The sequence below is a fragment of the Apostichopus japonicus genome, chromosome 15 (assembly GCF_037975245.1).
Source record: "Apostichopus japonicus isolate 1M-3 chromosome 15, ASM3797524v1, whole genome shotgun sequence".
Taxonomy (NCBI): domain Eukaryota; kingdom Metazoa; phylum Echinodermata; class Holothuroidea; order Aspidochirotida; family Stichopodidae; genus Apostichopus; species Apostichopus japonicus.
The window spans coordinates 7,168,192-7,282,079 of NC_092575.1; the positions used below are offsets into that span (position 1 = coordinate 7,168,192).

General features: G+C 38.4%; 5 protein-coding genes and 1 long non-coding RNA gene across 15 annotated transcripts; 3 read left to right on the forward strand and 3 right to left on the reverse strand.

Annotated features, from left to right (window-relative positions):
- Positions 1–3,193: 3,193 nt before the first annotated feature.
- LOC139981675 (15-hydroxyprostaglandin dehydrogenase [NAD(+)]-like) lies at positions 3,194–7,454 on the forward strand. Its single transcript, XM_071994253.1, has 5 exons — positions 3,194–3,287; positions 3,650–3,746; positions 4,520–4,593; positions 5,787–5,911; positions 6,755–7,454. Exons 2-5 carry the CDS (start codon positions 3,689–3,691, stop codon positions 6,906–6,908), a joined length of 411 nt encoding a protein of 136 aa, XP_071850354.1. The 5' UTR covers positions 3,194–3,287; positions 3,650–3,688; the 3' UTR covers positions 6,909–7,454.
- Positions 7,455–9,971: 2,517 nt separating this feature from the next.
- LOC139980747 (uncharacterized) lies at positions 9,972–19,790 on the reverse strand. Of its 5 annotated transcripts, none has more exons than XM_071992645.1 (3): positions 19,445–19,790; positions 12,359–13,623; positions 9,972–11,506 (listed from the first exon to the last, which is right to left on the reverse strand). In XM_071992645.1, the coding sequence occupies exons 2-3, from the start codon at positions 13,429–13,431 to the stop codon at positions 11,293–11,295; spliced, it is 1,287 nt and encodes a 428-aa protein (XP_071848746.1). In that variant the 5' UTR covers positions 13,432–13,623; positions 19,445–19,790; the 3' UTR covers positions 9,972–11,292. The 5 variants fall into 5 exon arrangements, with proteins under 5 accessions (XP_071848746.1, XP_071848747.1, XP_071848748.1 ...); XM_071992646.1 differs by having other exon boundaries at positions 12,359–13,627; XM_071992647.1 differs by having other exon boundaries at positions 19,336–19,462.
- Positions 19,791–25,331: 5,541 nt separating this feature from the next.
- On the forward strand, positions 25,332–38,524 carry LOC139980749 (15-hydroxyprostaglandin dehydrogenase [NAD(+)]-like). 2 transcript variants are annotated; one of them, XM_071992652.1, is made up of 8 exons: positions 25,332–25,415; positions 26,115–26,238; positions 26,522–26,648; positions 29,063–29,163; positions 30,903–30,999; positions 31,526–31,599; positions 32,004–32,128; positions 32,573–38,524. In XM_071992652.1, the coding sequence occupies exons 2-8, from the start codon at positions 26,146–26,148 to the stop codon at positions 32,724–32,726; spliced, it is 771 nt and encodes a 256-aa protein (XP_071848753.1). In that variant the 5' UTR covers positions 25,332–25,415; positions 26,115–26,145; the 3' UTR covers positions 32,727–38,524. The 2 variants fall into 2 exon arrangements, with proteins under 2 accessions (XP_071848753.1, XP_071848752.1); XM_071992651.1 differs by lacking the exon at positions 25,332–25,415 and adding an exon at positions 25,429–25,540.
- On the reverse strand, positions 36,791–80,472 carry LOC139980748 (uncharacterized). 3 transcript variants are annotated; one of them, XM_071992649.1, is made up of 4 exons: positions 80,056–80,472; positions 56,826–56,911; positions 39,950–42,058; positions 36,791–39,171 (listed from the first exon to the last, which is right to left on the reverse strand). In XM_071992649.1, exons 3-4 carry the CDS (start codon positions 41,038–41,040, stop codon positions 38,946–38,948), a joined length of 1,317 nt encoding a protein of 438 aa, XP_071848750.1. In that variant the 5' UTR covers positions 41,041–42,058; positions 56,826–56,911; positions 80,056–80,472; the 3' UTR covers positions 36,791–38,945. The 3 variants fall into 3 exon arrangements, with proteins under 3 accessions (XP_071848750.1, XP_071848751.1, XP_071848749.1); XM_071992650.1 differs by lacking the exons at positions 56,826–56,911; positions 80,056–80,472 and adding an exon at positions 48,708–48,919; XM_071992648.1 differs by lacking the exons at positions 56,826–56,911; positions 80,056–80,472 and adding an exon at positions 42,221–42,373.
- Positions 80,473–86,792: 6,320 nt separating this feature from the next.
- LOC139981027 (uncharacterized) lies at positions 86,793–88,975 on the reverse strand. Its single transcript, XR_011797766.1, has 2 exons — positions 88,755–88,975; positions 86,793–87,573 (listed from the first exon to the last, which is right to left on the reverse strand). It is a non-coding gene; the product is annotated as an uncharacterized lncRNA (long non-coding RNA).
- A 1,039-nt stretch (positions 88,976–90,014) lies between these two features.
- On the forward strand, positions 90,015–105,969 carry LOC139980661 (inactive peptidyl-prolyl cis-trans isomerase FKBP6-like). Of its 3 annotated transcripts, XM_071992471.1 has the most exons (13): positions 90,015–90,164; positions 95,693–95,777; positions 96,562–96,680; positions 97,140–97,263; positions 97,976–98,065; positions 98,327–98,458; positions 98,976–99,067; positions 100,217–100,276; positions 101,520–101,717; positions 102,903–103,083; positions 103,918–104,005; positions 105,108–105,237; positions 105,832–105,969. In XM_071992471.1, the coding sequence occupies exons 1-13, from the start codon at positions 90,123–90,125 to the stop codon at positions 105,880–105,882; spliced, it is 1,392 nt and encodes a 463-aa protein (XP_071848572.1). In that variant the 5' UTR covers positions 90,015–90,122; the 3' UTR covers positions 105,883–105,969. The 3 variants fall into 3 exon arrangements, with proteins under 3 accessions (XP_071848572.1, XP_071848573.1, XP_071848574.1); XM_071992472.1 differs by lacking the exon at positions 100,217–100,276; XM_071992473.1 differs by lacking the exon at positions 96,562–96,680 and having other exon boundaries at positions 90,033–90,164.
- The last annotated feature ends 7,919 nt before the right edge of the window (positions 105,970–113,888 follow it).

A 113,888-nucleotide genomic window follows, 5' to 3' on the forward strand; every position in this document is an offset into this window, starting at 1 on the left:
TAACAGCCATTGATCAGCTTAAGACTTTGCCAAGACAACACTTCTCCCCAAAGCATATCTCAAAAACGGTAAATGGGAATTGAATGCAAATTTTACCAGAAATGCTTAGATGATGTTCCTCTCTAACATTTCAAAAATAAATGTTGACATGGACTCTTCTTAAGCATACCCGAGTACCCTCCCCTCCCCTCGCCCCCGCCCCCACCCTATCACCTGTCATCTAACGGGGCAGCTGAACGTACAATTCAGACCGTCAAGAAATCATTAGTTAAGCAAATAATAGACACGAGGAAACGGGGAACAAGTCTGTCTCACAAGATTGCAAATTCTCTTCTTTGCTTACAGAAACACGCCCCAAGCTACAACGGGTCGAACCCGAACATAGTCGTTTCTTACAAGACTGACACGGGAAAGTTACACGTAGGAACAGTTGCATATTGGAAACCATTTTGTCTTGTTATTTATTTTGATTCCAAACACCGTTCTTACTGTTCATGTCATTTCCCACGGACTGATTTTTAGACGGTAATTATTGTATTTTGCTTAAACAGTGAATCGCTAATAGCAGTTAAGATAATTAACCTCTGGCCTCAGCCGATTCACACAGAGATTACAGTAACTACTGTAAATTTTAAAGTTTTGTACCACAGTAAATACTGGATTGTGCTGACAAATCTGATAAATTGGCAGCATGTGCTATTAGGTTTACAGTATAAGAACTGAGGATATTTGTAATTCGAATAAATCACAAACAACTGGATTTGTTGGGATTACACATATCCTCAGTTCACACTGTAATCCTAATAGCACATGCTACCGATTTATAGAACGATCCAGTTTTTACTTTGGTATACAAAACTTTTGGACTTTTGGACGTTTTGGACTTTTTGATTTACAGTAGTAATTGTGTTCTCTGTGTGCAGTATCGGGTGCTGGCCTTCTGATTTGGTTACGAGGGCGTGTGTACGTGCATGGGTGCTTATATTGTGTGGCTTGAACTGTATAGCTTATTTGGTCTTCCTTTGAAATGGGTTTTTAATATTCAACAATTTGGGCAATAACAACTTAATTTTAAGTATGAATGTGCAATGAGGTGTACGATAAGTTCAACTTATAATACACAGACCGGTCATGCAGTAAATATACCACACCGTACTATTATCGCAGTGGCTGCAAGTTTTATTTTATCTGCTCAGATAGAAAGGAAATCAACCAACGTCTTAAAAAGTAGCGTATATTCCTCTCTGTTTTATAAGACTGCAGGGATATACATACAACCAGTACAGTATGAAGATAGAGGGTTTATGCGCATTGGTTACAGGTGGTGCCAGTGGTATCGGGAAGAGTCTAATTGAGAGATTACTGTCCAAGAACGCAAAGGTAACTTCACTCGAGTGACGTATATTATCAAAATGTTTTAACATGTAAATGAATCTGAAGAAATATCGTATCTTGGCATACTTTAACTGATTAAGTAGGCCTATATCTGCCTGTGCATATTATGTTTTGAAAGCATTTATATCATGGATAGTTACTAATCCATCAATGTAATACTTTGCATAGTCCTACATAGTATACCCATTTGGAAGGGGGGAGGGGGGGGGGGGCGAGGTGAGGGCTATGTGAACATGTAACCCTTGGCAAAAATAATATATATATTAAATAATTTAGTTTTAAAGGTCTGAGGAATACTGTCTATTGCCTAGCTGTTGAGCACTTTGTAAATTCCACACTAAATGCAACGTTGAGGTACTATTAGCACCGATTTAAGCCCCATTATCCCTCTCCGATAGCATCTAGGGGGTAAACAAAGACACGGATATACGTATTTGATTTACAAAACACTGTTGGATAAGTGAGCATTCATCTATTATTGTAGGCATGATGAACATCTCAGACAGAGGTTTGTAAAAAAAAATTGAAGTCTAAATACAACAGGACGAATCATCGATCTGAATGCAAGTCAAAATTCCTGAGTGGTATCTTAAAAGTACGTTATTTGTGCATTATAAACGAAACACTGCATTTAGCCTACTATTCATTTGTTTTATCTTTGGGACGGGAGGGGAGGAGCAATATGTACACCGACGTGATCGATTGTGGGATGCCAAAAGGGACTTATGTTCACCATTTTCGATGAAAGCAAATCCCACTCGAGCTATAAAATTTTAAGTGGCGTTAAGCTCGGAAGTATAATTGTATACGCTCGTGATAGAGACATAAAGAGATAGAGAGACCAAGGTTGGCATTGAACAAGACAATTCTTTAGTTGAAAAGTGGTTTCCCTAAGCTACAAAGTGTCATTAAGTCCACTATACTGCAGCTTCTAATAATATTTATCATTAAAACCGTTGACTGGTTCCTCTTCAGTTTGTTGCTTTTATCGATATCAACAAAGTCACAGGGGAAGAAACGTTCAAAGAACTTAAGAAGAAATATGGAGAGGGCAAAGTTCGATTCATCGCATGTGATATCTCCAATGACAATGAACTAGAAGGTATATACTACACTTTGTATTACTTTGTGTTACTTTGTATTACTTTGACTCGTTTCCGTTTTTATCCTGTCAACCTCCTCATCCTGCTTCCACGGTATCACAATTCCATCTGTACAGTCATGGATGATCAGATTATCACTGTATAACAACTAATCTCAATTTTGAAGTGTTAAGGTTTCCATGAGACTCTCACCTTCCATTTTAATATGCAAGTGTCAAGAAACTGCTATTTACTGCAAAAAAGCCTATTAGTAGGCAAATCCTCAAAGTTAGAGATCCTGTCTATAAAAGCAGAATCTGCTTTGGAGGATAACTAACTTCAATCAAACCTCTCAAGCAGACCCGTAGCCAGAGGGGATTCTTGGGGGGGGGGCGACGGGCGAAAATGTTTAGGTTGTACTGCAAATACACGTTATATATTTCTATACTGTAAACTTAAATTTGCATGTAATATTGTCTTTCAGTGGGGGTGGGGCATGTGGGGGGGGGGCTGAGGCCATCAGGATTTATTCTCAGGGGCTAGATCCCCCACTAATACCCAAGAAGTATCAGCAGTTACCCCCCCCCCCCCCCTCCCCCAATGACATACACGATCTCGATCATTCAATGACTGTTAACCTGCCTTCACACATCTTCGAACTTTATACATGGCGGATCTTCGAATCAGATTTCCCATTATCGTTTATATATAGAGGCCTTTAAGGAGGCATTTACCACACACGGACGTATAGATCTGCTGTTTAATAGTGCGGGCGTCTTGCAAGGACCGAATGTTCTCCGAATAAATTTGGTAAGTTTCATTCTCACTGTTGTATATTAATCGGTGGGTGAAGAAGCAATAACGGAAATAGAACCATTCAAACGTATATATATACACACACACACATATATATATATATATATATATATATATATATATGTATATATATATATATATATATATATATATATATATATGTATATATATTTAGTTAGCTTTCATATTGTTAGAAACTACGACGCTCTCAGGAAGTGACCCGTTCTCCTCCCTTCTCTTATTAGATTGTTAGACTTTATCCGTCGATGTTAGTAGACATGCAATTGGTTTAACCCATACAAAATCTAGGTCACTGATCTTGAAGTAAAACGATAGATTTATTGACTCACCTACAGGAGGGCACCATTCGATGTTGTGGACTTGCTAAGAAATACATGAGTAAGGAAAATGGAGGACATGGCGGAGTTGTTCTAAACATGGGTTCAGTGACAAGTGAGTTACCGTATCAGGGGGTGGGGTGGGGCGGGGGCATATATATGACATCACCCAACACCAGGCATGAGTGTGACTACAGTCCTGGGGCCGGATGTCCCTTATGGAATCGGGGAATCCGGGATAAAGATATGGTATATCCTCATTTCCACAACATGAAGAAAACAAAGACTTCAAAATGGAGTCCCGCTGTGATATAGATTTCCCTGGGCCCAGACCTGGCGCCTCGACGCCACTGTGCATCACTCCCAAATATATGTTCTATTGCGCTGTATAATTTTTGTATTGAACGGTATAAGAAGCATACCTTTGTATACAAGGAAACCATGCATGAGTGTTCCACAAAATAGAGTTGCAGAATATAGTTTAATAGTTGCTATGTGGTTGTTGTAAGTGCAAATCAGAAGACTGGTTAAATCAACCAGTGATAAAGTGAACAGCAAAGGGTAAACATTGTGGTCAACACTTGTTGTTCACAAACAACTTAACCCTCATAAATATAGGAATTTTGTAATCCGTATTGAGATCTATGGTAAGCACACAAACTACTTATAATTTCGTGATCACAATAGTACAGAATACTACAGTATTGCCTTTCAGACACGTTATCTCGTCATTGGCAGCTTGTGATGTAAAGTCTTCTACACAACTTATTTAACATGTAATGAAGATTCCTCACATGATAAACTTATATATTCATTTTTGTCGAAAAACGATTATGGAACGAATATAGCGTAGTGTGAAATTTCGAATCTTTTAATTTTTCCTGGCAGGTTTTGCAGCTATCTTCGATCCATTGTATGTTGCTTCCAAGCACGGTGTAAAGGGATATTCACTTGCACTAGCGGTACGTTGACATGCTAATGATTTTATGAATATTCATGTTCGTGTGAATACAACATTGCCCCAATTAGTGTTAGTCTGTTATGTTGTTAAGATAACAAAATAAAGTAGGAGCACACATGTGTAGGAGAAGAGCCCCCCCACCCCTCCCCGTCAGATGACACATCCCGTATCCCACGAACTCACCAGGGACCTTGTTGAAATCAAGTTGAAATTTTTGACATTTTGAGTGTTTATATCCGGCACGTATATGACTGATGCAACCACGTTCGGGTTAAGGGTTGATGGTTTTCGTATTAAGGGTTGAGCTGGGCTGCAGTTGCGTAGATCAAGGTTATACAGAGAGCCCCGTATCTTCTGCCACTCCACCCCCTTTCCCTTTTAGGTTCGCCGTTCATATTTTGAATGGTCCTGACAGTGGCGTAGCTAGAGGTTTTGGCGCCCGGTGCAAGAGTAGAAAATTGCGCCCCCCCCCCCACTACGTAAAGAAAATTTTTGTTTAAATTTTTCGGGCAAGTCGTTACAGCCCTCCTCTAAATCAAATTGTGCTCCCACGCCTATGATATTTCCACCTTTCGAAATCTACTGCCTTGGAGCTGTATACTGAAAATTTCCGAAATTTCCGTGACATATAGTATTACAGAATAGCCTACAGAACAGAATTTAAAAAAAAATGAAAACGGTCGAAATGGACTGAAAAGAAATCACAATCTATAAATTTGCTAATAAAAACAACTACATTCAGTTCAGATTCTTATTAGTAACTGGAAAATATTCATGCCTGACGACATATATACATCAATTTTGTCATGTTTTTCTAAAAGATTGCTTACGTTTTTTACTCTCATTCTCCCATTTCAGCGCCCCCTAAACCCGGCAACCGGGGCACGTGCCCTCCCTTGACCCCCCCTCTAGCTACGCCACTGGGTCCTGTCGTCTTGTTACCGAGGTTATAGCGTTTGCAGTTCATATCTTTCCCATAGTGACTGCACCACTCACCACTCGGGGTGGGTGTGAGGGGTTGCTCTGTAAATTGTATACGTTGCACAAAGCTATAACTTTTAGCTATATAATTCAGAAATGATTGACATGTGTGTAAAGGGAGTGTGTGCACGGCTGGAGGAGAGTGTAGGGGGAGGGGTGGGTGCTTTTCTGCTCATATGTGTTATTCGTCATTTGATTCTTCATATTCAACAGGAATGTGACCCATCGTTCAGTGGCGCTGATGATATTCGTATTGCTGTCATGTGCCCTACTGGTGTTGATACTCCATTTCTTAAAGCCTCACCAGAGACCCTGAAGACAAGTCTTAACCTCATACCGTGAGCATCTCATCTTACTCTTTGTATATATATGCTATACATCCTATACCACCAGATGAAGCACAGATGCACCACGTGCTGAGCACGTTCAACAAGGCTCTCCACTGCTATAGGCATTGCAATACCCTTCTATATATATGCCAGGCTCTTGAACCTTCTATCTAGGACCAAGAATAGTATTAATAAATAATAAGTAAGAGTTTTTAAAAGGTGTGAAGACTCGCGCACAAAGAAACATCTCATGCCGGTAATCTGACCTAGTTTCAAATGAGGTGTAAACAGAAGTGTTAGACACCACCATCGATCCCAGAAAATACGCACAAAGCTTGCTACCTTTGGTAATTAGACACGATAGTGTACAGTCAGTACAATACCCACAGCACAGTGTACAAACGATACAGCGATGGACATCTCAGGTCCAGCTATAGATCACAAGGTATCAAGTTTCATTACTGTCTGCATTTTGTAGCGACAAGTAGAAACCTTAACTTGCAAGCAACGGAAAGTTAACTTTCTCAGAGCGCGGCACTCGGTTTGGGACGAGTCTTCAATTCATTTAAGCTGATCAGCTGTTTTCATTGTTTGGCTTACAATTCCCCGTGATCTGACAATTTCGAAAAATTTGTCCATGCATTTGTGCATGGGGTGGTTAAGTGGTTAGTACCTAAATATAATTTAATGTGGTGTTTTATAATTCGCTTGACTATATTTAGCTCAGCTGAAAGCTTTTCAGCTGACTTTGTGACAGCGTTAATTGCTACTCTCGTTGTTACCGTGCTTTATCCTTTTTTCATTTCAGGTAGTATCTTGTTTTTATTTGATGTTCCTTCGTTTATATTGCAGAATGAGTCGCGTGTTAGATGCGTGTATCATGGCGGTTGAAGACGAAACCAAGCACGCGTGTTGCATTCGAATTACTCACGCGTATGGAATAGACCTTTTACCGATGAAAACACCTAAAGAATGGGAAACTGAACTGAAGATATGGAAGAGCTAAACTACCTAAACTAGCGAACAACACCACGTCTATATACATACGAATGGGCAGGGGGGTGGGTAGGAGCCGGGGGCACGTGCTCTCCCCCTCACACTTTTTTTTTTCAAAATAGCGAATGTGCCCCTTTGTGCCCCTTTGAAGTACTGTCTTTTGGATATCTTAAGCTTGTCATTTAGCCTCTGAAGAAGATCCTGCTAGGATCGAAACGTCAGGCCAACTTACTTTTACACATTCTATTATACAGGCTCTCTATAGTGGATAAGCAGTTTGCTTACAGTTTTATTTTATTTTGATCTTAAGCTTTTGTTAATTTTAATATTTTATATTAATTATTTATTTTTAGTCTGTACAAGCTAATTTTAAAATGGCATCCCATTATCTTTTTGTAGCACGGTTAACAATAAAAAATCTCAATAAATAAAAAATCAATGTTGCAGCACACCACAATAGTATTGATAGCATACTAACACATCATATATATTTAAGTGATACGGCCGGTGTGTATCGGTTTATAGCATAACAAGTGGTGGTTGTGGAATGAGAAAGTGCCCCCTATGATGTTGTGCCCCCCCCCCCACTTTTGGAAGCTTCCTACCCCCTGCTAACGGGACTTAAGAGGATAAATTCGACGAAGGATAAAGACAAATACTTGTAAAGCCTTCAACATAAAGAGGGTTGAACATCTAACAAGATCACACAAGGTTTTCATTACAAGCTTTCATTCACCACTGGTCGACCTTGTTATGCATAAAATTTCTCTTTCCAAACTGAAAAAAAAGTGTTTGAGGCGAAAGGATAATTACTAACTTTATAACTATATCTATTGAAAGCAGAGCTTCGAACACCATGTGGCATATCTTACGCGTTACAGGTAGGATCTTTGCAATGCCATCTGCGAATTAAGCACGTCATACATCCGGAGTCTATGCATGCATGCTATGTTTTTCAATACCGCCCTTATTTCCAACATTTCATACTGTAGTTGTAATTCTTACATTTAATTCTTTAATTTTCTTTTAAATGTCTTGGCACTTAGCCTCATCCATGAACTTCCATGTAGTCAATAGAAGTGTGTAGTTGTATCATTATAAAACATGATACATGCTTTTGTCGACCCCAGATCACTTCTTTACACCCCTTTAAATATTTACGCGAATTTACGTCCCTCTGTTAAGTTATTTCATAGGCTTTGACGTACGCCTTCCAACCGCATGGCAGTGTTATGACGACGGAGACCATATTAATATAAGTTAATATACCCTAAGCAATAAACTTGAAAACTGGTTGCGAAATTCACCTGAAAGTGATTGTAACAAGATCAAGCTAATTATCAACTGACCGCACCAATATGGTCAAAGATTACGTATTTCTAATACGAATCCCAGCACAATATAGGTACATTAAATGATATTGCGGAGCGGCAGGGGCGTAGCGCGGAATTTGCAAAGGGAGGGGCGAAGTTTGTAGGCCAACTATCTAAGCGTACAAGAAAGGTTTGGCCGAAAATGCCTCCCAGATCGCTGGAAATGGCACTTACCAGGCCTTGTAAGTTGCATCTAAGCATTTTTGTAATACTGAAATTACTAGCGGTATCATTAAAAAATACCAAAAAATATGCTGAAAAGATATGCTTGGCTACGCGCCTACGGAGCTGTAGCTTTTCTTTTTAAGGATATGTGAACCACACCGGATCTGTAAGTTTCTGCCCTTGATAGGGACACAAACCCAACCATCGCCTTTTACCTATATAACAGAGGTCCTTGCAATGAAGAACTCACCCAAAACAGCTAAGAAAAATCGTGTTCATTTTGGGAGATATGAAGCTTGTTTAGGTATTTCAGTGTTGTGTGTGATGGATCATTAAATCTTTAATATCTGCTTAAACTGGAATAGGGTTTTGGGAGATATCAAGCTAGTTTAAGTATTTCAAAGTTGTGTGTGATGGATCACTAAATCTATAATAGCTGTATCTAGAGAAGTTGTTCAAGAAAGTTATCTTTATCACATTGGCCAATGATGGTAGGGTTTGTGTCTTCATTAATTTTAATTTATTATTCACAAAAACAAAACAAAATCGCTGAAACAAATTGCCCGCGTTATGCAAGTCACGATAGTATAGTGGTATATATATAATTTTATGAACACCGTTCTTACCGTTCAGGTCATTTCCCACGGACAGTTCTTTAGAAGGTAATTATTATCTGTTGCTTAAACAGTGAATCGCTGATAACAGTTAAGATAATATAACCTCTGGTCATCTCAAATTTGTTTGCGATGGCGTGTGTACGTGCATGAGTGATTTTATTGTGTGGCTTGAACTGTAGCTTATTAGTCTTCTTTTGAGATGGGTATCTATATTTAACAATTTGGTGAATATAAATATAAAAATTAAAAATTTAAGTATGAATGTGCAATTAGGTGTACGATAAGTCCAAATTAATACACGGATCGGTTATGCAGTAAATATAACACACCGTATCATCGTAGTGGCTGCAAACCGTACGTACTATCAACCAACGGCTTACAGTAGCGTACCCATCAACGGATTGTTTTCGTATAGTACAGCGAGGGAAGGATATGAATGATTTACCTAGAGTGCACGATTAAGCTTATGCATAATGATGTTACACTGCGCATGCTCAAGAGCGTCCATTCGCAGAACCGGAATGCCCCAGTGACTATGGATCTGCTCTGGTTACTGACTGGCTTACAGTATATATATATATATATATATATATATATATATATATATATATATATATATATATATATATATATATATATATACATATATATATATATATAAGGGCCTATGTAAAAAGAATGTGGGGAATAAAAGACATGAAAGTATATTGACTCAAATTTATGTGTGACATTACATTCCTTGTAGTATATCTCTGTCTAAGAGATTAGACCATCTGTCTCACAACACTGAATGTATAAAATCACTAAATCACTAAACCTGATGCCTCTTTACTAAAAAAAAAACACGTTCATCGAGGTAAAACATTAAATATCGACATACAACGTAGACATTTTCGACAATCATAAACGTTAAGGAAATCAGCCGGAATTGCAAGAAAAAAAATTCATGTTGGATAAGTTGACAGTTTGAGACAAAATAGTAAAATTATGTGTTGTAATAAATGACGAACGTAAGCAGCCGCAATGTCGCAAGCGTTGTGGAATGTTATGAAATAATAAACGTTAAATTTTCAGATAAAGCTGTCAAAAGTTCGAAATAAAATGTTAAAATTTCTACTTGCCTATGCTAACTCGTTTTTTTTTGTACCGAGAAAGGGCGTGGAAAGATTTAAAGCAAAATAAAGAATTTTTGAGTTAACATTTGGAAGTGTGATAACACAAATGGTTCAATGGTCGAATTCCGTGAAAATAGTTAAAGCTGAGGATACAAATTCAACATCTTGAGAAGCCGGCAAGAAAACCAACCTGCTCCAAGTATTCTATACACATCATGATATATTTTTTTCTTAATCCATATACATACATACATAAATATATCTTTATATATATATATATATATATATATATATATATTCATATACATATACATATGTTCCATTATATATCATACGGAGTTTATGAACTACACACATTGGAACGTAATGGTGTGTGATTTGTGGAAAATGTCTGAAAGATATTTGGCACAGAATAACATGATTAATTTCAAACTGATAAATTCACACAGCGAGATGGCATCATTTTGCAAAGCATGTTACTTGATGAAAGCACACATATGTTTACGATGTTAATTGCACACTGCAGACGAACACTGCAGAAAAAATAACAACATGAAATAGAGTATTCATACGTCTAACGTACAAGTTACTATGCAATTCTTTAGAGTCGGTTACAACCAGTCCGACGTCACAGTGGCGTCACAGGTGAGCGGGACACTTTATCACTTCACCCTCCCGAGTGATTTAGTGAGGGACATGAACCTTGTGAACCGGTCAGAGGCGAATGAGGGGTTCTGTCGAAGAGGGGGGGGGGGGGTGTCCCGCCTGGGGTCGTTGAAGCTGACTCTTATGTAGGTGTACGGGGGAATCTTCTCAGAGAAAAATTATACGTCAAATGGTGTACTCTAAGGAGGTTTATGTCAATTATAAACTGTTTAGGGGTGTTTAATGAGGTATAAACGTTTCCTAACAAATATTCATGAATTCACATATGATATTGTAAAAGTGAGTTTATACCCCGAGAAGAGGTAAAATTCTTCTCCGACTGGACCGCCCCCCCCCCCCAACTGAACTATCACCCAACTGACGAGGGAAGGTGGGGGATACAGTCAAGAATATGCTGAATTTTGAAAGTTAATTGCCGACAAAACCAAAAGTATGTTTCTCATGGAACGCTAAACAGGCTAAACGTATTTTTGTGATGGGAATATTTGCGCATTCCGAAGACATGCAGTTGGGAGGTATCGATATTTTGTACACTTTAAAAAGTTCCAAAATCTCTCCACACACTGTTTTCTGTTCCGAATGACGAAACATTTAACGTCAAATACGTTGAAGTATGCCCTCCCTACTTCGTAAGCAAATTCGTTTTTCACTTGCCGGAGACACTTGTGGAATCTGCAGAAAACGAGAAAAAGGGGATAGATGAGGTATCAGTGCGTATATATGCTTCTAAACCATTCCAAAAAGGGAAGACGGGAAACGGGCGACGGGAGCGGGCGGCGGGAGCGGGCGGCAGGCGGTGGGTGGTTGTTTAGATGGATTATTAAGATACTTATATATTTATGGACTATTGATACAACACTCGGTACACTATGTCGCTATGGACATTTTTTTCTTCTCTGGATCACCGAAGCTATTTATTTCATAATATTCTTTCAGGATATTTTTTAAATTTTTTTAATTTTTATTATTTTTTTTATTTCATTATATGAGTAAGGTTTCACAGGTACATTTGAGTTTCTCAGTTGCCATCTGTGAGACGAATATACCCAAAATGTTCCTTGGTATTACTGCATTGTATGAAACATTGATGAATCAAGAGTCGATTCACAAAAAAAAATGTGCTTCAAGCTTTGGGAGTGATCTCTAGTTTTTTTTTTCCTTTTTTTTAGGCCAAAAATAATTCTTGGGAATTTAACCAAATTTTTTTCAGTACTGTGTAAAAATATCTTAATCATAATGTGACTAATGTGACATATGAAGATTGCTCACAATCGTCTATATGCTTACAGATAGTGTGTAAAGAATCAACGGTTTCGTCTTACAAATAAAATATACTTCCCTCCAAGTCCTATTCATTCTTTTTTTTTTTTCAAATTCAACAAGTATAGTAGTACTACTGACAACTAAAACCACATCGATAAAAAGTCACATGTTTACCAAAAGTTTCTTTCCCCTAGAGAAAAAAATCCCAGCCCATTTTATGTGGCATTTTATTTATCATCAAATCACGCAAATATCACCAACCTTTTATCCTGAGAACAATGCATGATAGGAAGAATATTCCAATTCGTAAAGTGATATTTCGTCGCTCCGCTGCTAATAGACATATCCTCCGTGCTGTGATCGTGGTCCCGACAACACATATCCGTTCTATTGTGCATGCCCAAGGCATCGTATGTAGGAGCCCTGTTACCCGTGCCGCACCATAGGGTACCAGGGAACATAAACAAGCCTCTTTTCTGCCTCTCGTGGTGATCATCCTCTTCGCTGATAATCATCTCATCATCTTCTTCAACGATGTCATTCATATCTTCTTCCTCTTCTTCTTCGTCTACGATGCCGATTGCTTCTAACCGTTTTCGGACAGTTCTCGGGATTTCCCGGAGTGACTTCGGAAGCCACGAAGTCAACGACGAAACATCTTCCATGTTTCCTTCAATGATATTTACATCAAGTTCATTGCACATTTGTAAAGATTCCTCAAACTCTAAAAACCATCTTAGACCGGATGGAACGGCGTCCGTTAAATATCGATAAACCTCGATACTCGGTCCGTCTTCGGCTTCCGACGGTTGTTCGGATACCCGTACCTTATCGTCGTACATATCGTGATGAGATCCGTCTTTAAGTTGATAGGAAACGTCACCATCGTTCAATAATTTATGAATATCGTCGAAGGTACTCGCTGAATGTGAATTACTACTTAAAAGTTTCTCGAATAAGTCGGAAGGTTCTTGACCGATCTTAATCGCATTTGGTCTGCATTCGTTCCGCATGTCAGATATGAGCCTCGTATTTCCTTCCTCCGTGTATTCGTCGGTTATTTGACAACTACGTAACGTCATGTTTTCGTCGTATATACCTTGGAATGACCTGTTCCCGTCCGTGGCTTCTCGTAACACGAATGCGTAAGGTTGCGAAGCCTCCCAAGCAGCTACCTCTCGAAGCCAGAGGTTGGAATGATGAATTAACAACTGTCGCCGGTATTTCCATACCTTAACGCTTACGAATTTGCTACATTCATTGACTATTTGTGCATCGCAGGTTAACACAATAAATAAGATAACCTTTGCCCACAATCTATATCGAAAGCCCATTATTCAAACGACACACTTTCATTTTAATATTGAAAACGCTGAATGTTGTTCTGTACACATGCTGCACGAATCGTTCATCGATTGTAACTCTCCCAACATAATGTAGACAGATGATTCTCTGGTTGGCGGTCACGTGTCATAATGTCAGATGTTGTTTTAAAGTACCTACGGTAGATCCAAGGTTTCACCCGTCTGTCTGGCAGCAATACACGGAAACGAAAGAAGAAATATTAAAATGAATCTGCAAGCATATTTTTCCAAAACAAAAGACATCACATGTACGATATACAGAAGAAATTGTTACAAAGCACATCTTGAGTAAGCCTATTGTGAAAGGGTTTTTAGTAGGTTTTGCATTGTTTAAATTGGGTTAGTTTTTTGTTATAGTTTTTTGTATGTGCGTGTGTGTGGTATTTAATTGTTAACACGAAAACGGGGACAATGTGTGTTGTGAAGGGGGAGGGGGGGGGGGGTTGGAGTCTTCTGTCAACAGAAGGGTATTCACTGAGTATGAAATTACAGTAAGTGAACTCATCCAAATGGATATTTTGACTGTTTTGAAAGTCGCAAGCTCTTTTCTTGAAAACGAGAAAGTAACCCTACCTTTGATGCGATGGAATTCGTCCGTTACTTTCATAGGTCATAGGTTATATGCGATGTGACGGGTTTATCTTACAAACCACTGGGAATGTAGCACGCTGACAACTTTCATAGGCTATATAATTAGGTTCTGTGTATTCGTGATAAGAATTTCTATAATGGGCACCAACTATGGCCTCTCTTCATGCAGCTTACTGATAAGGCATAGCCCAGTGTGTTATTAGGGATAGGGAAAAGAAAAAATCTTACATTGCAATCAACTTTTCTGATATTGCAAACTTTGACAATTAATTCTTCCTTAGTCTTCCGCAGTTTATAGCTTCAGAACAGTTTTTCGGTAGAATAAGTATGGATAAGTATGTAGTGGTTAGCACAGCCATCACCGCTAAGTTCAACAGAAGTTGACAATATATATATATATATATATATATATATATATATATATATATATATATATATATATATATATATATATATATATATATATATATATATATATATGGGCGATTCCGTGAAAACAGGGACATGACCCCAAATTTTCAAAATCATTTCTGCAGCCATTTTTGGCTTCTAATATACTATAAACACATTAAGGGTCTGGGTTATGTACTTTTTTTTCCAACTATATCACGTTCTTCTACCAAAAAATGTGAATACCTGACTTATGTTGATTTTTGAGGGAATATTTGAGGAAATAGTATGGATATTTCAAAGTCTCAGATTTCCATATTTGAAAGCACCCTAAATAAATTTGTTATATATGTATTGGTAGTGCCATTAGTGATATATTAAAATATTAATCACAATTCCTCCAAACAGTTTTGGTTTGTAGGCATATATGGCTGTAACGACACATAGCTGATTTGAGAGCGTAATGCGAGTTACCGAAAGACCAAGTTTTTAACTTTTTTTTTTAACTGGAGCAGATAATTTCCTGCCATTTCATATTATGCTTCTACTCAAAGTAAAGAGTATAAAAATAGTTGAAAGAATTAGAAATGTACCTAGTATATAGATATAAATAGCCATTGAAAACTGTAATGCGAGTTACCAGTAATGCGAGTTACCGCTGTAATGCGAGTTACCATATATTATTCCAATCTCACTTGCAGTACTACTGATCAACAAAACAATACAGCGCACTAAATACTTATATATGGTGTGCACAGTAGTTACTTCCTGTACCCAGAATGCACTGCAACCTCCATTACATCATATGTGACCCTTAAGACAGTTTCAACAGACATTGATGATTTTATCACCTGACTTTTGTGGAATCACGGACCTTCCAAGTTGCATTCAACTGTGACATTATCAAATGAGTAAAGTTAGCATATTCTTTCTCCATTTTAACAATTAGCATTTTCATGGGATATTAATTGCTTAGTACAATATTTAGGACAAATTGTGAGAGCTTAGGCTATATTAGTCTGTAGCCTATCACATAGTAATCTATATGTTCAAGGATGGGCAAATATTGTAAATCATGACCATTATAATGTGCCTAACATCTTGATGGAAATTAGTCTTGATGTGAAAGCTGATGCTGCCAAGGGTGTGGGCACCTCAGAATTAGTGGGGTGGGCAGAGGGGATGGGACGGACAGGGAGTTTGCATAGGGGATGATTGGGGCTGCTGGGGGGGATGGGGCAGGATTGCAGAGGCTTGGTCAGTTGGAATAGATTGGTGTGGTTTACCAAGTCAAATGTGTGTTCCCCAAATATGATGTGCAAACCCTTTCCCCAATATGAGTGTCTTATCACTACAATGTGAAAATCAACCTTTACTCCAAAGCATTTCAAATCCTCAAATTACACAAAATAAGGCAGGCCACCGGATTTCACGGGAATCGATAACTGGAAATGGCCGAACCCCAGGGATGACAAAACTTTCTATCGACGAAGCCAGATGATAAAGAAGTTGGGAACGCCTTTGATTGCTAATAGTTGTGGCCAATTCAAGTTTGCATCAAAATTCTAATTTGATACAAAACACCATCCATTCAAGGTTATCTAGAATGGCCTACCACCATGCCCTCATACCGCATGATGAAACATCTATTGTGTTATTGTTGATAATGTTATTATACTGATAGAATTAGGAACAAGGATTGTTTTATTAGTTTCGTGCTTTTCCTAAGAAACCTAAATACAAATTTCCAAAGGACCAATCACTTATTAACATGCCAAAGAAACTTTTCTTGTAATTCACTATATAAGCTGTGAACCTGTTTAACTTTCAGTAGATGTTTTGAGACATTAAAATGGAAAAGGAGAGCTACCAGTTGGCTTGGATTAGCTTCATTGGAAATTTGGATTGATAATTCAAGAGTGTACATTGCAATCTTGTAAGTCAACAATTTTGGATTAGCTTGATTGGAAATATGGATTGATAATTCAATAGTGTACATTGCAATCTTGTTAGTAAACAATTCTTCAGTTGATTTTCTGGTTCAATCAACTTCGATTATTATTGATATAATTGTCAGGATGTTTTGCAAATTGTTGTTAAAATGTTGTTAAAAGTTTTGGAAAGAGTTTTACAGTTTCTAAGAGTTTCCAAGAGTTTCAAAAATGGCTTTGGAGCATATCTCTTTCAAAGAATTTGATGAATAAATAGCAAAATCGATGACTGGAAAAAGTGTAATGCGAGTTACCGTAATGCGAGTTACCAGACTTTTCCCCCCTCCATACCACATCTGAAGTTGTTTCATATTTTCTACTGCTGATATATAAACATCAATAGGGTAGATATCTTGTACATGTATGCAATTGAAGAAATCATTCTTTGTTTGAGCACAATGCCATTTTGTACCGGTGTCAATTTTTCAGGTGTCCTTTTTCCGTAATGCGAGTTACCGATATTTGGAAGCGCACCATACATTAAAGCGAACACAATTATAATTCTTGATAATTTAATATTGTAGCTATGAATGTTGGGTATAACACCACAGAAAATTGAGGAGTTACACAAACCCATATTCGAGCCACAGCACTTGGATTATAAAAAAACAGCAAAAAGTGTAATGCGAGTTACCATGGAATCGCCCATATGTATTCAGGGTGCTGCTATTTACATATTACCAATAGCAATAACTGAAATCGTAAGATATGGCGTGATGTGGCGTGTGATCATAAATCTGTTTACCAATCAACACATTTAGATTCCTTCGGTTTCCGAGTACACGCTCGCTTTGTTTAGCCTGTGTAACTACCACAGAGATATCCAGACAAATTGCAAACAATGGTATCAGTTAAGCAATTGTAAATAGTAAAATAGCACCTGGAGCAATAAAGGTTGTTTATTACAAAACTGTAAATAGTGAAATAGTACCTAGACTTGTGCATAGTAATCAGTTATGCGAAACTAGATCATATGTATAAAATAGAACCTACCTGGAGCAATAACGGTTGTTTATTAAAAAAAACTCGTAAATAGTGAAGTAGCACTTGGACTTGTGTATAGTAATCAGTTATGCGAAACTAGATCATATGTTTAAAATAGCACCTCAGACCTGGAGCAATAACGTTTTTTTTTTCTGAAACTGTAAATAGTGAAGTAGCACTTGGACTTGTGTACAGTAATCAGTTATGCGAAACTATATCATGTGTATCATATAAGTTCTTAACAGTATAGATCGCTCCACAACCTTTAACCGGGCCTTCGAACGGACTAGTAATACCGCGGCATGTGTATTAACACGTAACGTTATTGTCACAAGGTTAAAGTCTCGATTGTAAGGGGACTCGAGAAGGTTGAGAGTGGATCAAATGATTTGGTTTTCCGTGACTTCCCCTGAAAAGAATGCTCTCCTGAGACCTACTAGGGTAATACTAATTGCCTACTAGAAGATAACAAGTGTATCTCGTGTCATTTACATATAAAAACCGACGCGAAAGCGCTGCACGTTTCAATTTATACTTCCGTATTTAGAGCAGCCATTTTGAGTCAACTTTGTTTTTTAGTTTCCAAACATTTCATGAAACCTATACCGAGTGTTAATAACTCTACAATTGCCAAATGGCCTAACGCTAAATGGTTGTGAATTAAACGGTATGTAATTCACAATTGCATACAATTCTATAGAGATATCATAGCATGCACGGACCTCTTTCAAAAGTCAACAAAATACAAAAAGGAACCAGTAGAAATGTCTCTCTGCCCACCCCATCACTCCCCTCCCCCCTCCCCCCCCCCCTCTTTCTCCATTTCCTGAAACTTGACAATTCGTGCATATATGATTTCAGTATCACATAGCATCGCAAATTTACCGACTCCAAAGCAAATAGATGCTTTAAGTCCTTCGCTTGGCAATCTTTCGTGTTATGCCGCACGTGCGGAGATGATTATTTTGTCATTTCCAAATTTTGTCCAGTTGTTTTATCTAGGTCTGGCTGAACAAAGTTTCACAACAACAACAACAACATCAGCAGCTCCATTATTAAAAGTATTTCAATACCGTACTTTGTTCAGACCCACATCTTTTTTGAGACTTTCTATATTTCCGTTTTATAGGTTTAGCTCTTCAATGGTCTCTCCATCCCACACTACACTTTATAGGTATTTATGCAAATTGTCTAATAATAACAGCCGACACCCTCTTTTCAACAACTTGCGGACGGCGATGAACCCATCGATTTTCATTTTGTGTTTGACAATCGATATTAGAATGGTAATGAAGTGAAATTTTAAATGGCTAACCTTCACTATCAGTATCCATTGTTTCCAAACTTGAACTCATATGTCTGTTAACATAAACATGTTAATGGTTGCCTTATTCATCTTTGTATGTATGCGTATGTGCATGTATAATTGTTAATTTCTACCTGACATGCCCGCAACTCGTAGAAGTCACTAGAAACCTATATTGCGCTACAATAAAATACGTTCATTGTACTTTAGTTTCAGTTTCCAATTTTGAACAAAATGTGAGAGACAAATTTAAAAATGGCATAGGCCTACACTTTGACACATTTTGGACAACTTTGTCAGATATTGCTAGTTAGTACTTCTGGTAAAATTAATATGACAAACTCTGACACCAAACTCTCTCAGACAAATGCATTCCTAATTCCCATTAGTCCCAGAAGATTGAACCGACCTATATAGGCTTATCCTAGAATTGGTACTCTGCATACGGATTGGATTAACACTGCCTATATACCCTCAAACCGTTCCGTTTTGGTGTGTTTAAATACATAATCATATCTTAAACTTACCAGATTAAATTCGTGAAGTCAAAGTCTCAACACATAACTCCTTACAAAACTCAACAAATTACCGGTATATAGTACGTTATCCTACCGTTAGCGGCTAGCGCATATGCATGCCCGGCGAAACTAAGCATATAGGCTTCGAGGTAACATATGTAAGCCGCTCAATAGTAAAAGTTGGTTACATTAGCTTAACTCACACTGTCCGTTCTGCTTGTCCTCGCATCCGCAACGAAATGAAACTGTTGATTACATACTCAGCGTTTTCATCAGAATAATCGTATGTAGCTGTTCCCGTGCACATGCGTGATATTAGAAATAATCTTCTGAGAATTGGTGTTTTTTTTCTGATTTTTGCTGATAAAGCTCGAAACTCTAAGAAATCGGAAATAATAAGTGACTACTGTGATTAATAGAATCTTCGGTACACAAAACAAGAGAAGAGCTAAAGAGAGAGCGTGCGTGGATATTCTGTGAAGTGATGAGTACTAAGGCTTCGCCTTCGTGTGAAGTGATGAGTACTAAGGCTTCGTCTTGTACTAAAAGGTGTTGATTATATACGCGCAAACCTTTATCTTGAAATGCTATATCATATAGTATTTACACTGATAATGGGGTTAAACCTCAAATCATGTGGTTTTTATGGAAGAGGCACTCAACAAACCAACTTAATGAGACTTTCCGGGTTTTATTTACACAGCAGTATCTTGCTATTTGTTCGTATTGATTCGTATGGAATGATCGTGATGTGTGACACTCTAACATAAACATCACATAGAGTTTTAAGAGAGAGAGAGAGGTGGAGAGAGAAATGGTTCATACTAGGACAGCTGGTACACTGGAATTAATCAACGGTAAATTCCACGGTTGGTTTTCATTTGATCCCACTTCTGACACCATGTAAGGTTCCTTGTTAAAAGACAAGACAGGAAAACTCAGATTGGTTAGGATTGAGTTAGATGTATTGATGGTCTGTCTTCTGATAATAATAATGATAGTTGCTTTTTATATAGCGCTTTACACCAGCGATAGGTCTCAAAGCGCTTTACAGAGGTTATATTACCCCTTACCAATGATAACCTGTCCCAGAGACAATCCCTCCAGTCAGTAGCAGTTATATACTGTGCCTAATGACAAGTTACCTCACAGGTACCCATTTAACCCCTGGGTGGAGAGAGGCAAGTGAGATAAAGCATCTTGCCCAAGGACACAACGTAATGAACTAGGCAGGAATCGAACCAGCAATCCTTGGATCACGAGTCCGACGCCTCAGCCATTTTGCCACCACGCTCTCATATGATCCCATATCTGACACCATACAATGTACTTTTTTTTATAAGACAAGAATTTGAAATAAATATTGAAAACGATGGTTTGGTAGTATTGTTTCACTGAGTCGTATACTGATTCTCTGTTATCTGATAGCTGTTTTACATCAGATAAGCCATGCGCTAAAAGGAGAGAGCACCCAAGTATACGTATATACATACCAGCAATAAAAATGATCAATGGCTTACATTGGTTGTTGCAATAAGCAAGTTCAAGTATATATATATATATATATATATATATATATATATATATATATATATATATATATATATATATATATATATATATATATATATATATATATATATATATATATATATATATATATAGTTCTGGGAACCGTTAGCAAACTCATCAACTTCAATTAATAGAAAATATAAGCAAAAGAGGGCATAAAGTCCAAAATTATCAAGAAGGTCAACCACTCAGTGACTCTGCATGTGATGCCATTTTTAAACTTCTTCAATTCTTTGATGTTGTAAAGCGTAGTTATGATGGAATAGAAACACCTTGATATAATAAGTGAGAGACAGACGGTGTATGATTAGATGTTTGGTGTTGTCATTTAATTGCATCCGTGCCACCCGACCCCCCCCCTCCCCTCCACCTTCAAATCGCGCAACTGAGTTGATCTCTGTTACATTAGATGTACATGGAAATGTTATCGGTTACATATAACTCCACAGCAGGAACTATGAAATAAGGCAAACACGTCAACGGTTAGTTAAGTGAAAAAAAACTGCTAAGCATTGCCTAAACGTTTTCGACACATTTTTTTTTTCTGTATCGGATTATTATATATTATAGTATATATAGACTGAGGGATAAATCCGTAATAGTTACAATCCAACGCAAAATGCAGCCTTCGGTAAAAGCACTTACATTGAAGAGCAACTGCTAGAATATGAAATTCAACTAACTATAGCTAGTTTAAACTTTTTCACATCTCTGAAAATGGATTCTAATATCTTAAAGACTGCCGACATTCACGTTGCATTTTATCTATGTTACTCTCTTTTTCGGAACCCTCGTGGAACGTACTGGTTGAATAAAACAACAGTACTGACGCCAAACATTACTTCTCGTATATGTTAATGTATCAACATCAGATGGTTTATGGTTAATTCGCACCTTGCGAACCGTACGTATAAACTAGTAGTAAAGATGATCGGGGAGGGCTTCAGAATGAAACTATACTTTCATGCACAGCAGTCAGTCATAAATGGTTAACGAACTCTTGTTCTTCTCACTCGTAGGCAGGCGCGTAGCCAGGAATTTGCCAAGGGAGGGGCGAACCTGTAGGCAAACTATCTGAGCCGTAGATTCTGCATTGAAAACTATCTAAGCGAATAGCGCCACCATAAGTTGGCGCTACGCGTACAAGAAAATTTGGGCTGAAAATGCCTCCCAGATCGCTGGAAATGGCACTTCCCAGGCCTTGTAAGTTGCATCTAAGCTTGAAATTACTAGCGATATCCTAAAAACATACCAAATATGGTCAAGTGGGGGCGATCGCCTCCCCCCCCCTGGCTACGCGCCTGCTCGTAAGGGAAGTTAATAGCCGTAAACAAGACAAAAGCAATTCACTACATACGGTACTACAACTGCAGCATTAACACAACGTTTTCTACGATCTATTAATGGTATTGTGGTAAACGGTAAATACGCTATGGTAAAAAACTTGCAGTTATACGTCATATTTGAAAGACTGTCCTGATAACTTTAGTAAATATTTATTTAGTTTAACAATGTTAGAATGATTGGCGAACTTTGCCCTGTCAATTTATAATGATACACCCCGCGAATGTTACTATCTAAAAGATAATCAATTGAGGATCGTCAATTTTTATAAGAGGGCGCTGTTATATTTGTCCTAATACGCATGATCTATAATGATTATGTGATCTCCAAAGATATTGTGTATCTCCATCTATGTCCTAGTTTAATATAAATATGTGGAAGTATGTTTCAAAAGATTCTCGTCTTCAATCATTACAAACGAAATCTTATCTACCACGAATAATCAACTAGAAATTGCAGGTATAAAGTAATGTTTATAAACAATGTTTACTGAGGCTCCAAATTGAGCTCGGACAAGATTGAGAATAAATCAAAGAAGCTTTCAGATTACTTGACGATCAGATGTGTGTTGCTTGACGAACGGTGGGCAACATTCCGTTGCGAAAATGTACAAGTTATGAGTAGTAAAAACCGTATGTTAGTTTGAATATGTTTAACACTATGTGTACATTTTAGGAAAAGCGCAGGTACGTTGCCTAATGTGTTTGTCAGAGATTCTTCATAAGAATTCTTAGTGATTCTTGAAACTGCAGCTTGTCAAGTTTCTCGGACCAAATAGGACCGATATTAAAGGGCGCCCTCTGTTTATTTGAACGTGGCTGGAGATCCCCGATGAAAATATGTTTTTACTCTCCAATAAGTAGACCCAATCCTGTATACTTATGTTAATGTACAAGACAACCAATTAGGTATTAATTTTCCATTTAAAGTTCTGGAGCTGCATATATGGTTCTAGAATTAAAGACATAGTAAATTAGCTGATTTATAAAGAAAAATTGACATGTTGACATGGGAAAGCATCTATAACATCGATTCTCTGTTCCAGATATCACTTGCTTATCCTTAGCTGTTCTCCCTTAAATGGTCATTTTCTGTTCGTATAAAACACGTTAGCTCATTGAAAGTAACGACGAACACTTATTGTTAGAAGTTTACCTAAATGAATATCGCGTTTTAGCATATATACTTACAATTCACTAATGGTCTGCGTCCTAGCTTGTTTTCAACAAAAAAACTTGTATGTATGAGCATCTAATGCTAATAACACACTACATCCACACCCCACAGGTCAGCAATAGTCTATTGATTAGTGTAGTGGATAGGCCTATGTAAGCATTACAGGTTGACGTCATTAAAGTGTCGCAACCTTGGTATGTCCATGTATGCCATGTATGTATAAAGAGCTAACAGGCGAAACAGCTAACATCGGACAACCTTTCCCTAAGACATATGAAACTGCATAAAAGTAGTTTATGGAACAGCATTTAAACTCAATAGCTCTCCCATACCCGCCCCCCCCCTTCCCCTTTGCCCTCCTTTCCACTCAACCGGTGGGATTACATAAACATATAAAATAATATATACACATAATATCAAAATATTAGGGCATTATAGTGCATACCTACTCCCCCAGTACCCCTCCCCCATCCCCCCCCCCCCTCCGCAATGAAGTCTGTCAAAGGTGGACAAGGTAATTTTCTACACTTAGTTTTTAGACAGTTTAAACAGTTTACCAAGTTGGAATAACATCAAATCTTTGAAAGGATCCATAATGTTCAACATTGAATTTTGCACTGTCCATTAACTTCTCCCACACAAAATTCGGACCTTTAAAGTTGTAATAAAAAAATTGCCTTTACCTAACATTAGGACAAGGTTATTTTCTACACTAACTTTTTAGATTAAACAAATCACCAATTTAGAATAACATCAAAGCTTTGAAACAAAGGATGTATAATATGTTGAACAATTTTCATTAGATTGTTCAATATATTATATATCAATATACGATAACATTAGACCTTTAAGGTTGAAAGAAACAACTTTTACCTAGTATTTAAAATATATCTTTCTGCTGGGAATGGTAGATATATCTTTGTCAAAGGATAGGGAAAAAAATAACAGTGTACAACCCAACTTCTGCCCATGTAATGGTTTTAAAAGGGGTGGACAAGGTAATTTTCTCCACCCCAATGTATTAGAGGTTTTACAGTCTTACAGTTTGGAATAACATCAAACTCTTACATGGTGGCTATGCAATCTTCAGCAATTAATATTACACGGCATATAAATAAACTTGACAAAAAACTTTTACCTAGCATTTAAAATATATCACCTTAAAATCTATATGCAGCTACAAATGGTGTAAAAGCTTGTCAAAGGATACCTAAAGATAGAGGTAACAGTGTACGACATTTCCTTTGACATAGGAATGTTAGACTGCATATAAGCATATAAAGGAATAGGGTTTTTGATTTACCCCTCCCCCTTCTTCCACTCAACTGGTTGAATTGCACACATGTTAGGGCATGATGAAAGGTCTAACCCTGCAAACCTGATCCCCGAGTAGTCCGCACCACCCACCTACCCCACGCAATGAACTCAGTGATAGTATACAAACTGTAATTTTCGGAACATATCAAACTTTGTGCAACAGGTGCTAAGCCCCCCCCCCCCGCCCCCGCTCCATCCCTTTCAAATAGTTCATTGCTAGCTAATATAATATCTAACCTACATAACTGCTTCCTCCCATTGACCCCTCTACCCCCCCCCACCCCACCTCCTTCTGCCCCATCCAATGGTATATCGCCTGTGAAAGTTTGACAAGTTTTTAACACTGCTGCATTTGAGATTAAACAGTTTACCAATTTGGAGTAACATCAAAGCTTTGAATTTGTGAATATAACATGTTATACTTAAAGTAGCAACCCCTGTCTCTCTGGGATATACTAAATAAAATAATATTGTACCTCGGTAATAAAATGATACCGTATCTGATTCTAACCTCTTGCAGACTCGTTCCAAGATCGTTATCTGAAGCTACTGGGTTTAAGGTTTTGTCCTGCATTTAGTAGCGTGAACTTTGTGTCAGTAAAAATATCGAATTTTATTGCGTGCCATAAGAAGCTAGCCTAACACACTACTTCCATAAGTAATTTAAAACAATCAAAAGAGATCAGATTTGATAGTTTGTACATTGCTCTTACGTGGTAATTTAAAGTAACAGATAATATTAACAAATAGCTCCATAAATCGGAGGTAAGTTGGAGCTTTTTAAACCGCAGTACTTTTTATCATGTATCTTTCTTTAATATTCAGTGCAATCTGCCACAGTATTATTCACACTGAGGAGCTGGTAGAAGAGGCGTGCAACACTGAATAAAGTAATCACTGTCGTAGATTTGTAACTTTATAGTTTCATTAGGCCATATTCAACAACTATTTATATTTATACATATATATATATATATATATATATATAGGCTATATAGGCTACATAAAGGCTATATACAGGCCGCTATATATAGGCTTCAAATATGCTATAAATAGGCTATATAAATATATATATATGTATATATATATATATATATATATATATATAAATATATATATGTATGGGCTATATATAGGCTATAAATAGGCTATATATAGGCTATAGGATATATATAGGCTATATAGGCTATATATATATAGGCTATATATATATAGGCTATATATATATATATATATAGGCTATATATATATATATATAATTAGTAAGAAGTATTGTAATAATAGTATTGAAATAGTTTTGAATACTATTGAATAATGGGACTGTTACTACTCATGTTCTATATGGTCCGTCGATAGTAACAACGAAGCGACAGACATGACAAGATTAATGCAGCTCTGCCTATATACAGAGGTAGCAATATGAACTTGCTATGAAGGCTAAATTTTATTTCTCTGGAATCGCAGATCTATCTCATCATATGATTCGAAGATCGGAATGAAGGTTGAAGGTATAAACGCATTGATAACTGGGGGCGCTAGCGGATTTGGGAAGGCGCTCTCGGAGAGACTATTGATGAAGGGCGCCCAAGTAAGTGGCACAATTGTCGTCTCTAGCTATTATGATATTGAAGTGCATTTTTATATTTGTTGTCCTCATCATGTTTATTATAATTATAATTATATATATATATATATATATATATATATATATATATATATATATATATATATATATATATATATATATATATATATATATATATATATAGGCCTATATAAATATAGTATATATAGGCCTATATTTACAGACTTTGCCTACAGGTAATTATTCTGTTCGCCATATAAAATACATTGTCTTTTTCCCTGTTCAGTTGGTTTCGCTGATTGACATTGACAATGAAACGGGAGAGCAGACTCTGAAAGAATTTAGCGATCGATTTGGAGGGGAGAGAGTTATGTTTATAAAATGTGACGTCACATCAGAGACCGAACTCAAAGGTAATGTTTGACATTTCTTAGCGTAATTGTTGTAAGTCATTCGTTTTTGTCCCTTCATATTTTGCTGTCAAAAAAAAGTTTATCCCTCTATTCCCTACTACCCTTCATATTTGAGTAAATATGATTTCCTATGGGGAAACTGCTACTTTGAGTGGTCAAAAGGACTATGGAATATTATTGTTCAATTTGACCCATCTTGACCAACTTTTTTCATTTGTAGCAAATTTGCTACAATGGGTAACACTGGAAATATGACAAAGATTTTATCCTTTCTAGTAACGGTTTATTTTCAAGATAACCATACCATAGATTAAATGATTAGATGAAAACACATATTAAAAATAGTGACTTCAGAAAACAAAACAAGGTGAATACATGAGTAAAGCAACGTCAGTTCTGATTGTAATTGTGTTTAGTGAACATGATATAGTAACAGTTTATATCATGGTAACCATACCATAATCTGAAAACACATATGAAAAATATGGGACTTCAAAATACAAAACAAGGTGAATACATGAGTAAAACAAGGTCAGTTCTGATTGTAATTGTATCTTAGTGAACATGATATAGTAACAGTTTATATCAAGGTAACCATACCATAGACTGAAAACAAATATAAAAAATAGGGACTTCAAAACACAAAACAAGGTGAATACATGAGAAAAGCAAGGTCAGTTCTGATTGTAATTGTATCTTAGTGAACATGATATAGTAACAGTTTATATCAAGGTAACCATACCATAGACTGAAAACAAAAATAAAAAAAGGGACTTCAAAACACAAAACAAGGTGAATACATGAGTAAAGCAAGGTCAGTTCTGATTGTAATTGTGTCTTAGTGGACATGATATAGTTACAGTTTATTATCAAGGTAACCATACCATAGACTGGAAACACATATAAAAAATAGGGACTTCAAAAAGCAAAACAGGGTGAATACATGACTAAAGCAAGGTCTGTTCTGTGTCTTAGTGAACATGATAGGCATGGAAGCAATTTCTGTTCTTGTTGAGGCAAAGGTGTACGTTGCACTTCATACATTTAACGTATGCAAATCCATCTGGACAATTTCTACACCTTTGCCTTTTGCTTTCATACACTGGGTAGTGTTCAAAGCCATCAAACCTAACGTCATCAACTGATTCGGTGTCTTGGCATCTGAAAATATAGAAGCAAAAATTGGATGTTCAGGATCTTGATTTGTTTGTTGTAACATCGATCAGGTGCTGCCCTTTATTATGCTCATGGGCTGTCAATGATGACCTTGCTAGCTGCCACCATAGGCGGCCCAACCTCACACCCATTATCATTTATTGCATGTAGGGTATGTCTCAAGATATATCATCCATCCTTACCATGACCCCTGTAGAATGGTAATGCATGGCTGGCAGTATTTCCTGACCATGAACCAATTCACTGAGCTTAGCCTACATGTACAGGATTGGCCTATGCTCGCAACAGACCACCCCTCCCCTACCCTCCCTCTGCACCACTGTTCCCTTAAATCACACTCAACTATAGTATCATCCCCCGCCCAACCATGACCCCTGTAAATTGGGAATGCATGGCTGGCAGTATTTCCTCACCATGAACCGAAACACTGAGCTTACATGTACAGGATTGGCCTATGCTCCCACCAGACCACCTTCCCCCTACCCTCCCTCTGCCAAGTGTTCCATTAGATCACACTATAGTATCATCCCCCTCCCAACCGTGACCACTGTAGAATGGTAATGCAAGGCAGCCTATATTTCCTACCCCCCCCCCATCTTTCCTCCCTCCTCGCCACCGTGACCTCTGATCATGACAAACCCTGATAAGGAAGCCCTTAAAATATTCTCATGTCTTTCAATAGCGCAAAATTGCATAAGTTGCTGGCTAGGCCTATATCACATCCTGCAGCATAAACTACATGTTAGATGTATGTATAGGTTTGGCCTATCCTTCGCTGTGTGCTGCCGTCATTGACCAATGTAGCAAATTTGCTACATCAAATTTGTCGCAACTCTTTTCAGGGTCTAGAACCAATTTCATGGTAAATAATACATGCTTATGTAAAATACTGGTATTTAAAATAACGACTAATAGCAGTTTATTCATTATCTTCGCAATTAGAGGGTGAAAACAAAAAGAAAACTTACCTTGGTTTTACTTGCGAATCACAACATGAGGAGCAGCCATTTTCTCTCCTCTGTCATTCTTTTCAATTGATAAATGCTGCCCTTAATTTTGTGCTGCCCTCAGATTTTCTGCGAAAAAGGAAATATCCCTTGAATCAACAGTATACTGTACCATCACTGCAACTGTCCATTATGCATAATTTACCTTCTGCAAGTACATATACTATTTGAGTTGTATCATATTGCTGTATTGTTAAATGTTTTCTTTCTACCTTACTTGCCATTTGATAGATGCATTTGAAAGAACCAAATCAGTAAACAATCGTCTTGATTTGGTTGTCAACAACGCGGGAGTGACACCAAGCAACCCAAAGGTGATTGATGTCAACTTGGTAAGAAACGGGACACATTCTGTCATTTACGTCTTAAATCTCAGACTTGTGTTTTTTTTTATTTATCTTTCATTCATTGACAAGATGCTCACAGAAGAAAATATAAAAACACCCGATACTCTTAGCTACTGTAGTACAGTAACTAAACTGTCCATTTTCGTTACCCAGCCGCCGCAGTAATTACTGTGCGCCTTTAACACATGTTACCGTGTTACGAACACAGCGCAGTATAGTTACTGATGCACGGTTGTGGAACATGAACAGTAGTTACTTTACTAGCTATAAGTATCAGGTGAAAGAAAGCACTATAGTATTGAGGCTTGGTTGATCTATCTGTGGTTAAGATCGAAATAACATTCTGTGCGATCGAGATGCTGATCTGTACCTATACATACATACGGTATCCGCAATAATATATAAACACACAAAAACTAAAATAGGTAAAATTACACATTAGGTATATAAATTGACCTCTTAGCTGGTATATCACACATCAAATGTATAATTTTACAGACTTCAAATTTTTGCAAAGTGGAAAATGAGAAAAATACGTCATAAATATTTCATAAAACACACGAAGTGTGTAGTGCTTCACATTGGCTATGTAACTTGCCTATTTCGTTTGGATTTCGCTTGGACATGTGAAACTTTACCCATTAGTGATGACGTTGGAAATAATTAGCCAATCAGAAGAGAGCAAGTTAATGCCTGATAGCGAGAGTACAATTGTGTTAATTACATGATTAATTAGCTCATTTATGTTGTTGATTATTATTTATATGTGCTGAATAGCAGTTAATTATCGGATACTTAGATAATGCCTGGGATAAGAGTTTTGCCAGTGGAAATAATTATACAAAAATTAGCCAGTGCGATATTAAGTGTCCAAATTAATGAATACAGAACAATTCCTATATAGAACAATTCATTTCTTATGTTTGACTTTGGTGTGACTCTGGCGTTAGATGGGTCATCCGTTTCTCCTCAGCCTTTTGGCTGAGAGCATTATGTTCCCCTGAGGTGATGGAAAATTAACAAAATGCCTCTTCCCCAAATAAATTGATTAAATAGTCATTACGATAAATGTGTAAAATTGCCTATAGGTGAACTGATTTGTACCCACAGCCACACATTAACTAGTTAATGTCACATATTTAACGTGTATATTTACCTACTTATCCATCTTAATGTGTTGCTGTGGGGACATGTATTTTACCTATATTTAATGTGTTATTTTACCTATTCAGTTTTGTGTGTGGGTGTGTGTATATATTAACCTATATACATGCAGATATCATATTAAAGAATTATGTCACGCTCAAAATTTAGTTTGCTGTGTTGTGAATCGTTAAATACACTGCTATCTGTCCAGCTTGAATTTCTATTACTCTTTTAACTTTGTAGGGGAAAAGCCCTTTAAACAGTTAAGGCTCGTCAATTAAAGTGTCTGGACTAGTAGTCTAATTCACAGACCATTTGGGTCAGATCCTCAGATGGAACAGAACGTTCAAAGAGAAAACATAAGACTTGTTTGTATTTTAGATCCTCCTGCAAGCAGGAACTCGCAAAGAAGCCATCATTGGCTTATCAAAGCCGCAAGCTGACCGAAGTCTGTCTCTTAGATTCATATTTAACGTCCATGATTATAAATTGTCAATTGTCAACAACTCTGTAACTGGACGACGACACGTTAATCTTGGAGTGACCCAAACTCATTAGATTCATTCTCACCTCTTTAGACCGCTGTTATTAGAGGATCTTACTTGGCAAAGCAATTCATGAGCAAAGAAAATGGTGGCAGTGGAGGAGTACTTATAAACACGGCTTCAATTGCAGGTATGTGACGGTGCACTGATATTATCATTCTTCTTCATGAACATGTGAACATTATTTGGCAATGTTCTTTCTACTTAAGAGTGGCATTTGTTTTCAGTAGCGTGCGCAAAGGGGGTGGAGCCAAGCCAACTCCTGCCCTGTATTTCATCGTCGAGTCGGGGAAAATGACTCAGACGGGGAATTTGTTTTTACATACAGCCGGGGAAGAATTAGTCCAATGCTATAGGTGTGTAATCCCCTTTAAAGCCTCCCCCCCCCCCCCCCACAAAAAGAAAGAAAAAGAAATCAAGATTGTCATATTTATTAGCACAACAAATTTACGCTTAGAGTTGATTATAGACCAAATTATTATTTTCATTTTGCAAGGGGAGGACCCCCTTACATTGGAGTTGGCTTCAACGAACACTGACCCTTCCATATAGGTTCAGTCCAAACCGTTTTTTTTTTAAATTATTTACGCAATAATCTTGATTTACAATTAAAGTTTAATCCTCAAATTAGCTAACAAATCTTCTTGTTTTTACAGGTTTGGTTCCCATTGTTCATCCTTCTTACGTGGCTTCTAAGTACGGCGTGGTTGGATTCTCGTTAGCATTGGTGGTGAGAATGTTTACTGCTTGGTAAAATTGTCAAAGACAGGAGGAATTCAAGTGGCTTTTATTGAAATTAATGAATGACTTCCGAGTATCTACAAAGTTGATGATTTTCAAGTTTATGTCCGTGAATCGGCCCGTGACGTTCAGATGGTCAAGTGGAATAGAGAAGACTTTCGTACTGGCAGTTAAATGAGCCAGAATTGTAAAGGGGAGGTGTAGAGGTCATGAGGAGAAAGTAAAGCCGTAAAAACCACTTAGACCTAAATTGCCAACCATCAAGGACTAACCATGTTACAAACACCCAAATCTAACAATGATTCCAATATAATTTGCAGACCCATCACCACCATGGCTAAACGTTTGTATAATATTCAGGACAGATATTTCACTTTTAATTTGGCTTCACAGGAAACAGATCCTTCGTTTCGAGCAGACGATATCCGTGTTGGAATAATTTGCCCAACTTTTGTTGATACTCCGCTGCTTATCAACGCATCAGACGATAGTACCATACGTAAAGCTAATAAAGTCCCGTAAGTATTACGTATATATATGCAAATTAATAATTATCAACCGTTTCTCAGTTTAGATGACAGCTTTAGTTAAGTTGAGCTAACGGCAGAATGTTCAAATCTTGCTGTATATATGACATGAAAATTGTATGATCGTTACAAACTTACTGGCCGTAATTTATAGGCCATATTATTGACAGCGGCTTGGTTGAGGTCTCCACAATTACCTATTTATTTCTTTAAAAGAGGTTGTCTGGTCACACAAATCATTATCGTGTTCACTTTTAATAACTAATTTTGGCCACTATCTGATTATCTAAGAGATATGAATCTAAGAGACTGACTTCGGTCATCTTGCGGCTTTGATAAGCCAATGATGGCTTCTTCGCGAGTTCCTGCTTGCAGGAGGATCTAATATACATCGAACATACATCATCGTTCATGTATATTCATTTTCTTTTCCAGAATTTCACAAGTTGTGGACGCTTTCCTTTTAGTGATCGAAGGCGACACTAAGAACGGATGTTGCGTCCGCATCACTTCGGCTAACGGGATAGATATTCATCCGTTGAAATCAGTAGATGAATACAACAAAGAGTTACAGATTTTTAAGATCTGATAATTTCTTGATGGGTTCGACGCGCTTAAAATTCAAAATAAATGTATTTACATCAAATTCTTAATTTGTCCTCATTATTGGGAGCAAGTCTTGGAATAGTACGACTATGTTCAATGATTTGGAGAAATGTGGCTACATGCGCATTGCTTGCCATTTGTATCAGATCATTACAGGGAATCGATATAAAGCAATTTAACATTTAATATATGTCAATAAATGTCGACTAGTACCAGGTTAAATCGACATGTACCGTTTTATTTCACTTAGGGTCATTTTAAATCGACATCTATCAGTTGCTAAGTTGAGTATACCCATTTTAATTGACATATAACGATTGGCATATATTCGGATTTCATAATCGGTATATGTCAATCATTCCGAAATCGTTGATATCAAAATATGTTTATTAGGTATAAATCGATATTATGTCGATATAAACTTGCAAATGTCGAACTTAATAGACATCTACCGATTTAATCTGGTAGGCCTATATGTGGATTGGGCATATGTCGAATTAAACTGGTAAACGCCACTTAGAAATCGATAGATATCGAATTAGATTGACATAGGCTATACCAATGTAAATTCGGATAGGTCGGTATAGGATGGGTTTGCCTGGTCTGGAGCAGCCTCCCAATATGTTATTTAAGAACAATTGCTTCCTTTCTGAATATTTTGCTTGTCGACCTAACATTATAACAACATTAAAAAAATGAATAGTCTGTTTTGTTTAAACAAATTTTGCTAACCAGCAGGAGCCGTGCTTTGAACGGCTCGATCAGGCATGACACTCTCCGATCATCGGTCGGTTCCCCAAGATATGATACAGATTGCCCGCCATACATGAGCAGCGGCACAGCTTGGTCACATACGCAGCTTATTACATTAGCTTAGAAATTAAAGAGTATCGAAGACGATGGAAACGCTAAATGGACGTTGATACGCATCACTATACCTTCTCTGGAATTGAAACTTTGTTCTTCGCCATCCAATGTTTAGTACATATTACTTGCCTGCAGACTAATTGTTTGAGGTGCAACCAAATCTGCGAGAATGAGCCCCTAAACATATCCCTCTCGTTATTTTTTCTCGAATTTTTCAGAACTTTACCAAAATAATGGCCATGACATCTATGGATTGATATATCGGACATTTCAAATATATATCCAAAACAAAAGAAAGCCCTTTCACAATGTTGTGGTTTTACTGGGGAACACTACAGTTAGTCATTAGCTCTGGACAGGGGATAGGAGCCGGGGTGGGGAGGGGCACTAGGGGAATGGGCTCCCACCCCACCTTTTTCCAAAATAGCAAATGTGCCCTACTGGCAAATAAAATGTGCCCCTTTGATGAAGAACTCTCTTTTGGATCTCTTTAGCCTTTGTTAAGTTTAATATTTTATTTTAATTATTTATTTTTAGTATGTACATGCTATTTCTGAAATGGCATCCCATATCTTTTTGTAGCACGGTTAACAATAAACAATCTCAATAAATAGTATTGATAGCATACTAACACATCATATATATTTAAGTGATATGGCTGGTGTGTATCGGTTTATAGCATAACGAGTGGTGGCTGTGGAATGAGAAATTGCTCCTCTGATGTTGTGCCCCCCCCCCCCCAAACACACACTTTTTGGAAGCTTCCTATCCCCCTGGCTCTGGAACACCACTGGAGAGAGTGAGATAATTCTTCAAGAGACAGGGATGAATTGGCATACGATTACTGAATTACTGACGGGGCAATGGCAGCTCCAAGCCCCTTAACTGATGCATCAGTCATATATACTATTGTATTCTTTCACCCACGCAGCTGTATTTCCTTGAGCAGGTAATGTACCAGCCATACGGGATTTATGGATATCGAACCGGTAGACATAATACCCATTCGTTCACTCCAATCGATACATGCATGAGCTTTCCTTTTGAATCTACTGTCAAAAATGCATCAAAACTTTGAACTTGGTACGCCAGTCTTTGTCCTGTTTTTAACATTATTATTATTTTTATTATTATCATTATTATTACTATTTGTTTATTATTATTATTATTATCATTATTAATCATTTCCTGCTTTTAATACTCGCAACAAAACATTTCGATTTTCAAAATCAAAATTCGCATAAACTTTAGAAAATGAATAGAAAAAAGACGGAATTGTTTTCATATTTTGTTTATTTATTTGTCTAACTTCAAAGAGAGAAACAATAAAGAAGAAATTTAAGAGAAGAAAGAATTAAGTACTCAAACAGCTGGCAATATTTTTTTCTCCATATTTTTAATAACGGGAATTAGAAACAAGAGATATAACCACGCAATTTATCTATAGCATATTAGTTTGTGCCCAGAAACTCGTTCGTATAATTCCTCTGCATAAAATGTAGCTAGTTTTATAAACAATATCGCCATATAAAGAATAAATAATGCACATTTTATAATATTTACCGAATACCCTCAGTGATCTATACGATATCCGACAGATCAAGATACACACGGTATCGTCGTGAAATGTGATTGACTGGGTCAATTGGGTCGGTGTCATGCAATGTTTAAGGCATGTAACAGTTATATCACTACTTACGGGTTAAACGATTGATTCAAGTATAGGCTGACAGGAAGAATAGTTGATATGAAACGTTATTATATTGTGTAACGCAACTATACTGCGCACAATACAACCAATGGAGGTATAAGGTGTATAAGCAATATTCGCATAGATCTTGAACCCATCTAACGTTATGTGACCTATAAACTTAGTCTGACACCATACGACGAATTTAGTCTCAAGTCACGTGACCGATCGAAAACTCAGCTTGAAGTCACGTGACGGCTATAGACTATGTATGACGTCATTTTAACCACAATTAATTGAGCAAGAAATGTAACGTAATGGGGTAAAAGCATATAATGAATTGAGGAACAATTCTTCAATTCACACGTTAAGTCAGGTTGGGTGACTTTTCCTGTCGTTCTCGATCGATCGTATCCCCACAGAGAAATGCAATAACGGAAATTGAACTCAATAGTAAAGACACTATGTTGTGCATACTCTGTAATTTTTGTAATTAAAAAAACAATGAGAGCCATTCAATGTAGGTTTAAGTTTCAGCTGCTTTTTTCAAAACAAAGATAATACAATGAAGAGAAAAGTCAATCCATACATTATCACCATGGATACTAGCTTAATCGATTGAAAATGTCGTAATCATTTCAAAGATGTTTCAATATTTCATATTCTGTATACTATAGCTTATTACTGTATTATAGTGTACTGCTTCCATAGCAATCTCATAGATACAAGTTACAATGAGACTTTCAACCCTCCCCCCCCCCTTCCTCCCACCCCGCAACCTGCGACTATTTCTTTCCCTTACAAATTCATTTCACTTGACAAACTGGACCTCGATAAATCGTAAAAGAGTCAAATCAACTTAGCCAAGTTTAGTGTTTCTTGTTTTCTTTCGTACATACATGCCCAAATAGCATAATACGCTCAAAGCGGTCCTTTGGGCTCCTCTTTCGGGAGAGTGGGCTTAATCTGCTAGAATGGTCAATGTTCATTGTCAATGGTCATTGTTCTAAATATGCATGTCTTACATTCTGTACAAGAGGAAAACACTATTGTTAATACATTTATTCACATCTTTGGAACATTTTTCAATTCTATACAGGAAAAACAAAAAATAAAATAAACATCTTAGATTGAACTATATACACTATCATGATCTTGGATTTTATATTTACAACTTCCCTTTGAAAGGGAAATATTTATAACCCTGTTTAGCCTTGACAAAGGCAAAAGGAATCGAATACTTTTATCCATGAGATTTCATGCTATTATATCAATCCATTTTTGAATTCAGAATTTCTTAATCTTTTAATCACATTTATCCAGAATTACAAGACATAGCAATATACGAACACACGTCTTAATATTTTTAGATTCATCGACCTATGAATGAAGTGAATCAACTGCCTTTTACATACGACTTTAGAAGCCAGTAATATCGAAATGAATTATCATACATTTTGATCCACTAATTTTTTTTTCAAGAAGTGACCTTTCAATGTGGAATTCTCTATTACGCTAACGATCGCCAGGTTGTGACTGGTGACGTCTCTTCGGGAAAATTTGAGGTGGTCACGGAAATGACTGAAATTCCAGTTGAAAGCTTTCAATCTTAATTTTTGGATTAAGAAACCAATCTCATATATTAAATTCGAAACGCAACTTAATTCAATCATATTTCATGAAAATTAAATATAAATATATTTTATTATGTATGTACATATACTAGATACAGATCAAATCATTTAATCAGGAAGTTATAGAAATATCATCCAAATCCATTTTTATAAACTTTGGCTGCAGATTCCATTTAATGGATAATTAAACGACACTTCGGATTGCAGTCATATGATTAACTCCTTGAGGATTCGTATGGTTTCGCTAAGAATAATAACACCTTCTTTATATTTCGGTTAAAGCCTCATTATATGCATTCAACCTCGACGGCTCTATAACAACCTTTTTGGTTATTAATGAATTCTATTTTGGATAAACTTAAATTTATTCATCATGAATGATGAGGCCTTATATTGGAAGTACTTCGAAGTATCTGGACACAAATTATTTGGTACTGAAATATGGAAAACTATTTCTACAAGCACTAAATGAAAACGCATATAATGGATACATTCGCAGCTTAAAAAGGATATCGGTAAAAGATTCGGTTTTACGGCGGTAAGCATGAAAATATGATTAATTTCGCGGAACTAGTCTAGTAAGCAACAAAATATACATATTAACTGTTATGCTTGCATATACTCTCTTTTGAGTCAGTATACATTCTATTTATATGTTAAACAACGCGTTGCGTATCCATTGCGAATGGCTAGTGCGCTAAGTGTGGTATTTATGTCAAACGAGGTAATATCGATACGTAGCCTAGCCGGTAGGCTTATATCTTAAAACGAATCGTTCCTGGGAGGCATGAAAGACAGTTTCTCAAGGAATACCACTAACATAACTATAAAATATCAGTTGCCGAATTATATATATAAATATACTTTCAAAAATGAATACAAGGGGCCGCTGAGTCTTATACCCGTGTTTTTGACATTTTTTGCTCTGAAGGATAAATATTTTTTTCTTGAATATTGTTGAAGCAAGCTCATGCATAGATTATAACGAAAAGCTTGTGCGCATGGCTCAATATGTATATAACATGGTCCTGTTGCTCGGTATTGCATATGAAACACCCGGCAAGAGCGGCATTTGATAACCAAAGAAAGTGGCAGCATTTCGATTTACCTTTCCGAAGGTGTTACATAGTACATGTACAGTGTACATAGTACACAATTAAAAATGCTGCTAGGTCGTTTTGTTTCGTCAACAATTTCCATGATAAACATGAATATTCATGACCCTTTCATACCAAAAAAAGAGCTGAAACAGATAACTTGGTTGCCCGCGACACGGACGTGTATTACTTGTGTACTTAGCACTTCGTAATACCTACGTCCGCCGACGTTCACCTCTAGAAATGCCATTTCTGCGTAAGATTTCTACGATATGAATAATCAATCACCTTGTGACCTCACGTCAATTACCCACTACCTGACGAGAAAAAGCTGTCATGGTACTGAATATTAATGAGATCAACTCGGCAGTGGGCGGAGTCGCTTGCCGTTGTACATCTAATTATAGTATATGCTGCGTATATTTTTATCATTTATTACACTTTAATGAGAATTGTGTAGGGGAATACATGACGAATATGATTTTTTCTGATATATTTTGAGTCTCACAATTTTCTGATATTTGTTCGAATTAGTACTAGATTATATTCAACGCACTAGAGTTGTGTCCGAGCTCCGCCCATTCTGATACGTGTATTCATTTTCCGAACCAATGAACTGTTGGTCGAGTCTATTAGCGACACAGGGTCAGAAATCGGAAAGTTGTAAACAACTACAGATGTCGAATGCGGAGCATTCACATCGGTTGCACAGATAAATAACTTGGCAGTTCTCCCTTTCCATCATCCGTTAAGCCATGTAAAGTTCGGTTTTAATCGTTTCTTCCAACGTAGACAGACCCCCCCCCCCGTCCCCCACCTTACTGATGCTACTAGCCTAGCTGTCTTAGAGATGAATATATCATACCTTGTAAAGGGCTAAACTATAAATTATTAACATATCTCCTCCTGGAACGCTATGAGGGCCAAACGTATTTCTGTGATGGGAATACCTGCGCGCTCCTCGGACAGGCAGTTGGTTGATACTCGTGTTGCTTACACTTCCACGGCATGTACCAATAATGCTCCAGGCACTGCTTTCTGTTCCGGATCACGAAACATTGAATATTAAAGACGTTAAAGAATCCCCTCCCTACTTCGTATGCAGCCATGTTACGCACCTGGCGAAGACACTTGTGAAATCTGAAAGAAATGATAAATGGAAAACATTTTTGGTAAAAAAAGGGTTTTCCCTCCAGAATCGAAGTGGATTTAAAGGAAATGTACGCGTATATAGGTTATCACATATAGTTTCTAGTTAGGCGTTCTCGCTCTTGGTCCAAAAATGGCTGTCAACATAAAGTATATCTTTTGATGCAAAGATACGGGCAAACCGACAATCAGACCGTATCTAGCTACGGATTGTGTTGATGGTACATAAAGAGCGCCCTCTATTTAAAAAACCCAAACCCTAAAATCTGGTCTCCACGGTCGATTCGTTTGTTCTTGTTTTGTTGTTGTTGAAAAATTGAAGCTCACTTTCAAGAGTGCACAAGCATATTTAACATTGTTTTCGAACCTCTGGACATACAATCAGCGTCCATAGCCTAGTGGTTAGGGTGTCCGCAATACAGCGGGAGGCCCGTTTTTTTTTATATGTAATTGACCCTCTTACGCTCAGAATGCTCGGTTTTGCAAACTGTTTAGCTGTTACTCATTTCCTTTCCGACGATTGGTCGCCTATAATATTCTACAATAATGTATATTGGGGGAACATTATCGCATATATATATTTTTATGGGGAGGGAGAAGTTGTTTATCTTTGTGTTTGAGGAAAAACAGTTTACAAACCAAGATTTTAAATATAAATCATGCTTCACACTTGTTAAAAAAGAGAAACAAATGTATCGTATTCCTCTGTGGATGAGGTAGGGAAGGAATTAAACACACCATGAATGAATGAATGGGTTTCTTGGCTTACCTTTTATCTATAGAACAGTGCGTGATGGTGAACATGCCCCAGTTCTTAAAGTTATATTTCGTCGCCCCGCTGCTAATAGACATATCCTCCGTGCTATGATCGTGGTCCCGACAACACATATCCGTTTTATTGTACATGCCCAAGGAATCGTAGGTAGGAGCTCTGTTACCCGTGCCGCACCATAGGGTACCGGGGAACATAAACAAGCCTCTTTTCTGCCTCTCGTGGTGATCATCATCCTCTCCGCTGATAATCATCTCATCATCTTCTTCAACGATGTCATTCATATCTTCTTCCTCTTCTTCTTCGTCTACGATGCCGATTGCTTCTAACCGTTTTCGGACAGTTCTCGGGATTTCCCGGAGTGACTTCGGAAGCCACGAAGTCAACGAAGAAACATCTTCAATGTTTCTATTGATGATATCTATATTAAGTGCATTGCACATTTGTACAGTCTCCTCAAAGTCTAAAAGGTTTCTTAGACCGGATGGAACGGCGTTCGTTAAATATCGATAAACCTCGATACTCGGTCCGTCTTCGGCTTCCGACGGTTGTTCGGATACCCGTACCTTATCGTCATACATATCGTGATGAGATCCGTCTTTTAGTTGATAAGAAACGTCACCATCGTTCAATAATTTATGAATATCGTCGAAGGTACTCGCTGAATGTGAATTACTATTTAAAAGTTTCTCGAATAAGTCGGAAGGTTCTTGACCAATCTTAATTGCATTTTGTCTGCATTCGTGCCGCATGTCAGATATGAGCCTCGTATTTCCTTCCTCCGTGTAGTCGTCGGTTATTTGACAACTACGTAAAGTCATGTTTTCGTCGTATATTCCTTGGAATGACCTTTCCCCGTCCGTGGCTTCTCGTAACACGTATGCGTAAGGTTGCGAAGCCTCCCAAGCAGCTACCTCTCGAAGCCAGAGGTTTGAATGATGAATCAGCAACTGTCGCCGGTATTTCCATATCTTAACGCTTACGAACTCGCTGCAGTCGTTGATTGTTCGTGCATCGCAGGTTAGCACAAGAAATAAGATCAACTTAGCAACCAGCTGTAGCGAAGGTCCTTCATGCAAACGATGCATCTTCAAGTTTAATTATTCAAACTCAGTCTTCCAATGAAAATCGTTTATAATACACACAAATCGCGTTGGCAAAACGATTCTAATTTAGCGACAAAGTATGATAAAGAGCTTCTCTAGTATCGAAAATAAAATGTTCGATTTTCAGCAACGAAAATGTTTTGAATCGCGACCAGGAGAACCATAATCACGTAAGATTTTAGCTCCAGGATTATGAAAGTCTAAACACTAATCGCATTTCATATGTAAGATAAATCCTCGAAAAAATTCTGATTACCCTCCTCGCTAACAAGATCGTACAATACTACTGATCCTCCCTACAGGGTGTATATCTTCTTATATCCTCAACTCCTCAAGCACCGCTGTTTTTATTTTTCAAAATGAACTTCTTATTGTTTGCTATTGTCACTAGTTCCGGCCATGTGATGTGTAGTAAACTTGTCGTCCAATCAGGTAACAGCACGATATTATTCCTGGAATGTTGTCTTGTATACCGAGGTAACTTTACAGACTCTGTCACGGGACTCGAGTCTGCAAACTAATATTGATTTTCACGAGTTTTAGCCACGATATATTTTGAAATATCATGAGCGAACGCTGGCGGATATTCAATTTTAATAATTTACCGGTAATCGATTCACCTCACGTCTCTCAAGCCAGCTGATCCAAACTAAACAATATTTATATCTTTATGATGCCTAGCTACTCTTTCTTCATGCTGTAATATCTCTAATTCTGCAACCGGCTTTCTTGTATACCATTCTCATTAGTCTGAACCAATGAGTTAATTTTGTAATCAAAACAAACGTTCGTTCCCTGGTCTCGTCACAACCTAATGAATATGCATACAGGCGGATCTCGGGTTTCCTTGTTAAGAATGTAACTGATCCGCGCTGCGTCGTGCGTCAATGGAATTCCAGGCCAGTCAATGGGTTCCTTGATCTTTCGGTAGGCCCAAATAATTGACTTGACACGTTGTCAAGGCAAGATCCACCGTATCGCTGAGAATCCGAGAATTGTTCTGCAACAGCAACAAGAAAGAAATAATACTGTAAAAGATGGGGCAGAGTCGCGGTACCTTTTCTACATCTCTTACATTTAAGCCACAGTGATAAAACACATTCATGCACACGAACAGTTAAAGCACTTCTTCGCATTTGATCAGTTATTTGACTAAATCTACCGAGTAGTAGTAGTAAGTTGAGTCTCGTCTATCCGACATGTTCAGTGATCAACCTCCGCCACGGGATCACGATCTTGCGCAAGGTTTATTATCTCCTCGAAATTGTTAATGTTAATTGTAAACCTACCGAGCATTACTCAAATTTAAATTTGCTTCCACCAAGTGCATGTGGGGGAGCGCGCGCGTGTGTGTGCGCGCGCGTGAGGGACCAAGATATACTATCATATCATGTATGACACGAACAGCAGTGTTAGCATAGCATTTACTGTCGATGTACATAGGCAGAGCTACTCAGTATGCGATCTACACAAAGTCTAGAATAAAACAAATATAAAACAAATCCCGATAGATATAATTTCTGTCATGATATGGGGCTTAGCTATTGTAACTTTGCACAATGACCGCAAATTAGCTCCTACTGCTGACACAGAATTCGCATACATACCATACACACACCTTAATCCCCCCCCCCCACCCCAGTAATAAATAATAATGATACTGGGCTTACGAAAGAGAACAAATCATGTTGAAACAAGAGCGACGTTACATGGAGAGAACCATAATTATGTAATAATATAGACTATACTCGATCAGAGAAAACTAAAATAAAAACTACTCAGAACATATATACTTGGATTCCACAGGGAGTTTATACCTGAATTAGAAATGTTTGGTAGCATTCAGGTTGCAACATAAAAAATATTGCTGTGCTATAATTGTAATCCAAACACCGGCTCCTTTTTTTTTCTTCTTTCTTTTTTTGCAGGGCCTGCAAGAAAATAAAATTGCCAATGCCAACTATGCCATGTAGTTATATAGAGTTAGTAGCCGCACTATTTGTTCTTAGTTTTGAAATATGCTGAAATTGCAAATTTACTTCAGTCTTCGCTTGAGCGGAGACCTAGTTATTACTGTCCATCATAGAAAATGAGAACTTGTTATTTCCGTTTTACCCTACAAACACGTATCTGGGGCTTAAGATCTCACTACACACTGTGGATTGTATGACATAGGTTATGCAAATCTCAGAACAGAGCAAAATTATACGGTACCGTGTACACTTTCCACTGCCTAGCAAATAAGGGGGGGGGGGCAGTATATAGACGAGAGATTTACATAGCCTATACATTCACGGGAGCTGGCACTTGCAACGGGACATCTGCGGCAAGATCGGTCTTATTTTTATTTCAAACTGATAGTTGTACAATACTGCGGATCTGCGATTAATTTGATAACTTCACAATTGTTAGCGTTATTTCGTATATACCGGTAAAAGGTTGTCCGTGTTGTATTGAAGATAAGCATCAATGCATGTTGCTTCAATCTACAACTATACCATGCTATGACCACAGGGACTAATGTGTGTACCCCTATCATTACCTTTCCCGTTGGGGTATACAATTCTACATAATATTAATGACAGCGTCACAACATGCATAGACGGCTCATTAGATGAAACCTGTAACATAGTAACAACAGTCAAGTATATGCACAGGATGTATAGTGAAATCCGCACATTGTTCCTGCATGGTCCATCTATGTATATAGAGCAGGGTTGTCCAACCTTTTGCAGAGGAGGGCCACATGGAATGATTATGTTGAAGGAGGGGGCCGCGTGAACCCTACGCTCGATTTTTCGATTTTTTGCCCGAAGCCCAAGGCAACAAAATATGAGCACTGCGAGCGGAGCGCACTGATTTATTTTCCTTCCTGATAAAACAGATGAATTAAGTCCAGCCGCCCCCCCCCCCGCTCCACTAAAAATTCGCACCGTACAGCATCTCTGGCGGGCCGGACGCAACCCTGCGGCGGGCCGGACTGTGGCCCGCGGGCAGTAGGTTGAACAACCCTGATATAGAGCTTTGTCATGCATGTAGCAGTGTGCCCTGCTCTGTCGAGGTGAGCAAGGATAATACCAGGATGGCATGTTGAAATTTAATTGAATTGAAGTCAGGAACCCATCGCGTGTCGGCGTGTGCATCAATTACCAACGTAAATTATGATTAATAGATTTGGTAACTGTATAGGGTCCTAATCTAGTCGCGCAGTTCACTCGTGTATAGTACCGATTCAAACTATTAATGCTGTCATGTTTTGCGTATATTCATTCAAGACTTGTGAACTCACGTAGTGAAGTTGATTTTGGTATACCCATTCCACGAAATGAATTCCGATTTCAATAGAACGGCTCAAGGATAATACCAACACTAACCTAGTGGAATGTAATGTTAACATGTGATCCAAGCATTAAAAGTTCAGTTAGGGTGTTGAAAGGAAACCCCGTAACTCGATGCTGACGTCACAAGCAATCTGATTGGCTGAAAACTCCGTAATTGCAAACATATTTGGGGAAAAAACAAAAATGCCCCCCCCCCACCCGGGCCCCGGGAGCTGGATAGGTAACGAGGACAGATCCTTGACCCCCTTTACACAACCAGATCAAATGCTGACATGGACGCATAGTGAATGTGACTGCGTGTATGCTATACTATGATATAGTGGTAACGCTAACAGGTTAACTATAGTACCTATACCGGTCCAGGGTAGGTCAGGTCGGTCGCTATAGACGAGGGTGCTCACGTCTAGCCCCCCCCCCCCCCCATATCACATAAGTACAAACTTGTATGCCGACTTTCTGGGCCGGCCTGAAGCAACAACAACAACAAACTTTCACAAATGATGATTTTTTGCAACTCAACGTACATGCAATACGACTTTAAAGTGCAGCGTATGTGCCACCGTAGGTTAATATACAACAGTGTATAAAATATATACATGCCAATCAGCGAATGGTAAACACAGTATATACAAAAAAGTTACTTTAGTATATTCATTGTTCGAAAAGAATCAACAAGCTTTTGTATTCATTGTAATTGTTTGTAATGGTTTAGCGAACATGAATTGTACTGGGGTCTCTGATAGGAAGTCTATATAGGCTAGGCCTATATCATGCTTGTGTGTATGTCGCTCTTACATTTACTGTATTTTGTTTTTCAGTCTAGATTTTAGTATGGAATTAACAAGTCAGACTATAACGTATATATGTACTAGGGGCCGTTTAAGTAATAGGCCTACAGGCTATACTAGCTGTCATGGGACAGTATATGGGAAGGCTACCATTTATTTTGAGATTACCACTGCAACAATTACCTCACATAATTTTGTTCTTTTTTTGGTTGGACCAGGTGGGTGGTGGGTGGGGGAGAGGGGGGCAGTAGCTCAGCTTTTGTACGGTTCCTCCGTACCCTCTAATTATCTTGCAAGGCCCAGGAGCACATCAGGTCTGTAACCGCTAGCTAATAAACGACTGAATTGTAAGTTCACGGCCATCATGTTCCTCAGGCAGGAAAACTAAAACCAAGGTCCTATACTGGCACTTTTTCCAACCTGCATTATAGGACGAATTATTGTTTACTGTTTACTGGCTTATGAGAGCAGCCCAGTAACATTTGTTGATAATAACAATGACATGAGGGGCTTCTGTTACGTACAACTGAGCGACTGAAGACTGTTACCGTCCTTGCACATTATAAAATGTGTTTATGTCTACTGACAGATAAATGTCACTGCGGTATCCTCTACTGGCAAACAGTGTACTCCACAGACGCGTACGCGTTTAGCCAGTAAATTTCGAGGCCTGCTATGTAGAGATTTAGGTCTTTCGGGCTTGTACCTTCCTGAATTGTTCAAATATTATGTATACTGTGTTTTAGATTTTTTGCACAAGCGTGATAAATTCCTATAATCCTAATTGTCGAGTTATTTGTGAGATAAAATAGGAGCGTTTCGTTGTTCAATTACGATGACACGGTTATGATAGCCCATTGTTTTCACAATTAGGCCACACATGCCAGTGTAACTATACAGTTCACGCCAACAACTATTATAATCGTACGAGACATTTCAATATATTTCTTTGAGCAGTTAATAAAGGTCAAAGGGCACGGTGCAGGAGTGCACATCAGGGGTAATACCTCCATGGTACAAACTAGTCCGATCTGTCCCACTTCGGTTAGTTTTACTGCCAATAACATTGCAGAGTATATTTACTCCAATGGATGCACAAAGGTGATAAAGACTTGTAATGTCTGTAAAGAATGACTGTCTTTACCTTCCTCTAACAGCAAACAGTATAACCCAACACAACGTGTGTCGTCGATATACACTATACATATATGTAAGGATGTATATATAAATGTATATATATATATAAATAAATAAATATATATATATATATATATATATATATATATATATATATATATATATACATACATACATATATACACATATATATACACATATAAATATATATATATATATATATATATATGTGTGTTTATGTGAACACACAAACACATACATATATATATGTATATATATGTATATATATATATATTTATATACATATATATTTATATATATATATATATATATATATTTATATATATATATATATATATATATATATATAATATATATATATATATATATATATATAATATATATATATATATATATATATATATATATATATATATATATATATATATATATATATATACATATAATTCAATCCCCACGTTCTAAATGGCAATGTAATATATTCACCGAAATAACAACACTGCGCTACTCTACAGAGTGGGCGCTATAGGTCCGGGGGGAGGACACGACTAAGGGTCTCGATGGCAACATTGTGAAAATAGGGTCTACTGCAGTAACTACGCTACCGGCAATTTGACTGCAGTGATTGCTAACCGAGGGACGAACTAGCAGGCTGAAATAAGATTCGATGGAAAATGAACAAACCTAAACGACACTATCCGGTAGCAGGCAGTCACCTCATCTGCCTACCTCACCCTGCTAACTCAATCAATAGGATTTGGTAATGTAATGTTACGAAGGTGTATAGCAGATCACGTGTCAGTAAGTTGACCCTTTTGAGGACAATGTACGGCTCCATTTGTAGCGAACTACTATAAGCATTACCTAATTGTGACAAATTGATAAACACATGTCTTTATCCCATCGCTACAGTTCAGAGGTTTTGATTCCATCATGTTAGTGTGTATAACAGTTGCTTAAAACAGCAATGGAGAGTCGACAAGAGCAGAGAGTTGCCAACAATACGCTGGCCAGAATAGACCTACCCAAGCTTTACTTCTCAGATTGCTATACGGTAAACAAATGTATAATTTAGGATGTCTGAGTTTTGTTCAATTCCACTCTTTATGTTCAACAACGTTAACTAAAACTTTCGGGGAAACAGCCGGAAAGTTGCGAACAAAAGCACAAAAAAAAACCAAAACAGGCGTTGATGTGTAACCTTTCTTTTCTTTCAATACAGCTTAGGGGCCGTATACACAGTGACAAACGCAGTTTATCGATATAATTAACGTACAAAAAAGAGGTTGCGCGTGCAGACAGTTCAAATTGTCTTATCAGTGGCTATAGATAGATGCCAATGTTACACGGAAATTGAATATTACGTATTCAGTCACAGGAAACTGCGATGTAAAAATAAAGATGGGTCAAATCTGAAAAGTTATCATGTTAATTGTTGGGATGAAATGCATATGACCTATCCATCACGTGACCAGAGTCATATTATTGGAATGTTATATAGTTGTATGCTGGCTAATTGCCAAGGTGTAAATATAATACGGACTCGCTGTATAAGTCTATAATGTGTAAGATCGGTCGTGATAGTGTAACCACTACCCAGTTATGATTCACATGGTTACGTCAGTCCCAATTAATGTTAGAGGACTGCATGAAGCTGCGAGTGTATGCTGTCAGGCCTATATATATATAAAGCTGTGATATGGTGTTTTCGAGTATATATATATATATATATATACTCGAAAACACCATATCACCATATCATATATATATATATATATATATATATATATATATATATATGTATATATATATAATTCAAGTTACATATTTAATTTTATTCCAGTAAATTCTTGAGCTAAACTAAAGACAAAAGAATGTTTCTTACTTGAATTTTATTCTTGCTAATACTACATGGGGATGAAAGTATGAACCCAATCTGGCCACCTTTCCGGACAAAAATTAGTAAGATGCTTTATTCTGGTACATTATTTCTGTCAGGTTATCGTACGCACTCCCACCGTGAGAGGCGAATCTAAATGGTGGGAAAGGGGTTCTTGCATGTCAAAGTCGTTTCCCTCAATTTAAGACATTTTTAATATCCATCAATGCGCTTTACGAATGAATCATATAAAATATTTACGGGCTCTCACATGATTACTATAGACTTAGCACTGACAGCCCTGTTCTATTTCACCCCTTACCCTGCACCTCGGGTGACAAACTTGAGTAGGCATGTTAAATAATACAAACACAAATATATCGGTTATAACCTAATTAACAGCGTTCTTTTGGCACTCTCGCTTCTGTTTATATGTTAATTAATACACAATTCTCCTGTATAAATGTACATAGTCCAACTTACCACTGCAGAATTCTGTGCCGTTTACTTGTATAAACAAAAGAATCACAGACAAACACGAAATCTGGGAAACGTTTAATTTCCTTTTCAGCTTCTGGCGAAGCTATCCAAAGCCTCAGTTAAAGTCAGCGATATTTAAAGAAACAGAACACGTCCGTTCAAACTGAACGAAGCCACGGTGAAAAGACAACCCGCAAAAGTCCACCGGCACATGTAGAACAGTTATAGGCGATCGATAAATTATTTGCTTAACTAAACCTACACATTTACAGAGGAGACCCCTAAGAGGGAAAGAAATGGGATCGAAGTCTGTATAGGACTGTATGGTACTGTTATATGCAAAGCAGGCTATGCGATCAATGAAGAACGCGTTGAATGGGCTGGCGTGGACCCTTATTTTTTCCTACAAAGAGAAACCTCATGTTATTCACCGATCATTGCATACACATTATTTATAAATCTCTTTAACATAAAAATTCAACAACCGTACAATGTGGCAATTCAAAGGACCCTGTCATGTTGTCTAACAAATGTCTCACATGTGAACGCTCTGCGACGGTTGACTGACAAGCATGGTAAGTCAATATTTTACAATAGTGCTACTTTGCAGGTGTGACGGAAATCTAACCAAAACATGTTCATTTCTGATCGCTTGAAATTACGTGAAAAATTTCTGTCCTAGGAGAAGAGTCAGTCGCCGGGAAAGGAAGTCACTGTTACGCCTTAGAATACATTCTTTTACAATCGCGTCAAAACGTGACAAAAAATAATATTTCTAAAGTTTACGAGGGGGTAGTAAGGGGTCATTGGACAGTGTAATTGACACTTGCGGCTTTGGATACATACACGCTCTTTCAAATCAATTCACATTGATTACAATTCAGTGGGTTTCGGTTCTTCAAACTTATGGAGACAATTGGTATGAAGGACAGGGATATCTCACGGAGGAAGTGGAAGAAATTGTTGAAAAGAAATCGTCCTTCGTTGTCCAAGCCATGATTCATGAACAGAATGACATGCAACTAACACGATTTATATCACAACATCACCTACTTGCAAGGGGTAGTTTGAACCAGGGTTTGAACACGGTTGTGGCGAGCCAATTGGGCCCATAATGGCTGCCTATACCATACACGCTCTAAACGATCGATTGTTGGTACAGAGAAAGAATACATTTAAATTAATAAACAAATATAAACTGGGAAACTGACTTTCATTACCAAATTCGCATAGCTACATGTATTCGTATTTGGCCTTTTCGATTTGTACTGTTACTGGGGGGGGGGGGGGGCAGTTTGAATGGTAACATAAGAAATGTAGTGCAAAAATTATGTACTTTGAGCTTTAAGTCTTGTACTCGGAACCCTTACAAAGGTGACTTCTATCTGTATACTCGTACTCAAGCTGTTTTACTCGTATACTACAAGTCTGGTTACTTGTACGCGAGTACTCGCCCTTTCAATGATTGGTAGCCTTATAGTACTAATTTTTTGTTGAAAAGCTATATGGAGTACCGGTATTATAGAAAGTGTAGTACAAGACTATGTATCGGGTACTCGCGCTTAGAGCCTTACGGTACTCGTAATGGTACTCATACTAAGGGGCCTTCTGCTGTTATTCGTCGCCACTCATACTGTTGTATACTTGTACCACAACACAAGTCTATATCATAACTGTCGTAAGCTGGTACTCGCATCAAAAGAATCCGCAAATAAAGTTAATGACCTTCTGACGCACGGCAAAGATCTGAGGTGACCACTGCATCGTTTAGGCCTACTATATATCTGATGTGTTTTGTTCTCTTTCTTAGATATTTATGTATCATCAGTTAAACGTCAACATTGGATACAGTCGATTATATACTTATAATTACCGCGGATCACTGATTAACATCACCACGTGTGAAAGTCGTTAGCGTTTTGTTTTTCTCCTTCCTTCCTTCTTTTTCTTTAAAAAACAAAAACAAATTTTCTTTTCTATATCGACATCTTGAGCGACCTTCCCACAAGAGAGGTCACACGACAAAAATTTAACCACACTTGTGTTCAACTATATACAAGTGTTTATAAGGACACTCGAGAATAATTAACGCTTGAACTCCACACGAGTTATTAAGGACAATAATCATACAAATGTGACAAACACACCCAGTATAACTGCAGTTTGACATGGAATAAAAGTTGCAGGAGGCCGACAACCGCTAATCAACGGGCTGAAATTGATTGGATTGAATATTAATAGTTCTTATTTCTAACCATGGACTCAATGCAGTTGTTACACTTGGTCAATGTATAGGAGCTCCATGTATATATATATATATATATATATATATATATATATATATATATATATTTATAAATACAGTAGTTTTATGAAATTGAAATGATCACATTAGGCTTATCAGTACGGTGTTCAAATGACAATACGTGATAGAGGAGAGATACTGTTATGCATTTCCAAGCGCAGATAAACACCTTGCTCGCATAAAGTATAAATATGTATAAAATCATGGAATATATTTCATGTTTACATTTTGCGTAGAGTGAATTAGGTCAGTGAGGCCGCAGTGCTAAATACAGAAAATATGACGTTTCCGATTGGCTTACAAAACAGTTGCAAGGATGTCTGCATTTGTGTAACACATTTGTAGAGCGGTCTGCTGTTTACACATACCCAATACAGATGCGATCTGGTCGTAGGACATTATATATACAGTAGATGTGAGACTTGCTAGTTTCCACGTCCCGTTTAGACGACAGCCAGCTCTGTGGTCTATTACGCGTCAATTATTGCCTGCGTACCGAGTTTCTGTTTCAAAGTTTCATTCTCGCAGACCGACGCAAAGAAAGCGTTATTATTAGCCACATGGTGGTATACAGCTCAAACTATACATCATGGCAGGATATATCGACTTGATACCAAACATTTACGAATGAATTTTACTCTCCAGTAAAGTTGGTTGTTTACAGTTTGTTCAGCCAAGACTATAGCCCAAATTAACAATACCTTTATCCTTGTGTGAGGTAGTAAAGTTTGTTCACCCGAGACTGCTGGCCTTCGGATATCGGACAGGCTTCCCGACTTTATTCTCCTCGTTTCCTCTTCTTCGTCTCATTCATTATAATCAGTCAGTAGTGAATCGATCTTTACCATATCGATGAAGCTTTAGAAAGTAACAAGCCCCCCCCCCCCCCAACCTCCCGACAAGCCTTCGAATCTAGCCAATCATGGTTTGAGTACAACAAGACGTGGTCATGTATACATCCCTGAACGCAAGCTCTACACATGAGTACACAATGCAAACTATGTCGAGTGGTCCCCCGTTGTACTGCTCAAGGATGTTAGATTGGACGGCATGGTCACGTCATATGACAGCTATGTGTTCGCCACATATTTGTTTGTTAAATAACTTTAAAGCACGTATGATCAAAATCGAAACATGATAATTCGATGACATAGAACTTAGAGAGGTTAAGGTTTGCTCTGCGGGGTAACTTTACGAACAACTATTATGGGATGAGAATACATGTCAGGCAAACTATTTGAATATGGACCTATACTTATTATCATTCTAATACTGTTATATACCGTGTATTATTGATCTGGGATTTAAACAACAAACAAGAAAACCCAAGAATTAAGACATAAGTTAGCATCCCTTCACTGATCTCATTCAACCTGACTATATATAGCTGTAAAACACAATGTGTTTAAAACATCCAACAAAATATTTTACAACTTTTTGGAACACAATATTGAGATCTGGTTACGTAAACAAAAAATTGCTTAATGTTACAATCAAGAATAAAAATATAATTTTGGAAAGATGGTTGGATTTTTCTTTGAAATATTTAATAGCATATATATGTGGAATATGTGAGATGGATCGGGAGGTGTGTGTGGGGGGGGGGGGGGGAGGAGTGGCGGCATGCTGCTACAGACTGTCGTAAATCTTCTTTTGTTTTTAATTTCATGAAGTATATTCTGATATCGTAGGATGCCAACTTTTTGTCCACCTTAGCAAGGAATGGACGGGAGAAGGAGGGGAGCGGGAAGGGTTTTGGGGACTGGGTTTGAAGTTCCCACACTTTTCAAACATTTCCCCCTTTTCAAGTTACGTTAATTGATGCGATCATGCATATATCTTTTGCACTTTTTACTGTTTTCGTCAAAGGCTGATGACGTTAGAGACCCACGTGACTTGGATGACCCAATCAATAGCAGATCGATCCCTTCCAAGTACAAAACGAAGATTGCTTATACTTGTTTTAATGAGAATGTATTGCAGAGACGCCTGGAGGTTTGTTCGTTAATTCAGCTGTTATTAGGATATATATATATATATATATAGGCCTATATATATATAGGCCTATATATATATAGGCCTATATATATATATATATATATATATATATATATATATACATATATATATATATGTAGGCTTATATATATTGAGAAAAAGTAAAATGAAGAATGAGAATACAGAGTTTAAATTAAATCACATTGGTTCAATTTCTATCCATAACATCCATGTGACGTCACTAGTGGAACACTTTATGTATACGCTATCAATGCACACGTCGGGTGACCACAAAATTCCGACACGGCACCCTTCCAAAATGGAGAGGCATCTAACCCCTGATACACTCCACAAAGGCATCTCTTAGCAACAACCTCCCGCCCCCCCCCCCACTCCGTCCCTCTGTGTTAATTTGAATTCGGAGGCGTATGATACTGATGCAGTGATATCACTTCGACTTGTTTCACGTGTAGTTCAACTAATTTACAATGTAACCAATCAGTCCGCAACTTACGTCTTACGTCATCAGATGTACATGAAACGGTACATGAGTCATGATCCCGTGCAGTTACTTACGCACCAGTCAAAGGCACGTGTGGTGTATATATACTCAGTTAGTAGATGACGTCATACACCCTGCCATGAGATGACGATATATACCTCCATTAGTTACTATATTATGTACACACGGAGTAACTGTATATCTACATAATAGCATTCCAAAGCTGCTGGCGGCAAGCCCATCTAATCTCTTCTTATTATGGTCAGAGCCGTATATATATATATATACGACTAACGCTGTTGCTCAGTCATCTCTTAATTAACGTATCACGTGTCAATACCACGTGTGGCGGAGTATTAATTGACGTCACAACTTCCGAGTAATGCCATAGGCCAGCAGAGAAGGGTTGTAAATTGAAACTATATAGTAAAATGCCAGGTTTCCGTGTCATGTATGGATGCCGTGTGAAGACCATATCGCACTAACAGAGTAGACCAGCATGTATTCCACAATGGGAGGCCGAACATGTATTCATAACAACCAAGGAAGGTATATACGGTAGGCCTATATTCGTATACTTTTTTTTATTTATTTGTCAGTGAAAATTCTTGTACCTTGAAAAAAGCATATAGGCCTATAGTCTGTATGATTGAAAACAAATGACGTATCAAAATATGTGGGAAGAATACCGTGTCTCTTAGTATTAAAATAATTAACAACCGTGGTTACTATTGTCTACAGCAGTTCAAAAATGCTGGTTTCGCATAACGAAGTATATAAGTCCATGTCCATGCATTCGAAATTTGTATGGTAATGCAAGAGTACACTGTCAACACATCATACTATACGAACCGCCTCTATCCACCGTCAATTAAACAAACAACCTGTCTAGTAGTAGTAGCGTAGTGTAAATTCCACGACCAAATCGGTGAGTACACATTCCATTAGTAGCGTAGATGTGTTTCATTCAGGTATAAGTAATGAATGAAATAGATTCATTCATGACATGTGCGAAGGAGACACACATCCCTATTTACCCTAATGAATGTGCATTTAGTTGCTAGTGCGCATGCACACACACTGACGATCCATGGCAGCTGGTGCACTGCGACTGTCTGTATCGCAACCACAATGACTGAGAAATGCTAACAATGCGGTCACATTATCTACAACTAAAATCAGATATCATTTTAAATTTCCAGGTTATAAATATTCTGAGCAAACATGAAATCGCGATAGGATGGAATCGAAAATGATAAGCCGGAACTAATATTCAACATGGAATGTACGGATCTAATCTATACGTGTATCTGTCTGAAGATACAAAATACCCCTTTATGCCTGTTAGTATGTATATATGTGTGTATGGATAGGTGTATTTATGTATGATATCATGTGTGTACACGGGGTATTTATTGGGATTAATGATAGGTTATGATATGCGACATCTTGGTATATATGTGACCCGATAACCCACTTGCTGCAAGCATTACTTTCTCTGCCATTTTCGGGAGGGGGACTTTATCGCTCCATAGAAAAACCCGGGGGACTCACCCCCTGATCTCCACACACAGACACACACACACTGGCAGACAGAATATTATATATAGAAAAATCTAGTGTATATTCATAATTATAAAACATGTATGTACAGTACAATGGTACAACCTAACCAGTCTAAAAATTCTTCAAAACTCAGTTCAAAATATAACACCATTTTGCATCTAAGCATCATCCATATTTTTCTCGAATGGAAGTGGACAGCACGTCCCTATAAACCACGCTCTCCTGGACGACTTAACATATTACCCCCCCCCCTCCTCTCCTCCTCCAGTTAAAAAAGGTGGTTGCGCCGCCGGCTCGCTGCAATGTGTTACTTTCATCCGTTATATGTCAGTCTTGTCAAGTATTTTGCATTATGAATATTCTTGTAGCTCCCGATCACTGATTCGTTGTTAATTTATTGCATCAGGGAGTTGTTATGGAAACAACTCCCTGATTGCATATATTCGGGTTATACACTGATGCACAGAACGTATGATATTCGCATGAGTTCTTACGTCAACAGACCTTTTTTCTTCAAAACTGAAAATGAAATATATTGATCTCTATATACTTCTGTATACTCCATGATAATTGCTATATATGAAACCAACCAAGACGGTTCGATTAGATCAGCACAGAAACAAATTGTTTCATTCCCTGTCTGGACTCGACAACAGTGTATATATTTAAGGATCTGAGATTATATTACCAATCAGCTGCTCAAAAAATAATCAAGTTGGTTAACTTCGTGCGAAGACTAACCTTTAAATTTTAATGAAAAATTGCATACCGTAGTATGAGAATCGATTTTGTTTTTACTTCAGTCGTATAATAAACCTCTCTTCCCTGAAATTCTGAGTTGCAGAGTTCAGGCGGCCAACAAAACAAAACAAACAAGATTGCCTCTGGCCTCGTATGGAATAGTCTGTGCATACATAATTATTGAGGCCTATATTCACATTGTGTGTGTCTGTGTGTTTTTGTTGTGTTGCTTTGCTTTGTTTCTTTATATGGTAGTTATTTCTTTTTGTTTTCCTTCTTCTTCTTCATTTTTGGATTTTTGGCAGTGATTTATGTGAAAGGGAACTATACTCTGCTCCAATCAGGGATCTTTGATACCTACTCCTCTTTTAATATACTTATATTAAAAGATATGGTACTTCAATTCTCTTTAAACCTGATTCCATCAGGGATCTTTGATACCTACTCCTCTCTCAACCTGCTTCAAACAGATGTGGCACTTCTCTTTAAACCCCATTCCATCAGGGATCTTATCAGGGATCTTTGATACCTATTCCTCTTTTAATATATTTCAAACAGATGTAGTACTTCTCTTTAAACCTGATTCCACCAGGGATCTTTAATGCCTACTCCTTAACTCTGCTTCAAACATAATACTCCTCTTCAACCGTGACCCTGAATCAGAGGTCTGAGATTATACAGTACCCACTCATTTAGCTTGTCGCTTCAGAGAGATATATATTTTGATGTGTATGTTTTGTTTGGATAACCCTGATTTTATCAGGGGTCTTCGATTCTACTGTTTTAATCCTGATCACAACACCATATTCAGGTTCGATCAGACCTCTTACTAAATTCACTATCCGAAAAAAAAGATTCTTAACCATGATTTAACCAAGGGATCGTTTGAAGCTAAATTCTTAAACTAAAATATTAACCTCGACTAGTGCATGTGTCCAAAAAATATATTCGTATTTTTCAACACGAAATCGGAAATGTTGAGCATTGAAATGATAATCAAAAGACTCACCAAAGTTAGCAGCCGACCAGGGATTGTAACTGATCCAAAACTCCACTGAAATAAGCACAGGTTCCAAGTATACAACACGTTGAGATCTGTCGAGACGAATCGGAAATTGGCATATATTTAAATCAGTGTCTTATCTCTGCAGTTAGCTTCTTTCTGAATGTTCTACGCGGAGAAAACGCACCATTTGGATCAAAAACGGTTTCCTTATTTGCTGAAAGGAGCCTCATTGAGCCACTGGTCGGTAGTGAACGGTATAAGACTTGCTCCTCTACGCTGACGTCACATAATACCCTCCTTCGGTCTATATCCTCTCCCCTCTGATCTCCATGCACTCTCCACCTAATAAACTCTCTCGTACATAGTCATAAAAAACACTTGAGTCTTTTTATCCTACACCGATGAAGCCAACTCGCGAATAAAGACAACTTTGACCTGGACAAACTTTTCTTTTCTTCGTTATAATCGATAACAGTGAACCAGATAAATTCCTTCCCGTTTTCTCTTCATTCAAACATTACACCAATAAGCGCTTGTTTCTTCCGTCAATATTTACGATTTGCATTATTTCCAACCACTTGACTAAACATACACCATCTTTTGAACGGATTTTCGGTTAAGGAAGTGGATCGGATTTGTATCTATGAATAACAGCACAGGAGCGATATAGCAAATCCGCAAGGGAACGATTGCCTATACGTAATCCATTCAAATCAATGATAGGCTTAAATGGTTAGGACTCAATTCAGTCTCATGGGGTTAAATGTTTAATTGAGCACTAGTAGCTAATTTCTAACGATGATTTTTATGACCAACGAAGTCAACTCTAGGGACAAGATTAAAGTAAATAAACCTCACCTGAATTGCGGTCAATATACGAGGTGCGGATAACCCGAAGATCCAAAGATGTTATGCAATACCTCTACCAATATCATGTACCTATACAACAAAGGATAGAGTACCCTCTCTCACCCCCCCCCCCCACCCCACCCCTTATAACTACCACAAATATGCACTGATTAAGATTAACTTCCAATACGCTTCCTCATCCCTTCCCCAACCCGAACGATTTCTCACCCCTCCCCAAACCCGCCTTGAAATATTACTTTCAAGCTTCTTAACTTTTCACATTGGAGAAACCAAGGAAAAAGTACAGAGAAAGTTCTAGCTTGTTTGTGTTATAACGTCTACACATCAAACTCCTCACCAGATACAGCAATCGTAAATGAATCGATTTTAAAAAGAGTTGGGTGACAGTTGTAATGCATATTCTTGCATACATCAGTAATATCAACTCCAAAGAGCGGACTATTTGGGAAACATTTTCCCTCGCTTCTTCAGTTATCTATCGATCTAGATCTTTCGATTTTGCAACAGTAAAACTAGTCCTGATTCACGTTCATCAAATATTTGCGACATTAATCGCCTCCTTCTTGTTGACCGAGAGAAAACGAACGGTTAGAGGAGAGCATCATCGATTCATCAAAACACTTGAGAAGTTTAAAAGAGGACTGACATAAAGCAGTTTGCTAATCCTATTTGCAAATCTGTCTAGATGAGATAAAGGGAGGGTTTTCTTAATCCTATTTATTCCCATCCGGATGAGATTTCTGTAACCAACTTAATACTTCTGTTTTTGTTTGTCTGAGCAAGAGTAGAGAGTGCACCACATGAAGAAAACATCCTCACAAGTTTGTTGATCACGTTAATATGTGTTCATGGGTGGGGGAGGGGGAGGTGGTTACGTAACATGTACATATACGACACATACGACAGGTCTTAGTCACATGAACAATCGAGGGTTAACCAGTGTTGTCGACTTTACAGAAATAAATAAATGAAAAATTGTAAAAGAATGTCACAAAGCGACACTTTGTCACACTGTGACGATATCCTGATAATGCGTTATCACTATACATTATATAAATAAAAGAATGAGAATTCACTTTTCAGAGTATTCTGTGAACCATTTCCGAAGAGTGAATGTATCATTTTCATATGCCCCTTGTAGGTCTAAATTGATATACACAGAGTGCAAACGCATACCATTCACTGATGATCGGTGGTACATTCAATTATCTGTACAGCGACCTCTCCGTTGACTGTCCAACAACTATACCCATGTATACCCTGGCATATGTGAGCCTAAGGCTTCATTCGCATGGTTATAATATTAGTAAAGAGTGCACCTTTAATCCTCCTCTTTGCGTGAGGTAATTCATATCATCATAGAACAAACTCGACATTTTCAGACTCTTATTAAATCTCGTAACAGTTTCTCTCTCAACTCTTATTTTCTTTCAATTTCCCAGGAGAGTTATTTCTGAATAAAGCCCCCTTTGGCTACTCACGTCGGGTCGCTGTCAATATATATAGCCCGGTGCTACCCCCCCCCCCCCCAAGGAAGATAGAAAAGAAATGGATGACGAAAACGGTGAAAATAACGGAACAGTGAATCCGTTGATGAATTGGCAGACATCAGTTGTCTTTACATTGAAGAAGAAGAATGATTGCGTGATGCCAACAGAGTATAGAACCAGAAACAGCTCGTATATCTACTGCCCTTTGCGTGTATATGCACTTAGTACGGTTGTACTGGGCCACGATAAGATACACGTGTACCGTATATCTTGTGCTATATATATTTGAAGGTTGTCAACGCAAAGTATCAAGTGCGCTAAACGGAAGGAATATATATATATATATATATATATATATATATATATATATATATATATATATATATATATATATATAAAGCAGAGAAATTTATGATGTCGCATATCGTAACCTATATCATTAAATCCAATATATACCCTATACGCACACATGAAACTATGAAGGGTTATTTTGTAACTTTAGACAGATATACACGTAGATTAGATCCGTATAATGACCATAAGTCAATCGCTATATCTGTATCGTTATGCATACCCCCTCCCCTTCCCATAGGTTAATCCCAATTCTAAGATGTTTGTATTCCTGCAACGATAATGCAATAGCTTATAACTAATGCAATTGGCGATGTCATAAAGGAGATTTGAGGACAAAAGTTGTAAAAGTTGTACTATATAGAGTTAATCCGAAGCTTGATTCTTGGTAAACCAATGTCGCTCTTTTCTGTCATTTTTTCTTCCATGGATTAGTGATAACCTTCATGCCTGCTTACATTGCAACTATACCAATGCAGTCAAGCAGGATCAGTGTAAAGCTGGGCTTCTTATTAAAAAATAAAAAAAGCATATTTGTGACTTTGGTCACTGGGTGGCCCTTAATTCACTACTCTTTCACACACACCAAAAAAGAAAGAAATACTTTTGAGGTGTACTGAAACTGAATCGACAGGTTGGACAAAGGCTATAATCTGTGGCAGTTATGAATCCAAACAACTATTTTGAGAGTTTTTTTCCAGGGAGTCACATGCATGCACTAGTCAACTCAACTAAATGAACTAGGCCATGCGTAAGTTAACTCGGCTTGCGCTACCAGTGACTATACATATTTCCTCAAATTCCGAGTACCTTCTTTCTCATAATGTAAAACACTCATTCGATGCAGAAAGGCACAGCAACGGCATTTGGATTATATGCAATGATACAAATCGCTAAACCACCGACAGACCGAACACATGTACTTATCAATAACATATATACCGGTGCATACTGTATATATATAGCACTGAATGATTCAGTGTTATAAAGGCTAGAAGGGAGAAGAAAAATAACTTACTAAACCATTAAAGAAAAACGGACACCGTAAGAAACTTATTAGTAATGTGAGATAGGTAGAAATTACACGGAAGTCATGTTGTCATATCGTTATAAACACTTAGGGTAATAATACACCATAGATACACCGCGCACGATACCGACAAGCATATATACAATTGTGCACTTTAACACGCAATTCAATGTCATATCGTACACAACACCTGCAAGTAAACCGTCAAAACACAGGGCACCTATATGTATACTTGTAATATATATTCCGGTGCCGTATTTAACATGTCCATGACATGATATCGTAGAAAACAAAAACAATACAAATAAACCGTAAAAACACCGGACACCTCGCCGGTAAATATACATATTATATACCGGTGCTGAATATAACACCGAACACCGTTTCGGTAAAATATGATATCAGTTATATACCGGTGGCGTACATAATCACGGAAGTCAATGTGATATCGTAAAAAATAAAAACACTGAGGCCTAACATTATACCGTTATATACAAGTGAGTGAAAGAAAATCAACATTTATTGGCTTACAGAGCTCCTTACAATATTCGTTATAATATTTATGTTCTTTTAATGTATATATAAAACATTTCGTACCTGGATTAGTAAACTGGGGTCAAATGTCACTTCAACTTGTTCGTGTCAGGCTTCATCCAGAAAATTACTCGAAAAGATTTGAGTCTCCATGCATGCATATCCATAGATATTTTTTCCTTATGTACAACTACCTATACACGTTCAACACAGTAGCATATACACTCCGCTCTAGGCTTACAAAGTTACAATAGATCAAACTAGAGATATGCCACTTTTGTTAAAAATCTGTCGTTTGTATCACCGACTGGACTATATATACCTTCATTGATTTAGTGTATACTATTTATACATATGGTTATAGATGTATAGAAGCACGGCATGTCGCTTTTGTGTAGCAGGTATATCTATATATACCCCCTAGGCATGTATATAGTAGGTTAAACTTAACAAATACCCGTGTATTACAATTCACTGTACAAGTTCGTGTCGCTAATATATTTGTTAATTTGTCAAAAGTTTACAATTGTATCAATGAATGCAAACCTTGTAGTATAATTGTGGCTTAAAGTTATGTGGGTCAAAGGGAACAAAAAAACAAAATCAAGTTTTTTTTTTCTATGCAATGCCAATAGCAAGCAGAGTTCAAGAATGACGTGTTCCCATTTAGCTTTTCACTTTTTTTTTCAAACTTTATGTCGGTTTGACTCGACTAGATTTGATGTGATCTGATGTCTTATTAGATGATTCAAAATAAATGAAAAGAACTCTTTTTCTTCATAGATTATACTGGATTGTTTTTTTCAACTGCAGCCATTACGTCTATCAGCAAACAAAATGCAGTAATTACCTCTTAATTGTGTACAATTTAAATTTTAAATTAACGCTTTTTTAAAAAGACCACAAAGAGGCCAAGGCACCGGCCATATAACATGTATTTTTGCTTGGGTTCAGCTAGCTTTATTTTTCATGAACGATTGCTACTAGGCGCCAACCCCCCCCCCCCCCTCCCCTCAAACAATTTCGGGCATTTCCAGTACAAAATCGTATCTCGAGTAGGTTTACAAGTACAAAAATGAAATAACATTAAATTATGTTGTCACACACATAGTTCAGTGGGTTTATAAACTATTGTGATTTACGTGGTAGATATTTGGACATACTCAAACCAAAGGGGCCATCTATGTACTGAATTACGGTATACGGTACGTGTTAACATCCCGGTATGCGATATATAGTTCATTCATGATGATACCATTTGCAACAAAGAAACAGTTTTTTTTTTTCTGGTTGCACTAAGGGGCATCTACAATTATACTGAATTAGATGTTACCAGTCGAACTTACGATATTAGTTGCATAACGGCTAGAAGACATACATTACCATGTGACCAGTTTTAATGATATTGCATAACGTTTAGAAGACATCCAATACCATATGACCATTTATAAAGATATTAATGCCAGAAAGGTTAGAAGACATCCAATACCATGTGACCAGTTGTAACGATATTAGTTCCATAACGGCTAGAAGACATCCAATACCGTGTGACCAGTTGTAATGATATGTTTCCTAGTAGGACAATGATCCAATTACTTGCATGGATGCAATGTTTTAATATTACACGGTTTTGACTGGAGGAAAGCCTGCGCAAATTTGGTTTACAACGCAGCACAATAAATGCAGCTTCCGTCATATGCGATGCCACTTCATACATATAACCTTCTGTGCGCCTTTACTTTTATGAGCACTTTGCATCTGTATTTTTTTTCATTTGAACGGAAGAATCTAGTCCTGGTTTAGTAGAATTTAGTTTCTACTTCAGCGGAAAATTTATATCCGAAAAATAAAAATATATGCCGATAAAAGCATTACTACTCATGCATACACGAATGATTGTCATTTGCGTTTTGAATCGACACATTTATTAAGAGCATCCATATATACGGGATAATTAAACATCCTTTTATCCTTGAAAAATACAAACTTGCCAAGGCTACTATATATAAAGATTTTGTTCTTGTTTGTATATATATATATATATATATATATATATATATATATATATATATATATATATATATATATATATATATATATATATATAGTGACAAACGTAACATGTCTAACATCGTTTGTAATTTCATATACGTTAACACAGTCGGACAGTTACAATATATAGCGTTATAATACTGCAGTGATATTCAATATACCGTAGTACATACTAGCGTATGGTATGTATGTATAGTATCATTATTATGTGGAGTTTTGAAAATAGTGTGGTTCGGCCTTCATAGTTTAAGGGGAACGCAACCCCAAGTGCCCCAACCATCATCGAAACGGGCCAACTACCTTTGGGAAGAAGGCAACTCCTTCCAACAGCTACGAAAATTCTTTGCTTTATATTCGTTTGGAAGATATCCTAAACTTTAAAGGTCGTGTCTGGGAAGTTGTCAATTTGTAAATCTATGCTGCCATATAGTTCCACTATGATCTGAAACCTTTAACTTTTAGATTTGGTAAAGAGCCTCAATATTGTTAGATTCCGCATTTTCAAAATCCATTACAGAAAAATAGGTTATTAATAATAAAAAAATATAAAAATCATAAAACAAGAATGTTGACTAAAGCACATGCATGTGGCTCGATGACGTCATATTTAGACTTGATCAAGTCTTCAGTCCTGTGTATGACTCGAAGATTACATATGTTGTATCTCCAAAATGGAAAATAAAATATTAGCTGTTAAGGGAAGTTGTCCATGGCAGTCATCTCTATCACATATAGATCAATAATGATGGTTGAGTTTATGCCTCCTTGGTTGTAGAGGTGGGGAGAGGATAGGGGTAGGGGGTAGGGGAGGGGGTAGAGGTCGGGATTGGAGTGTGGTGGGGTAGAGGTGGTGAGGGGAGGGTGTCCATGCCAATTATCTCTCTATCACATAGATCAATAATGATGGTTGAGTTTGTGTCTCCTTGGCTGTAGAGGTGGGGAGGGGAGTGTGGTGGGGAGGGGAGTCTGGTGGGGGTAGGAGTGGGGAGGGTAGGGTGGAGGGGGAAGTTGTCCATGACAATTTTCTCTCTATCACATAGATCAATAATGATGGTGAGTTTATGCCTCCTTGGTTGTAGAGGTGGGGAGAGGGTAGGGGTAGGGGGTAGGGGAGGGGGTAGAGGTCGGGATTGGAGTGTGGTGGGGTAGAGGTGGTGAGGGGAGGGTGTCCATGCCAATTATCTCTCTATCACATATAGATCAATAATGATGGTTGAGTTTGTGTCTCCTTGGCTGTAGAGGTGGGGAGAGGGAGAGTGGATGGGGAGGGGAGTTGTCCATGCCAGTTATCTCTCTCTATCACATAGATTAATAATGGTGGTTGAGTTTGTGTCTCCTTGGCTGTAGAGGTGGGGAATGGAGTGTGGTGGGGGTAGAGGTGGGGAGGGTGGAAGGGGGAATTTGTTCATGACAGTTAACTCTTTATCACATAGTTCAATAATGATGGTTGAGTTCGTGTCTCCTTGGCTGTAGAGGTGGGGAGGGGGTGGAGGGTGGAGTTGTCTATGACAGTTATCTCTCTATCACATAGATCAATAATGATAGTTGACTTTGTGTCTCCTTGGCTGTAGAGGTGGGGTGGGGAGTGTGGTGGGGGTAGAGGTGGGGAGGGTGGAAGTAGTCCATGACAATTATCTCTCTATCACATGTAGATCATTAATGATTGTTCAGTTTGTGTCTCCTTTCGTATTTCCATGATTAAGCGAAGTAGGATTTTGTTCTGGACAGTTCTCTGGGTAGACGGAGGAAGGTGATAAAAGTAAATGTTGTCATATCCAGTGCTGAACATTGACCTGCATAAACGCAATAATCTCAATGTCCTACTTCCGTTTCTCCCTTTAACATCCTATAGCGCCCTCAGTAGAGTTTAGCCTTATCCAGTACCTTGCATCATGAATATGAATTCATCACACTTTTACCCTTTTTTGTTAGAAAATATGAATGAGTTATTTATAGTTATGTCATTAAAAAAAACCTAAGTTCATAATGCATATATTATGTGGAGAGTATTGTACTTTTTACCTTTGCCTTTGTTGCCATACGTATATACATATACAACGTACGTACATACATGCATACAACATGCGTCAGACAGGCATGTGATCGAATAATATTGAACGGATCGATTATTTGGCGCGAAAGTCAAAGAAATGCACAATGAAAATGAAATCATTAAACAAAAGGACTTCAATGATGGGGTTCATGGTTGACAGTTTAGACAGCTGAAAAACTGACACACTTCCAATGCTTCCGATGCAAAAAAAGTACAAGCAGTATTTATTCTCCCTTTTTGTTTCCGAATTGAGAAACGGAACAGGTGCTATTGGTATGAAAAATATAGAGGTTGAAGGCCACCTCCCTATGCAAAGTACTATACAACACATTACGGATTACAGTAAACGCTAAACATTCCTACCATACCTTTATGATAACCAAAAAGGACTTCTTCTTTTTTTTAGGCAAAATACTTAGAAGAAGAAAAAAAAAGAAAGAGAAAAGAATGGAACCTAAAAAACGTGTTACTTTTTTATTTGTATGAAAAACGGGTTTTACCAGACAAGACACCCCATGCTGATCATATGTCTACGAGCATTTGTTACCTCTGACAAAGAATCAACATGGAGGCTAAACCAAGGGGTGAGGAGAGGGTGTTTGGATGGCACGAGTGACTTCGTCACAATGCGACCGTAACAAAAGCCCTAGCTTGTGTTCGACACCTAATCGTCACAAAGCCACTCGAGGCTCGCGTGACAGAGTTTATATTGGGTGTATTTTAAGATTATAAATCCAAATATTGGAAGATTTAAAATAATAACCACCTGTTATCCCCGGTCCATCTATTTATCTTCTGCTATTGTTCCGTCTATGGTGTCAACTGAAGTGAGGGAGAGGTGTGTCACGAGTTCGTCGCTATTCCTGTTAAATGTTCTTTTGTTCGAAAGGCGACAGATTGGTTTAGTCAATACGTCTCTCTTATAACTGTCATTGTAAACCGCTTATACAAAGGCACGGTATATGTATATCCGAAACGCGATAGAATTACTGACGGTTTGGCCGTGAAATGATGTGGTGTCGAATTATAACTACTGAGAAGGGGGCTCTTGCTGTCTGTTACTGATGATTCACTCTCCACATAGAAAGAATTCTACGATAGTTATAATTCATTCTAGGGCTATTTATACATTGTCCACTCCCCCCCCCCTACCCCCACGCTTCCTTATACCTATATAACGCAAAATAAAACGAAACTGCTTATCCACAAAAGCGCCTGTGTAAGAGAATGTGTAAAAGCAAGTGGGGCCTGACGTCTCGATCCTAGCAGGATCTTATTATTATTATTTAAGGCCCTCTCACACGACCCTGGTCATTGGTAACTTGTCACATCCTTCACACCAAAGTGTACACAATTGAAGCAATCTCTCTTGGGGCACCACAGTGCACCACAACCACGTGTTCCCCGGGGCACATCCCATAGGGTGCAGCCACAAACCGGCGCACGCAACTATATTTACAAGTTACCCCGCAAGTCCCCATTTATAAACCTGGGAGAAGAGAGGCAATGGAGATAAAGTACCTTGCCCAAGGACACACGCAATGATCTGGCCAGGACTCGAACCTGTAATCCTTAGATCACAAGTCCACTGCCTTAACCACTTGACCACAACGCCCCCTGATTCTTCAGAGGCATTCAACCAATATAACTGCCCACACACATGATCCTCACTGATCCTCAAACTAGATTCGGCAGTGTGTATATATATAGTTGGCAACGTCAACAATGTATACGCATAGCCTAATTTAAATAAAATATCAAGTTACAAAATCTCCACTATGCGAAAAAAAAAGAGAAAACCAATTTTTGACAAATCATTGCCTACAGCGATAAAGCGCGCAGAATATTGCTCAACATACCAACCTGAGGTTAATTGATAAATCACGCATTGACATATACATCCATACACTAAGGCTTATTTTTGGAATGGTTTATCTATTCCATGATATCAAACTGTCAATTAGACTTAAGCAAGGCATTCTCGTTTTGCCCCAAAATCCTCTCCCTTAGCTTCTCTTAGAAAAAAATGAAACAAAAATAGAAAGAAAAGAAAATATATAGAATCTTCTCAGTTTCCACACGAATTGAATAATTTCAACCTGTTTTGTTTACCCGTGGGATCCCTATATTGTACTATAACAAAGTATTTGGTAGGAAGCGAAAATTGAATAATAACATTATACCCGTTTGGCTGACATTTTACCAATGAATTGTGATGAAGCCAATCAATACTTCTCGAGTTTCGTAAGCATCCATTTTCTTCCCTACAGCTATCTAGCTATATTTTGGACAATATGATACAAGCAAGTAAATTTGCATGACGTATGACAAGGGAAAAACCTATCTAGAATAAATTCCGATCGGACCAAAATTTTAATCAACCGAAAATGACAACAATGACAACCCGTCTTGCCGGCTTGCAGTTAATCTAAATAACTGCCTGTTTTCATAATGGCGTTCCAAAGAAAGGCCGTGCACCAATCAGATTGCAGCAGACGACACCGTGTTGTAGTAAGAGAACGACGTAAATAAATATACGCGAATAACATTAACCTTGTACAAAAACTACGAAACCGTGTATTTGCTGAAAGACGTTCCCGTATGCATTGGTGTATCCCCCCCCCCCACCTTGGTAACTCCCCTCCCTTCCTTATCATAACCTACTCAGATGTATCCAAGCACCAAGCCATGCAGTGTAATATTCAAATCACTTTTCGTAACTATAACACCCTAACACTGTCATTTGAATAGCCTATATATGTTAACTTCACGCGTGTGATATATGTGTCGTGACCCAGTTACAGCATATAATCATCAGGAAGAGTTTATGATATAGTAAGTTGCACTGGCAGGTCATTCCAGGGAGGTGCATGACCTCACTCCCATCCACCAAATCTGAAATTTCTCAAGTAGGCTACTAAAATCAGCTGCGAGTATAATTCTAACTCAGAATAAGGCGAATTAGTTATAACAATTCGCAAGCTTCGCGTGCGTGCCTTACCACGTTCAGCCACTTGCTTATGGCATTTATCATGCCCGCCGGTTAACCACGTTGACTCGATTGGCATTTTTAGTCAAAGCGAGGAAAAAAACGAGTTGCAATTTTTTCTCTGGTCCAGGGTGGATCAGTAACCTTTCAGTCGAGCCCCCCCCCCCCCCCTCCCCGCCCTACCAGGACCTCGAAACACTCAAATCCTGCCGCATTGCCGTGCATTTACTGGGAACTGTTCCTTATTTGTATATAGCATACAGACCGACATATATACACAGTGTGCTATCAGGCTGAGTGTAAGAAAGGGTAAAGCTTCAACAAATCTACTTTTAGCGTACGCCGTGAAATCACATGAGAAGAAACTCAAAACACTAAGCGGAGAGTGGTTCAGTGCACTTTCAATGGCACTTTATTATAGGAAATGCTCAATCATGCAAGCTGACATAATGTAGACCTTGTGTGTTGTGCCGAGTGTGCATTAGTCGAGAGGTGCCGGATAACATCATTTGATCAGTCGTATAACCATCCCTCAATCAGTTTTAGGTGTTAAATATGGCATGCACATTAATCATCGATATAGTTATATAGCACACAAGTGGTCTGAACAAGTTGAAAGTCTCAGATCGAGGACTGCTTATCAGCAAACCAAATCACATTCATGCGCATGCGTGCTTCATGAACAGAATTCACGCCTGAAATACCTTTTTTTTCATGCATCAATTCGGTATGTGTATAATGTAATAAAATGGCGCCTCAGCGTGCGCGTCATAACAGCATGAATGATGATGAGTAAGTTACTTTAAACTGTAGACATACAGACAAAGATCGAAAAAAAAACTCATGTAGAATGTTCCATCAGGGAGTCACATGCAGCTGTATGCAGCTGTCGTCTGTATAGAGGCCTATAATTTGATACTTGTCTGTCTATAACCTGTTTCATATCGAGAACATTTGGGTTATAAACTATTTTCAAGCATTTAACTTGATACTTCTGTCCGGTCCAGGGGCCCCATTAGTTACTCTCTACTGACGCCGATGGCCGGTTTGCCCTCGATCATGAATTTACTTATAGTGACGTCATGCTTGCTTCATTTTTGCCGTCTCTTTTTTCCCCCGTTTTGTACGGTCACCAAACACGGAATAAAACTAGCAAGTGCCCAGGTAGAACGATTACGATATAGCTCAATATACATGTGTTGCACCCTACAGCCGATAGTTAATCCGTTACTATAGAAGTAGTGACGTCACTCATTAACCATGGTAACGCAGCTCGTGCTCCTCGAGCCTTGATACTGGCCACTTATACCCTTGTGGTGATCAAGACATGCATGCATACTCTTGCGTCCGTATACATGTTGATTTACTTGTAAATGCGCGCGTTTCTCATCTTACGACAAAACTGAAGTAACTTCAAACGGGTTTGGAATTCAAGTAGACACTTTTGCATGGCATACTTTTCCCGATAACGTACACATATCAAGGTTAAAACAAATTCATATTACTCAATGTAACTTTACACTTGATCAAACCACACATAGGCCTATAACCTCCATGCATTGTCCTGATAATTAGTAAGTTAGATCTGATGGCAAATAAGTCATTATAGTCAGTTATAGTCAGAAAATAAACACAGTTGAAGACAGATTCGATTCTTACATAGCCTGCTACGTCATTATTTGGAAAGAAAATATTTAAAAAATCAAATTAATGAAAGTACAAATTTATCAGCTTTTCGTAACAAACAGAAGCGGAATAAAAAAAAAATAACCAGAATTCAAAAATGCATTGTGGTTTCGATGTTGTAACATGAGCAGTGTTCTTCGTGAATCTGGCGTAATGTATAGTGAGGGTGTACAACATACTTGATCTTATTAATACAGTGAAATGCAGTGTGATGTGACAAGCAATAAATTCACAATGACACAGGCCGTACTGAAATGACCATTGACCTCAACAACAGGCTTCTTGTACTAAATGTGATAGTTACATCAACATACCAAACATGCTATATCATATTTACAAGGCTTCCAGGAGTTGACTCGTTGTGCCCAAATGACCTTTGACCTCCACCAAAATCAATAGGCTTCTTTACTCAATGTTATACACCTTCATAACAGGTATGAGATCTGCCCAAGCCTCCAATATTGAGCTATCAAGTTAACAAGATTTTCACAATTTGACCTCTGATGACCCCAAATGACCTTTGAACTCCACAAAAAAGCAATAGACTTCTTGTAATCAATGTGGTACTTCTACACACTGAGAAAGCTAGGCGTCACAAACGCACACACACATACATACACACACATACGCCATCATGAATGCAAAGGTTACATTTATGATCGAAACCAAGAAGAGAGGCACCCCAAAAAGCTGCTTGAAAGCTGTGACGCGGTGAAACTAACGAAACGTATTGCATTATGTGTATCGCCGGCATGATCGACAGAACATATTGTTATTGCTGATGTTTTTTCCCTTCATTTCTGTAAACAAAAGGTTCAAAACTCCAAACCAAAGCCCACGCACAGTGGCTCTATATTCAATGCTCATCACTTTGATTGTACACATGGACTAACCTTATAAGTTGCCTACATACAAGAATCGTTGAATTGAATTGTCATGCACTGTAGTAAGAAGTGGTAAAGTCCGGCTAATTTCACATTTGAGCGGTTATAAAGGAGAAGTTTACGCTTTACCTCCCGAGAGGAACAATCTACTATATCGCCATTCTTGAATGAATCACTGAGCCAGTGGGAAGAGAGAATTGTCGGTTATGGTCGCTGGCTACGTTTATCCTCCAACGGATGGCATCAGATATTTCTCCTTCGAGCAATTCGGACACGATACGCTCCAATCTATTCAATCAGTCTTGGATTCTAAAAGTTGACGATATGTTTGTTTATTAAGGGTATATGTACATAAAACAGTGTGTTTAAGGCTATATAACTTTTATTGTTGAGCTAGGCCGTGATGAAGTGATCGACATACCGACCCATACGGTAGATGTTGAACCTTACCAATTTGTATCCATTCATATAAATGGCGTGATATCCTCATGCAACCTGTTTAACCAATCAACGCCTTGCTTCTCGACACGTTTCCGAAATACGTTTTCGGTTTGTTTAATCTCTAAATACGACAAACACAGATCCCAGACGACATGTACACAACGATAACAATAAAGCAGGTGTACATAGTGAGATAACAGCTATATTTGTTACTGATCTGCAGTGTTAGGCTGACATATGAGTTATGCGAAATTTCATGAGAACACGTGCATCCGGAGCGAAAGCTTATCTAGTGAAGTTAGCCACACGTACGTCACCAAAACATACACGTGGCTAACATATGTAGGCTAGTTAATACATTTTGCCAACCTTTAAATACATTTTCTGATTTTTGTCAGCATATTACGTTGTATATCCATAGAGACCAACCTAACAAAAATTACTATTATTACTTTCAACTTATTCATTCATAGGCCTATATCATATTGTTTACAGTGCCAATGCATCCTACAAGATCGTTCCATGTGATTACGACAACTCCATTTCTCCGAAAAGACGAGGAATTGAGGTACTTGTACATCTCTCCAGGTGCATGCTACTCTATACTCGCTCAAAAAAATTTACCTTTATTTGGCCTAACATATATATTTAAAGAAAACGCTCGATCGAAATTTGGTCAAATTTCGACGAGTTGCTTCATCTACATTATTAACAACGTGCTTAAACCTGACCGATTTTTTTTTCTCAAGAACTTCGGGCACAATTTTTCTTCTTTTATTTTCTTGTAAGAGATCCATTATAAACGAAACATAATATGATGTTCTTAAGTTGGTATCATACTTCTTTTGACCGAATCGTATTAAATCTATCTCTTATACAGATCGCCTCAGGTGATGCATGGTGCATTGACCCTCACGATAAACTTTAATATCAAACAATTTTTTTTCTTATACATGCCTGCTGGTCAGTTTCTTTAAGACCAATGGATTGAATATCTGGAACAAATTAAAAGAACATGAGATTTCTGGTCTTTTATAATAAATACGTGTATTAAAGATGATCTGTCTTCTTATTGTATCGAAGGCTCATTTAGGTCAAACTCAATACTGGAAGCACAATATAACAGTTATAAACTGAAGCATGCATATAGCTGTAAACAACTTAGAAAAAAGCTGGTATCGTGTCAGTTCAAACCGGCATGCATGTAAAGCACTTGGTTGACCCCATAGCCTCGTAGGGAAGATATACATCATATAGATATAGATATTATATTATATTGATGTTTGATTCGCCATTACTGGAAACCATGATAATACGTCACTGAAGAGAGCAGAATGTTTAAAGTACGAATGAGGATAACACTAGAACATTCACTTCATAGAAGAATGTTACAATAAGAACAGTACTGTTTAACGATGGTCTAAGAAATAAAACAAGAAAACCTCGAACATTGAATAAATGTTCATGAGAAATGTATATGTGTTGTAAGAGTGTAAAATTTCCCAATGGATGCGGTATTCGGGGATGCTGCTGTATGGTGTAAACGGCGGGGCATATTTTACATTAGTTTAACATCCCACTACGCCCCCACTACGACACTCACCTCCCGTCCCACATCCTACCGTATAATACATATAGGACCAGAGAAAATAAAGTGGTACTGACCTTGAACATGACTATTGTTATTAGATATTAGAGATATGAAAAGACAAATAATGTCGTTCCTAAAATCACACAGTTAAGTGTGACTATATGTTGTATAATGTTATGCCTGTTCAGCAAGGAGTAGAAGAAAGATATAAGTCAGCAGTAAAATAAGCAATAAACAAGTCTCAGTCTGAATTTAGTTCCACTACAAACGGGGGACATTCTACACTAGATTACATAGCCCCCCCCCCGCCCCACGAGAATAAAATGTTCAGAGGATATGCCACACTGTTACACCGGGCAATTTCATTACACGGATAGCCTGTTTCACCGTTTGATTTCAAGAAACCAATCGTTTGACGTATCAGAAGTGACATGAAAGTAGTCCGACTATACCGTCTCCTGCATGGTTTTCATATAGAACGTATATAACGATGAATGTATATATATATATATATCTACACGTATAGCACCGGTTTAATATATTACAAACGGCGCACTGTATTACCCTTGAGCGATACCTCCAAGTTGTCACGCAAACTTTGGGATTTTTGTTGTAATTAAATCCGTCGAGTCTTTCAGAATGGGTGTTTACGTGTATTAGCACAAACTTCCATTATCACAAATTTCTTTTTTATTAGTTTAGCATTTCACAACACTTTGCAAAGACATTTGAATACTGTATATAACGCACAGTGCTGAAACCCAACATGTATTCTTTTGTTATAGAATATATAAAACTCGTCGACAATTCGTCTCGCGTGTGGCAATTCTGAATGGATCATAATTGTCTATGATATATATAGTCTACATTGAAATGACAGCTCTGTGTAGCAAACAATATTTATTTATAGACAGAAATTAAAGCAGAACTACGGAATATTATAACGTAATTGTTATTTCATATTCCACTGTAGTAAAACCGTTGCTTGATCGATTTTCCCTCTTAGAAAACTGACAGTTACTGCTTAATATATAACATTAACAGACATATTTTTACAAAATTTCTGTACAATTTGCCAAAGGCCTTATCATCCCTTATGCTTTAATTTGATTTCTATTGATTGGAAATACTTGATAACGACAGTGGACTGACATAACCTGACGTTTATCGGCAAACCTTTACAATAGGAAGCTACATGCTTTATATATTATAGTTTTGGAAATTTAGCCTGCAAGTAATAACTGTCTATATAACCCGCTCATTTTTTCTTTCTTTTACAATCCTCATATTTCACGATTGAGGTGGGAATGACTGGGATTTGTATACGAAACTAACGTTGACCGTGTATGTTGGGTTACATGGCAAATAAACTTATTCTCCTTCATCATATAAATATATAAATCGCGGGAAATCCCCGAGCTAAGCTCTGATGACACGGCGTATCCTGGGGCAGTATAAAGTATTTCCGGTTTTACACTGACCTCTAATGTAACAACAGGGAGTCGAAATCAACTTGAGGATCATTGCCGCGTAACGTATTATACATAATCGGTTAACTACATAATTTCATATCCTTATTAAATCGCATGGCAGATAACACTGATGATTAAAAAATGTGCCATCTCTGGTCTGATTCTTTGTGGCAATGTTACAGCAATGAGGCAGTATTGGTGTGCCCGGCTGGTTCAAACTGAGGTTTAATGTTATAACTTATTACTAGTCAAATTCAATTCGGTGATCATTTCAGTATATTGAATTATTTGACGTATAGCCTGTTAACTGTATCCATCTATGGGGATGAACTGCATGTTGGTATATGATATTGATTTTCGATATATACCCATCATATGCAACACATATACTTGGAAAAGTCTCTTTATGCGAATGTCCCTTAAAAAAGTCCGACCCGATATTTAAGTAATATTATTCCTCCCTACTATAGCGCTGTTCCCACTCCGGAGTGTAAATTATAGAGGGAGTAAGCGATACGTTAAAGAACAGCGCCAATTTCTCAGCATATATAGGAAGGGTCGTAGAGAGGAATCGTAAATCGCACATTAGCGACCCGACATATATAGTCGATGCAACATCGTGAGGGTAGTACATGACTTTGTGTCTGGTCAATGGCCTTTGTACGAGAATTATGTAGTCGAAGGAAACTTGGTGATGATTCAACCATAATTAGGGGAATATTGTGTTTCCAGCCACTTTTCGCATGCAGGCAGAGAAAGTGCGAAGTGTATAAACACTGACAAATTCCAATGTTGCTACAACAATTTGTATAAACAGGTCTATATAGTCTCCACATACATTTACCGTATTATACATATAGGCTACGAGGCATATTCAATTACACAATAGAATACAAATTTGTTCTAAAGAAGAAGAAAAAAAGGCCCAACGACTACGCAAAAAAGGGAGAAGTTGGCTTGAAAATGTCACAAAGAATAGAACAATTACTTTTAACCAGGAATGGCATGATTATGGGGAGCAGACAATTGGAAGCGCGTACCTTTACATTCCAACTATCTCTATATAAAGTAAACTGAATGAATGGGCATACAGGGGTGGATAAATATTACTCTTTACCTGGTGAGAATCTTAAATAGAATGAATACCACAACAATACCGCGCCCTTGAACTTAAAAACTAGAATTAATTTTTAGCTGAATACCTGTGGTCGTGTCTACAATGCATCTAGGCGATACAACAGCTTTTATCAATTACAGTTTAAAGTTATGATCAGACCACAGTGGTACGTGAGGTGTAATGTCCATGTCTCGGGCTGCCACGAAAATAGCAAAGTTGATAAATAATTAACAAGAAGTTACTATAATAAGACTATAATCATCAGTTTTCTGTAAACAATTTTAAATCAAATCTGCGGAAGTGTCTATCAGCTTCATAATTTGATGCCGGGGGGGGGGGGGGTCAATTAATGAGATGCATGACGTCATGTACATGGCAACATTTAACGATTTTGGCCAACTGCCGTTCGATCTACCACCTTAGCATATTACAAAGTACAGGGTATAGCATAGAATTGACAACCCACTCGTGAAATATGCTGCTGAAAAGTTCGATCTCAGTGCGCGGTAAGGCACCTCCTTACCAATCCACCCAATTGGAAAATTACGATTCTTATTGGAATATTTTGATTCTACACCCCCCCCCCACCACCACCCACGTACCCTACCCCAAATCAAAAGACCCTAGCAACGTCACTGAACACAAGGGAGAATTTTCATATCATCTTGTGTATATGTTATCTCCATTATCGGTCATGTGAAAGTCGCCTAGCTGTAAGATTTCGCGTGTCGTGATAGGTTAGCGTGGGCATGTATGAAATGTTGCGATTGCATTAGTTTGTCCAATACTTGCAGGCAGGGTTAGATCGCACGCACTTTGCTCCACATTTCGGCCTTCGTGTAGGTCTCAAATTGTTTCTAGTTAGCTCCCTGTGTGGGTTGTCCTGGTTTTCCCCCCTTTGTTTCCCCATTTGTTTGTCCATTGTCTCTCGCAGAAACTGTTAATCTAATAACTACAGTTTTACCACGACCTTTGACATTCCCTGTCGTGGACCTTTAAGCGCGTTGGTTATCCCCGGGGATCCTACGTCCTACAAAAAACCCCTTTTTGTACATAACATACCCGGTCAGATACAACAAACCTGGGAATATGTTTGGCACAGTTCCAGATGGTGCAATATGGCAGACCAACAGCCTTGCATATTTTGTTTAAAATTAATGCTTGATATGCATGTGAATTCATGCCTATAGTATAAGGTGACCAGACGTCCCCGATTTTCGGGGACAGTCCCCGATTACAGTGTGCTGTCCCCTATGAACAAGTGTCCCCGAAAATGTCCCCGATTCGTCAAAATGTTCAGGAATTTCGAAAATATCCCACATTATTAGTAAAATAATTTTAAAAACAAAATTTAGTCAAGTGTGCAGTCGCAGAACGGAACTTATAACCAGTATTTCAGGTGGGCCAGTGTAAAGTGGAAACACTGTTAAAAACATGCTAGATCGATCTAGCCTAGCACTCTTTCGACCGTATAAATGGCAACTACGGCGACACAACGACACTTATAGTGTGAGCATGAGCAAATCACAAGCTTTCAAAGAACCACGTAAAGTAAGTGGATTTCATTTAAGAAAAAGCTACATTTTTGAAAATAAAATTGATTTAAAAAGTGCTTCAAAGTATCACCATTTTACATCTAAGCACCTTAGGCACTTAAAAATTTTCCAAAGGGGGAGGGGGACAGCCCCTTCCCTTAAACCCCTCCCCCATATCAGTCACGCAATAAATGTCCCCGATTTCAGTCACCTTACTATAGTATACCGAATTGATACATCGAATTTCACATGGTACATGATCCGTTCGGCATACGCCCCAATACCGAGCACTAGCTTATATATCTACCTGGCAAACCTAGTACTGGACTGTTGGTGCTATACTATATGTCTATGATAGAGAAAGCATGTCTCAGATATAATATACGCGACCACCTGCCATCGATCGCAGATTATTAAAGTTGACAACTATACTGTTTGGAATAAATAGGAGCCAATAAAGAATGAATAACTTCATCATGTAAATGGAGAATCCGTGGAACGTCATACGATATACTGTATATATATGTTGAACATGTTGAATATGTTATGTGTCACATACGCTTCCCGGACAACTCCTCCCTGGACGAATTCCCACCGGACGATAACCCCCGGACGATTCCCCCGTCGGACAATATCTCCCCGGACAAATCCCTACCCCAGACAATTCCCACCCGGACAATTGCCAACCCTGATAATTGCCCACCGGAGAATTCCCACTCATGACAATTCCCAACCATGACAATTTCCCCCCGGACAATCCCCCCCCCCCCGGACAATTTCCCCCGGACAATTCCCCTCCTCGGAAATTTGATTGACAGCCGATGTAGGCGGGGTTTAAACTATAAGTCCAGTTAAGTATAGGGTTAACCTAGAACTAACTGCAACAGGAGATTTCATTTTTTCATATTGTTGTTGCGTCCCCACTGAAGCATGTAAAGAAATTGTTCGGAGCCCACCTACCATGAATATTAATGAGATTGGCACCACAAACAATATAGGGACCATCTACTCACTATGGGTATCCACCACCCAAGTATGGGAATGATCAAACCTTGCGTCATTGACTTAGAGTGATATCACTAATGCACGAGAATCTCGCACAAAGTTACTCGTTCGTTTCTTTAACTTCGCGACTATTTTTTTTTTTGTCAGGTGAGTTGGGCCTGTTGGTTATGCTAATATAAAATAGTATAGTACGCACGCACAGTTTTTATTGGTAACTAGCGTGATAAAATCGTCCCAATTGGGTGCTCCCGAGTGACAATTATCTGTAGGCCAATTGTCCCGGGGAAATTATCCGGGGGTGGGGGTTCCAGGGGGATATTGTCCGGGAGGGTAATTGTCCAGGGGGTAATTGTCCGGTGGGGAGTCGACCGGGGTGGGAATTGTCCAGGGGCAGTTTTCTGGGGTGGGAACTGTCCGGGGTGGGAATTATCTGAGTGGGAATTGTTCGGGGGGTACTCCTCCAGGGGGAGTTGTCTGAGGGTAATTGTCCGGGGGTAATTGTGCAGGGCGAGTTGTCCGGTCACCGTCACATACGTGTTAAATACGGTACATAATATAAGCATTCTTCTGGGGTTAAACATTTCTTTTAACATAATTTCGCAAAAATCATTCGTGTGGCAACAATACGCTTCGATAAATAATAAAGAAATGGCTGATGTATAAAAGTAAAAGAACAATATTTTCGATCTTTCCATCATATCTGGAGGAGATGTTGATAGCTTCAAATATTTGAGAAATAGAAGGTCTGTTTAATTGCTTACAAAACTACAAAATCCAGTTATAAACCGGAGTAGCTAGATGTTATAAAGCATGGATTGATGATCATAGCCTATAGGATGAACTATATAGGCCCACCGAGCATATATGCGCAGATCGGGGTATTGTGGGAGAACAATATTTGTTAATACATATATGTTAATTAGGTTTCCCTACTAATCATGTGCACAGTTCGATCAATAAGATTTATAAGAGATATCACATACTTTTCACACCATATCACGTAAGACTAGTTGGAAGGCCCGAGGCCTATGGCGTTTTCCTGTTAAATATTAGGATTAACTTAAAATAATCCAAGCTGCTTCAAACAGATTCGAATTTACGTATGACCTAAGTGGTACTATAGGGTTAAGGCTATATATGGACTGAATTAAATCATGATATGATAATGCTGATTTCGACTTTGAAACATCGGTCTATAAGTTATTGATTTCTAGCGGCAATAACATTACGTAGCATAAGCCTTATAGGCAATTAGGCCTAGTGTGTTAACTTTGGACATAAGGATAATGTATGGGCTAAGGTTATGCCCATGCAGGCCATAGTCTGCATATGTTTCTGTGTCGATATCAAAATTATGTTAATTAGTCAGTCGGCAGTTTCAGTCAATTAACGAGCCATCACACCATTAACACAGTTTTATCACCAGGTCTAGGCTATATAGGTATAGGCGTAGGAGCCCAATTTAATTGGGGGGGGGGGGCTGTATAACGACTTGCCCGAAAAATATAACCAAAATTTGCATATCATATGGTTATTACATCGCATCGGTTATTACATGCATCGGTTATTACATCGCATGCAATTACACTCAATCGTTTGCAGTGTTATTACCCTTCCATATTGGTTAGAAATTTTGGGCAAGTCGTTACAATAATAATGATAATAATAATATAAGTTTAACCATTGAAAAACACATTGCATATTTATTTTCCTTTCATAAGGTGTCCGAAAAATTCTCAGCATATTGCCCGAATTTTCACAAAAATAATATTTGGTTGGGGGCTGCAGCCCCCGCCTCCTTACGCCTATGTATATAGGCCTATCCTAGCCCTCATTGTACCGGTGGTAGTTGCCTAATATGACCGATTATAGTCAACTTGCAATGATCGTGTGTCATATTGTGGACCTGATCATCCTGGCCTAACGTTGTCCTATAGGTTTACATGCCGGTACCTATAACTAGCCAATGATAGTCTAGTTTGAGTCCATTAATCGCGAATTTTAGCTAATGTATATTTAGTCTACTTTGAAAAATGATCACACCTATTCTACGCTAGGCTATGTGACAATTCTTGATTCTATTCACTAAATTGAGCACAATTTGTGCCTACGAGTAATCTGAACTTATATTACCTGATCAAACCTGGCTAGTAGTAAATAGTAGTATCACGATGAATTGGTTTCCAAGTCCTCGGAATGAACTGTACTGAACCAAGACGGCAAGAGTTCAACTTTTCTATGGCAACACACTTCTCAGAACACAACCTGTTGTACTCTATTGACGAAGCAGCTGTATACTGCAACTGTGCGCATTCCTCTCTAATACAAGTAAAAACTCAGCAGTTAGTTATGTTAGCTAAACTAACACCGGCCGGCCCACGAAATATGTTTATGATAGATGTGTAAGATTTATTTGACCTAAACCTCAAATAAATCACTATCACTGGACAATGTGGAAAGTCGGACGTGATAGCCACGGTGTTTTTTGAATGTGATAGCCGAAACGTAAATATTCTACAAAGTAATCTTTTTTGCATGAATGGCTTGTTCGCAGCTATAGCTACAATTACAAACACACAGCAATCAACACGTGGGTATATTGTTTGTAAGTGTAGGCTCGACTCGTACTACAAGTTGTAATCCAATCACAGACGCGGAGGGCGGAGGGGGGCGGAGCAAACTTAAATTTTACGGTGGCCTTGAACAGGTACAAACAGAGCCGTATATACGGCTCTAGATACAAAGACCGCATGACCGATTACTGGAACACAAAAGACATCCACGTGTATTGCGATGGTTTATTGTGCGACAAATCACTCAACAACAATCAAAAAATGAAAGAAAAGAAAAATATGTAGGCATGACACTGACACATAGTGATGGATTATCATACCAGATAGCATGACAATGCACAAGTAACATTCCATCGTGTGGGTAGGCCTATTCACAAATTCTAAGCCGGGAGTTAATATATAATTAATTTTTATAGGCTGTGTTGGCGTAACGCTATTATAACCTCACGGTTATAGTATCTATGTAAGGGGATTGGAGTTGAGAGTGGATCAAGTTGCTTGGTTTTCGTGCCCAGTCTCTGATTTTAGAGATTTTCTCAAATACTGAGCAGTCACTAACGGGGAGGTAAAGGAATGAAGAATAACGTATTCTCACTTTCATTATATACTTAACAAAAAAAAATGAAGATTTCAGCCAAAGTGACCCGTTGATTTAATTTTCCACATATATGCTCGACAAGCATCAGTCCGGAGTTTCACAAGGTCAAGTCTCAGTCTGGAGACCCTATGGCCGTTATGATATTCCGTAACTCTGAACCATGGCATGGTCTATATACAATATAAAGATCGCCTTGTCGTATCTCTTTAGGTCCGGGGTTCCCTAACTGGGGTGCATGAACCCCCAGGGGTTGCGTGAGTCCATCCCACTCCAGGGGGTTCGTGAGACGTTTCTGAAAGTCAAAACTAGAGTACTTTTTGTTGAACTAAAATCTGATATATCATATAATTTAGTAATTTACAAAAGTCGTACCTATCGACAAACTCTTTTCGCGTTCCATAAGCATATGTTGCCTGATAGTAGTACCGTACCGTGCATGTGATAAATAACTGATTTATGAAACAGACACAGGCCGCGTGACTTTGGTGAAGTTGTTGTACGCATGACAGTACTTCGTGAAGATAAAGAGCTGAGAAAGTAACTGAAAGGTTGGCCAAAGTAATTATTTTTATTTTGGAAATTCCGGATGACTTTCATTTTGCCCGACACAAAAGCAAAGTTAGCATAAATTCATGCTTGAAAATATTGTTGAGTGACAACATGCAGTCAACTAGCCTGTTTGAACATATTATACCCGTTTAATATTACACTATGAACTTGATCTTTTACGAAGCACTGTTAGGCGTATTATAGAATAATAATGACTCAGATCGTGTCTTGAAAAGTTGGGGGTTCGTAAACAACTCTGACATCCACAGGGGGCTCGTGGGGGATCAAGTTAGGGAAACCCTGCGTTAGGTGGTAATTCTGTAGTGAAAGTTCGTGAATTCGCCGGCCTTCCTTTATCTCTTACTATATTGGCAGAGAATGTAAAATGAAAGGAACTGAGGTTGTGGCAATTATTACAGTTGAAGTCAATTGTAATGACAAAGTGCATTTGATCGTCATGTATTCGAACTTATTAACTTCAGAGTGATGTGTGGTGGTCAGTCATGCCATGTAGAGTATTTGATACTCCCTTATAGGTTTAGTGTATTGTTTAACCATGGAGCTACAACTACTCCGTAGTTTAACATGCAAAGTTTAAATATGACCATTGGATTTGTATTGGTAGATGTTATGTTTAACCGTCCTTTTTCGGGTAGTGTATAAATGGTGCTTTCAAGTGCCGTCATACATCTTTCGATGATAGTTGCAAATGATTGAGGAACCAAATGGCTGCTCTGTAGATGAATTTAATAAAGACACAAACCAAACTATATATCACCTTAAGCTTATAGGATAGATATCTCCGCTGTAAAGACCAATTGTAATGATTTCGCATTTGCAAAACCCATCTTCATTACGTACATAAAATAGACATTGTAATAAACATAGAAAAACAGAAAGCTGTTACTGCAAACTGCCGCCGGAGGCGCCATTGCAAGCCGGACGCTCGAAGCCATGGTGGCGCGGGGTCCTGGGGACTCGCCATGGTGCCCCTGGTGGCGGTCAAGGGGATGAATCCATTCATACTTTGCAGTTTTCATCATTTCCACACATTATAACAGTTTCAAATCAACATGATATTTGGAGGTCAGTTAAATTGGAGGGGGCAATAGGAGGGGAGCACCGGGACAGTATTTGCGTGCACCCTCTCCCCCCCCCCCCTCTCCCTAGTGACGGCACTTATTATTTGGATGATCGGTCCAGCTGCATACTCGCTCACTTATGGAGTTATGGAAGCCTAACGCATGCTCTTACTACACTGTATGTATGTGATTTAATAGTATGCCGTGTGATTACTTCCAACGGATAGAGATACATACGCCTACTTCTGTTTCTTATGCAAACAAAATATTTGACGTTTTTTTTTCAATATACAAAAGTAAACAAAGCATGGATACTCACAGGAAATGGCTTTAACCACCTGCAATGGCAAATTCTATTGGGCAGGTATATATGTTTATAATTTGTAACACATTCTTTTGTACTTTGTATGAGATTTACAATATAACTGTGGTTAATCCCAGCTGAGAATGGAAGCCGAGCTTCCTATTGGTTAACCACTGGTATTGACTTAACGTCAGACTTCTGTCTGTATTAATTAATACGAATTGGGCCTAGAAAAATGTAAGTAAACGTGTTGCATAGTTTCCATAAACTGCAACTAAAATAGTTACAATAGCCTTTATAAATTTGACAATCGCCAATGTTTAACTGCAATTACTATACCGCCTATATGATGACGCCTTTGATGATGTGTGACAGATATTGGGGATTTGAAGACATGGCGTTATGGTCTCACTTTTTTCTTTGTTTTTTTTTTGGGGGGGGGGGTGTTGCGGGCGGAATGGGTTCTACCACAGCTGTTTCCGGTGTTTTAACTAAGAAATTTTATCTATATGCAACATCTCTCAGACTAATTCTGATTTCTGCGTCAATAATATTTAGGCGAATTCTAATATTTCAAATTTTAGGCTTACATTATTACACGACGAACAAAAATACCGAAATCTTGTTTCTGACTCCTTGAACAACCCATAATAAAGTTGAAAATACTATATACAAACTAACTTTAAATTGGTCTGAAGTACGGCCAAATGGCGTTCGATTTTGCTGAAAATTACGAAAGAAGGAATTTCAACCAGGGATTTTAATTTTTCGTGTTCACGGTATTCGCTTCGCAAATAGAGGTATGAGTATAATGTAACCTACAGTATAGGCCACCTTTACTAATGAATTTAAAAAAAAAATTCTTTGAGTAATTTTTATCTTTGTAACAAATATATACCGAGGATCAAAAAAATCACGCGTTTACGTGTACTTTCAGCTCTGTTGAAACCACGAATCAGATATACATTAGCGGGTCATCCCTGTAGACACAGTATTTTTGATTAAATTTGATAAAAAATGATAAGAGGAAGTTTTTTTTAAATTTTAAATACGATATCAAAGCATACATCTTAATGTAGAGGATGTTGGCCAAACCACTACCAGGATAGAAGAAATATGATTGGTTGATACAATTCATGTCTTGAAATCATGAAAGGTTAATTATCAATAAAATCAGTTCTATACATCTAAATATAAGGTATAACGAATAGGCCTATACCATCTTTTTTTGCGAAGTGTACCATAAATCTAATTATTAGATGATCGTGTTTCTCATTTGAAAACTACCAATCTAACAAAATGCATTCTAGGCAATGAGATTTTGCTCTTTTATATTTCAAACCAAAATTTGATGGAGTTAATGGGCTACCGTACTGCAATTGCCTGTCAACATGCCAAACTTAATTTCAATTTCAACTTTTTAGGATAAACTCCAGCAGCAATCTCGTATACTTTTCTATTATCGGGTCTCTCAATGTCCGGTGGCGGAGGGGAGGGGGGGGGGCGGGCGAGCGTGGCCACCAACTTGATGACTGAAAACTGTTATTGCTATTGAACCACATTCGGGGGGGGTGAAGTGGGCAGGCGCGTAGCCAAGCCCCCTTCGCCCCCCCCCCCCCCTTGCTACTTACAAGGCCTGGGAAGTGCCATTCTCAGCGATCTGGGAGGTATTTTCGGCCAAAAGTTTCTTGTACGCTTCGCGCCAACTTATGGTGGCGCTACGCTTAGATAGTTTGCAGAGCCGTATATAGAGAGAGTTTGGCCAACCATGTAACCGATTTGGATTGGTCGAGAGGGAAAACGCCCACACAGGGTGGTAAAATAGGTCCACTTGAAAACTTTATAGCAGACGACACGCATACTCACAGTGTATAGACTATCGTTTTGTACACGAAAAAAGTACGAAATTATGAAAGAAATGGTGCTGGGGATGCTGCAATCGGTCAGAACATGGATATTGTTGTTTGATTATCCGACTGACCATAAAAGAAGAGGAATTTTTTGGAAGTAGAAAGAACAAGATGGAGATCTAATGAAAAAAAGTCTGTGTAGCCTAGGCCCATACTAGCCATAGGCCCTAGTGTAATACGAGTAATGTACAAGCAATGCGAGAATTTTACGTTCAGACTGGTTTCTGTAATTACATGCATGGCTATTCTCTCTCGTTTTACGATCCACAAATTCGATTTCATTATGCCAGCTCTCCTAATCATAGGCATGGCAGTTTCAGTCGCACATATAGTTATCCTAATTCCTAGTTATTGTATGCCTAGGCTATGCCTAGCCTAAAAAAGTATCACTTTTAGTTCTATGTAAAAGGGTGGGCTAGCCTCTAGGCATCACGTAAAGCCCTAATCCTTAGTTAAGCCCAAAGCATAAGTTAAGCCTGGGCTTAGTTAGACCTGGACCATTCTTGCTATTACTACAACTGTTATAGCACATTACATAATATGGCACAGTATAAGGCCCAATTAAACTAGGTCTAAGGAAAACAAAGTAGCCTAGGCCTAAACTAGTTAGGCTAGGTCTATACTCATTGGCAACTTGTGGGTTGTGTACACATACAAGCCTAATTATATAGACCCTTTTAGTATGTCATAAACAAGTGCCCAAATGGTTAAATGATCTTGGTTTGTGTTAATTGTCAGCATTGGCCTAGCCTTTTTAGGCTAACATGAATTCAACCTAATTTTTTCTTCTTCAAAAGTATAGCCTAGGCCTTGGTTTAATTTGGATGCAGTCAACTATCATTTATCAAAGTTGCATCAGTACCTCCTTATTCCCTTAACTGACACCCACATTGACGATTGAAGTTAAAAAAAACCTTTTTAAATTATCTTTAGACAGTAAATTTTAACTTCAGGACTTTTTTTACAAATCAAAGGTGACATGTGCTCTGAAGAAAAACTCCTAACATAAAAAGCCACAGTTAGCAGACTGTGATAATGACAAACCTGGTGAGTGACTTCTAGACTGAAATCCAGTTCCTGCAACCACAGCAATAAAGTCTTTGTTTTAATCAATGCACTTGTGTGTTTGAAACTTTCAAATGGACACTCAATGGCAGTTGGTTAAGATATAAGGTTTTACCTTCATCATGGAGAGTCGAAGGGAATCTGCCTCATCATCTGAATAATGGACTCAAGGATAGCAACAAATCATGATTGGATAATGATTTTGAGCAAGTAAATATCTGGCAATTTGAAAGTTTGTATTATTTTTTTACATATTATTTAAGCTGTTTAGCTCACACACAAGCAAATGATCAAGTGACAACAACCGATGCAGTATATTTAAAGGTATTGAAGACTTGCCCTAAACCGCATGCCGCGCTCTGAAAAAGTTTACTTTCCGTCGCTTGCAAGTGAAGTTTTTTTTGTGTCGCTACAAAATGCAGACAGTAATGAAACCCGATACCTTGTTATCTTTTATCTAGACCTGAGATGTCCACGCTGCTATGTGCACTGTGTTGTGGGTATTGACTGTGATGTTTGTATTGACTGTACACTAATGTCTATTTACAGATGGTAGCAAGCTGTATGTGTATTTTCTGGGATCAATGGTGGTGTCTAATACTTCTGTTACACCGCATTCGAATCTAGGTCAGATAACCGGCATGAGACGTTTCTTTGTGCAGGAGTCTCCACACCCTTTAAGGAGAAGTATTTATATCCCATTAATAGAGAAAGAATTATGTTTCAATTGGTAGCATGCAACTTAAAATTTTGCAAACATTAGATACAATCAAACAATAACAAGGTTCATTTACAAGGTAATCTACTGCCCTTTATTTCACATTAGTCTGTCACATCAGAAGGTCACAGCTTTCAATAATTATACAAACAAATTCCCTTGATGGGTGCTTTGTTAGATTCCTGCAATTTTCAAGTTTATCAATGTAATAAGTTCTGAATGTGGCAATGTGGAGAAGCTTTGGGATAATCTGTGGATAAGACTGCCAGACTATCAACAAGATTCCACATCCATGCAACTCCAACTGCTTCCTTCACCTCCTTGCAGATGTACCACATGTCCAAAAAAAAGTCAGCATTGGTTAATGTAATTAAAATCTGGCTTCCTCCTGAGCTGGCAAATACACATGAATTGTCAAGTACAGAGGTCAGTGTAAAACCACTGAAAGATCTTCTCAGCTTTCAAGAAAACAAAGACTTGAAGCCAAATTGATAGAGGCCACACTGGTACCATTCCACTCTCATAAGATGAAGGTATCACACACACTTCATTTGCTTCTGCGATGCAGTGCCTGGTAGACTGTGAGGGTCACCCAATGGATGTTTTAACAACTGCCTGGTTTATAGAGCTCTGCAACAGATAATTCATCCTGATGTCTAGTCGTCATCCTGTCATGGCCTTGAGCAAGTTGAACCCACTTCAACACAAAGCAGCTATTGAATTCTTGTCTAGGTACTGTCAAATCCACATCACCATCATTGCTGGTTCCAGCTACGCCAACCATAATAAAAGAGTACAATGAGGGTTTTTTAATTCACCCAACAGAGCTTGCATTCCAGTACCTTTGGGCAGCTGAAAAGATATTCAGAAATTGTTATATGAGTGTGTTTGTATGCATGCATATGTGTGATTTTCTTGCTTTACAGAACAGCTCCATTTTGATAAGCTATGTAACGTGGAAACCTGCCAATCATATACATGTTTGAAATAGGACAGGCTGAAACGATTCTTAAATGGAAAGCTTAACGACTTCTTGCATTTTTATACATCACTGTTCAGGTAAGGCCAGTAAGGGCAGTATGAAGAATAAGTAACAATTAATAATTATCATTATGGCCATTTGCTGTCTGCATAATAACAAACTGAATGATGTCATCAGCCCTGTGCTCAGTTGACAACACTGACAAGCAGGCACACTATGTCAGTGTGATCCATGAAACCTTATTAAGGACATGACCGTATAGTATATATGTTAATGGAAAATAAATAAGCTACAACATACACCAGTATTCAGTTGTTGCAGGTTTTTTTCTTCTCGACAGACCCATTCAATCTGTTACACCTACTATAGCCTAGTACTACATTCCTGAGAAATTAACACCACAATATCAGTCTTAGGTTTGCCCACAGACTCCCAACTATTGCTAACTCCTACACTCAAGTATATAGTTTAGTTTAGTAGAAAAAAAGACCAGGAGAGACACTCAAGTCCCCATTAAGGACCCTAAGGCTATATGAGAGGAATAAAACCGAGGACATCAAATGTCATACCCAATTACAATGCTTAATGTACTCATCCAAAGTATTCTTAAACCCATTCACACTACTTGCAATTCAACCTTCTCAGGCAAACCATTCCATCCATTCACAACCCTTGTATAAGTTGTATTAGACTTTAGAGAAAAAGTTATGCCGAATATTAATCCTACTATGTAACTTCTGGAGTTTAATACAATCTCTGGTACAACTACTTTTGGCAAACCTGAAAAGATCAGTGAAGCATAAATTGTCATTTTATGTGTAGGCCTACTTTATTTAATTGAAGGATCTATTAATGTAGGCCTGATGCTATAGTTGTGCGTCTATAATCTAGCCTAGCCAGAACTGTGATGTGTGCTTTTCGTTTGTATGCTAGTAGTATGAGGCGTAAAATAAAACAAGTGTAATCACAGGTTTTCAGCTAGTTTTCTATGCATTTCAGGTGTGAAGATAAACGTAAATGTGATTAACTAACGCATACTCTAATTCATTACCTGATATCCATTTTGTTCCTCGTATGCCTGTCAAAATCTGACATTCTGAGTCGCTTCGTTTGTTCGCAACGAGCACAGTGTGCAAAGCTGCTATATATTTTGTGTGGTGTTTTTCGTGTTTCGCGAAACTGGTAACGACAACTGGACCTATTTTGATGCCCATGGTTTGCGTGTGACGTCACAAATCGCCAGTTGGCCAAACTCTCTCTATATACGGCTCTGATAGTTTGCAGAGCCATAATATACGGCTTTACAGCTTCGCCATTACCTTGGCAAATACCTGGTTACGAGCCTGGTATAGTGGGTAGGAAAAAGCTGTACTTGTCTTCTTCCTGTTGGGGCCCCTGTGAAGTTATATATAGTGTACAATAAGGTTAACTAAGTTTCTACAAATTTCTCTGTTTGTGAATGTTTATTTATAATATTAATCCAGGATACCGATGGAGGAGGTGTTCTGTTCGACCTCCCAGACTCGGAACCCTTCATTGAAAACTCAGCACGAAAGGCTATTAAAAAGTTAGAGTAGGTACTTGAGCATACAACTGTACTGTAGAAAGTTAAGACTGTTCATTCGCCAGGAGGAGATGGGGCTGGTATAGAACAAAAACATGCTTCTTTTTATTTATTTATTATTATTGTTTATGTGAGAGCCACGCTGGGTTTTACACGATAGCTAGGTAGATCACATGAGTGCGTAGGGTACGGGGGAGGGGTATTAACCGTCATCGGAGATCGGGTACGAAGTGTTGAGAAAGTTGGGTATTTTTGAACCCAAGTGGGAAGAGTAGAGCCGAAGCAGCTCTTTAAAAAATCTGCTTTATTGGCTCCAATTATAGCACGCTAAAGCTGGGAAAGTTTTGTTATAACGTAATCGACCTGCCACGGTCGTAAATCGACCTCAGGCTCTCCAACTAGCCTGCATCTTTAGGCTCTTGATGTAAACACCGGGTGGAAATATGTTCATGTCTACAGTGTAGTTAATCATACCAGGGAGCTGCTACTCTAAGTTAGAGTAGCAGCTCCCTGATCATACAACGTTCACATCAAGACCCACATACAAGAAGAATATGTTGCAGGTGTTACAGACTAATTAGTAACAAGAGGTCATTTTTTTACGAAATCTCGAGAAACTTTTCCATGATAGCGTACTGAAGTTGGGATCTATACAGCAGACCTTAATGAAGATGCCGCTGTGAGTAGGTTTGGCTGTACAAAGTATTATAGTGTAGTCTATTTTACAACTGGACAAAGCCTTCGGTGTAATGCAAAACGTTTTACGTCGATACTACCTCCCTCGCGATTCACACGAAAGTTGATTTGCGATAGGTATTTAACTGTTTGAACTTTGATTTATTAAATCATTGCAGTATGGAAAACATCGAGACAGAAGAAAACACTAGAATTGATTCAGTATGTTAGCATTTCTCATATTATGGAATGCATGTTTTCTTCCGTTGATGTTCCCCCATCGGTTCACTAAGTTAATTTTAACTTAGTTCTAGCCTAACCAAAGCCTAGCCTAGTTAAGTTAGGCTAGGCCTAACTTAGTTATACTAGCCTGGTTACTATAGTACCGGTAGGCTGTAAGTTGGTTGTTTGTCATTTCATTTCGAAATTCCAGGTTTCAAATGTTTCATCAACAGTGTTAAAATGTTCTCATTCCTTCAATATCTCTTTGGGAATATTGAAGGCCATTTACTGTGGCATCATCAAGGGAGAGGGATGGGCATACAATTGACCACCCCCTCCCCAATGTTTGCCCCCCCCCCCCCATGAAACTTGCCATGTCTGTAACATAATCATACTCGTAAGAAACTCTTTAATACTTTCTCTGTGGTTCTACACAGACTCTGTAAAACTCGATTTTCAATATACACGATTAAGATAAACGTCAATCCTCTCTGAGTCTCTCTTCCATCGTATTTATATAGTCTTACCAGACATCTAACTTTTACATGGTGGCAGCGGTTCAAAGGTTACACCACCAGGAACACGCCGAACGTAAACACTGTCCTGGCTTCATCGACATACGCCAGAAATCAACGATTTTAGAGACGGTATCTCCGTAAGTACCACCGGAACGACAGGCCTAGCGCTATCACTCAGTACACATAGGCCACAACGACACTACTGTGTATACAATACAACGGACTACGGCGATTCTCTAACGGGTGTCCTAACGATTGCCTCTCATACAAAGTTTGTTTTCGCGCTCATCATTAGTGTGGCGCTATTCCAGAACTCTTTAAGCATCCCATCACAGAGAATTGCCAACACAGATCAACCATGGCAGATAGTGTACCGAAAATGGATTGGAATTCATCGAACCAGGGAGAATCATTCAAGCTGTTCAAACAACGACTAGAGCTCTATTTCCAAATAAAAAAGATAACCGGAGCCGACCAAGTTCCCATTCTGCTTCTTGCTGTTGGGGAGGAAGGCTTACAGCGATACAACAGCTGGACTTTAACAGATGAAGAATCAAAATGTGCCAGTACCCTTTTTGGAAAATTTATGGCACAGCTAGAACCAGCAGAAAACTTCAGAATTGCACGACTGAAACTACGAAACTACTATCAACAACCCGGGGAAAAGCTTGATGATTTTGTCAACCGTTGCAAGCTACTTTCAAAAAAATGTGATTTCACGAAAGAAGAAGTGGACGAACGTCTAGTGGAGCAAATCATTGCTAGTACTCCAATTTCTGAATTTCAGAAAGAACTCCTGAGTCAGCCAAAAGAATTTACGATCCAAAAAGCCTTAGAGCTAGGTCGTAGATATGAAGCAGCTGCAGCACACATCACTGACATACAAGCTATGCAATCGAAGCCAACTTCTCAAATTGCCACGATCAACAAGAAAGGCACTAGATGCCGGAACTGTGGTGGTGATCACGTCAAAGGTAACTGTCCCGCACGAAACGATCAGTGCAGAGCATGCGGAAAGATGGGCCATTGGGCCAAGTTATGCCTCACAACAAAGTTTAAAAAAGGTGGGCAATCGAAATCAAAGTCAAGACAGTCTCATTCCAGAGGGGCACACAGAAGTCGTAACAACTTTGACTCCCACAGTAATAACCAGCCACGTACAAACAAACATATCGAGTCCATCCAACAGTTACCGGACAGAGAGGATCAGATCGCAAAGGAGCTGGAATCATTTTCCTTCAGCTCTATCAAGGTGTCATCAATGCACTCTTCTGAAACGAGAAATCAAGTACATGCCAACATCGACATTAAGCTCAACAACAAGCCAGGTGTTCATTCCCTAAACATAAAGGTGGACACAGGCGCAGAAGGAAATACCTTACCCATGAGAATCTACAGAAACATGTATCCTGAACATATTGATCATACAGGAAAACCAACACCGGGTTTTCTAAAGGAGACAAACTGTGTATTAACTGCATACAATGACGAAGTAATCAAATGCTTTGGGACTACAACACTCGAATCTCGTTTCCAAGAGGAATGGCTCCAAACAACATTCTTTGTGGTCGACGTAACGGGTCCAGCAATACTAGGATTGAACTCTTGCAGGGATCTACACCTCATCACCTTGCACTGCGCCATAACAAAGGAACCATTAAACATCAACAGTATTCAAGACCTGAAGCAAGCCTATCCAAATCAGTTTGACAAAATAGGCGAATTCCAAAATGAGCACAAACTTGTCCTGGATCCAAATGTGCCAAGCCACATAGACCCACCAAGAAAAACACCAATCGCTCTCCGAGGAAAGATCAAACAAGAGCTGGACTCAATGGAAAGCCAGAGCATCATCAGACGCATCGAGGAACCAACCGAGTGGGTCAGTTCCCTCACGTACGTCACAAAGCGAGACGGAAGCCTAAGGGTGTGCTTAGACCCAAAGCATCTCAACCAAGCGCTCATAAGACCTATCCACAAGACACCAACGCTTGAAGAATTAAACCACAAGTTCTCAGGGGCAAAGGTGTTTTCGAAACTCGATGCAAAAGCAGGATATTGGGCGGTCAAACTCGATACCGAAAGCCAAAGACTAACAACATTTCAAACGCCTTTCGGGAGATATTGCTTCCAACGCCTACCCTTCGGTCTAACAGTAAGTCAAGACATCTTCCAATTAGAAATGGATAGAATTCTTGAGAGGTGCAACGGAGCATGTGGCATAGCTGATGACATAGTAATATTTGGGAAAACGGACAAGGAACATGATGAAAACTTAATCAACTTCATGGAACAAGCCAAGAAACATGGCTTAGCCCTCAACTCAAACAAGTGTGTCGTCAAAACAAACAGCATTTCCTTTTTTGGAAACGTTTACACCAGCCAGGGCATACACCCAGATCCAGCAAAAGTCGCAGACATTCAGTCCATGACACCTCCAAGTAACAAAACAGAACTCCAACAGTTTCTTGGAATGATGACATACTTGTCCAGTTTTGTAAAGGACTTCAGCAGCAAAACATCCACACTCAGAGATCTACTCAAAGCAAACACAGAGTTTTTGTGGGAAGCTCACCACCAATCCACTTTCAATCAACTGAAGCAGGAAATTTCAGCCTCATCCTTGCTTCTGTACTACGCCTCAGAAGAACCTGTGTATCTACAGTGTGATGCCAGCCTCAAGGGACTCGGGGTGGCGCTTCTTCAAAAGAATGAGGATGGATTTTTGCAGCCAGTGGCATATGCAAGCAAAAGCCTCACTCAAACAGAGCAAAGGTATGCCTGCATTGAAAGGGAACTGCTTTCAATTGTTTTTGGTTGTCATCGTTTTCACACCTACCTGTATGGCCGAGAGTTTCACGTGATCACAGATCATAAACCCCTTATCATGATCACCCAAAAGCCACTCATATCAGCGCCGCCACGTCTGCGACGCATGTTGGTAAGACTTCAAGGTTACAATTTCACCATCGAACATCGCCCTGGGGCCGACAACCAACTGGCAGATGCTCTGTCAAGGTTTCCCAACCCAAGAGAGTCAACAACCATTGACCTTGACATTCGAGTCGACCTAGTGAGGTTCTCAACAGAGAGGATGGTACAGTTGCAGAGGGAAACACGACAAGACCCACTGCTCCAACAACTATCAGAGATCATCGTCACCGGCTGGCCAGACCATATCAAGGAACTGCCGACAGACATACGACCATATTGGGGCTTCAGGGATGAACTCTCTGTCGACAACGGATGTATCCTCAAAGGCCAACGTGTGGTCATTCCGAAAACCATGAGGCAGAACATACTACAACAGCTTCATGTACCCCACCTTGGTCGAGAAAAAACCAAACTGCTGGCAAGAGAAACAGTATACTGGCCAAATATCAACAAGCACATCGACGATCTGGTGCATTCATGTACCATATGTCAAGAACATCAACCATCTCAACAAGCAGAACCGCTATTACAACATGACCTGCCAACAAAACCATGGAACACCATTGGTGTTGATCTATTTGAGTTCAGCGACAATCAGTGGTTGATAATAGCCGATTATTACACAAAGTATCCCATCATAAGGAAAATTCCTGGAAACTGTAGTAGTCACGCTGTTATCATTGCCATGAAACAGGTGTTCAGTGAACATGGGATACCAGAAAAGGTTGTCAGCGACAACGGACCTCAGTTTGCCAGCGAACTCTTCAAGCAATTTGCAAGTGCGTGGAGTTTCGACCATGTCACTTCATCTCCAAGGCGACCACAAGGCAACGGATTCATTGAGCGACAGGTCCGTACCGCCAAGTCAATCTTGACAAAGGCCAAACAATCCAACACAGACATCCACATGGCCTTACTAATGTGGAGAACAACTCCTGTCAGTCAGACTCTACCCAGCCCGTCCAAAATGCTAATAGGAAGGACACTTAAGTCAATACTTCCAGGAAAGTCCACAAACCCCAGCCTTAACTCAGAGCACATTAAGGAAGAACTGGAGAAAAGGCAAGACACACAAAAGAGGCATTTTGACAAACATGCTCTCCCCCAGACACTTCCACCACTTTACCCAGGTCAACACGTCCATGTGCAAAACCAAGACACAGGACACTGGTTCCCTGCCACAGTAAGGAACAAAACTGCAGAACCAAGGTCCTACATCATTGAAACTCCCAACGGAAAAGTAGTGCGAAGAAACCGTCAGCACATCAGAGACGCTGCAGTCTTACCCACATTTCCGTCAACCTCCAATACAACAGACTCATCCCATCAATCAGACAACGCAGACCCAGCCAAGCATGTGACGTTCTACACACCCGCTGCTGAGGCATCAGGTGACAGAAGCAGATTTGGAAGACTTCTTCGACCACCTCAGAGGTTCTCGCCAGATTGATCACCCTTGTAGACATTAGAAAAACATAGCCTGATGTATATAGTTTTGTTTTATTTGCTAACCATCTTCCATATATATTTCACTCATGCAGCATCATCTTTTCTCGTTAGTAAATTCTTCAACATAACAACAAAAATCTTTTGATTTACCTTGATTCCATCTTAAACTGAAAAAGGGGGATGTAACATAATCATACTCGTAAGAAACTCTTTAATACTTTCTCTGTGGTTCTACACAGACTCTGTAAAACTCGATTTTCAATATACACGATTAAGATAAACGTCAATCCTCTCTGAGTCTCTCTTCCATCGTATTTATATAGTCTTACCAGACATCTAACTTTTACAATGTCCACATAAAAAAAAACCTTAGGCAGGAAGATGCACAAATTTTGACCTCTTCTGATTATTTTTTTCTTATTTTGATCTCCTAAATTCTGCTTATATGAAGCTGAGATAAAATATGGAAATGATGAAAACTCTACCAGGGGCCCTATGACAGTTCACTTCTTCATTGATATTAACACAATAGAGTATAGTGTATGTTTGCATCAGTCCGGTAAATGTATATATATTTGTGTTTACTCTAAGTTCTAACTACCCTCTACTCTCACATTCAATGCACAGACCTTAGCTGTCCGACTCTCCCATTTCAAAGAAAATGAAGGGGAAGGATTCGACTGTGAGTTCACGGCTGAAGAGGTTGCAACTGGTAAGAATAAGATATTTCCGATCGAACAAATGACTGTGACTGACTCATCTACTGTTATCCTACTTATGGTAACATATCCATCATTTCTATTGTTTTAGTTAATTCACCCTCTTCTGCATTATATGAAATGGAAACGGTCAAACGAGTACACCAAGTGCTAATTTTAATCGATGGATTAATTAATTTCTGCAGCTCTGTTAAGCGGTACATCATTGATGGGAATTATGATGATTGATTACATTGGCTGGAAGTAGCATAGAGACTTGAAATTAACACATATGAAAAGTGCATTTTAGTTTTGTTTGTGATGACTTATATTTTGTCTTACATGATGTTAGCAGTAAAAACTATTTTAATTCAGATTGTACAACATTACAGTGTTAAATTAATATTGTCGAGTGTCCTATTCTTAGTTTTGGGCCTGTGGGAAACATGTGAGCTAAAGTGAGTTAGGGATGAATGAGACCCTAATTGAATTCTGCATCTGGAATTGAAGGTCCTTAAAAGAGATGTAGGATATATGATAATTCAATATTAATTAAATTAATTCATGTCGGTCCATTTGCGTATTGGGAAAATGACAGTGTACAGGATAATGGGACAGAACCACAAGGTTTCATAACTCCTGAAATACTTGTTACCAGTATCAAAGATAATGTTATATTTTATCGAATGTCAGTCGTCCGAAAAGATCCGGTAATGTAAAACTTGAGATAGATGACACATATAAATTAAACAACCATATCTTTGGTTTGGGAAACTTTGCTGTCTTGTTTAATCACAGAACCCATTGGAAAAGTCAACGGCTTATTCTTCGACGGAGAGGTCTTTGATCATTTGACTACGGATGCCATGGGAAGCGATGACGAAGAAGATGATGAGTCAGACCAGGAAGATGATTCGGTAAACTATAAAAACGTTTTAAAACTGTTTTTCGGTGTCACACTCAAATGTGATTCTTTGGTGGACCGACGATTAGGCACAAGTTATGGCCAAGCTTCAACCCGTAGGGTTATTAGAGCCTTTATTAGAGCATCTTTACTTTTGTTCTTCTTGTTTCATTTTGTAGTCTCTGTTAATGTAATGACCCAAATCTCTGATTTTATTACCAATTTCTTTTCAAATCAGTTAAGTCATCTGGATTGATCTAAGAGAGTTTCATCGTCTGGAAAAAATAAGACGAAGTTAGTGACAGTAATCTCTTAATCCAATGAAACGATCACATCTTAGCTTTTGTTAAATTTGAAGAGAACATAATCATTAAAAAAAATCGGTTTGGTGTTAAAAACAGTCATTAAAGGAGGCTAGCTCTCCATCCAGTTGACAAATTCAAAATGCTTGAAATGTTGCCATCTCTAACAGGGCCCTTTTAATAAACTGAAGAAGAAAATGGAAGATATCTCTCCAGACGGTCAGGGCGGTGTTTGGAAAATGGTGGTTAACAACGGGACAGGACCTGTGGTGCCCAATGGGTATCGTATCCAGGGTAAGTAATTAGTTTCTTGCAAATTCTTTAAACAATGGAACCATAATTGACCTTTTAAAAGAGCTTTAGAGCATGTTACTAAAGTCATATTCTTTCATATATTGAAATTGTTGAAATTTGTGGTTAACTACTATTGTGGAACCTGTGCTGTCAGGTCTGCGTGTGTGTGTGTGTGTGCGTTTGTTTTGTATTCTGACCGAAGACTTGAACAAAAGAATTCCAGGTCCTCGGTTGTGATTTCTAAAGAATCACCACGTCCTCGGAAGAATTCTATTGTATGGGGTATTGTTAAGGTTAGGGTACGTGGATTTGAACAATGGAAAATACAATGGGGTCCTCTGTCTGAATGTAATACAAACATGTATGCGTGTGAGTGCGTGCGTGTATGCTGTGAAATTTGCGTGGGTCCAGGATAACTCAAGAATGGAGAGATGAATATTTGTCATACTTTATATGTTGATGAATTATAGTGAGAAGGTGTGCCCTATTCTTTTAGGTGCTGACCTTATGAATATTAATGAGGTTATGGGGGTCAAATGTAAAACTCTTTATATTGCAATAACTCTGCAACCTGAAGTCAGATTGTAGCCACACTTGGTATTCAGTTGTTAATTTAATGGTTTAACGATATCCACATGTTTCTTTCTTTGGATTGGCTCCTTAGATTTTTACGACACGCCTGACATGAGAATATTTCTTTTATCTTTTGCAGTTCATTATAACTCGTACCTGGAGTATAGTGATGAACCCATGGACTCCACAAGGTTAAGAAGCGAGACCAAAAAGTTTATCTTAGGCAACGGTAAGTCTGTCAATTGACATTCAACATCTACTGTCTTAAAAAGTATGAATGTTATTTTTTAATGTGCTTTTCAACAATTAGAACGAAAGGCCTTGAAGGGAAGGCTGCCTTAATAATGAACAGGGATAAAAAGCAATAAAGATTGCATTGTTTACATTGCTTATAAAAGTTCCTATTTTTACATTTCCAAAAGTTATCCTTGATGATTGAAACCCACCTGCATATTCCCCTACTTATTTCCTTCCATTCCTTTCTTTACAGGTGAAGTGATTGAAGGCATGGAATTGGCTATTAGTACCATGAGACAAGGAGAGCTATCCAAATTTCTAATCGCCCCCGAATTTGCTTACGGAAAATACGGCTGTGGCAAACGGATTCCGCCGGACTCTGAGAGTAAGTTTTAATCTCTAGAAATAGTTTTGGCATCTTTCAAGTCCACTTAGGGTGTGCAGTTTGTATAGTGACTATTCTAAAAGGCAATAAAAAATATTACGATAAATTACGAAACCGGAGCAATAGAGAGGATCAGATCGAGATTTCTTCAATCCGTGGTCGAATGTTGAAACTTTGGAATGTGACCAAGTAATAGAATTGTCGGTTGCCTTAATACATGAAAGGATATGCTAAGACCTAACACTGGTTAACATGAGCCCGGGACGACTATGTGTTATGGTATACTTCATATTATTGCCACAAGAAAAAAAACCTGTGTCTGTTATTAGTAATGCCAGGTAAAATTTAGCGCTCACATTTTAGATACTAAGATAGTATGATTCAGTCAGTGTAGAAGGACTGCTATGTATACACCTTTACATTTTATAAAGCAATTTTTAATACATCATTAAGCTTGTGCTTTTACTGGATCAATTATTCCATGATGTCACCGAGACATTCTTCTCTTTTCCGATAGTTCTAATGGAGATCGAGTTGATTTCGTTTTCCAGTAGACCAAGCGCGGCTGACTTTGAAGGAGCTATCAAGAAAGTGAGAACAGAGAAAGAGGTAAGGAGGGGGAGAGCATCAATAGATAATAGATTAACATTGGACCAATATTAGAAAGTCACATGTCAATGATATGTCATTTTTAATGTATTTATGTATGTATTTTAGATCCACTTGCAAGCAGGAACTTGCAAAGAAGCCATCATTGGCTTATCAAAGCCGCAAACTGACCGAAATCAGTCTCTTAGATTCATATTTAACGTCCATGGTTATGAATTGTCAATTGTCAACAACTTTGTAACTGGACGACATACATTAATCTTGGAGTGACTCGAACTTGGGACCTCATGATTGAAAGGCACCGGCGTTAACCACTGAGCTAACACTCCCTAGAAGTCATCATCTTTGTGGTTGATATTTGTTACTTTGGTAACCCTCGGTAACCGCAAGTGCTTATTTGATGAAGATAAGAAATCTCAATCGGAAGTTGGCAGTAACAACTGCTGTTTTGTTTTATAGCACATATTGCAATGTTTTGTTCATTTCTGAAACCATTTGATACAAAACTATCCCATTACAATGTATTCAAGAAAACAGCTGACGTGAAAAGTTGTCTGGACCACAAACTTTTTTTGGAATCAAATGCAGTTTAGTACTTTCTGTTTAACGTTCATCTTGTGATCCAATCTAGAGTTGGGTCTTTTCTTTGATCAATGTAAATCTTAGTTTGTGTAATTCTCAGAAGGTATGGTTTAAATCAACGGTCTGCAAGCTTTCAGGTCAGATTTTCGGTGGTTTGCGAGATCGTTTCATAAATCAAAGGAAAATGTTAACTTTAGTTTGAGGCATTACCCATCACCAACATTGACAAATTTGGTGCAAGGAAGCAGAACCAGCTATTGCATTAGTGATGATATTCCAGTGACATTGTAAGAATAAACTTGGCCTGGGATGGGGGGGGGGGGTGGGGGGCTTGTGGTTATGATCGATGGGTCACAGCTGAATGCCAAATATTTTGGTTGGATGATGGAGTAAAAAGGTTGCAGATCACTAGGATAAATGATGAATAATCACATTCAAAGCAAAGATATATGAGAACATGACAACATAAAATAAATTATAAATAATAAATAAATAAATAATAAAATCAAATCTCTTTCATTTGCAAAACACTCTGGTTATTTTCTCACTCTTTTTTCTATTTGATAGGAAGGAAACAGATTCTTCAAGCAAAATGAAATCAGAAAAGCAGAGAATAAATACGTGAAGGTATTGTAAACACTAAACTTTTATCAAGTACCATTTTTTGTTTTTTTAATATTTGGATTGATTCATTCATGCATTGATTTCTTTGTTGACTTAATGTTTAATTACTCTTCATTTACATATCGATACAGCATTTATTGATCAATACATTCATTGATCAATGCATTCATTAATTCATTCATTTAAATGGATTTTCTGGTGGAGAAAATTGATCGCTGAACAAAATTGATGAAAATGTTCTGAATCTAACTGTGAAAACCACATCCTCTTTTATAATAGCATTTTGTATTGTGAAGATATGAATTTTAAAAATTTAGTGACATTTTTTAAATTGCATCTGGCAACAGCAGAATGGATGATGTCATCAGGGCTGAAAACGTTTTTGTTTGCCATCAAAGTGTGTCAACCATTTATTCCAAAACAAAAGGAATATTTACACAAAAAAGACACATTTTGATGAAATTCTAAATTTTACAGAGAACTTTGACAGCTACGCATTTTCAAAGATAAATCAACAAGAAGATTATAATAGCCTAAGTAAAGCTTTGAAAGAGCATTTGCCCAGATGACATCACAGACCCCCTACTGCGATCCAACTTCCTGGAGTAGTTGAAGGTTTAGCCAGTCAAAAAGATCACATTCCATGAAACAAATCTCAATTTAGGGGCATGATGCTGATATGGGATTTTCAACTAGCATTGTGGAATATTTGTCTCTTCAACATAAGTTTCACATAGTTAGTCACCAGAATAACCCGTTAATGGTTAACCGATGCATCGATTGATTTGATTTGACATGTCTATTGATTTATTGATTAGTCAATCTGCATTTATGGATTGATTGATACATTTCATTGGTTTTTAAAGAATTATTCATAAACTGATTGATTTTGTGTATCTTTTACCACTTAAGCATTCTCAGATCTAATCGCATTGCTATTTTCTTTTGAATTTTATTGACCTCAAATTTTGTAGAAATGACAGTCATGCTTTTACAAATAAATCACTATGACTTTAATAAAGGTTTCCTCACTGAGAAAGTCACCTTGGTTAATTTCGTCAGGCACAACTTCTTGGCTGAGGGTCTTTCAGATAGCACTTTTAGTTACAATATGGCAATTTTATCAAGCTCGTAGTTGGAGGTGAAGTGATAGTAAACTAACACATTTTCAAGTGTTTTTTTTTCGCACAATGTTTGATTAGCCTCTTTGGGATTCAATGAAAAAAGGAACGTTTCTTCCTCTTAGGCTCTAAAGTTTCTGGACAGTCTCCGCCTCCGAGACGAAGAAGACGAGAAAGAGATGAGAAGACTGAAACTCAAGCTGTGCTTGAACATCGCCCTCACTAGTATCAAGCTCGGACAAGGACGTCACGTCATCAGCCAAGCCAAGAGGGCGCTAGAGATCGATCCACAGAGTGACAAAGCCCTGTATAGGCTGGCTAAGGTGAGAGTATGCTGGTGTCCCTAGTGACTGCTGAGAACATTTAGTAATGTAATTATTATATTATTGGGGTTGTTCGCTAGAATGGATTCAAGAGTATGATATGGCCCAAGGATTACAAGTCCTGCACTCCTAAGCAACGACAATGTCTTTTTTGTTCGGTGCATAGTTGTAACAACTTGTCGCAAATTTTGATCGAAAGAGTGAACCAAGTTCCAAAAAAGGTGTAGTTAAATTAAAGCATATGTTTTTTTTCATTTACCATATTACACTTTTCATCAAATACATTTAAGAAACTTGAGGCAAATGTTCTTTCCCAGGTGTGTATGAAAGCTTGTCCTCAACAGTTTGTGGAGAGTTATTGCCTCAACCCACATTCTTATGCACAAGGTAGTTACCTATAGTATGTAAGTTAGGTACCCTATGATATGCAAGTGTTATTTCTGGACTATGGAGTATCAGGAGTGACAGACTTTTTTTTTATGAAGAATTGAACATTTGTCATGATTCCAAAATAAGAAACTGATAAACTAGTTGAAGAATAATTGACAGTAAAAATTTCCTTCAATCCATCAACTTTTTATGGTACCAGCAGGGCTCGAAATAATCGACGGCACCGACGGCAAAAAGCCGTAGTGCCCTTGCTTTTTGTCGTGGTGCCCCTGAAAAACAACCTCGCCGACGGCAAAAGTTTGCCCTCATGCCCTTTACATTTTACTGTGGGTGCCCTGTGCATTGCGAGTATTACTTGAGAAAAATTAAATAGCTTATTCCTGAATTTGCTTAATTATTCATAATTAAATGGCCTGATTAGATACTTTTACTGCTCCAAAATGATTTAAGAATTGCGTGACCCAAAATGCGGTCAGTGCCCTTACACAAATTCACTTTCGCCGTCATGCCGTTCCCATTTGCCGTCATACCCTTCACAATTGGAAATTACCAATGGCATTTTTGCTGTGCCCTTTTTGAGGCTTATGTCAAGCCCTGCACCAGTGTGACTTAAATAGACCAATTACCTCCTAGATGTGGATGCCTGATGCGGAGTTCTCTACTTGTTTAAGTTAAACGAGTCCAGGGAAAAAGGCACCAGGTTGATGTCGTTATGAGACTTGTCAACAAAGATAACTAAAGAGAAATCTCGATGGCTATTTTCGACTAATTTTACGATTTTTGTTCGTTCTAAAGGGTTTCCGCCTCATCAAGGAATTTGACCGAGCTGAATTTTACCTCACGAGGGCAAGTAAACTCTGTCCGAATGACTATCACATCAACGCAGAGAAACAAGAACTGGCTCGCGCTAAGCAACAGTTTAAATTCCTGGAAACTGAAAGCTATTCCAGGATGTTTAAAGACATGAATATAAATGGTGAGCTCATTCAAGATTATTGGTGACTAATTTAAGATGGGGGAGGAGATGGTTTTGCTGTTAGTACTGTGAGTTTCTGAGAAACAGTAGTTTGCTATACGGCTGGGGTGGGCAACCTACGGCCCGAAGACCACATATGGGCCGCCAGTGATATTTTTTGCAGCCTGTGAGTTGTCTCAAGAAAGAAAAATCAATCTATTTTACATCATCACAAAAAACAAGCTAGCTGCTTAGAATTTATCCGCACTAATGATGCTGTCAGGTAGGCCTATTTTCCCCATTAATTATCAACTATACTGTATTGTGAATACAGATTAAGTACACACACCTATTGCTAGAAAGTCCTCGGAATCAAAGGTTTGAAATCATCAGCAGGTCGTTGGTAAGGTGCGGCCTAGTCAGTTTTTCACTCCTTATATCTAGCCCATTCATTCAAATAGGTTGCCCACCCCTGCTATACGGTGATCTTGCAATGCTAATGGCATGTTCTTTCAATGGATGACAGTAAAGATGTTGTCTCGGATTTAGCTGTTTCGTTTAGCTCCTTACTTTTGACCATGTTTTCATCGATGGTTTGACTAGATTTCGCATTAAGTTAGGGTTAGGGTACACACAAAGTTGTCAAACAGCAGCATACTAGCTAGCCATGGGGGATCTAGACGTTGGTTTCTCTTTAGAACCTGCCTAATGCAACAAATACTGACAGTTAATTATTTACTCTCAGTTGCATGTACTTTCTAAATTTTAGAGATATAGAAACCAAGGTCTCCAGCAGTAACTTCGTTTTGTGTCCATATGTCAAAATGAAGTAATTCTCTTTTTGTTCTGCTTTAGACACAAAGCCAAGAGATAAACCGATTCCAAGCTCCACATCAAGTCCAGCTGCACCAGAGTTTCAGAAATCTGTCGAAGAAAACCTTTTGTAAGTTTACCGTCAATATTACATAAGCATTTTAATATGTTTTGACATGAACTCGCTTTGCTTTGAGCATCAACAGAATTGTCATGAAATATAACTAAAATCAGTTTGTTTCCAGGAAACAGTAAAAATACCACCTGTTGTTTAACACATTTCATGTCCGGCAGCCACATATACATGTGGAGAAAGCTAGTGGGATTCCAGTTAGGTACAGACTGCAGGAAAGTAAACTTCACTTGACTATGTTTACATTAGTACTCAATTTATAAATTTAAATTTCCAAAACATTGGCAGCTGCATTTATTAAAAGTTTGAATTAGCTAAGTCTTAACAAAAAAGACTACAATATCAGCAACATAAAATCAAAAGTATGAAGTCCTTGAAAATTCCAGACACTTGCACATTACTTTAAAGGTGAATATATTCTAACCTGGAGCTGGTAACAAAGCAGTCAACATTTTACGTATTTCTGAACCTCAACAATATCAACTCAACACTGAATAATTAACCTTAATACAGATTTAAGCTCATTCTGGATGCACTTGCTTTAGTTGGTGGTCATTTTAGATGTGGGAAAAGCATGCTGTTCTCTCGATTATAAGCCTAGCTTTCTCTTGTCAGGCTAGGGCTTTAACTTTACAAATGCTACATTGCATTGTTGTTCATGCCATTACTTGATTCACCTGACCATATAACACGTTGGTCCCCAATATGTACAATTCAATATGACAGTGTAACTTGGGTCTTTATTTACCCACATCATGAAAGTTTCTATAATGTGACATCATCCTTCATAGCAACAGTGATGGTAACCCTGATATGTGTTAATAGGTTTATCTTGTGAAATTGCCGATTGCAAAAAAAACCGATGTGACAAGGTTAAATTTTTAACAGGAACAGTCAGAAACCTTAAAGTGTAAACACAATGTAGTCAGAGAAATATATCACCTTTGTGATCCACCACCACCCCCCTTATCAACTAGCCTCACTCACCCCCACCCATGATACACTTCCTGCCCCCACCACTCCCACGTAATTCCCATCCTCACCCAATACCTCTCATACACATTTTTTTACTAGCTGTTAATTTACAATTTTTCATCAGAAAATTCCTGGAACAGACAGATGTCGAAGAAATGCCTGTATTCCAACTGAACCAGATGTCTGAAGGCGAGAGGTTATTTGTGGAGAATAAAGCTAGAGAACTTGGACTTGAAGCCAGATATGTTCAAAAGGTATTTATTTTGGCACCAATATTTATGCAGACAATTCTCCTTTTTACTGGAGCATAGCTTACTTGCTTCCAAACTTAAAGAGGTTACAGACCATTATAAGGATGGGAATAACAGTGGCATGCAAAGGATTTAGTACCACCTTAAACACTACGGTCATGGTTTTGCATTTTCCTGACAAATTCACTGTTTGGAGTACCAATAAGTGCAAAACTTCATGGCCAATGCTTGAGAACCAGAGGTTAGCAGCATCTCATAGAAAACATTTCCATGAACATTGCTTTTTAGCTTACTACTATTTTCAATGCTGCAATTGCCGTTCATAAAACTATTTCATGTGACGATCCCCTACGTTTGGTTGTTCGTGCAGTTAACAATGATATTTTCAAGTTGGTTACTGCATAATTGTCAAGTTAATATAGTTTTGTTGACCTGTAACAAAGTCTGGTTATAGTGTATTTTCTAATTATCCACATTTATTATATTTTTTCATCACATCATGATACTTTACTGGTAATGTTAAATTTACTTTGATCAAGTTAAATGAAGAAAACTAGTTTGAAGTCTTAACGCAATACTTGATGATGATTCTTGCAGATGGATGAAAAGTGTCTTCGCATTGGAAAGAAGAAAACTCCAGATGAATAGCTAATACCCCTTGAGGGATTCTCAGATATTGAAAGAAGAGGACTCCCGAGGAATAGCTTACACCCCTTGAGGCATTTCAGTTATTGAAAGAAGAGAACTCCAGAGGAAAAGCTTACCCCCTTTGAGGGATTCTCAGTTATGGAAAGAAGAGAACTCCAGAGGAATAGCTAACACCCCTTGATGCATCTCAATTATTAAAAGAAGAGAACTTCACAGGAATAACTTACACCCCTTGAGGGATTCTCAGTTATTGAGAAGCAAGCAAGTTTAGTGGCTGATAGATCTTGCATTCCAGATCAGGGTGTAAACTGGATGAACTCTGATCTTTAATGTGTTTTTGGACATTACTGCCCAAAATGGCGATAAACCAAGTTGTGATGTTTGTGTGACATAGGTACTTGAGGTACCTGCATATAGCATATTTCTTAACCACCTCTTTTCTATTTGCAATTTATGAAGTGAGCCCTCTTTTTAGCCTTATGACTATCTCATCCTAACTAAACAAAAGAAACTAAAATCAACATATGAAATCCATTCAATCCTCAAGATTCATGGCTTTTGCCAATGGTTACTGGCAGTAGTATTGTTTTATAGCAAATAAAGAGTATACCAGTGCTGTGATGACTTTGTAAAGAGAGAATTGGTTGTGCTTTGGAGAGGGGTAAGTTACTGTTATTTTATTGTTCTTGACTAACAAGTCACATTGTACATATACCATTGTTTTCATATAGTTACAGTAGGTCTAAGCATGAGGGGAATGCTTTGTATGCATTAACCTCCGGTAATTGGTATGTGCGTTGAGAACCATGTCAGGGTATCTTTGGGCATTGAGTATGTAATTTCATTGTTTGTTCATGTATCTAGACTCTTTTTAGATTGAAGCATGGTTGTTTATTATTCATGGTGTTATTGGTTTTCCTATGGGTGCTGTATATACAGGCATAGAGTGATATACTTTGGGGTCAGACTTATCTCAAGTGCTTCATTTAGTTTATCCATTTATGGCCTGATGGCATGGTGAACATTAGGGTTTTTGATTGCGAAATGGTCCTTTAGGTAGCATGCTTTATTCCTTATTTAGGATCCTAAAGAATTGTTTGAAGTCGTACTGTATTTAATGTTCAGATGCTATGAGAATTGACGTCACAGAGTTGTTGATTATTTAAAGGGACACCCCAGTTTTCAACATTACTTAATAGATGAAAATGTAAGCAGCATAGAGTCAGGAAACACCATGTTTATTAATCGTTCAGTATTTAAAGGGGTATTACCACCATTTGTGGAATCTTTTAAAGGGAACGTATTAAAAATCATGCATATTGGAAGTAAGGAGGGAAGCCTCATTTGCGGATACCCGTTCACATGTTTTCCTACGTACAACTGCCTTTATACCATCAGCTGTTTAATAAAGTCAGACTGTATGTAATCATCACTGCCAGGATCTTTATAAGATTTGCTGTACTTATATTTGTTGATTCATAGCATTGTAAATAGGAGTCATTTTGTTAAAAGCTCTGTTTTATCTTGTTAAGTGAGCTTGTTTTTATGTATTGTTCTTTCTATTTGTTTAAAGGTTTCAGTTCGGTTAACACCAGGACAGTATTAAATGATAGAGACGAAGAAGAAAACTTGTTGTGTTATCATTTACCCCACCCCCCTGCTTGGTCGGATCCATTTTTGATTCCTTGGCGGTAGCCGTAGGAATCTATGCGGTCATGACTGCGTGTGTGTGTGTGTGTGTGTGTGTGTGTGACGCCAAGCTTGAAATTAGGTTTTCTCAGCAATCCCAAGGTAGATTGATCTCATTCTTGGTACATAGGTTACCCATCATGAGTAGACGATCCCTATTTATTTTGGTGCTAATATCATGAATATTAATGAGTGGGCGGGGCTTAGAGTGATTTTCAACAAATGTCAATATCTTCGTAACCGTAAGTTCAATTTTCATGGAACTTAGTTTGGTGGTACAAGAGGAAAGTCCTCTATATGAATATGGTGATAGTTTGTCCAATCTCATTATTATTCATGAGGGGCGGGGCTAAGTTGTTTTTCGCAAAAAAGCTTGAAATTAGGTTTTCTCGGCAATCCCAAGGTGGATTGATCTCATTCTTGGTACATAGGTTACCCATCATGAGTAGACGATCCCTATTTATTTTGGTGCTAATATCATGAATATTAATGAGTGGGCGGGGCTTAGAGTGCTTTTCAACAAATGTCAATATCTTCGCAACCGTAAGTTCAATTTTCATGGAACTTGGTTTGGTGGTACAAGAGGAAAGTCCTCTATATGAATATGGTGACAGTTTGTCCAATCTCATTATTATTCATGAGGGGCGGGGCTAAGTGTTGTTTTTCGCAAAAAAACTTGAAATTAGGTTTTCTCGGCAATCCCAAGGTGGATTGATCTCATTCTTGGTACATAGGTTACCCATCATGAGTAGACGGTCCCTATTTATTTTGGTGCTAATATCATGAATATTAATGAGTGGGCGGGGCTTAGAGTGATTTTCAACAAATCTTCAGTATGACCCGGCCAGGAGTCGAACCTCTAACCTTCCAGCTGGAAGTCGGAATTCTACCCCAATACTATTAATGAGGGGGCATGAATATTAATGAGTGGTAGAGCTTAAAGCAAATTCTTTAAAATATCAATTTGTTCATCAAACTTGAGCTGATAGCAAGGAACAACATTTGTGTTGATGCTACATTAATATTCATAAAAGGTCGGAACCAAGTGTACACAATGAACCTACAGTAATATTTAGATGCCAAGGAATCTCAAAACCTCTTGGTTTTCTTGTCTGTAAAGACTGTACTGTATTGCTGATTTAGTTGGACCAACGGTATACAGTATAGCTGACAAGATGTCAGAGGTAGATCAGCTAAAACTGGAACTGGTTGCATTAAAGGACGCCTTAGTGAGGGAACAGACAAAATCCTTGAAGGCTGCAGCCGAGGTGGATGCTTTAAAGAAGAAAGCTACTCAACCGGACGGTACAACTAGTGGAGATGGTGCTGCATCCCCTGATCAACGTACGGTGTACGTATCAGCTGACCGAAGGATTGAAAGGTTTCGCGAGAAACCTCAACGCCCTACAGACCCCAGAATTGAAGAGTGGATAAGAGACATAAAAGGGCAGATAGCTGCTAGGCGGTTAACAAAAAAGGAGCAGGCGAACTACATCGTAGATCATCTTGGGGGGAAGGCCAGGAGAGAGATCGCAGGCCGTGGAGATGCTGCACTGGAGAATCCAGAGGTCATTTTCAGTATTTTGTCGAAGGTGTTTGGAGAAGGGGAAAGTATTGCCCAGCTGCAACAGCGTTTCTTCTCCTACAAGCAAAAAGAAGATGAGGATTTGGTGACGTGCTCTCTGGAGTTGGTGGATCTATATGATCGAATCGTGTTGAAAGATCCGTCATTCCAACCCGGTAGGGAGGTTAACCTAAAAGGGAGACTTGCTGAAGCCACAAGGGATGAAGGGCTTAAGAGGGAACTGCGACGCCTTAACCTAGAAAGGTCAGATTTGGACTTCTTCGAGACGAGGGACCAGGCTCTTGAATGGTTTGGAAAGACAAAAGTTAGTAAGACGACAAGATATGGGGCTGTGGAGGAAGCTAAAGCAGAAAAACCTCTGGCTGAAGTAGTGGAGAGACAGAGTGCTCAAATCATGGCTCAACAAAAGCAGATCGAGGAGCTAATTAAGGCAGTGCAAGCACAGAGCCAACTCTCGTCAAGAATGGATAGAGGGCCAAGACGGTGCTTCCAGTGCAATGAACTTGGTCATTTCAAGAGGGAATGCCCTCGTAGACTACGACAGACAGCACCACATAACAGCCAACAACAACATCATTTAAACTAGTGACACCTGCCTTGGAGAGTCACATGGCAGGTGAAGAGTTAGTCAAGGATGGCTCACTATTGAGCAGGGTGATAGGCGACTGTCCAGAAGCATCTGTAGAGATAGGACATAGGGTGATTAGGTGCTTGCTTGACACAGGGGCTCAAGTGTCTACTATCACTGAATCTTGTTTTAGAAATAACTTTGCACATGAACCGTTGATAGATATCTCATCAATTATTACAGTTTCAGGGGCTCAAGGAAAAGAGATTCCTTATGTTGGTTGTGTTGAACTTCCGATATGTGTTATGGGGTTAGAGTTCAGGGGAGCTTTTCTAGTAGTTCGGGATCCAGTGGGAACTCCCATGGAAGGTCGTAAGCAACAGGTTCCAGGTGTCCTTGGTTCTAATACGTTCAGTAGTTTGAGAGGTATGCTTAGAGACCAATTGGGGTCAGGTTATATGTCAAAGTTGGCTTCTGATAGTCAGAAACTGACGTGGGCACATGTATTAGGGATGTATGAAGAAACTCGTGTTTGTGATGCTAACCATAAAATAGGCAAAGTCAGGATTAGTGGTGAGAAGGTTATTCTTGTCCCAGCAAGGACTGTGTGTAAAGTAGACTGTACTGTTAAGCCGGCAGAGGGTTCTCACACATATGAAGCACTGGTGGAACATACGGAAGCACATGTTTTACCTAATGGACTCAGGCTGATTGATGGGTTTGTCAATGTTACTAATTCAGGTATAATAACTGTTCAGCTTTGTAATTTCGGTTTACAAGATAGTTATTTACAGCCCCGCACCCCAATTGCAGATCTACTCACAGGTCATGTTGAAGTGATGGCTGGATTAGAGGAGGACAGCAGGTTGATGGTAACATTAGAGGAGGCTTGTGTGAGTATTACTAAAGATATTGAAGTTGGCAGTGAACTTGATGCGGAAGAGCATGAAGCAGTAGGTAAGTTGTTGGAGAAGTATAGTAATGTTGTCAGTAAAGGGGATAATGACATTGGTCATTGTTCAGTAGTCACTCACAGAATACCACTCACAGATGATACACCAATAAAGGTGCCTCACCGACGCTTACCACCGCAACAATGGAAAGAGGTAAGGGATCACATTAACACCCTTTTATCCCAAGGTATTATTAGAGAGTCCTCCAGTCCTAATGCTTCTCCGGTAGTGGTGGTAAGAAAAAAAGATGGTGGTATGAGATTGTGCGTTGATTATCGGGCACTCAATAATAAAACAAGGAAAGATGCATATCCACTTCCTAGAATCGAAGAGGCACTAGATGCAATAGGAGGGGCCAAGTACTTTTGTACCCTTGACTTGGCCCATGGGTACCATCAAGTGCAAATGCATGAGAGCGATGTGGAGAAGACGGCATTTCGATCTGGAACTGGAGGGTTGTACGAATACCTACGCATGCCTTTTGGGCTATGCAATGCCCCAGCCACCTTTATGCGCCTCATGGACCATGTCTTTGGAGATGAAAATTTTCAATCTCTATTGATTTACCTTGACGACATACTGATTTTTGGAACAACTTTTCAAGAAACTCTGGACAGGTTGGAGATGGTGTTACAGCGGCTACAGAAGTTCAACCTGAAGGTGAAGCCATCCAAGTGTCAGCTGTTTATGAAAAAGGTGAAATATCTTGGTCATGAAGTCTCCTCTGATGGCATTCATCCAAACCCAGACAAGGTGAGTGCAGTGCAAGAGTGGCCAATTCCAAAGACTGAAAAGGAACTACGAGGCTTCCTTGGGTTAGCCGGTTACTATCGTAGATTTATTCAGGGGTTTGCCCTCATCGCGGCCCCATTACATGCCATGCTCGGAGAAAGTGGACCAGGTCAGAAAGGAAAGAAGAATGCCCGTCCTACAAGTGTATCTTTTAATTGGGGCAAAGAGCAGACAGAAGCATTTCTCAATCTGAAGGAAAAGCTGACTACGGCTCCCGTGCTTGGGTACCCAGACTTCAGTGTGCCTTTCATATTAGAGACAGATGCCAGCCTGAAAGGGTTAGGAGCTGTTCTTTCCCAGGTGCAGGATGATTCAAAGATAGTTATTGCTTATGCCAGCCGGTCATTGAAGCGCCACGAAAAGAATATGCAAAACTACAGCAGCCTAAAGTTGGAGTTGCTAGCACTAAAGTGGGCCATTACTGAAAAGTTTAGGGACCTTCTTATTGGAGCTGAATTCGAAGTGTTTACCGATAACAATCCGCTGAGCTACTTGCACACGTCCGTGAAACTAGGAGCCACTGAAACCCGCTGGATGGCAGACTTAGCCCCATTTCTGCCTGAGTTTTCAAGTGTAAAAAGTGTGTTTTAGGGTTTTGTACTTGTGCTCATGTGTGCTCATGAATCTTTTCTTTGTATTATTTGTTTTTGTTTCAGACATTGTTTTTAAGTGATCATATTGATTCACATTTGTTGCCGAATTGATGCCGATCAATTTTGCATGAATTACATGTTGTTTTGTTTTTTCGTTTTGTAGGCAGTGACTTGCCCTTCAGAGCTTGACCATTCTCCTTTACAAGGTATAACGTGTCGAGACGCCACTCATAAAGCAGGGGAGTGTGTGACATAGGTACTTGAGGTACCTGCATATAGCATATTTCTTAACCACCTCTTTTCTATTTGCAATTTATGAAGTGAGCCCTCTTTTTAGCCTTATGACTATCTCATCGTAACTAAACAAAAGAAACTAAAATCAACATATGAAATCCATTCAATCCTCAAGATTCATGGCTTTTGCCAATGGTTACTGGCAGTAGTATTGTTTTATAGCAAATAAAGAGTATACCAGTGCTGTGATGACTTTGTAAAGAGAGAATTGGTTGTGCTTTGGAGAGGGGTAAGTTACTGTTATTTTATTGTTCTTGACTAACAAGTCACATTGTACATATACCATTGTTTTCATATAGTTAGGTCTAAGCATGAGGGGAATGCTTTGTATGCATTAACCTCCGGTAATTGGTATGTGCGTTGAGAACCATGTCAGGGTATCTTTGGGCATTGAGTATGTAATTTCATTGTTTGTTCATGTATCTAGACTCTTTTTAGATTGAAGCATGGTTGTTTATTATTCATGGTGTTATTGGTTTTCCTATGGGTGCTGTATATACAGGCATAGAGTGATATACTTTGGGGTCAGACTTATCTCAAGTGCTTCATTTAGTTTATCCATTTATGGCCTGATGGCATGGTGAACATTAGGGTTTTTGATTGCGAAATGGTCCTTTAGGTAGCATGCTTTATTCCTTATTTAGGATCCTAAAGAATTGTTTGAAGTCGTACTGTATTTAATGTTCAGATGCTATGAGAATTGACGTCACAGAGTTGTTGATTATTTAAAGGGACACCCCAGTTTTCAACATTACTTAATAGATGAAAATGTAAGCAGCATAGAGTCAGGAAACACCATGTTTATTAATCGTTCAGTATTTAAAGGGGTATTACCACCATTTGTGGAATCTTTTAAAGGGAACGTATTAAAAATCATGCATATTGGAAGTAAGGAGGGAAGCCTCATTTGCGGATACCCGTTCACATGTTTTCCTACGTACAACTGCCTTTATACCATCAGCTGTTTAATAAAGTCAGACTGTATGTAATCATCACTGCCAGGATCTTTATAAGATTTGCTGTACTTATATGTGTTGATTCATAGCATTGTAAATAGGAGTCATTTTGTTAAAAGCTCTGTTTTATCTTGTTAAGTGAGCTTGTTTTTATGTATTGTTCTTTCTTTCTATTTGTTTAAAGGTTTCAGTTCGGTTAACACCAGGATAGTATTAAATGATAGAGACGAAGAAGAAAACTTGTTGTGTTATCATTTACCCCACCCCCCTGCTTGGTCACATTTGGATGGATCAGATTTTCACCTTGTGGATTGCTGTGTTGATGAGGAAGACCAAATTTATATTGGTGGAAATATCTATAGTGAAGATGATAAATCAGATAACAAGTGTGCAGCACACCTTTCGTTTTGAAGGACACAGGACTTTTATACAGTTGTTTACAGTTTCATTTTATATACCATTTCTGTCAAAACTTTGAACGGCTAGGGGCTACAATGAAAAGGTTTTTCGGTGACATCTCTATGTTCCGACGTCTCTGTTCCGACGTCTCTATGTTCCGACAAAAGAAAAAAATCG

Coding starts and splice junctions, on each gene's coding strand:
- LOC139981675 (XM_071994253.1), top strand. CDS start 3,689: ATGAGTAAGGAAAATGGAGGACATGGCGGAGTTGTTCTAAACATGGGT. Junction 3,747..4,519: donor AAACATGGGTTCAGTGACAA/GTGAGTTACCGT, acceptor TTTTCCTGGCAG/GTTTTGCAGCTATCTTCGAT. Junction 5,912..6,754: donor ACAAGTCTTAACCTCATACC/GTGAGCATCTCA, acceptor TTTATATTGCAG/AATGAGTCGCGTGTTAGATG.
- LOC139980747 (XM_071992645.1), bottom strand. CDS start 13,431: ATGGGCTTTCGATATAGATTGTGGGCAAAGGTTATCTTATTTATTGTG. Junction 11,507..12,358: donor CATTGTTCTCAGGATAAAAG/GTTGGTGATATT, acceptor CGTTTTCTGCAG/ATTCCACAAGTGTCTCCGGC.
- LOC139980749 (XM_071992652.1), top strand. CDS start 26,146: ATGAAGGTTGAAGGTATAAACGCATTGATAACTGGGGGCGCTAGCGGA. Junction 26,649..29,062: donor ATCAGAGACCGAACTCAAAG/GTAATGTTTGAC, acceptor GCCATTTGATAG/ATGCATTTGAAAGAACCAAA. Junction 29,164..30,902: donor AGGTGATTGATGTCAACTTG/GTAAGAAACGGG, acceptor TCACCTCTTTAG/ACCGCTGTTATTAGAGGATC.
- LOC139980748 (XM_071992649.1), bottom strand. CDS start 41,040: ATGCATCGTTTGCATGAAGGACCTTCGCTACAGCTGGTTGCTAAGTTG. Junction 39,172..39,949: donor CACTGTTCTATAGATAAAAG/GTAAGCCAAGAA, acceptor CATTTCTTTCAG/ATTTCACAAGTGTCTTCGCC.
- LOC139980661 (XM_071992471.1), top strand. CDS start 90,123: ATGGAAAACATCGAGACAGAAGAAAACACTAGAATTGATTCA. Junction 90,165..95,692: donor AAAACACTAGAATTGATTCA/GTATGTTAGCAT, acceptor TTCAATGCACAG/ACCTTAGCTGTCCGACTCTC. Junction 101,718..102,902: donor CCCTGTATAGGCTGGCTAAG/GTGAGAGTATGC, acceptor TTCGTTCTAAAG/GGTTTCCGCCTCATCAAGGA.